This window comes from Brachionichthys hirsutus, chromosome 13 (assembly GCF_040956055.1).
Source record: "Brachionichthys hirsutus isolate HB-005 chromosome 13, CSIRO-AGI_Bhir_v1, whole genome shotgun sequence".
Classification (NCBI taxonomy): domain Eukaryota; kingdom Metazoa; phylum Chordata; class Actinopteri; order Lophiiformes; family Brachionichthyidae; genus Brachionichthys; species Brachionichthys hirsutus.
In genome coordinates, this window is record NC_090909.1 from 7,128,378 (window position 1) to 7,254,440 (window position 126,063).

Sequence of the window (126,063 nt, forward strand, 5' to 3'; positions counted from 1 at the left end):
TCATAAAATCAGACGCAGCCGAGTCAGACGTTGCTCATTTTTCCCGGCAGGGCTCATCTAAGCTGGAGAAAGCCGAGATATTGCAGATGACTGTGGACCACCTCAAACTTCTGCACGCCATGGGAGGAAAAGGTGAGACTTCTGAGCTGCTTTCTAGACCTTTACACAGTTCTCGAAAAGACGGAAAATGCAATTGATTTGTATTTCTTACCAGAAAGTGGGCAAATATAATAATTCATTTATTGACTTCCTTGTTTTTTTACTTACATTTAAGCGACTTTTTCCTGTTTCGTTCAGGTTACTTTGACGTGAGGGCCCTAGCAGTCGACTACAGGACCTTGGGCTTTAGGGAGTGTGTTGGGGAGGTGGTGCGATACCTCAGTTCCCTTGACGGGGACTCCCCAGACCCTTTGGGAGCGCGCCTGGTGTCACACCTTTCACACTGCGCAAGTGAGCTCGACCCTCTTCTCTTACAGTCACCTCCAGCCGCTGCCCTGCACTTTCCTCCTTGGCCATGGTCATCTTTCCCTCAGATATCTCCCACCTCACAGGCCTCCTCTTCACCTCCCTTCCCTAGTGGACGAAGGGATTTGGCCCTGCTGGGGAGCTATCCATCCCGCGCTTCCCTCAGCCTTGCCCCCCTAGCCGGATGCCAGCAGGGCGCACCGCCGCTCCTCTCGCCTACTGCCCTGGCCACTGTCCACAGGGTGCCCTCCCTTCCAGCATCTCCAGCCATTGGCCCTTCCAGACCAACGATGCCGTCCCCTCACAGTGCCACCAGGGCCTCGCCTCTCCCTCTCCTCACCTCCTCCTCTCATTCTGCCTCCTCATCCTCTTCCACTTTATCATCTTCTGTGCCACTGCAAATCTCTTTCCGGCCCTTTGCGCCTCTGGGGTCTCCTACAGCCCAGCACAGGGGCTTAAGTGGATCGACCAAGTCCGCCCAAGGGTGGGGAACTGAGATTGGCGCTTTTTAAGGGTCGACTCTGGTTTTGTTTTCCGAATGAGTTCTATGCAGTGGACATGGAGCCCCCCCCCCCTCCCCCCCATTGTAGCAAACATGATAACTTTGCTACAATGAACAGAAACATAACCTTTGATTCTCTCTACTTTTGTAAGACCCTACAAGCCATATGAGCGGGTGGAGGTTTCAGATAATCAAAAAACAATCATATATAATTGAATAATGAAGGAATGTGAATTTATAGGAGATATGAATGAAGTCATGATCTTGCTTGACAAATAAATACATTATCCATGTCCAACAGAGCCATATTTAAAAAATATGAGTACATTGAGTTTTACCAACTTCTTGCTGTGATTTATTTTGTTCTTAAACATTTATACATTTGACTATGTTTTACAATTTTTAAGAATGTTTGACAAACACCTCTATAAAGACAAAGTGCCTTTACCTTCTTCTTGTTCCTGCGCATTATTTCTGACTGAATAAGCAGAAGAAGTCATGTGGTTGCAACACCAAATTATCTTCTGGCAAAGGAGCCGCTCACAGTGACATGCTAGTCCCTTATCCTCATTACCCCCCTCCCCCCCAGTATCTAAGCTGTCTCCGGCGGTGGCTGATGGGGAACTGTGGTCTAGTGGTTGCCGAGGATAAACACGGCGGGAGCTGGTGATGTTTTGGGGACGCCGCGGCGATGCAAACAGTCCCATCACTTTGCCTTCTAATCGGCACTTCCCTATAATTAATGTCGCCCTCATATCAATCTATGCTTCTTCCTCTCCTCTGCTGTCTCTCTGCCATTCTTTCTCTACAATCTTGCGGTACACCAGCGGATATCTTCTCTCCCTGTTTGTCTGCACCACTGTCTCCTCAACAATGGACAGACAGTACAGAATAGAGCGAGAGGGAGGATAAAGAGGCAGCGAGAGGGGGGGGGACAAAGGAAAAGATCTGAAGGGCTGTGGCTGAATGACTGATTTGGCAAAGCCGTTCAATAACAGGGTGGGAGCAAGGCAGGAGATGAGAAGACGAGAAGAACTGCGAGGGTTAAACGGACACGACGAGAAGCAGTGTGAACCAACGAGAGTCAACCGGCACGTAGAGGGTGCACGAGAAAGCCCCCGCAGGACGATGAACGACAGTTGCAACGAGTTGTTTCTGAAGAACATGAGCCTGACTCCGCAGTGTTTCACCCAAATGGCGCTGTGGGGATGAGAGAGAAGAGAAGAGCCCTGTGTGTGTGTGTGTGTGTGTGTGTGTGTGTGTTTAGTGCGAGAATGCTTTGATTGACTTCAGGATGCAATGTCTGTGGTCTGTGGCCCAAAAGCGTGTGTGTGTGTGTGTGTGTGTGTTCCACGCCGAGTGCATATTGTTTATTCGAGTGAGTGTGCTAGTGTGTGTTTAAGTCTGTCTCACGTGCTTTCCACCCTGTGTGTGTTTGTGCCTCACTGAGTGTTTTTGTTTATGTGGTGTTGTGAGCACACACTTTGTGTGTGTGTGTGTGTGTGTGTGTGTGCAATGTGAGTCTTCTGGGCTGGCGTCAGGACTGAACCGCAGTGGCGGCGTGGCTCTCGTGCGAGGCCGGACGGCGGTTGGACGGACGGTATGGTAGTGGAATGTTTGTGGAGGGTGCACGCACACACACAGGCACTGAGACAACATACAAAAGCACTCAGACGCACACACACACACACAACTGGCTGGCACTATTGTAGCCTCTGAGTGGAGGAGCCAGAGTCACTGCTGCAGCTCCGAGGAAGGACGACCACAGTCACACTGCACTGGGTTTCCCACGAGGGAGGGGGGGCGAGGGAGAGGAGAGAGAAAGGAGAGAAAGGAACGATGGAGAAAGAAGGGAAGTTTGTACAAGTGTGTGTCTGAGTGTGTGTGTGGGTGAAGTGTGTATGGAACAGGCCACTGCCGTGGTTCAAGCTGAATGAGGAATAGAGGAGGGCTCATTAAATGAGGAGGAGGAGAAGGGATCTGAAATAAATAAAGATGTGAGAGAGTTTCTCCTCTGACATGGAAACAAACTCATCCATGTATTCGTGATGAATATTTTGCTGGATTATAGCGTCTCTGCTAGTGGTGGACAGTCACAAAGTGAATTCACTCAAGTTGTTGTTGTTCTCATAGAACTTGACTTTTTTTTACTGCCTTTTTCTCCTTTGTTACGATTCGACAGAAATCACACTTTTCATTCACAAATGCATCAATCCGAGTTTTAGCAACACATTTCACACATTTAGTTATTAAGAACATTGTTTACCCTAATCATGCAAACCGGTTATAAAGTAATACATTTTGTTATTATGGAGCCTATCCCAACAGTCAACGGCCGAGAGGCGAGGAACACTCTGGAGTAAGCCGCCAGAGTGCTTTGTAATTCCAAAACATTGCACAATTTAACAAATATATATTTACCATGTCTATTTCATGGCAGTTGCTCTCATCTTCCATTCTGAGGGCAAGGAGCTGCTGGACTTTGCATTGTCTCCCCATTTTTAAGACATTGTCGCTCGACTTTCTGCTTCTTTGTGTTAGTTGTATAGTGGCTTATCAAGTCTTCTGGCTTTGGACCGTATACGACACATGAAAACGTTACAACCGCCTCTTGTCTTTCTGCCCGCATTTGTACAAATGTGCATTTATATAGCTGCTACTGCAACTGCTGGTGTCTCAGCAGCAGGACAGTAGATATACCAATCTACGCAGAAGAGAGGGGCGCACGAGCCCAAGCAAATTAATACTTGCATCATGATATCTAACATTCTTCTTCACCACATAAACAACATTTTTTGATCGACAAATCAAAAAATACATGCGCAACCTTAATTTAGTGATTCAAGATTACAATGTTGGCAAACGCACCCAGCGCAGCCAAATAAAAACCTAAGAAAAGAACAAAGCAGTCAAGGAACGAAACGCTGTTGAAGTCGCATGATATGTGCTGTCAGTGAAGCTTTGGTTTGTGCTCAGCAATCTGAGAGAGTGGGGGCCAGTTCAGGGACTGATTGCTCTCTCTCTCTCTCTCTATTTGTAGTGTGCTGGACCTGAACGGAGTCTGGGAGTATAAAGAAATGGGACAAGCAGAAAAGCTTCAGTTTGGAATGAGGAGGCTGGAAAGTGTCTCCTTCTTGTCTGTCTGCGTACTGTAAAGGATTCTGGTGAAAATAAGATAAGCGCAAAACATCTACAGAACAGAATTTTAATAAATTCTAACCAATCCTGTCCATTTCTGTCCTGCTGAGATTGTAAGATGTTGCTGCCACCTTTTGGTGTTTCTGCAAAGTTCTGCCCCGCGACTGACTTTGTACCCACGCCCACTGTCTTTGGCCTTTGTAGGTCCTTTTTGTGGGGATGATTCTTTAATAAGGGTTAGAGTTTCTGCAAAGCTCACAGGAGGTTTATGATTAAGTGTCTCTTATATGCTCGGCTTAATCATATATTTTACAGCTGGACAAAGTAAAACAATCCCCCTACTTCGCTGTGATAAGTAATCGTGGTTGGGAGAAGAGAGGCGTTATCAGTAGTATCTACTTCCTGTGGTGGAATGTCTTGGTGTAGAAAAACAGATTGACTCTGATGCCATTGCTCTCTTCATACATAAATACAGCATGCACTCTCTAGAATATATTATTAAAAGTGTGCAAGTGTGAATTCTGAATTTGGAAAAGTGAGAGAAACAAATTATTTTATTACAGATGAATCAAATCTGCAGTTAAAACAACAAACAAGTATTAAATCATCAAACCACCAGGAGGAAAGCGGGACAAAGGGAAAGTAAATGGAATCTCAGGATTCTGTTGTGCAGTAATCACATGTAGAGCTCTCTACACACAGTTTCTCAGAGAGAAGCCAGAGATGACGTTGGCCAGTTTTTTGACTTTAGGAGGAGCAGGTATGATAATGGTGCTCTTCAGGTAACAGCGTCTCCTGCAACACACAAAAAGAACATCTTCGATTTGGTACCTTAATGGAAGCTTATGTTACAAATGTTACATAAGCTTACTCGTACAACTTCTATTACTACAAATGAATTCATAAAGTATGCTGTACCAGAAATCTTTGTTAGAGAAGCCTTCGTTGGCATAGGCGTAGAACTGGCAGGTGGCATCCTGAGTGCAGGTCTTCTGGCAGGCGTCTGCATCATCCAGCAGCACGTAGCTGATGTCTGAACCCCTGAAATCCACTCCTTCTTTAGCCTCTTCAACCCAGGCTGAAGCAGAGAGGATCAGAGTTCAACTAAACTTGCTGCTGGGACTAAACTACAGAAATACAAAGAAACCGGACGAAGAAATAGCGTCTTCATTTATTCTACTTTTTGTAATATTAGATGAAACGGCACAGTGGGTGGCGCTGTGGCCTCACAGCAACAACGTTCCGGGTTGGATTCCTGTCTGAGCGGAGTTTATTTGCTCTCCCCGTGTTTGTGTGGGGCTCCTCTCCGGGTTTCTCCCACCTCCATAAATATGCTATTTAGCTCTGTATGTGTGAGCGTGTGCGTGTGTGAGAGTGATGTTTTATGTGTGGCCCCACGATGCGCTGGCGACAGGTCCTGGGTGTACCCCCCCACCTCTCGCCTGTAGTCAGCTGGGATAGGATCCAGCAACACCCGTGACCCGCAAGGCAGATAAAGTGGCGAGACGATTGAGGTCATCTCTCCACTTTGCTATGCCTTCAACATAGCAATGAGCTGTAACCTGCTGCTGCCAGGATTGTGGTAATGGTGTCATTTTCTATAGCCATAGCTTGCATGACTAAACATTGGTCAATTGAGAGCTGAAATAGATCTGATAGTCACCATAGTAACCAAAAAAACGGGACATTTCAGATTGTTCAGGGTTGCTTAGTAATACATACCGGCATCCAATTGACAGTGGTGTGCTGCTAGCCCAGATGTGACTCCAACCGTAGCCTTCATCACCATTTCATTTGGATTATTCTTCAGTTTGCAACTGAAGCCATTACTGCAAACACACAAATAGGGAATCAAGCCATGAGTAAAAAAACAAAGGTGCTTGGATAACAAATTCAGCGGCAGTTTTACAAACCGCGTTGTGGGCAATCTTTTGCCAGACAAAAAAAAAGTGTATTTGTAGGGAGAACAGAATGCAGCTTGATTTGATTAAACCAAGTAAATAATGTACGTCACAGTTTTCAGGGTAAGATTAATTATCACACCAAAATAAACACATCAACATCTGCACATAAGCATTCCATTCAAAGACCCTTTCAAACACCACATGTCATCCTGCTGTCGGCTACAACTTACTGGGGATGCCCGTCTTAAAAATAATCCTAATTCCAATGCCATTATAGAAATGGTTCATTTCAATAAACGGTTTCATTAAAATGAAGCTACATGTTATTTTACTTAAAAGTGTCACCTTTTTTCATTTTCGATTTCAAAGTCGTGTTTCAGAAAGTTACCTGTTGAAAGAGAAGTAGGTGCATTTTGGATGATTGGAGCACAACGCCTGACAGTGTTGAGGAGAAGAAGTGGGCATCTCCGCGATGCTAATTCCCAGGACGTCAGTGCCTGGAAACAGCTTACCCTGACAGTCTGTACAAAACATGAATGAAAAAATATCAGAAGCTGGATCTGACCTTAATTTGGACTTGACTTTATTTGCTGACTATGACTGTTTGCGTACCTGTGCTAAAACTTTGAGTCATTTGCACTTTGTGAGAAAACCCAGATATAACACCAGCCTTTGCCTCCACAATAGGAGTCCTTGGTATCGTCCAGCTGAACTTAAGGTGACACTTGTATCTGAAACAGAACAAGAAATCAGGAAATTTGCTGCATCTACCATGCCGTCACCTTATTTAAAATGTCATTATTACAGGTAAAGTAATTTTGAACTGCAATGTAACATTGTGTGATTCAGTTTTACCTGATGTTCTCCGGTGCGAAGACATCATTTACAAAAGTAAAGAACTGACAATGTGGGTCCTGATTGCAGACGCTCTGACAATCCTCATAAGTTGCTGTGAACAAAGATCGATAGTCTTCCCCCGGGAAGTCCACATTCTGGTAAACCTGGGACAGGCAAGGTCCTGGTAGAAAGGCAGAGAGTAAAGGAGAGCATGACCATAAATCACGACTTAGATAATGATTTAATAGTGCTTAAAATGTTTGTAGAGCTACGTGGGTCTGGGCTGCAGGGCTTGAGAGAGTAGCCAGAGGTGACGCCCAGAAGAGGAGATCGATTATTGGGCTCGCCAGAATCGGTTTTCTTAAGGTAGCAGTAAAAGTGTCTGCAAAGAGAAGCTTTAAATTAGATTTATGTATTTATAGAGGAAAGCAGTTTATCACAGTTACAGTAAAGCACAAAGAAATAAAGGTATTGCTTGTCTTATACCTGTCGTCTTTGATCCAGTCAGCCCGAATAAAGGTAAAGAAAAGACACCTGTGGTGCTGAGTACAAAGCATCTGACAGTGCTGCGCATCAGGGGAGTAAAGTGTTGCTATGTCTGTCCCTGGGAAATCCACATTCTCTAAAAGCTCCGGGATACATCCTGCAGAAAAACACAAAGGAAACACATGTACAAATACAAATGTGGTCACAGTATACCCAGTAATTACAATTTGGCTGTCCATGTGTTACCTTGACCAAAGGAGAAGCTGGATATGGATAGCAGACCCATCAAAATCAAATATCCACCCATCTTCTTGCTGTTGAGGATATTATGCAGAGGCCAATAAAACCATAAGAGGTGCTTCTGCAAACTGAACAAAGTTGTGTATCTCAACTCCCCTTTATGTACATCTGATCTGTTTGCACAGCTTATTGTTGACAAACTAAATGATTGGCTCCCCGTACCCACTGAGCAAATACCTTAAAGTGCAGTGACCCTGTTTTAAAACTCAGTCAAACTATAAACTGCCAAATGTATTGGCTGTTTCAGAGTCCAGCATAAAGTCAATATGGGATGTCGAAAAACACATTGCACTAATAATTGGAACTGTTATTTTATTTTTGGTCCTGTTTCAGAAAGCACACATCAAACAAGGCAGACTAATTCTGGTTGGACTGTTCTATTTTCACTTGTTTCAGTTCCATAAAACAGGTTCAACATAGTTTAAGTACGGTTACTATGGAAATGTATACTGAGAACATAGCTTCCCTGGCAGTTCCATCCTCAGCATCCTTCTACCGACATAGTCCCCGTCTCTCCTCTGGACATGTCCAAACCACCAAAGTCTGGTCTCTCTGACCTTGTCTCCAAAACGTCTAACCCAGGGCTGGGCAAACTTTCTGTCACGCGGGCCACAATAGGTTTTAAAATTTGACAGATGGGCCGGACCAAGCACAGATGGATGGAGTATTTGTGTGAGCTAATATAAATGACACATGGAAGCTCCCGTCACTTCTACTGCACTGCTAAACTACTTCTCTGCCACTCCAGACGTCCTCATCATGCAGTACCACAGTTCCTCTCTAGGCACCCCGTCATAGGCTTTCTCTAGATCTACAGACACAATGCAGCTCCTTCCGACCCTCCCTGTACTTGTCCATTGCTCGCCACATTGCGTCTGTGTATACTCTTCCTCAGCATAAAGCCACACCGCTGCTAATGCTTAAGGTCAGTATCGTACTTTAATCTGCTTGTACTGAAATCCTTCATGAAAGAGACCCATGGAGTTCATGCCCTGTTTGTTCAGTGTTTTGAATTTAAACCATTGGCTGGTCGAAAAAAGGAACGCTAAGCAAACGGCGGGCTCAAAGAGCAGAAGGACAAAGTTCAGTAAAAGCATCTCTGCTAGCATAGTTTCATCTGCTCTCAAAAATGTTTTTCCATCTACTTAATTAATTCCATATTTGATGCCTACAGACAACTGGTGCCAAAGCCTGCAGGAAAGCGTATCCCATTAAATCCAGGTTTAAAGAACGCTCTGTGGATACTGAACTAAAATCAATGAAACATTCAACGCTGAAAGTGTTTTTATTGCTTTTGTTTAGATCACGAAACCACCAAACTAAATCAAATTAACAGCTCTTATAAATGTTGCAATCACAAGTACAGTGCAATGCAAAGGGGTGGTTAACGGGAAAGCTTCCAGCGAGCCAGGATCTCAGATGTCTTTCAATACGTCTCCTCCTTTAGGGTCTTTCAACCAGCTTGGAGGCCAGGTGGCCTCGATGCTGGGTCTGCTCTTCAGAGCATTATAGTACTTAGCCAGGTTTGGGTATTTCTTCTCACATAACCTAGAGAATGAAGAAATGTCAACCAGTGAACTTCTAGTTACAAATGCATCACTAGATATTCATTTTGTCAGGCATCTTAGTTATTTAGTCTACGTACCCCAGACGGAAGAGATAGCCGATGGTTGGATAAACAATCACATCAGCCAGTGAGAAGGTACATCCTGCCAGGAAATCACCTGGAGCCTTAAATACACAACAAAATAATAGGATACCATATTGTGCTGATGGGCTACCAAGCTGTCATCATCATGTTAGCTAATGAAAAGAGCTCCACGCATTTGCTACTTTCCCTATAACATCTACACTTTACGTTAATGTCGCTCTAAAGAAAATTATCTTGTGTATTTAAGAGTAGAATAGTACATCGATACCTCGACATACAAGCGCTTTGACATACGAGTGCTGACGCTAAATAGCGTTCAGTGATTTTTGCTCTATTTGTGAATCATCTTCAAAACAAGTGATGGGTCCAAGTGGCAAGGATGGCAGTGAGAATAATGCATGATGATGGTAGAAATGAAGCATTAAATATTTGATATACGAGCTCGGTCCAGGTAAGACTGTGTTCCATTCTCTTTACCTCCTTCAGGTATCTTTCCCAGAGCTTGACTTCAGCAGTCAGAGCTTCTTTGTTTCTCTTCAGAGCGCTGTCATGTCTCTCCCCCTCTGGAACTTTCCATTTGTAGTAGATCACATCCCCTGAAAATGTTAAATTAGAGTTTCAGTTGTGAGAGAAATCGTCTTAAATTGCACAGCATTGACTTTCGAAATGTGCTGAAAAATTTATTTCATTTCGCTGATGGTTGATGCCAGCCAGGAAACCTTTATGCAACAACTGTTAACATAAAACTGTAGAAAATATTGTGTACAAACAATACATCGTTATATTATTATTTTGTGTTTGCACCTTTCCTCAAACGCTGAAGCCTCTCATCTCGAGCTGAGCTTTGTTGTGAACTTGTGAACTCTCGTGGGATTAACATGGCATGGCCTGATTATGTGAATGCGCAGCTCGCTGTTAAGTGGAGCTTGTTTTGAACAACTGGGGTCTCTTGTGTACGATGTGCAGTTCCCTCTGAGGATCTCAGGTGTCAGGGGTGTGACAGTAGAAGTGGAGGGTTGCCAAGAGCATTTTATTCAACAGCCCAAAAGACAGAACTAAATGCAACCACAAAGTCATGATATGGTCGCTGGAAGTAAGAAAACATGTCCATTTAACCATAACACAAAATGTTGTTGCTGCTGCTGCTGCTGCTTCAATATATAATCCATTAAATTACTGAATATCTAGTCGCCATGTGGGTCAATGATCTTTCACTTTCAGGGCAAAAGAATAATCTCCTTAATTTATGCTGTCCTTGCGCTGATTGGTCGCCTTATTGTAAGCAAACTAGCGTGGAAGCAAGCGAAGCGTGATACAAACAGCGCTCGTCATCATGTCTAAGAGAATTTATCCGTCAGGTGCCAAAAAGCAGAAGAAGAAAAACAAAAGATGCAAGGTAAATATTTAATGTTGTTTCGTGGGACTCTGCTGTGACGAGGTTGATAGATGGTTATCTGTGCGCATGCTCGGTTGTGAGTTTGGCAACCGAGACCGAGTTGGTTTTCCTGTTAACCGGACAGCTCTAGTGTAACTTAACTGAGTAAATGTAAAGTAATGTAACTAACTGAATCATAAACTAAGAGCTGCATCAACCGACTGCATGGGCTGTGCAGTGCCACGTCCTCCAGTGCAATCCTAATTTGTGAGCGCCAACTCCATACCGGTGTAACCGGTAGCGTTTTCTTTGTTTGTGTTTGATTGGAGGTGGTGCGTGAGCGAGCACCTGCGGGGGGGGGGGGGGGGGGTTATACTTCCTCTCTCTCTCTCTCTCTCCGGCTGGAATGAGCGTCGGCTGGTGTGGCGTCCTTGTGGTGTGTCCCGGTTTTTATGCTGGAGTGTTGGGCCTGGGATGGCGTGTGGGAAACGCCCTTCCGGGTCGCCGCTGCTGACGGATAGCTTTGTGTACCGGCTACAGCTAACCTGCAGGTCGGCCTGCCAGCGTCAACCCATTGCCTTGCTTCTTAGGCTTAGTTCAATTTTTTTTTTAGCCTTTTTAGCCAAGCTTGCCTCTAAAGTTGATTTCTTTGCTAGTCTATTAGCTGACATCCCTAGCTTTTTTTTGTGTTTAACTTGGACAATACAAATGTATGCAATGTTTTAAAAGGTATTTTTATTGGAAAAATATTTTAATTATTAAAATAGAGTTTACGGTAGTTAAATTGTTTATTTCACACCTTGTATTCACTGTGAGCTGACCTGTGCATGGGTTGTGTCTGGGAAACCCTCTAGAGAAATACACTTGGAAATGAAGTAAATATATCTTTAGGTGAAAGTCCTAAGGTGTCGGTATTATATCTTTTTTCTAGATCTGCCACTCGCAGTTCGCCGGTACTCGCTACACAGGCTACCGGGATAGCTGTCGACGCAAAATGAGTGCCGTGAGACGAGCACCAGCAAATGAAATATGTAGAAATAACAAGAAAACATAACTCATGCTAAAACGAAACAAAAAAAAAAAGAGTCTGCCCATTGCACTTCAACCAGAGGGTCACCGGTTCAAGTCCTAGCCCAGACAAAAATGCAGAGTGTGGACTGGTGGCTGCAGAGGTGCCCTTGAGCAAGGGCCCCTTATTTTGCTTAGGGCCCCCAAATAACCTGGTCCTGCCCTGAATTGAATTGAACATGCAGAATGTATGTGCAGTGAAATCCTTCAGCTTTTTGTGTGCGAGGGCTGACGTACCACTCTTCTGGCTGAGATTGTTGCACTCCATTATGCGCTGTAACATCAGCGCATGCGCCTTAGGGTTATCTGTGCACAGTTTGGTTCCCTGGGACTTGAACTCGCTCTGTAGTTGGAGACAGTAGACAGTAATCAGCTGATAGGAAAGAATGAATGCAGCTCTTGTTCATCTTCCTCCACAACAAAGGGTGTCTGTTCAGCGGAGGTCAAAGATCTGTTAATTACTACCTCATCGGCAGAATAAAATGTCAACTAGGGTCAACTTTTTACCTCCAGGTAGAAGCAGGCAGCCATGGACTCGTTCAGGATTTTATCACCATGTTTGAAAGCGGGCAGCTTTAAGACACAGGACGAAAACTTTGATGAGCATAATGAATACACTTCACATTTATTTTTTTGCAGCCAAAATCACAAGTTTGATTGTTACGTGAATGTGCGAGAGCGATAACGCACCTGTCCTCTGCAATTCAGAGCCATGACTTCTCCCGACTTGTGCTCGAGCTTTTCAAAAGAGAGCTCCTTCTGGTGGTAGCCCTGCAGCTTTTTCTCCTCCAAGGCGATCATCACCCTCCAGCAGGGTGGGGAGCCAGAGCCCCACAGAAGAGTCATATCCTTCGCCATGATTTAACAGAGTACGGTTACACCCGACAGCGTCAAAAGGAAGCCACGAACCCACTGTGGACGAGAACCTTTATTTGATAACGAGCTCCGGCTTCGTGTAACTTGATTGGCTGAATTTAGCCCCGTGACATTTTCTTTGGCTTCGTGTAACCTGATTGGCTGAATTTAGCCCCGTGATATTTTCTTTGGCTTCGTGTAACCTGATTGGCTGAATTTAGCCGCGTGACATTTTGTTTGCAAGCATCCAAGATTTGTGACTCAAGGCAATTGAGATGGTTCCACACCAATGTGGGTGCGATAGTTTAACAAGGAAGTGGCCATTTGATAAATTTACACTTAATTACTATAGTCAAGACCAATCCTTGCCGAACTGACAAGCCTCTGAAATGCAAAATGAGTGGTCTGTTTTTAAATCACTCAAGTGTATTTGCTATTTCTGTATTGTTGCGCATTTGACTGTTGTGTACGCGGAAGACGGACGTATCTTGCTTTGAGTCAATATTCTTTGGTTGGTTCCAGATGAAATATGAGCTGAGGAAACTTTTATCCACAAGGGCTGATAATTCGTCATGTTACCTGAGCAACTGAAATCTCACCGTGACTCAGCGACATTACAAGTGACGAGTCATATCCTCCTGAGACCCAGCCAGAGGACATGCTAACTGGCTGGATCCCAGGAGGATATTCTAAACCGAAAATATTAGTGCAGCCGAGATGCTGAAAAGGCTTTTGACTAGGTGGGCTGAGAATATCTGCATAGGGTTCTTGCAAGATTTGGCTTTAAAGATCACTTTTTTGAATGTCTTAAAGATTTATATCTCTCTCCAACAGCCCCTGGCTCAGGCAATTAGGGAAGCATTTGAGATAAAAGGGATTATGATCAGAGGAGAAGAACATAATATCTGTATTTGCAGATGATGTCCTGCTTTTAAACCCTGATTTAAGCATCCCTAAATTGATATCTCTGCTAAAAACATTTAATTCATAATCTGGATTGAATTTAGATATTCAAAAAACTCAATCCCTGGCATTTAAATATATACAAATCCAAGTATAAAAAGGAAATACAATTTTATTTGGGATTCCCCCGCAATAAAATATTTAGGAATAAACCTAACGAAAGATATGTCAAAACGTTTTGAAAGTAATTATGACCTTATCAATAAAGAAATAAGATCTGTCATTTGATGTTGCCTTCACTAGATATGAGTAACAGAATAGAATTAATTAAAATGGTTGTATTGAAAGAGATTCGCTCTCTCTTCCAGTCCAGTTGTTCCATTATTTTCCACGTCATTTCATCTTTTCCTTAACCGTCTTTCTTTTCATTTTGTAAGGGTGTTATAATATAACAAGGGAGTGGCCATCTAACAAAAGTAAATTATTAAAGACCAACCGTTGCAGAACTGACAAAACCTGTCAAACGTGTACATCTACACATATATTTAAAATTAAGATCAAATTGGGTGGTGTACATTTAAATCACTCATGTGTATTTATTTCTACCCTTGAGTCAATATTCTTTTGCTGGTCCCAGATGAAATATGAGGTGAGGAAACTGTGATCCAAATGCATTATGCATGCACTGACATGAACAAGGGCTGACAAGTCTTCTTGTTACACGTGTTACCTGATCAACTGAAAGGTCACCGTGACTTAGCATTTTTTCATTCGTCCCTGCATGCAAAGGCTACCGTATCTAATAATCCAATCTCCATTGCCACAGTGAAGTCGCCTCCCGTGTTTTGTCTGCAGAGCTTGAAAAGGCAACTGCGTGACAGAAAGGAAGCTGCCGAAGTTGTTTGTTTCCTGTAGTAAAACAAACTGATGGCAGAAAACGGTGGTAAATAGAATTTTGGGGATTTTTTCTGGACAAGCCATTCGCATGTAGGGTTGATGCTCATTAATGTCTTTGCACACATGCCAGCCATGCAAAACAAGACTACGCCCAATGAGCCATCCCCTTTGCTCTTATTGAGCTATTTTCTGTGAAAATTAAAGTTCATTTTGAAATGGCACTGTTATCGCATAACAATCAAAGATAGCAGGAAAAGGTGTAAATGTTAAACAGTGCAGGGAATGTAGCCCTGCAGGTTTTTCCTCCTCCAAGGCGATCACCCTCCAGCAGGGTGGGGAGCCAGAGCCCCTACCTAACTGGCAGCATTAGAACAGGCGTGCTTTGTAACAGGCTCCAACCCTTTGCAAACATTGGTGGAATTTAGTCCCATCCCATTCAAAAAGAGGACAATGTCTGCTCATAAAATTTTAACTGCATGTTCGTGGAGTAACTGGAAACAGAATTTATTTTGTGCCCTAATTGTACAATGGCGTGCAACACATGGACGATATGCATCTGTTTAACTCTGTTATCTTGCCTCATTTCCCTGCATGGATTGACTGTTTTCGCTTACAATTTCCTGAACGTTGACATCTGAAGCCACCCACACGGTGACTCGGCCGTTCTCACTCACCCCTGCACACAGAAACCGGTTCTGCCATAAAAAAAAAAAAAGGAATATAAAAGACGCCACCCAACAATGCTAGAGTTACGTAACGTCTGTGAAATACAGTGTATTGTGTGCTATTCTGCAGACGTACAAAAGACCTTGTGAAATTTGCAATCGTCACATGAGAAACGTGGTGTTTGCTGAAAAGCTCCCGGATGAGACGCCAGACTGAAAGACAGACAACCATTCACGCACACACTCACACCTACGGGCAATTTGGGCTCAGACAATTCACCTAAACTGCATCATCTTGGAGGTGGAAGCAAGCCGGAGAACATACAAACACCGCACAGAAAGGAATCAAAGCCAGAACCTTCTCACTGTGAGGCAACAGCACCGCCCACGGCACCACCGTGCTGCCCGCCGCACGCCAGAGTGGTGATCCCTGTGATGGCCCTGACCTTTACCTCATTAGCTCTGCCGTCCTCTGAAGCCTCAGCATGGGCCATGCAGCGGACACTACACACATTGTGTACTTTTTTAAAGTTCTAGTTAGCCCAGAGTGCCTCGCAGGGCATAAGGGGCCTATTGTTTTTGCAACACAGTGGATGACGACGAGTTTACTTTTGTCCTGCAGCTCCTTCCCGGTGTGGCAGACCGGCATTAAATACATCTAACAGAAATATAGGAAATAGAAATGAGTTCATCTGTCTGTTCACTCCATTCTAAAACTCCAGATCCTTTTCAGGAAGGGAATTGAAATCTACCTGCCTCCCACCAGCAGAGGGCGACATAACCAACGCTCTGAGGACCAAGAAACTCACACTTACAGTCACATGTGATAAGTTTGCTCTCGTAACACACACACACACACACACACACACACACACACACACACACACACACACACACACACACACACACACACACACACACACACACACACACACACACACACACACACACACACACACACACACACACACACACACACACACACACACACACACACACACACACACACACACACACACACACACACACACACACACACACACACACACACACACACACACACACACACACACACACACACACACACACACACACACACACACACACACACACACACACACACACACACACACACACACACACACACACACACACACACACACACACACACACACACACACACACACACACACACACACACACACACACACACACACACACACACACACACACACGCACGCACGCACGCACGCACGCACACGCACACGCACGCACGCACACACGCACACGCGCACGCACGCACACACGCACACACGCACACACGCACACACGCAGCAGTGCACGCACACACGCACGGACGTCCCATCCTGAAAGAGCCGCTCTACCTGTGTAACATCACTGTGCTACAAGTAGCGCCGCATGCTACCAGTAGTGGCATGCAAAGCACAGAGAGAAGACTCAGGAGCCATGGGGGGGGGGGGTCATGTTCTTAAAGACGCTTTATTCAACGTGACTGAGACCGCGCGAGACTCAGATGTCTTTGAGTGCGTCCTGTCCCTTGGGGTTCTCCAGCCAATGAGGAGGCCAGGACGCTTTGATGCTGGGCCGCTCCTTCAGCAAAGCGTGATATGTTCCCAGGTTGGGGTAACGCTCGGCAGACAACCTACGGAAAAACGAGAAGGAAACATCAGAACTGCAAAAGGAACGACAAGCATCTACACATCAGTCTTTTCCACAGTGCAACTTTAAGATAAAATGACAAAGCCTCATCCTACTGACCCAAATCTGAAAAGAGTTGCGACCGTCGGAAAAACAATCACATCTGCCAATGAAAAGGCCGGTCCTGCCAGGTGAGCGTCCGCCCCAAGCTAAAAGACATGGGCGGGAAAATACTGAAGATTTGGGAAGATTTGACATGGTTTGCATCTGCGTGTATTTATCGCGAGTAAGCTACCGTCTCGAGGTAATTCTCCCAGAGCTTCAATTCAGCAGCCAGAGTCTCCCCGTTTCTCTTCAGAGCCGAGTCGTGCCTCTCCCCTTCAGGGACAGCCCAGTTATAGTAGATAAACGCATCTGGAATGAGAGAATAAACACGTGCAACTACACAACGCATATTTTGTAGTAGTTGGAAAGGGTGTAATGATGCATTTCCTTCGGATGCGTGTTGCATTTTTGAACATCAGTACTGCAAAATTCTAGAACTTTAATGATAAACCCGTGTTTATCATGTGAAGTGTAGCGTTTTACCCAAGTATGTAGAATCCAATAATCTAATTATCCGGAAATGAGTCCGTCTTGTCTTACTGAGTTTGTCGTACAAGTTCATCCCCTCGAACATGCGTTGGTACATTCTCGCTTTTTCTGCAGGCTCATCTGGAATCAGCTGTTTGCTTCCCTGGACCTTAAATTGACTCTTTTATTAGGAGAGAAAAGACACGTCATGCTTCATGTCAACCTGAACTGCGTTCACAGTGCGGTTAAAAGTGAGTTTTTGTTTTATAAAGTTAGCTGCGTCACCGACTGACCTCCAGGTACAAGCAGGCGGCGTAGGACTCATTCACTCTGACGTCTCCATGTTTGAAAGCCGGAAGCTTAAAGATTAATCACATCATAAATGATACGACAGTTCAAAGGTTAACATTTCCGTCTGAAATTCAAAATTCAAATAATTCAACCAATTTTGCTGAATTACAGACACATAACTCAAAATCCAGCTCGAATTAAGACGTCGAAGTGACACTTTAGAGTTCGCAATGGGTCATTAAATAAAACGTATTTATTTCTTTATATGCGGCTACCTGTCCTCTTGGATTGATAGCCAACACTTCTTCGGACTTGTGCTCCTTGTTGTCAAAGGAAAGCAGCTTTTTGTTGCAGCCCTGCAGGCCTTTCTCCTCCAGAGCGATCATCACCCTCCAGCAGGGACAAGAGCCGGAGCCCCAGAGCAGAGTCATGTCTTCGGCCATGATGTCGCAGGCAGTGCCGAAGGACCGTTGTTTATATAAGCGGTAAACGAAACGAGGCCCGCGGCGCCCACACACACACACACACACAGCCAGCTCGCCACAAGGCTCTCATGCTACAATCAGAGCGCCCCCTGCCGGTGAGGAGGCGGTACTACATCCAAGGGACTTCTCACTTTTTTACATTTCACTTTGGTGCAACTCTGAGAGATCCTGTCTTTCTACTTTTCTTTTTGCGTATCTTTAAGTGAGATTAGTGATCAACCCCATTAAACCCTGATTGAAAACCTGCGGCGTTGGTTTTGGTGACGGTGTGACCACAACGTGAACATCCTCCACAGATTGAGCGGCAACTACAAATCGCTGTGGTTTAGGAGCGGGTCTCCATTCCACAGGATGCCATCACCTGGAGGCACGTCCTGCAGGAAATCTGAAACATATTTACGTTGCCTTTACCATGCTATTAATCGTGTCAAAGTTAGTTTCACAGGAACATACATTTTATTTAATTTTTTTATAAACAGGGAAGACAAGGCATAGTAGGTATCGCTATTACCCACAGTAAGTCTATTCTGGGTTCAAATCCAAATTCTGTGTGGAGTTTCCATGTTAAATGCGCTGCTGAAACTGGGGAGGATGGTCACTCACACAGCAAATCACGACGAGCAAAAAAACAAAGAATCAACAGGACGTTCGAGTTTGATTGACGATGTTTCACCTCTCATCCATTTTTTTTTTATTGCAGAGTGTGTAAACACAGCATTTCAAGTGACCATGGCTTCATACATTACATGGAGTTTATGCAGTGGCATCTCCCAGTTCAAGCTGTACTGGGAGAGGAGCAGGAAGATCAACCGTACAATGTCACCTCAGAGTTCAAAGCAAATATCCAAATGCTATTCTCCTTGCTCAGACCTTTATAAACATATCAGATATGTTTGCTTCATTTCCTTTATCTTTTATTAAAATTCAGTGAAATGCCTCTTTGTGTCCTTTATCTCAGAGTATATTACACGTTTCTACAGAAATTACAAAATAATACAACACGTGAACCGCACCAAACCATGCATACTGTAGTATTACAGTATTTAGTACCTGGCAGCTGAAAAGGGCATTTACACATTTTATGCAGAGTTGTTTCTATTTCCTTTGAAATAGATTATTAAATAAAAATAAAATAGATGTCTTGATCATTTTTGTCTTTTTACATTTTACAAAATGTTTCTCTGAGATGAAAACGCTTTCCTGTTCCGTGCCATTCCTTCATTTCATCACGAGAAATATTAACGTTGAGTAAGGTGCAAGATGTAAGAGTTTTGCATGTAAATACTGAATGAACAATTCCACAAAAGTGAAGAAAGACAAAACAATCCACTGTAATCGACACACGTACTCGATGCAGCCACGCCTGAGGATGGGACTCTCGTGAATGTCTGAGAAGGTGAATAAAGAAGGGAGAGATGGTGCGATAGTAAAATGTCTCTTTGAAAAGAAAGGCACAAAGACTGAAAACCTTTCACAGTCCTACAATACTAAAACTGGTAATAAGAACTAGTCAAACACGTAGCTGCAGAAGCAAACATTCATTTTTAGGGAGCCTCTTTACATTGAGTCTATCCAAAAGATCAATCGTTACAACTGATTTTCACATCTTAAATAAATAAAATATATATATTTTTTCATTTGCAGAACCTCAAAAAGCAAATATAAACTATTTGGACAAATGCGACACATTAGTATTATTATAGTATTATTGCTTTCTTTGACAGGCGTCCTGGATTTGATACATTCTCTTTTTCAATTTCAGTTTTTTGTTGCGTCACATTAAAAGAAAAACAACAACCTATCATTGTGTCATCATTCAGAAACAGGCAACAGGTTTTTGACAGGTGGAATAGACCTCTGTAATGTGTGTTGAAGGCAAGGGACCAACAGATTCATGCATCTGGAGAATCGGTTAGTCCCAAAGCCAGAGCTTCTTCTGGGGTCAGACCGCTCTTCAGAGTCCGCCTCACTGCAAGAAGAGAAGGGAAGAAAGTACAGTTAACTTCTTATCCAGGACACAATTGGACATCACGCATCGCCTTTTCTTACGATGCTGGCATCTTCAAAATGCTATTGCCAATTCTATTTTCTCCAAACACTTTATAGTTATGTTCATGTTTCACCTTTTCAGTTTCAGGTGCTTTCAGTGCCTCTTTTCCTTTTAAGTGCTCTGAGCTTTTACTGTCCTTTAATTTTATGTACTGCACTTTTTTGGAGACTTGAGATTGACAGTAAAAAAAAAAAAAACATTAGCTGGCTCTATGAGTAAATCTCCAAACATTTCAGGTACTACATTTCCCATAATCCAACTGCTTGTATGTTTCATTGGGCTTCCCTGCCTACCTGTAATTAATTCCAGCCTCTTCTGCTGTTTACTTTAAAGATGCAAAGCCCAGTTCAGGATAGGCCTGATGACATCACAATCTTCTCCAGTTAATGGGAAGAATATTGCAAGTACTCAATTCACTGAGTCAGGATGTGTCAATTAAAAATAATTCCCAAAACCTTGAGACTGTGTGCAGGAGTACCTTTAACAAGATTACTGTCCGCAGCCTGTAAAACAATTATGGTTTCAAACTAAGACATGCATACTGACAATTTTGAAATTTTCCAGTGTGAACAAACAATGTAAACAAAGACATGGTAGGATTCTGCTTGATAAGGAAGGCGCAGCTGATTATTCAGGTCGTACACGACTTGCGGTTGGCCCTGGACCTCCTCCTTTCTCGGGGCTGGGCTCTCGTTCCTGGACCCTGAGTGGCCGACCTCACTATACGCTCCATGATCTCGTCTGCAGCGTCATCTCCACAGATTTGCGCGTCCTCCGCGGCTGGCGTCCATGCCTGCATGCTGCGACCTGAATAAATATGCATGAAAAAAAAAAATGTAAGTGTCGTTTATATTACTGCTGGCTTTTCTGAGTGACCCTTTAAGATACCTCCTGTGGGCCTCACCTCCCCGTCCGGGCCGGGACCGTGTTCGTGTCCGAAGCCCTGGAACTCCACTGGCCTCTCGGTCGCCACTGGTGAGGCTGGTCCTCAGAACAGCTTTCATATGCTCGTGCTCTACAGCATCCTGAGAGTGGCCCAGACCCTGAGGCGGCTCGCTTTCCTGGCTGCCACTCGGGGCGCTGCAGTTGCCACTGGATCCACGGCGACCAGACTGAAGGCAAGTGACAGAATGAAAGAGAATAAGAGGTGTGGTAGCTTGTATTTCAAAATGCACTGCTCTTTATTGAAGGACCCACTCAAATTTTAAAGTCAGTGAGAAATGAAATTGTTAGAATAAAGTGCTACAGTCTGGATGAACGCTCTCATGCACACAAACGCACATGCAGACATCCCTGCACACATTTCAATACCTCACTCTCCTCTTCATCATCAGACTACAGGGGACAAAGAGGGTGAAAGTTAAAGGCCATCAGAAAGAAAATGAAATTAAAAAAGCTAGATTGGGGAAGAGAAGAAGAAGAAAATGGTCAGTCATTCTGTTTGTCAGATGCTCACAGGAGCGTTGACGTCCACGATCATCTTTCCTCGGGTCTTGTTGCGTTCGCGGTGGTCTGCTCGTTTCTGTTTCTGCTGCAGCACGCGGTCTCGGGTGGTTCGGTACTCCAGCGCAAACTCGCTGATGATTTTGCTGAATCTGTGGACACTGAGCTCTCGTACACTGTAGGCGGGATGACCGAGGAACAAAAGGAACGAATGGAACCTGGGAAGCAAACAGGAATTGGTTTTCCTATCGGGTCTCTTTTTAGGAAAGTAATTTCTGCAAGTGTAAAAACGTAGCCATTTGACAGTTGAATCTTGACGTGGAGACTAAACACGCTGATGAGATAATCTGTCGCTAACTAACGCTCGGGGGGTGGAGCATGGTTTTTCAAGATCGACGGAATGTCGTGAGGTGAAGCTACCTGTTGATGATCCTGCGGTGGACAATCTTAAGGATTATAATCCTCTCAGCACAATCTTTGAGGAAGTCGGACATCTTCTGCTTCAGTTGGGGCTTCATCTCGTGCTTGGCGATCACTTTTAGGTGATCCCACGAGGCCTTGCAGCGGCGCTCCATCTGACACAGGTTCTCCTGCAGCTGGTCGAAATCCACCTGAAGGAAGTGAACGTGAAGCGACGGCTTTAATTAGCAAGCCTATATCCAAAACTAACTGCTCTGCGTCTCGGCTTTTAATTGTCGATTATTATTGCGATGACATCATTCAGGGAAAACAACAACTTTATACAATGATTTTTAATTCACGGCAATTCAACATTACAGTTATATAATAACATGATATAGATGACTGTAGAATATTTGCTGATTTTATTAAGATGAGGTTTTGACCAGATGATTACAAAAGGAAGTACTGCCCGCTGAAAAGTATTATAAACACACACACACCGTTAAAAACGATGTATTTGTATATATATATATATATATATATATGTAGAACAACAAAGGTTAGAATACACCTCAGTCCCTACTGCCAAAAGCCTTTGATTTGAAAAGGTCACAGGAAGGTCATACTTTTGCAGACCGCGTAACGGCACCAATCTCTGAGTAGAGGTCGGTGCTCTGGGGGAAGTTCTCCACCACCACAGAGCAGGTGTGATGCAGCAGGGACTGCTTATGAACCGTGTCCTTGACCTCTGGAACCTTCTCCAAATAGGTCATCTCAAAGCCTTTAGCCTGGAAACGTGCACAAACAGAAGACACAGGAAAATGCTTTCACGTGTGTGAAAGGTCTTTCCATAAAGTTGATCGTGCAGTTAGCAGAGCGAGTACGTCAGGAGGGGTTCTGCAGCAGCAGGAAATCCACATCGAAGATGTGTCACAATTACGCAAAACAAAAGACGCTATTGTGGAAACGTGACGCTTTGCTGGTCGTGACTTACATTGGCGCAGTTCAGGAAGTTCCCGATAGAGAGCAGCGTAGACAGGATGTAGCGAAGGGTTTTGTTCTTCTCCAACTGCTCCATACCTTCCTTGAGATCCTGCAATGGTTCTGCGACTTCCTGGAAGGAGGAAAAACACACAGAAACGCAGAATCATGAGCCGAGTCAATTAACAGCAGATAAACAAGTGGAGGTGAGTCGTGTGTGCTCTGCACGGATCACAAGACGTTCTAAGGAGCGATCGCTGCCTCGGTCGGCCTAAAGTGGACCTGGTTACGTGAAGCCATTTTGCTTTTGTGCTGCAGGTTTCTCTGATGCACATCTGTCTGTGTGCTTTCATGGCATGCTGCCCTCCATTAAGCCTCCCATCAACAAACCCGGCACGCAGAGTTGAGATGGAAACATGACTCTGGCGAACGTGTGGTCAGGCATTGTGCATTTTGTGGCGGGATTAAAGATGACAGCATCCTGCTGTAAAAGTTACAGGGCAAGGGAGGGGAGCGGTCGTGCCTCCCTTTCCACTGATTTTTGTCTTTGAACTTCTCCTCCCGGACGCATTCTTTGCTCAATAAAACATGGCGTGCCGGAAGGGGACCTGGTGCTGCTAATAAACGTGCATATTTGGCTATGATGTTGCCTTGCAGGTATGTTGATGTTTTTGGGAGTGTGTTTGTGTTTACTCAGGCCTTTCCGGTGCAGACTTCACTTGGGTTTGTGTCTGACAGTGTCTGTTCCCGCTTTAATAAAAACCACATCCACTCTTACAGCATGGATTTCAATTTGCATTTGATGATGAATCGATTTTTTTCCGTATTCCATGCAACTGTGATCTATTTACAGAAGAACAGCCTCGACCTTCTCCGTGGCCTCGTAGTCCATCTTGAAGGCCCAGAGGTGGAGTCTGGCGGAGAGCTCGCTGATGGAGGACAGAGTTAGGAGGAACTGCTCTGCCGAGCCCAGCGGGACGTCCGGGTTGGCCAGCTGGGCCTCCTGGATCTTCTGCTTCTCCTCCTCCGTCGGGATCATTGTCAGTATTTTCTGCAGGTGAGAGCAGGCCAGGGGTCGCATTCACGATGAGGGATTCAGGGATGGGTTTCCACCATATCATCTGCGCTTCTCACCTCTATGCCCTCTTTGTTGAGGGCATATTCATCAAAGTTGACAATGGCCGTCTTGATTGTGCGCGGCGGCGGCAGCACTGTCAGACCGATGTTGATGGCATTACTCCTCTTGGAATCTAAAACGATGATCTCCTGGCGCTTGCCGTCTGCTGCGGTTTTCTGGGAGACAAAGATACAAAGAGGGTCAATGCTGGGTCCCCTCTACGTCTCCCGCTCCGTCTCGTTCCTCTGAGTGGTCTGCTTTATGGGCTTCTAAGGCTTAGAGAGATCTTCGCTCAGGTTACATTGTCTGCAGCTGTGAGAACTATACCGCTGACGGGAGCAGGAAGTACTGTCACGTTAAGCCCGAACCGGTTGTGTGTTTATACGGATGCCCGCATGTAAATTGCATGCAAATTATTCAAGGACTCAAAACTCTTTTACCAGGCTCAGGCCAAAGATTACATCGATTACGCTTTAAAAAGGTTTCCAGCGAGGAAATGGTCAGAATTACCATCAAGCTGTGTCGTTAGCACAGGAAGCAAAGCCGTGAATGTGAATAAAATATGAACACAGCAAGTAGAACAGTCAAAACACACGGGACTGGCTGGCAATTCTGAAAAGGAGTACCGCTGTTTCAGACGTGTTACCTTTGTAACTGGCATTTCCTTTGACTTTGATTCAAACAGGTGTTCCAGTTTGCCTGTGTCCAACTTCACTGGCTCCAGTTTGGACCAGAATGACTCCCCGCTGAGCTTGTAGTCCCTGTACTGAGACTCTGTGGGACGCACCTGACCACAAACAGAGCACGAGTAAACTGCTTTAGATACAGACACACGTTCACAACAGATGATCCTACACAGTACAGAAAACAGCAGTGCAACTACTACTTGTATCCCAGTAGGATGGATCTTGGGCGTAGCTAATTGTTCCTTGGCTCACCTCGCTCCAGAAGAGCCTGATTGTCTTCTTCTTCTTGTTGAAGAGCGGCGGCTCAGGAGGATGAGGCACGGGAACTGGAGCACTAAAACAAGGGGGAGGAGGAGGTCTCATGATGCCAATCAAGGGAGGAGGAGGGGGGCAGCTGCCAAGTATGGGAGGGGGTGGAGGGAAACGTGGGATGAAGAACGGAGGAGGAGGTGGGGGCGGGAGGTCGCCACATCCTCCCATCAAAACAGCATCCAGAATGTCTTTGTCATCTTCCTCGGTCAGGTCCGTGAAGTTGATGTCCCCGATGCGCAACTCTCGAGGGTTGGCCAAAAGCTGGTCCCAGATTGTGTCCGATTCCTTTTTCGGAGGGGGAGGAGGGGGCTCATTGGCTGGGCAATCCTGGTGAGGGTGGGGTGAAACAAGGTCCTTGAGCAAGTCTCCGAACCGCTCAGCTAACGGTCGGATGGTCCCGCGGTGCTCTGGCTTGTCAGCCCTCCTGTCAATCGCCTGGTCACTGCCCAGTTGCCCTTCAGCGTCCTCCTGGCTCGCTTTGTCCTCTCCCTGTTCCTTTTCAGTCTCTCTCTCCTTCTCTGCATTGTCTTCCACCTCCTCCTTCTTCTCCTCCTCCTCCTCCTCCTCCTCCTCCTCCTCCTCCTCCGGCTTCTTATTCTGGGAGTACAGCATGTCTAACATGAAGAGTTTGCTGTTGAGGAGGTCGTTGCACTGCTCGCTCACCTCTTCCTCCTTAAAGGCTGACAAGCGTAAGCAGACATGCCATTAGACATCATCATCATCATCATGTGACCTTTGAATCAAACCCCATTACAGTAGCAACTGAATTAAATAAATATATTTATTCTAAATATATCTGAGCCGGAGAGTTTTTCAATGGTTTGTGGCTCGATGCAATTAAGCAACGCTGGATCTATAAGCTCTCTGTTCAGGCCATTAAACTCAAAAGGGTTTTTGGCTGATTTAGGTTCTGGGCGGATCCAGGTAGGGATGTGGATTCTGGATCACTTTCAGTTTTTTCAATATTTCGATGCAGTGCTCTAGGGTGACCCCTAGTGGCAGTGAATGTCATTTTCCCAGATGTGTTCAGTAAAAAAAAAAAAAAAAAACTGCACCAATGACAGCATTCATTCATTCATTCATTTTCCAACCAGCAGTCAATGGGTGAGAAACGGGGTACACCCTGGACAAGCCGCCAGTTCATCACAGGGCAACACAGAGACAGACAATCAGCCACACACACTCACACCTACGGGCAATTTAGTGTCACCAATCCACCTATGCTGCATGTTTATGATGGTGGGAGGAAGCCGGAGAACCCGGCGAGAACCCACGCAGACACGGGGAGAAAATTCAAACTCCTCGCAGAAAGGCCACAAGTCAGATTTGAACCCAGAGGCAACGGCGCTTACCACTGCGCCAGCAGGCCGCCCTATATAACAGCACCAGATCTGGTATTTAAATGTATTGAGCTCACAGAAATGTTTCTAGTGTGAGATAACAATGAGCGTATAGAGTGAACCCAGATCAAATTGGAGCTGAAACTGTGCTGATTCTGTTAGGAGTCACTTTATATTTTGTCCATCAGTGAAGTAATGATAAATTAAAACAGCAACGTGATTCCAGATTCTGGCACAATGGCATAACAGTGAACCTTGAACGTCACCTGGTCGAAAATAACATTTATTAACAGCGCAGCTCCAAAGAAACTCACCATTGTCACTTCTCCCCTTCTCCTCTCTCTCCAAAGTGCTGCTGGCAGAGGAGATGCTGGAGGCTGAGCAGTTGTCCTTCTCATTCACCTCCTCATTCTGCCGCTCCTTATCGCTCAATATTCCGCTGTCCTCCTCTGCTTCTTCTTTGTCCTTCTCTGGTTCCTGCTCACACTCCTCACCTTCTTCCTCTTTTTCTGCTGCCACTTCACTTTGTGCTTCCTCCTCTTCCTCCTCTTCAGCAGTGGCTTCCCTTTCCTCCGTTTCTAGACTGGCACTCGAGTCATCGGCTTCTCCTGTCATGAAAGAATATATATATATATATATATATATTTAAATGCTACCGATTACAATTGCTCCAATGGCTCACACAGAAGCATAGAAGGTTTGTGATGTGAGATGAAGCACCATTTGAAATGTGACACAGATGTCTTTGGGTTTTCAAAGACATCTCTGTTTAGGCTTCTGGAGGGACAGCCCCCCACAGGTCAATGCGCTAATGTGGCAGGTACAGAAAACGGGGTCGTCGCAGGACCAGGCCAGGAGCAGGAAATGAAAAAATTAAGTTGGTGTTTGCGTCAAAATATACTGATGTGCACGGTGCAAACATGCGACGCAGCAGAACAGTCCACGCAGTGAGGCAGGCAGAGTTGGAACAACACGCCGCTGTGAGGCCTCAGCTCCAAAACACGCGAGATGTTTGGGCATGACACTTTTAGAAAGGTCTTTGAAAAACCCTGCTTGACCCTTTCACCCACATCCTCCCTCTGTGTCCTTTTCCCGCATCCACACCCTGCCCCTCCGTGTTTTCCACAACCCGCCTCACTACATTTATTTCACATCTTTTTAGGCCTGGTGTGGTAATTTCGCAGCAATCTGACAACTTAAACAGTTTGAGTTTCTAAATGATTGCTTACAAGGTACACTGTTGATCAGTTGCTGAAATGATGAATTCAAATACCAAAGTAGAATTAGAACCCATCTCTTCAGAAAGGTGGACGGTGCCCGGCCCGCTGTCTATTACTAAATACAGCAAGGCAAGCCACAAGTTCTGACTAACTACTTTGTAAACAACAATAGCTTGTTTGTCAGTGCAGTAAACAAATGCACCGTTCCATCTTACCATGGTAACCATAGGCGATCTAAAATCAATTGGGTCTTACAGTAAGAAAGTACCTTAAAAGTAAGGTAATCTGTTATTGCCACTGTTCTTAATATAAGTGCACAGTGTGCTTCCTCTTTGCTACAGGATTAGTTCTTATTTTTAATAATAGGATTGGTACAGGAGACAGACAGACAGACAGACAGACAGACGTATAGATAGATAGATAGATAGATAGATAGATAGATAGATAGATAGATAGATAGATAGATAGATCGATAGATAGATGGATAGATGGATAGATAAACATAATTTACCATAGTCTTGTGTTCCAGTCTTACATGCACATCTACACATCTGAACTGTATACTTAGCTGCCCTACCAGTGTCAGAGGGTGTGCAGGGGGTGGTGGGGGGCGTGGCTTCGAGGTCACCCTCCGTCTCTTCCTGGGAGGCGAAGGATGATGGGGTGCTGCTGCGCGAGGACGAAGGCCAGGTCTCCGTGGGTTCTAAGGTCAGCTTGAGGTCAGGACGAGTCCTTGGCGCTCGGATGCGGTCCCTCTCGTACTCCTCTGCTGCCAGACGCTCCACGTTCTTATACCTGATGAAGAGGAGGCCCCGAGGAAGAGTCTGAGACAAAGCACCTCTGTCTTGGCTTTCTTTGCAGTCCTGCAAGTTACTCAAACTAAACTAAATTCCATTCTTTACCGGTTTACTTGAATTCATTGAAATGTTGACCCCCACATTTACCTTAAAAACACTAACACCATTATGGAAAATGTATTTTTCCTTCCCATCTACCATGCCCCCTCTTCACACTTCAAGCCCCCCCCCCCCCTGCACTCCTCTGCATCTTTATAATTTATAATCCATAAAATGCTCAGTGCAGTCCCAATACTGCTCTTCTCTATCCAAATGCTCACCTATTCCTCAGCAATCCAAGGATGAAGCCAGAGGAGGATTAGAAGTTAAACTTAGTCGGTCTGCCGAAAGGTCCAAACGTCAGGAGCGGATTGATGTACCTCCATCAGCTCTCCCCCCTCGTGCCCACTTTCTTCCACTACTAAACTTCGCCACTCAACCTACTGGCTAGGACAGAGCTTCGGGCACTGAATCAACCCCCTCTGCCTCTCTTTCTTCATCTCACCCCTCCTCCTCTTTCCCACCGTACCATGAATGAAGTGTAGCTTCTGTTCAGAGTTCATTAACATTAGGCCAGGGGTCTAAAGAAACTCAAAATATGAGTGTGTTTTTGTGTGTATATGCATGTGAATAAGACTGAAAGAGAGACAGGGAGCCGACTTGAAACAAACCCACGTTAAATATACACTTGGAAATTAATTGTATGCTGCAAAGCAATGCTAGTTTCCTTAAAACACTCTTTGATACGCTATACTCGTATTAATATAGCATCAACTTTTATCTCCTTTTTATTTCACTGTCCCTCTTATTGTCTCATTTCTAATCCTATCCAACCTGGTCACTCCCAAGGAGAACCTCAGCATCTTCATCTCCTCCACTTCTAGCTCCGCCTCCTGTCTTTTCCTCAGAGACACTGGCTCTAAGCCGTCCATCATGGCTGGCCTCACCTCTGTACATCTTTCCCTTCATCCTCGCTGACACTCTATCACAGAACACCTGATACTTTCCTCCACCCGTTCCAGCCTGCCTGCACATGATTCTTCACCTCTTTTCCACATTCTCTCCATCAATCTGGACTGTTGACCCGAGGTACCTCTCTTTTCTAGAGCAGACCTCCACTTCTCTAGATTCTCCTCTACCTGCTCCTTGCTCTCACTGCAGATCACAATGTCATCTGCAAACATCATATTCCAAGGAGCTTCCTGTCTCACATCATCTATCCATCACCATGGCAAACAAAAAGGGTCTCAGAGCTGATCCCTGGTGCAATCCCTCCTCCAGACTAAACTCCCATCACTTCTGCTGCACACTTCACTGCTGTAAGCGTGACAGGGGAAGATGCTTTAAATCGAGGGTGAAATAGTACAGAGACCATTATCAGAAGAAAAAGCAGAGAAAGGAGACTGAATTTTGCTTTTGTCAGCTGATTTACCAAATACTACACAATATGAGGCTATAGCAAGTATGATCAGCCCTAAATGTGTCCTCACATATTTAAGAGTAAACATCTTGCTTCCTGTCATCCCCAATTTGCACTTACACATACATTTATCTGTCATGGAAAATATTTTTTAAGTGTGGGTTTAAATGTGCATGCGCTGGAATATAAAGTGTCACTTCAAATTCTAGAATCCCCCCCCCCACCAGAATCATCTTCCCCTGTCACCAGCATGCATATAAAACAGCCCAGCGCTTGGCATGAGTTATGTTTCGGCTACTTAACGGAGGAGACAATAGGCTGATAGAGCAAAGCAAATCGCTTCAGCACCCCCCCCCCCCACCCCCCCAGTCTTTGGCAGCAAAGCCCAGCTTTTTAACCTGAAAACAATTACACCATTACCGAGCTTCCCTAACCACAGGCCGGGACTATTCCCTGCGGCCTCAGCTGGTCTGTGTGCTGTTTTGATTTAGCACACACACACACTTACCTTTCCTCCCGTGCAAGCCTGGCCACTTCCATTTTATCCACATAATCACGACTGTGAAGGACACACAAACAGTATATTCAAACCTGACTTCCACACACTTCAATAGATCAAGCAGACAGGCAGATATTGGTATAAAATGTCATACTGTTACTCATGTTTTCTACTGTATTGTCACCTTGCACTCTTTTTGCACACTGTTTTTGTATGTATTTTGCACACTCATTACTCTGCCCTTTACTTTAAGTCTTCATTTACACAGGTAAGTATATTCTTTAATCTTTTATCTTTAATACGCATGAATTGGCGTTTGAGTACTGTTTATTCACCAATATTGCAGTACTATTCTTTTTAGCTGTATTCTTGGCTGTATTATCATCAACATGTGTTTCCCACCTAAGGTCAGAAGCTAAGGGAAACAGCTTTCCTGCTCTTTACATTGGTAAATCAGCCAATCAGAACCTTTGAATGTTGAGACTCGTACTTTAGAATCTGTACCAGATCAAAACCTAATAATATTTGACTTAAATTCGTTTGTTTATTTTGCTCTAATCTCTTAAACAAGGCGTCTGTGAGCTTTTCGCTACTTGCCCTGAAGCTTTACAACCGTCTAGAAGCCTAAACTGTGCAGAGTTAACTTGATCTTTTGCAGGATAGACTTGACCCACACTGTTTTTAAAATGCGTCTTTTTTAGTTCTTCATCGTTATGGACGCACAATACCACATTGTTGGAGGTTTCTAGCATTTTTATATGATCTGTTCTCTAGTTTCAACCGACTTTAACAGTCTGATAAATGCTATAACCTGTGCTTGTTCCTCTCCTCTCTCTCGATCCTCTGCAGTCTTTCCTCTCTCTCCACACGACGGCGCTCTCGCTCGGCTGCCAGAGATTCCTGGTGTTGTCGGTATGAGGAGGACAGAAGGCCTCCTAAAGGTGGCCTGGACAAAAGAAGAAAAACACTTTGTGGACACCCTTACAAAGTCAGTGAGACGCTGTGAAATATGTCAAACATTCAACTCAGGTTTCCTTCCAATGCATTTTTCTATTTGACTATTTATTGATGATTTGCAGTTTTCCCGAATGAATACATCAGTGTTCACTTTGCCAGTTCATGTTGGCACAGACCCCTCTCACCTGGAACCGGTGGGCGTACTCGGGGTGCCAAGAGGGGAACAGGACATGATGCCTCCGTTCCTAGGCGAGAGAAGTGGTGAGAAAATGAGAGACAGCGATTGACCTGCACAGATACATGGCACCTATTTTCACTGTGAAACTGCTGGCAAGAAACAGGAATGCTGTTAGTACAACATTAGAGCGACTGCCATCAAATTTAGTCAATTATATTTGTGGAATAAACCCACGCAAAGTGCTCCTGCTTAATTTAAAGCCAGTGTAAAACTGTGTGAAGTTAATTTACCTGAATGGGTGTATTTTAAGCACATTCTTATGAATTATGAACACATGGTGCTTCCAGGTCTGTTCTGCTATGAACAGCTATTTATTTACGTGGTTTTAAATTGTAGCTTCCTGAATATCTAAATTAATTATACTCAGCAAGAGTAAATTAAAACCAAGAAAACTTAAAACAACCGCGTGAACAGTGAGGGATGACGAAGCGAAGAAACAAGAGGTGACGCTACAGCTGTACAGAGGAAGAGCCGTTAAAGGAAATCTGTGGCAGGAGGTGAGACAATCTACTGACCGAACTAAGAAGAAGAGATGTGAAGGAACAACAAGTGATGATGAGAACGACGAAAGGCTTAAGATTAGGCCTGAAGCCAAAGAGTCAAAGATGTGAACCAAGTGGAGAGAACGGGACTTTGGGGTGGGACGCAAGCAGAGCCTGAAGTGAAAACTGAAAAGTGAGACGTGCGTAGTCGGAAGGAAATAAGAGAAGTCTCCTGCGATTGCGTTCTGCTGCCCATCTGACCTGGGAGACATCAATTTTGGTGACTCGTCACTGGGTTTATCTGCAGCCGGGGGCGACGGTTCCTCATCAAAGTCGTAGGAGAAGAGATGGAAGGGCGAGTGGGGTAGGTAGGGAAGGCGGTCGGGAGAGGGATGAGAGGTGCCGCGCAATGGCGAGCTGACCTCCTTCGTAGCCGGCACAGTGACGACGGACTTCTTTCTGGCCAGCAAGGAGGCCAGAAGGGAAGGCTGGGATGGGGGGCTGAGGGGGGAGGATATGGGTAAAGAGGACGTGGGGGGAGAAGCAGAATGGAGAATGGGTGCTGGGGGTGGTTCTGTCCGATTCCTCTGCTCTTCCTCTTTTATAGTCTCCTTTCTGGAAGTGATGGCGATGGGCTGGACGGCTGTTTGGTGAACGATGGCTGGAGGAGGTCTGGCAGGGCTAAAACAAAAGGATTCATCCAGAGGAATAAATGGAAGAAAGCATGACATGTGCAAAAACGAAAGGTTTCGAACCAAACAGCGACAGATGGGACATTTACTAGCACTGTGGCTTTACATATATACAATATTACAAAGTACGCCCTGGAAATCCATGTCCTAAAATACCTGGGGGTGGTCTGTTCAGACACTGTATCATCCCCCTCCTGCTCATCCGACTCAGACTCCGTCAATGGAGTCTCCTCTTCCTCCTCCTCCTCCTCCTCTATCACATCCTCACATTCCTCCTCTCTGTTGTTGTAGTGGGGGGGGGGGGGGGGGGGGGTTAAGGGTTGAGCATTCAAGGGAGGGTTTGAGGAAGATATGAGGCAACACATACATTTACCATGCAAACAGAGAGATGGAGCAGAGGAAGGGGAAAGATGAAGAGTTAGATGAGAATGACATTGTGTTCACAGCTGCACAGCCACACAAACATTTATGACGCTGCATAAGAACAAAGAAGGATGTGACCTTTATCAGATAGTGATATAGTAATAGAAGAATGAAAAGGAGAAAGGGAAAACAGAAAGAAAGTACGAGATGGTAAGCATTTCTCATTAATACCTCCAGAGATGGCTTGACATGCACATGAAGACAAAATATGATGACAAGGACTCGGGAAAGGGAACCCCAACAGGGTCACCCGGTGCAGGGAGGAGGCAGGTAAAGGGAGGATAACAATGGATGAGGAGACACTAAGAGGAAATATTTACCTGAGGTGGTTCCAAATTCCTTTTCTTTTTCTTTTGTGCATACACAAACAGCACTGAAACAAAAGCTGGTGCTGGCTCAGCAATGAGTTTGTATTAGAAATGCAAGCAAACCCTGTGGGCTTGTGCGGGCGTGGAGAACCTTTGTATTTCTTTTAGTGGAGCACGAGTCAGCACGAGTGTTTCTTTGCCAAAAATAAAAAAACTCAGGAGTGCTTTATGTGACGAGAGGCACACGAGTAGCCGTTAAAGCATGTAGGTGAAGAGCAGAGCAAACACAACAGGAAGAAGGCCACAGAGGTCAGCGCGTGACCTTTCCTTGAGGGAGTTTTAAACTTACATGGATGGAAGGTAACCTGACAAAGCTCTAGAGCAGGAAGTGTTGGCACAAGAGAGTCAAGACCTCCCTCTTAACCTCTGTTAGGTTGTGACATTTATCAAATAGCCCCCCCCCCCCGACTCTTCCATCTTCCTCTCTCACCTCTGACTCACGTCCTCGGCTCTTTGTCCAGCTCTGTGAGCGCTGCCGGGGGAGGAGGCGTGTCCAGTTCGCCCGAGAGAGGCCCTACGGCTCCGCCTCCTCTCCAGACCCCGCTTTTTGTCCCCGCCTCCGAGGCTGGCTCGCCGTCGGTCTTGGCGCCCTGTTGGTGCAGCGCGGGTGTCGTCGTCACCGTCTTCATGCCGTAGGGTCGTCTGTGGCAGACGGTGATGGAGTGGGTTGATGATGTTAGCATTACGCACATGCACCCTAAATGCTGCATTGAAATGAACAGCTTCTATTGGCTGAAGTCTGACCTTTGATCAGAGGCACATATCAATTTGCAATATTGTCTTGGAGATTTCATGACTTTGCGTGTCTCAAACCTCGTAGATGTTGAGTTGCTCAACTAAGTCCAGATCCGTGCCTTTCCGCCCCAAGTGCCTTTGGGACACTGCCTCCATGCCCTGCTCCTCCAGACCATCCACCAAATCATAGAATGAATCCTGGTCAGGCAGCGCTGCAAGCATCTGTAAAAAGAGAGGGACGAAGTTGAGCCACTCTACATATCCTGTCATTTCATTTAGGTTGGATTGAAATGCATAATCAAAATGAAATGAATATGGAATTAGTAGAAAAAGTGGCATCCAGTCCTCAACAAATAATACCTTATTGATGAGTGTCATGGCGTAAACCAGCAGCTCGGTGTCCACTCCATCCTTCTCGTGCAAAATCTCCATAGTATTGGACCATGGCTTGCAGCCTAGAAATCAGATTATCACAGATTAAAAAAAACGTGGATTACGTTGAAGCTTCCCACGCAGCCACCTCTCCTAAAACGTCGACACTGAGCAAGAAACGACTGCAGAAAGAAGCGCAGGCCACCAATAGCATGGATGTTAAGTCATTCATGTACCTCTCTTAGAGTCCGCAGAGGCCACGGACTCGATCAGCAGTGGGGTGTTGGATTCGGAGTACTCCACAAACACCAGCAAGAGCTTCAGCGCGGTTTTGACCACCAGACGGAACTGAGGGGTGCGGAGGGTGTCAGAAACTCGTGAGAAACAAAATCAACTATCATTTTCATCCTATTACATCTTTAAACGATGTCCATTAGCGGCTTGTAGATAAGACTCCCCTTGTAGACTTACCGGTACTATCTATGTGTATGCAATGGATGATAATAAGGATTTTTTTTGTGTGTTTGTACGTTTGTGTCTGTGAATGCTATTTTATACTCTTAATTCCGAACTACAGATTCCAGTCAGCAGACCCTACACACCCATGATGTGTGTGTGTGTGTTTGTGTGTGTGTGTATCTTCTGACAGGATGTCTATCTGTATCACGGAGTACCTCTGTTTGTACGCCTGCATGCAATTCACAAATATCAAATAACAACTGACTTCAAGGTTTGCTTGTAAGTTAAGTGGAACAGACGTGATTAGAACGGACATTGCTCAGGATTGATGAAAACCGGTTTGGAGTTTTGCGTGTGTGTGTGTGTGTAGGTGTGTGTGTGTGCGTGTGTGTGTGCCTGGTTGCACCTTCGAGCCGACCAACGTGTACAGCCACTGAATTGCCTCAGAGTGTCTGATGACACCGTTCATCCCGTCCACGTACAGCATGATCTGCCCCAGAGCTGAGAGAATGTATAGAAAATCAATGTCAGCGACGGAGACATCACAGAGAAGCGTTTCACATTTCAACGTTTGACTTTAAACACACCAGGCCCAACACGAGACAGCTGTCTGTAGCGCACGGTGCATCTACAGCACCTATAAATAACTGGGAAAGCCTGAAGGATTAAGGGTTTCCTTCCTTATGCGCTGGGATTTTATGACAGACGGAACCACTAAAGACATGCATAGCAGAAAATAGAAATGGCTGCAGGCTTAGTGTTTTTGTTTTTGAAGCACTTCCCATCCTAGAAAGAGGTATGCAATTACTTTTATATGTACAGTAGTTGAAATGTTTGAAACACAAGGACACAGATTGCTTCAGAAACGTTGCACTTTAAATTATCATAGTGTGGTTTGTTGGATTCTCAGCAGCATCATGCAAAAACTACCCGATAAACCTCCATGTCAATTACTTGAAGGATGTTTTTTTAATCCGGCCTGCAGAACTTAACCCTAACCCTAACCCTAACCCCAAATTCAATTTTATTATAATTAATCCTCATTAATTTTACATTTTCCCTGTAATGCTGCCTGTAAAAGGAAAAATCCTTTCATGTAATGGCTTCAGACAACACCACCTTGCCAGATCCTGATCCTGACTCCTGTGTACCTGCCCTGCCTGTTTTTGATGTTGTCTGTCTGCCTGCCTGCCTGTCTCGGTTACCCAGTTTTTGACACTTGCCTGATTTCTGGAACTCTCCCTTTGACTGCCGCTCTTATGATTTGTCTGCTGGTTTGGACTGACTTACTCTGTACCTGGGGAGTGGCCTGTGTCCTACCACGGTACGAGCTTAAAAGGTGTCAAAGGCATCATCGGGAGTCACTACAGCGCAGGAGATAGAGCTATGTACGGAAGAGGAATCTACTCAACACCAGACATACGCGTGGCTGAGAGAGAGGAGTACGCCAAGACCCTCACGTCGAAGACGACAAAGAAGAGCTACAAAGTGATCCTGCAAAATCGGATCAATCCGGAAAAGAGGGAGATTTGCCAGCGATTTGACTACTGGCTCGTTCGTGTAAATGAAGGGACGTCTGCAGAGGAGGAGAGAAAGATCGTGGAGAGTTCTATCAGGCCGTATGGTATTTCGATCAAGGAACTGAAGGGTGACGGAAGTGAAGATGATGGTGTTGACAGCAGTGACAAAAGACTTTATGATGATACCAGTTCCAGTGATGATGATGATGATAACGACAGCAACTATGACGATGAGAGTGCTGATGACGACAGTCACAGTGGCGATGATGGCACTTATAGCGATGACAGTGAAAGCGATGCCGATGGTAAATATGACATTGTTGTCGTCAGTAGCGCCGACGATGATCAAAGTGGCGACGGCGGCGGCACAGATGGCCGTGATTCCGACAGCAGAGGCTGGGATGACATCAGCAGCAGCAGTGACGATAACTCCAGCGGTGAACACAACCATGAAAATATCGATGACAACTGCAGTACTATTACTATTACTTTTGTCATCAATATGACAAGAGTAATGAGAGACAATTCAAGTGATGGCAATAGTACTCCCACTGACACTCACGATGATGATGATGATGATGATGATGGCGGTGACAGTGATGAAGATGATCTCTATGGCGATGAGAGAAGCAGTGATGCTACTAGTGCTTGACGAGGATCTGAAGCTCGAGGGGCCTTTTTTATGAGTTTATGTTTAAGTACTCTTTAGATTACCCACTGCACAAACCAATATTGTGACGAAGCACCATGACATCACTTTGTTTAGTCAGAGTTTATGTCTTCTGCTGTTGCTTCTATGTTTTAGCCATGAATATTAAAATGTGTCGATAATATTACTTCTATTAGTATTTTGTGTTTCATCAGGGCATTAAAGAGTGCAAGGTTTCGTGGACTTAAATGTTCTGTTTTCTCAACCAGGTTCTAGCAACGGAATGACAGGACTGAAGAAGAGAAACCTTTTCTACCTAAGACTTCTTTTATATAAAGAGAGACCCAATCAGAGTGTGCAGACACAACCTCAAAGCCCTTCATTGCAAACATTTTATTTACCTTTTGCTAATGCTTATTGCATGCTATTTTGCATCCTCTACGTTAATCTGTCTTCTTCCTGCTAGTGCTATTATGTCATTATAGAGTGAGCGACTGTACCTCTTAATATATAGTTCTGGTAGTTCTGGTCGGCTTCTGCTCCCACCTTAATGAGACACGTCAGACCTTCAGCCATCACGAACTCGTGAACCAGATCTTTGTCATCCTGAAGCAACCCAGAGAGACAAAAATTATATGTTTTGACCTGCGTGGGCTGCAAACCACACAAAACCCCTGGAACAGCACCGATTTTATTCAAGTTGTACTCCCTTTGTTACCATATGGTGTCAGCAATGTGCAGGAATAGTTTGAACCCCCACCACCAACAAACACACACACACACACACAGGATTACACCATCTGATACACACACACCACATTTCAACAAACATGATTTCACAATTTGTTGCTTTTGAGACAACATCTCTTATTACAAAAACAAAACTGAGAAGAGGAAGATGGAAACACTTCATCGTGACAAACGCTGTGGAGTCCTTCACGAATGCTGCCTTCGGGTACACAGAAGGTTCTGACATCTTACACTTGTCTGAGTGCTTGCATGGCAACAGAATGCACATGATTGATCTGCACAAATCTTCTGCAGGACCAGCCGACATGATGAGGAGACGGCCGGACGGAATCATACAGCATGTGAGAGTTGTTTAAAGTTCACACAATACTGTTGTACTTCATGTGTTATCATCTGTATATTCTTGTGTGTGCGTGCGCTTATTATTTTAGTCAACTCCTCTCATCTTAAAATAAAGATTCACGCAAACACAAACCCACAAGAGACAGACACACACACACACACACACACACACACAGGGCAATAAATGCCACGTTCATGGCGATCCCTGTCATCGAAGAATAAACAGGGTGACCACAATGAGCAGCTGCGTTCTGTAAAAACAAACTGACAGGCATTGCATGTGACCGTGTGTGTGTGTGTGTATGTGTGTGTGTGTGTGTGTGTGTGTGTGTGTGTGTGTGTTACCTGAAATATCTGCTTCAGCGAGAACAGAGCCCTCCTCAAGTCGCGTCCGTTGGAATTATACAGTCTTTCTGGAGAGAGAAAGAAAGAGTGGTTATTTTTCATTTTTCTTTCTTTTTTTTTTATTCAGTGTCACCAATTCTTCCCGCCTGCCTTGAGATGAACTCTTGCATTGTTTATCCCCCCCGTGCACCTTTTACCTCTCCCAATCTTAATTTGTTCCATGACCGAATCGATCAAACACGAGTAAATCGGGCCTCGGCTGTGCCAGAATACTTTAACGTGCGAGAGGAACCCGATGGAACAAATCACACCGCTCGGCGCTGATCACAGGCGGCAGGCAGGCACTTTATCACAAACCTTTACTGTGTCCTCATGCAGCACGTGCATGATCTCTAGTTCTCTCTTTCTCACACACAAGTGAACACACACACACACACTACAGTGGTGATTAGAGCTGTATTGGAATGTTAATGAGCTGCTGGTTAGGCTTTGAAAGGTATTCAGGTCACGACACGGAAAGCGCTCGCAACCCAGCTCTTCTACTAGGAAGATGATATTCAGCATTTTTATTTCTGCCTGTCAATGCAAAGAGACCAATAATTTAATTATGTTATTCCCAAGGCCTTAAAGTTGTCATTGTGAACCTGTAAAATATTAGTTTTATTATTATTGGTCATTGCTATATTTTGGTATTGATATTTTAAATATTTCATTCACACACATTAAAGGTTGTTTTTATTCCATTACTCCTCTTTTTCTTTGTCCATTTCTGTATTATTATCATATCATATTAACATTTCATAGAGTACATATCTTTTTGCAGGTGCATGTAACCATAGCGTTAAGGGAAGCAGACATATTGTTCATGTTTAAGCTTATGGTGTGTTTTGCTGAGTCTCCTGCTGTTCATTTGCGAACAGTTGTGCATTCGTCTGTGACAGCAGGGGGGGAGTGGAAGCTGTGTGTGTGTAAATCCCAAGTTTGCGTGCTGATGACAAATCCTTCAGTCCATCAGAGGAGGGGGGTTGTCAAAAAGGGTTTGAAGGCAAGAGGACTGATGTCTGGAGGCCAGGGGAAACCATCGCTAAGCTAGACAAGGCTAAAGCAAGTTCAGAGTCAAAATCATCATCGTGCTGCATGCAAAGAATTTGAGCATCATGCAGGCAATATAATCAAATCAATCAATCACTCAGCGACATGACGTGTGTGGCAAAGTGTTTGATGTTCATATCTACTGTGTCTGCTCAGCTTCTTAAACATTTCTCTCTGCTTCTATTTAACTGAGATTATTTTCATATTAATATCGGTCTCATTTATGCTCTGGATCTTTTGTCTGATTTATTGTAAAGTTATTTTAACAATTGTGTGATGAAGGTATAACTAAATTATGATTTTTATTAAGAACGAAGGAAAGCATCATCATCATCATCATCATCATCACTGTCTTCACAAGGTTATTTATCTTAAATAGTGGTGAGGCGGGTGTTCTTCGGTGGACCTCCCTTTTTAAATCGGCTGTCCGACTTCCTGGTTCCCATTTCTCTAGGTTTCCCTGGAAATCAAGGGGCTACTTATTGATGCAGAGAACACTACATTTGGCCCTTGAAGCTTGGTGGTTCGTTCAGCCTGTCACGTGTAACCTTCATGGTCTTCATCAGGCTGTGAGTGGGACTGTCACGGGAAACCTTCACGAAAACATCTGCTGTCTGTCTGGCGCATGTCAGCGGCAGCGATAAGCCTTAAACATTCATTCAGCCAGGCCCAACGAGGTGGGCGTCATGGTTGTCCAGAGTCAACAGGAAGAAACAGTTTCTATAATTCATTCGGATGTTGATTTAAAATTCTAATTCTCATATTTTCCTTCATACGTATTAAAACAGGAGAAAACATGACTTGAGCCTCGTACGTCCCTAGAAAACGCAATCACAAACTTTAACAGAAACAGGAATGCAGGCACCCAGCATGTTGAGGCTCCAGTCACCATTATTACACCAGGACTCATAATCAGGAATACCTCGGCCGTTTTGATTGCAGACTCTCAATGTCCTAAAAGCATTCTGCACTGTTGTAACCCATTTCTCCAGGATCAGCGTCGACAGATTCACAAGGTGACAAACAAAGCTGACCAGCTATCAGAGGAGTGTGACAAGACAAAAGTAAGACGCTGATCCATGACACTAGACTAGTGTGTAGAGAAAGCCAGTCACAGAAAGTGTTCGGTGAAGTCAGTGGTCATCTGGTCATCGTCTTTCTCTAACTTATGGATGTCAAAACAGATGTTTTGGGGTTTTTTTGTGTGCCTTTGCTCTCATTAAAGGAACACTGCTCGTGTGTAGATGTCACGTGGCAAGGTAAAATAATCCAACGTTCCCTTTGGCGCACGCGCAGCCAGCTGTCACAACAGCGCGTGCCTACAGCGATGGTAGGGTATATATTCATGCTGGAAATGATCCAAACAAATCACTCTCACCCAAACAGCTACGCTACTTCAGCACCTGCATCTCTTGAGCGAGAGGGAGGCAGAAATACCAGCAAAGTGGGGTTGATAAGGCATAATTAATAAGATGAAGGGTTGTGATGGAGGATTTGCCACGTTCACACGTCTTTACTGGCGTTTCTTCATTTATCCTGCTCCTCAGTTTTATTGTCACATGAACAGCCATTGTGGCTCGTGTTGTGCCTGTGTTCAGGGTATGTGTGTGTGTGTGTGTGTGTGTGCCTGTAATTGTAGGCCCTTGCCTGTGTTTGTTGAGTGCAGACAGACGGATGAAGTAAAGACAGAGCGGCTCGTTTCATTTATAGTTTTGCGTGCAGTTGTTTTGCTCGACTTTCACCATGACCTCACGTGCAGCGTCAGTCGTAACGAGTCAGTCGACCCACATTCCGTCTTAAGGTTTTTACTTTTTCGTCAGCAAGAGAATACAATCGACCAGAGGAATGTTTTCTTATAACGTGATATCATTAAAACAACACAGTAATTGCACACCATCGCTTGAGGGTTTGACACCGGCATGCATGGATAGCTCTATAATTAGAGCTTATCAAAGGAGTGACATGGACACTTGAGTTGAGTTGCTGTTGCAAGTTATTTTACACTCCTATAGGATTTATCACATTATCAACACCAGCTTTGAAAACGCATCATCAACATCTCCATATGCATATGTCTGTTGAATTCATAGAAGAGTGTGAAGAATAAACTACTCGCTTCATGCAGCTTCAGTCTCAAAGTTAACACCTGCATGTGCATCAACACGCGTCCGTGTGTACCGAGTGTTCGCTGTGGTCAAACGGGGATCCGAGCAGCGCTGAGGCTCAGGAGCAGCAAGATCCCTGCTGCACCTCCTGCTATAATAAGATTAGTGCTGTGATCCGTCAACTCTGACTAATCCCTCAACATTCACAGCAATAGCTGAACATCACCAAACAGCAAACTGGGCAAAATCCACAGCAATTACACAGTAATTACTATTGAGCTGCTGCAATGGCTCAGATGCAAATTCTAATTTGTTCAGCTGTAGATCAAACTATTCAAGCCATGCATGATTTTCAATCAGCAGCCACCTCTAAATGTCTTTTCAAAGAAAGAAAAGTAAAAATAAGTTAGTGAATATATGGTGCTTTTAGCAGATAAACAGCCAGATACTCTTAAGGAGTGAGATACCATGGCTCCATATGAAAGGTAACTTCTCCAAATCACTTTTGATGGCCTTGCCCTAAAAAAAAAATGCATATGCAGTTTAAAGAAGAAACACAAGTTGATCAATTATAGGAAGGGCCAATGAAATTGACTTTTCTGAATCCTATGGTTGCGGCTGCCGAAGCAAACTACAAATCCAACCTAAAAATCCAACACAGTTTGGTTCTCGGCAGTAAAGGCCTTTTGTGGAGAACACTGTATTCCCCTTGAGAACATTTATGACTTGTGTATGCTGCTTGATTTACCAACCTCAGTTACTAGGCTCCACCTTCCAGACAAAATTCTGGCATGCCATTGGCCAATGGTAAACCCGGGGCTATTTCCACAAACCAATGTCCTACACTCTTTTTGGAAATTTAAGGACAAAAGATGCTTAATTATTGCCTTTTTCTCATCTTTTGTTTTGGCTTAAATACTGAGCATAATTGAAAATATATAAAAACACAGGTCTGAAAATGAACACGGCCTACCTATCGTCGATAAATGACGTTATTCTATTCCCTGCAGTGGTGCACGTAGTGTACACAGTATGCAAACCTGCTCTGTGTTCCAGACTGCATTGTTTGGTGTGACATATCTCTATTTCTCATGATCTTGCAGCGGGCTAAGGTTTAGGCGAAGCAGGGATGGGTCACAGCTGGTGGTCCTGCATTTAAACCCAGTTTGAAATGCTGACTCTTGTTTCTGGAGGCTTTTGTTGCACCCCTCTAAAAAAAAAAAAGCCCCCCCCCCCACACACGGCTGTCTGGGTCAATCAGTCAGTCGGCTCTCAAAACAGGCGTTGGGATCTAAAATAAAGACGCGAGAGGAGCATGAAGTTTAATGTCACGCTGGGGAGCCTGATTCAATCCCAGGAAGTCTTTCCCCTCTCTGTGTCACGCTAAATATAGGTGGGTTGGTGGTATCTGTACAAAAATACTGCAACAAGCCCAGATAGCCGGCTCGGCCTTTGTCCAGATCACACGGCGGAATATGTGCCACCGTGTTCAGTCAAGGGGAAATGAAGTCAGCTGGATGAGACAGCTCCAGTTATTCCCGATGCAGTTTCACATGTGGCAGGAATTCCTTTAGTTTCCAGTTGAGAGACTTTGAAACCACTACTGGATTTGTTTTCCTGTCTTTTAAAAGGGGGACATTATGCTATCTTTACTGTATGCTTATATTCTTTTGACCTTTTAATGTTTCTCAGCTAGCATTAGCGACCAAAGGTAAATTTCAAAACGCACAATGCGAGGCCACGGCAGGGTCGTCCATTAATCTGTAATTAATGGACGCTTGATTTCAGTCTCATATCAAGTGAAGTGAACGAGAAACGCTGGCAGGCGGCCGAGGCCTGACTCCAGAGGACAACTCAGTTATTTTGTGACGGTGTATTTTTCAGTCTGTTGGTCTTGGCCTGCACGACGAGCGCTGGAGGCTGCTGATGGCACAGATGACGATCGAAGCCTCGTTAGCTCAGTGCGTGTGCGTGCGCATTTATGTGAGTGTGCATGGTTGTTTTTGTGTGTGTGTGTGTGTGTGTGTGTGTGTGAGTGCGAGAGAGGAAAGGGGAGCAAGAAGGCGAGAGTGAGACCTCCAATGTTTTCACTGTGGGATTTATGAAATTGAAAGAATGGCTGTGGCAGTGACATAAGAGAGACATCACAGCCAGCCAGCGATGACGCGTGCCCACACGAGCACGGACACATCGGGTCAGGCGGGTACAACAGACGTCTAAATGCAAAGCGCACTGTCAATGCAAACACTTTTATATGAATGCAATAAAGCCACACCTGTGGAAACAAATGGCTGCTGTATTTCAGAGTTAATACACTGATTTACAGGACAACACACACACACACACACACACACGGTCACGCCTGCAGACTGTAGCCTTGAACTGGTAATGGAGTTGTGAAAGAAGCTCACAAGCAGATGTCCTCAGGACGGAAACTCACCTCCATGCAAACGCGTAAAAAAGACATAAGAAATAGACAGTATCAGTTCCACCTCTTCTTGTCCGTTAGAAATCAATAAAGAGTTCTTTTTACTGCTGGCAATAGCGGGTTTAATGTAGGCTGTAGAACTTTCTTTCTTTACATCCATTAATGCCACCATCAATACCACCATCAATACCACCATCGATACCACCGTCGAACTAAAAGCAACATAAAATACAATGAAGTACAAATAATTGCATACAAATAAATATGTAAACGTAAATAACATACCTCGCTGGCTGACCCTTACTTCGAGGCAGAAATGAGGACTTTTAACTTGACGTAACTTTTATTGATCTTACTTCGCCTTCTCCTTAACTAGCGTGCATCATTAATTAGTGCACGTGCGGAAACATTTTACTGAACATTAGTTCCGACCCTGAAACGATCAAATAACAATAAATATTTAAATATGCTTAATGCAAAAACTAAAATAGATAAACGAAAATTATGGCAGTAAAACTCCCACCAAAACACAAATCTATTGTGATTTCACTTTAACATACATATATACATAACATATTCAAATTTGTAACATTTACTCTGCTTCTAGCAATAACACAGCTTCATGTATTGGTCTGTCAAGATACACTGGTTTGACAGTCCTTTTTCCATCCTTATCCAAGGTTGAATCACTGAGCAACAGCTTTACGTTTCTGATTCTTCCATCCACGCCTGGATAAAGTTCTGTTCCTCTTGCTAGTTTCCACTCTTTCTTTTCTACCCTCTTTTACATAAAAAGGTCCAAAACAGTCCATACCACAGTAGGAGAATGGGGGTGTAGATTCCATTCTATCCTCTGGTAAGTCTGACGTCCGCTGATCTTGAGTATTTCTCCTGTGCTTTCTGCAGGTAGTGCACTTGTAGATGTGTGAAGTAACTGCACTGCTGCATCCTGTGATCCACATTCCATTGGAACGTAGCTCATCGACAGTTATTCCTCTTCCATGATATTTCACTTTCTCATGGCTTGACTTGGGAATAATGGCAGGGTGTTTGATGTGTGGATGAAGAGTAGACCTCGTTAAACGTCCTCCCACCCTAAGTACTCCCTGCTCATCAACAAATGGACTTAGGTTGTTCAACTTGTGCGTCTTATCCTTGAGTTGAATGTCCTTTCCTTTAGTTAAGGCTTCGATTTCCTTGCTGAATGTGTTTGCTTGTGCTTCAATTACATCTGGAAATGTCACTTCCTTTATTTGTGTCTGACAGATGTAATGAACTTTATTCTTTAGCTTTGTACTTTCCTCAGTCTTTGGTATTTCTTGTCTTGCAATGATGCGGTGACTTACTCCAATCGCATCACAGGCTGTATCACGAGAATCACAGTAACTTATTATGCTCCAGCCTAAATCTGTTTTCTGAGCATATGGCTGGTTTTCTTTACCACATACGACTTCTCTTGGCATTAAAGCTTGTGGGCAGTTGTACCCTAACAGGAGCCCTATTTCACAATCCAGTGGTGGAGCAATATGTTCAGTGAGATGCTCCAAATGTGACCAGGTCCTTGCCGTGTCTGGAGTTGGAATGTGATTGCGATTAGCAGGTATAAAATCACGAGTGTAAACAACCGGCACTGTGAGTTTCTTCTTGGAAAACAGTCCTCTTACTTGCAGAGCTTCAAGTTTAGTACATGGTACAGTTGTTTTCTTAGACGACATAGTTGATAGTTTGAGCTTCACTTGAGTTTTGGTTGTGTCCAAATTGTCTGATACTTCCTTGAGAATGAATGATGAATCACTCTGCGTGTCTAGAAGAGCGTAGACCAGTACTTCTTTGCTTGGTTCACTTTGTGTGGATACATAAACGGGCACTATTGCAGATGTCTGTGTATTACTGCTTTCGTGAGTTACTCTATTGGATGTACTCTCACTGACTATGTCTTGTAACTGTGCTACCTGTTGTGTGGGTTCTTTCTTTGCACTTACTTGTTCTTTCTTTGGCTCTTGTCTTTGTCTTTCTTCATGCAGGCATGTGGGATGAGGTTTTGAGCATGTGCTGCATATCATCCGTTTGCTGCAGTTCTTGGAGAGATGTCCACCATTTAAACAACCAAAACATAGTTTTTCACTGTGAATGAACTTGACTCTCTCAGTGACTGGTTTTTCTGTGAACTTATAACACTTGTGTAAGCCGTGTCCTGCCTTCTTACAAAACACGCAGGAACCCGTACTTCTTTCAGTAGAATTTGTTGTGAAGATTTTTGCTGAATCTTGTCTCCATTGAATCGGTGCGAGTTGAGGTTTTGTCTTGGGTTTTTCAGGGTCACTTTGTCTCATGGCTTGGTACGATGTAATGGGGTTACATGCAATACTTGCCTCCTTTGACAGGAACGTTACAAAATGACTGAAGCGTGGGAACTGCTTGTGCTCCAGCTGATACTCTGTGGCTTTCCGGTTCCATCTGTTACTTAACCAGTCTGGGAGTTTAGCAGTAAGTCTTTGGTTCTCAATTCCATCATTGAGGATGTTGAGATTCTCATTGTTGAGCATTGCAGATTGGCAGCTTAATAAGAAGTCTGCAAACTTTCTTAACTCTGCACTGTCTTTTCCTGTGATTTTTGGCCAGGAGTGTAACTTGTCTCTAAAGGCCTTAGCAATGACAAATGGCTCGCCATAACGTTCATTGAGCATATTCCATGCTGCCTCATATGAATCTTCAGAGCCGATCAGAAAGTAACCATCTAAGGCTTCTTTAACAGAGCCACCTACATACATCTGTAGGAAGAATATCTTTTCTGCTGTGGGAATGTTCTTTCTCTCTATTAAAGTCTGAAAAGATGCTTTCCAGTGCTTAAACTTAAGTGGATCCCCACTAAATACTGAGGGTTCTGGTATTGGTAGTCTATTGGCTGATATAGCTTCTGCCAAAACCTTTACAAGCTCACCTGTGCTCTCTTGAGTGAAGCTTGGTTCTCTTGGTAGCAGTGAAGGCTGAAAAACAGTATTCTTGACCTCTGTTACATCTGCAGGCTTTACACTGACATGCTCATGGTTTACTGAAAAGTAATCTCCATCATAAACTTGTAGTTTTGCCTTTGCTGCATTGAGCCTTTTCAGATTTTCCAGTCTTTTAATTTCTCTTTTTGAATCCTCAACTGACTTTTTCCTTGCAGCACTTTCCTCTTGTTCTCTCTTTATCATAGTTGCTTTCTCTTGTTCTCTTCGTAACTTGCGCTCAATTTCCTCCTTTTCCTCTAGTAGGCGTTGTGACATAGCTGCAGCTTCCTTTTCTGCAGTTATGTGTTTTTCTTCTTCTTCGAGCATCTGAACCCTCTCTCTGTGTCTCTCTTGTTCAGTCATTATCTGCAGCACAGCCATTGTAGCTTCATACTCTGCAGCAGCTTCTTGTCTTCTGGCAGAGGAAACATTTGAGACATTTGTACCGACTTTAGATGGCCTATAGACTGAGACACTAACAGAGCTTGAGGAGGTAAATATAGAACTAGCATCAGGCCAAATGATAACCTCTTGATCTGCTCCTTTAATGCGAGATTTAGCATTTTCCAAAACAGCATTAGTTATTGATGTGCACTTGTCCAACTTGGAACGCATGTCATGAGGCGGTCCATCAATTGCTCTGTATTCATCATACATATCGTTGAGCTCATCTACTTCTCTCTGAACAGAATATATATGTTCTTCAAGAATGTCAACTGATTCTGCCTTGATTACAGATTTTTTAACAACCTTAACTAATGCTTTCCATCTTTCATAGATGCCATCAAAACGACGTTGGAGCTTTTGTAACTTTTCTTTGTGAAATTCCTTTCCCTTTTCTGAGAGCGTGCGATGCCTTTCACTTCTGCGCTGCTCTCCTTGCACTGTTTCTTCTAAACAGGCTTCATCCACGTGCTCTACTTCTGCAGCTTGTTCTGCATTGTCTACGTCAATTTGTGCTTCATTTGGTTCTGACATTCTTCTTTTTTCTTGAAACGTATTACTTGATGCAAATCTCTTAATTTGACTTGTGAACTTGGTTGCATTAATTCCCTTCTTACCTTGTTGTGCTGTTGTTGTCAGGCTTCACACAGTTCCTTATAGTTTTTCCTCCTTGCTTTTCCTTTCCAAACATAAACTTTAATGTCTGGCTTCTGGACGTCTTTGTGAGGAAGCAACTGGTGAACGTGTGTGTCCATTAAACATTTGCAGCAGCTTGGTCCTTGGTGCAATGCGCGACGTCGCCACCAGGGGGCCGGGAATCATGCAGGTCCGAGTTCGACTATCAGTTCCACCTCTTCTTGTCCGTTAGAAATCAATAAAGAGTTCTTTTTACTGCTGGCAATAGCGGGTTTAATGTAGGCTGTAGAACTTTCTTTCTTTACATCCATTAATGCCACCATCAATACCACCATCGATACCACCGTCGAACTAAAAGCAACATAAAATACAATGAAGTACAAATAATTGCATACAAATAAATATGTAAACGTAAATAACATACCTCGCTGGCTGACCCTTACTTCGAGGCAGAAATGAGGACTTTTAACTTGACGTAACTTTTATTGATCTTACTTCGCCTTCTCCTTAACTAGCGTGCATCATTAATTAGTGCACGTGCGGAAACATTTTACTGAACATTAGTTCCGACCCTGAAACGATCAAATAACAATAAATATTTAAATATGCTTAATGCAAAAACTAAAATAGATAAACGAAAATTATGGCAGTAAAAGACAGGTTTAAAAATACAGTATCCAAACACATTCCAAGAGCAGGACGTTCTGCGTTCCCTTCGAATGCCCCCCATGGGAACCACTGAAGTATCCTTTGAAACCACACACGGAGGACTACACCGGGACAGTTACCTACGACACAGACACAAACGCACCGTGTGTTACCGCTGCGATGACAGGCATGAGCTCAACGGACAGACACACACCGTGAATTTATGGTTAAATCTCAAATGCATCCCGCTGGATTAATATATCACGGCGACGTGCTGTAAACTGCAAAGCAATCTGGGAGAAATAATAATGTCAGCAGGGCATCATGGGAAAGTGAAGGAAACACGTGGGAACTAGTCGGTGGTGTCTCGGTTTCATTGGGGCTGCGGATCAGGGGGGAGGATGGTCGTCCACCTGTTAAAGGGTCAGTGGTAATCCTGACCTCCTTATCTTCATCATGTGAAAGAGAGTTAAAGAAGATGTTTGATATCCCTCTGTGGGCACAGTGCATGTAAAGCAGGCAGCAACTGGCTCTCTTAGCTTAGCATGAAGACGGTACAGCCTCGCTTGAGTTAAATAAACGAGACCAAATGTCTTGATTTGCATACAGAAATTTAAGTGGTGTCGATGCTCTCATCTAATTTCTTCGTCAAATCAGTAATCTTAATTTTTTTAAAGTAGCTCTATATTTTTTTATCATATATTACCTGGTTCTTTTTGTGTTGCCTGATTTTCTGCAGCTTTCAGCAAGACGCTAAAGCGGACTGTGGGAAGTGTTCTTGTGTTTGATCTCACACACACGGAGGTTTGTGTGAAACAAGAGTCCAGTGTTTTCCCTCACTCACCCTTTATCACCTGACCTCACTCAGTTCTCCCCCGCTCTCTTCCTCCCTCTGACATCACACCCTTGGATCATGTCATTGTTAGTTTTATTTTTTTTTTTTGCTCTCAAACATTGAAGGTGAATTATCATTTGCAGGTTGTTTAATTGTCTAGACCGCCCTTTTATCGGCTCTGACGCTGTCATTTAACCAGTGTCTTTGACGAACAGCCTATCAGATACACTTCTTGGATATGTAGCGAGAGGGAGCTTGACAAATAGGGAAAGGAAAGGAAAGACTAAAGCAAGGGAAACACGGTGCCAAAAGCAAAACCAGCGCAAGACAAACAGCAGCCTTGGTGGGTAAACACAAAGGACACTGGAGGATATTGTGCTGCTTGCTGAGCGGTTTAAACTGAGGGACACTTTGCTTGGGCTCATACCACACCTGCCTGTTATTACACTCCTCCCTTGCTTCTACTGTACTAGGATGTATGTGTGTGTCTGACCCTAATACAGCAGGCATGACGACATATGACACGTGAGTACCGCATAAAAGAGGAACGCCACACAGTCTTCATGGGACTGGGAAATATGTGCGATCTGCCATCATCCAATATTGAATATATACCTCGAGATGTATTCTGAGCTGAGTTTTGGCTTACAGCATGCATAGTACAAATTACCATGTAAGTTTATTTGTGTGTCTGGGAGCACAAAACAACACACACACGCACACACACACACACACACACCCTGCAAATAAACTAAATGGAGTCAAGCTATGTTATAATAAGACACACCAGAAAGGGCTTGTTTAAGGAGCACAGTTTTTATTGGTTATGGTATGGAATGGGTTTCGAGTCTGTCCAGCCAAATTGCTCCCTAAATGATGCTGCCATGTTGGGAACGTCAAACTAAAACATCATTATAGTAAAGACGAAGCACAGTGCGTGCTAAACTTGACTAACTTTGTCACTTTGGTAACAACAATTCAGGTTTTTTTTTACCCGATCTGGCTGAGGATATCTGTCTGGCAGGTGCATTTCCTCCTTGCTTTGTTTCCCCCTTGTGTTTTCTTCCCTAAGTGATTTACCAATTCTGGGAAATCGTCCCTTTCCCCCCCCGTCTTCTTCCACAGATCCTAAACGCATCATCTCTGGCTGAATAAGATGCCAAGCCAAGCAGATGTGTTCTGGTAGTTTAGCTTGTGGCAATTGCAATGTTTTAATACATTATGCAATAGTTCCAAAATGATTATAACAGAGCAGTCAATGGTATTTGCAGACACGCTCGGATGCATACAGTATATGAACTAGCTCAGCTTTTGGCCCACCACATCCACGGAAAGCAAAAGCACTGAGACGGACGCAGAGGTCCCACCACGCCGCAACAACCAAACAACCCGATCTGCACTATGAAACCGGATTACAGTACACGACAACACAAATACATGCATAAGCGATCGGATTGTATTTGAAGCGATGAAACAAGAGGGTGAAAATAACTTTTTTTAATCCTGGACACTCTTCTCCAACACGACAAAGCACAACAGCTGCAGGACAGATGAGTGCTACAGGCTGTCCTGCAGCAGCGACTGCTGTTAAACTAGTTTACTGCTCCACACCTCCATCCCTAATGCCCCATCAGCCCTTCCTCTGTGTTTCCTACAGCAGCAACGAAGGCATGGCTCACATGGGGGCGATTTTCTCAGTAGCTCCTCATGGATCTCAGCTGCTGGTGGGGGCAGGGAGGAAACTATTTGAACGATTTCTCATTCCTTCTTTTGCGAAAGGATTTGCTGTGAGCAACCGATCTTTACCAGCAGCCGGGAGGTGTTTGAACGAAAGCAGTCAGGAGATGCAGTGAGAAGATGACTAATAAGGGATGAAGGGGAAATTATGCCAGACTGAAAAGTAGTCCAAGAATGTAGGCACAGGTTAGCGCGTATATTAGAGGGCAGCATGTCGGGGAAACCGTAAAACCTGTCTGGAGTTTTACTACTGCAGAGCCACAGATGTCTTGCACCGTTGCCCCCTCCCAGCTCAACCATTAGCAGGCATCATCTTCCTGTCACACCATGCGCCTTATCTCCAACAGCGGAGGGAAACCAGCACAGTAAATTACTGTTACATCCTGCTGTAGTCCTCTCCTACCATCCTGAGACCAGGCTGCCCCCCCCCCCCTCCATCAGTGAAGCAATGGACTGTGTTTCATCGTTCAACCAGCAATAAGAACATTTTATTACACATATATGCAGATACAGAGATATATTTTTCTTTTATGTATCTTGCTGATGTCATCAAAGCATCAAATCCCCTCACTACATTCTATAAACGCAGTCACTAAGCATATATTTTTGTATCGTGGCTAAATATTAGAGAAAGGCCTTATATTTTGGGGGCAATAGGGGAAAATAATGACGGCACAAAAAACTCTGTAACAGCCGAACCAGACAAAGTCAAAGCCTATCAACCGTCACTCCATCTCAGCCTCCCGGCTCGCCTTCACAATACAGCAAGGGGTGATTAGAGACAGATAATTGGAGTGCAGAAATCCAGAAGCCAGATTTGTGTTTTTTTTTTTTTTTAAGGGGCTAAATTCCAGACATGAGCGCCAAGAGATTGAAAAAGCTCCCAAACACATGTGAGGTCTTTTGTTCTGTACTCTGGTCCTTTTGTTTCCCCTCCTGCAAAACCCATTACAGGGAGCTCTACCTGTCAGATAAGAGACAATCTCCATGTTTGATCACTTAAACTGTACTCAATTACCGCATCCATTTTCTTCAGGGGGAGGGACGGGGGACATGAGGCCACATGGGAAAGAAAGATTTGGAATTCTGACAACATTCTGAGAAGTAATGTGCAGATTAACATGAAATACAGTTATAGTTTTTGTCCTTATATTACTGTCAGAAGAACAAATCAACAACAACAATAAACCACACACAACATATTTCCTAAACCGGCTGCAATCAGTAGCAATTACTTTGTATGACGACAATATTAATCACAAGACGAGACAATCATGCATCACAATCTCATCGTCAGCCGCTTATCCGAATCTGGGTCATGGGTTTGAGCTGGAGCCTATCCCAGCTGGCGCCGGGCGGAGGCAGGGCACAGCCTGGACGAGTCGCCAGTTTATCGCAGGGCCACATAGAAAGGCAAACACCCGTTTATGTTCAAAGTCAAACCTACAAGTCAAAGAAGCCGGAGAACCCGGAGAGAACCCACGCAGACACGGGGAGAACATACAAGCTCCACACAGGTGGGACTGAACTAAGGACCTTCTTGTTGTGGGGCAACAGCACATTGGAAATGTGGGACTGTCTCAACACATGAATCTTCTGGGACGTCACAAGGACTGGTACCTTCAGGGTAATAGTTGTCTTGTTTCCACCGATGAAACTCGAAACAAAACTAATTATCTGTATCATTTATCGCACAAACCTTTCAACATTATTGCTTAAATGTCTACCGTTTATTCGCCTTTCTTCCGTTCTGTATACGCTTAGAGAACAGAGTTCGCCGTGCAGCTTTCCTTGCATGCTTCTGTGCTGTCAACACATTCTAAAGATAACACCTCCACTTCACCACCCCCCCCCCCCCCACCCCACCCATCAGCTGCAGTCTACAGCAACTCTGCTGCAACAGAGAGGGCTAAAATTAACATCTAAACAAGGGGTTGTGACGAGAGGGCAGGCCACAGGATCAAGAGAGGAGAGACGGGGAGGAAGTACAGGAGAGAGGACACAGACGTATTGAGAGACAAAAAGACAAATGAAGATCTATATATATAAAGGTAAATTAGGAAATATTATGAGGTTTCGGCAAATCTAAACCAAATTTAGAGACACTCAAATTACTGTCCTCAAAACAAAACAAAACAAATCCTAAATCAACCTTTATTGCAAAGTGGGAATTGTGGACGTGTCACAAAAGCCTCTTGGGTGCAGACACATTAACTTCAGAGTAGATCTTACACCAACGGTAAGACTCGAGGCTTTGCCTCATCTCATGCACAACAGAAAAACTCATTAGCTCACGCACACACACACATCACAGAGCATCCTTAATCCCAAACTGGCGAGTCTGAATTTAACTTGATCTTGCCTTCGGAAGGGGTGCCAAGAAATGCCAGGCAGCGGCTCATCCCTTAAACTCACTTTTTACCACCAGCGATAGACGACAAGAAAAGAGGCAAGAGAACTATAGTGCTCGTTATATGATGGCCGGTTTATGTTAAAGTAATAAGAGCAGAGACACCAAAATAGCCTGGCAGATTGTGTTTTTTTTTATAGATCAGTAACATTAGGTACATGATAAATCAGTCGGCATCTTTAGCATATCAGCATGCTAATATTTATAAATTAGATTTGAAATAGCATTTAGATTAGATTTGAAATAGACCGTTTCTGAGTCTGACTCATGTATAACTCATTCTTAATCTCGCACTCACCAATGCAGGAGTGCACACGGACGGTTAGCTGGGTCCGTAGGATGACGCTGTGCTTCTTCCCTCTCGCCCTGAAACAAAAATAAAGAAGAAGAAGAAGCAAATAGAATGATTATTGATTCAACAAAGTCTTTATTAAAGCAAACGTTTCATTTTCACAAAGTGGTATCGCCTGAAGCAAGCATGATGAATAGTTCCATTATGCCCAGTGTCCTTCTCTTGGCATAAAGAGTGCTCTTGCTTTATGATCTATATGAACACTGATTTAAAAAAAAGAATATCCTGAAAGATGTGAGCCTGCACTGGAAAAGGAAGGATTAATATCTCACCCATCCTTCCAGTTCTTTTTGGAAAATAACTTTTCTACATGTGTCATTTAAAAAGAAAAAAGAGAAAAAAAAGAAAAAACATTTTAAATAGATTTTCAAACAAGGACTTGTTTTTAATCATCCAGAGGACACTGGCATGATGGTTGCATACAAACAGCAGCCGGCATCTGACCTCAGCCCATATACTGATACACATCTGAGCCTCGAGGACAGACAGCAGAAATGCTGGAGTAGACACAACACAAAAACACCTACACAATGTATTGTGCCACCATGGGTGTACGTTGTAGTAAATTATGGTGGTATTTTGAGACATCTCTTGATAAAATGTAGTTGTTATTCTCCAATTTGTATAGAAGCTCATCGTTCATTTGCATCACTAGCATGCTGGTAGCATCAATCCGTGTAGGCAAAGCACTGCTCTGATAACACACACCACTGCAACGCACCCGTGACACATAACATAGCCGTGAGGACAACACAAACACCCAAATAAAGAGGCCGGCTGGTCACTCAAAGTTCTCAGCTTTGCTCAGAAATAGACTAAAATGTTAGAGTGATCAGTTGAGATGCTCATAAAATAAATTGAAAATGTATTTATTTTACTCAGAGAGATTCAACCCATCCCAAAATGATGCATGTGCTGGATGTGGGAAGCAGGTTCTATATAATTTATAGCTACGAGGATAAAACTGGCATTTTACGTTCGATGGCGCTAAACTAGCTGCTGTTGCTATCGGATGACTTGTTTAAATAAAACCAGAGTTCCTGTGCAGCTATTAACACCAAAGATGCATTGAATAACTCACACCTGCTCACTCTGAAGATAACCTCTTCACTTTCAAGTTTTATACATTTAAAGGCTTTTAGCATCGTGGAATATACCAAGACTTGCAGATTTGATGTCGACACCCGGCCGAACTGAAGTGACTTCACTGTAAGAAATACCAAATACTTTACAATTGCCTATGAAGCCAAAATAAAGCGATCACAGTACAAAGTGTGTCAGGACCTTGATTTTCCACTTTTCTTGTTGACCCAAAAGGAGACTGAACAAACACAGCTGGGGGATTTGTTATACTGTCGGTACTTTTACTGTTACATCGTCATCATGCTATTTCCTCGAGAGCTGACATTGTTGCAAAATGACAAATTTTGTCTTCAAGATTAATAGAAAACACAATAAGAGCCGAGATGTAGTTCTAGAAGGGGGGGCACGTTCGTCCCACTTTCCAGAGAACTTCATACTTTCCATGAACTTTTGCTTCCAAGAAATTCATATCCAACAGCTCGTGATTCTTCCCATTTAAAAAGATGAGAAAAAACAAAACAAAACTGTGCGTGTTAGAAAGACATAAAAATGACGAAGGGGGCATGGGGGGGGGTATTACTCTGTCTCAAAGTGTCTGAGCTGTTTTGACAGTGATGGGTGAGACAGAATATGTATGTGACTCACCCTGTGTCGTCCTGCTGGAAGCCTTCCAGCTCATCCCGCTGCTCAGCCAGAGACGACTCCAGATCCAGATAGCTGCCATTGTGAGAGAACTGCAGCGCGCAGTCGTCAAGCTGTGGAGGAGAATTATAGAAAACCTTTAAAAGAAGTTCAAGTTTTAAAATAGATCTGAACTAAGAACTGAATTCAAAAAAGTTTTAGTAATAACCTACCGGTATAAGATAAAACTTTAAATTGACATTTGTAATGAACTAAGGATGGAATATGTGTGTAACGAGAACTCCTAGGCCGGACTGTGAGATATGCCTACACGAATGACCCACTGAGAGGACATTTGCCTCTGGGCTCACTATTTTTTTTATATTCCTTCCCTATGTCTCCGCGTGTATTTCATGTGCCTTTCTGAAACAATTTGAGCCCATACAGAAAAGACGCTTTAGTGGGAAAGGACTCGAACACCATAAAAAGTCAGGGAGTTGTAAGCGGTGTGGCTCTGCTGTCGGCATTACAAAGCTGTTAAAGGAATTAACTCGAAAAGCCACAGCAATAAAGGCGGCACAACATGAAACCAGAGCCAGAGGGAAACATAGAGATTCAAATATTGTTTTAATTCTGTATTCTTTGGTGAGGAGCAATGAAATTCCAGCATTGATGCACATAACATGTGTTCAAAAGGCCAATCTTATTTCATATGTTAGTCAGGAACTGAACTGTCGCTGCTGTGTGTCCTCGATGAACACTAACCCACTGTGGAAAGGGAAACCCTGCAGCTTTTAAGACCTGCCCCCCCCAACATGCATCATCTCATTATTATTACACTGTGAGCTGAGCTTTGCCACTTATTGTTGAAGCTGCTGTGGTGTGAATAGGTGAATGAGATCAGTCATGGGCTCATGTAGCTTTGCATGATGGCATCGCTAGGCCTAGCCTAGCTTGGCCTCTCGTGCGCTACATAATTAGCCGCATGACGATGCGGTGCTGGTGCTGCTCGCCGTCCGGCCCTCCCTCCCACGCGGAAACACAGAGACGGACTGTTGGATGGACTCACGGCGTAAATATATCCCTGCTATATTTAATCTGCCCTGAGGCAGCATGCACACAGGAGCTCAAGGGTGGGTGTGTCCAGTGGAAGGCTGCGAGTGAGGAAAGTGGGGGGGGGGGGCAGTCAAGGCCAAAGTGTTTCAAAGATGACGACTGTCTAATATTTTGAATGGCATTTTGCAGCGCTAGATTAATGAATTATAAATTCATAAAGCAAAAGCAAACTCTGACCGAGGAGTGGAGCACCGTGTCAAAACGAGGTGACTCTGGGTGTGGAGGAAAACATAAACCTGGGGCACGAGCTCCTAATGAAGATTTAGATTCAATTAAATCACAATTGAAATCCTGCCTTGACCATATATTCTCTGTGGTGAATGGTTTGACAGGAAACATTCAGGATGTTGTCAGCGTGGATGTTTGCTTCCTGTAGTTTTGATGCTGTTTTTTTTTTTTTACATTGTATCAAAAATTTGCACTCATAACCAAAGACGTCAACCTGGTGTCGATCGCAAAAGTCGCGGCAAGTCATCGCCTTGGAATCTTGAATGTCAGTGCTAAATCTTTCTGCCAGTTTGCCCAAGAGATGAGATATTTCCCTTTAGATTAAAGTGCTGAGCAGACAAGAGGCAAACCAGCATCGCCATCCCTTCCAAAAAAATAACAAACCTGTAGTTGTAATTCTAAACATTCTAATGCTGAAATTAAATGGGTCAATTCAGTGGTGGTCACACGGTTAAAGCCATGTGAGATCTGGTGAATCCTCACTGAGGTTAAACATAGGGGGATGGCGGGGGGGGGGGGGGGGGGGGGGGGGGGGGGGGGTAATCGTGTCATGTCCCACTGCCCTGAATTTTTAAGCAGGAATAATAAAAGCCTCTTGTGCCCAGTCTGTTGGCTTTGTTCTGCTTGTTCAGCTACATTCCATTGATACCGCTCATGTCGTCTTTGTGCGAGGTTTTCTGCGTCTTCATATGAACACGTTCCCAAAAATGATCGTGCCCCATCACCGCCTTCGCCTCTAGCTCTGCCTGCTTTCATTTGCTTCTTCACTTAGTCTGAAGTCATTACATAACCATCCAAATACCGCCAGAACAGTGAAATGTGAGCCGGCGGACATCTCCGAAACACCGCATGTTAACAGATCACCCCTCCCCCCCCCCTCCAAAACACTTATTTTGGATAATATTAGCAAAAAAACATAACGAATGACATCATGCTGACGGAGCCGGCAGAGAGGTGGCTCCAAAAAGAACCGCAAGCTCTTCACACTCAAGGCTGTGGGACGGGCCAAGGGAAACACTTGGTGGCTCGTACACTCATTTCATCCAATTCTCCCAGAAGAGAGAAGCTGAGGGGGGAAATTGGGGGTAGGGGAGTAATTACTTCCATGTTAAAACAACACCAAGCCTGCTGGCGATCACACTGGGTTGACAGTTAACAATGCCCTTACGTAAGTTAGTTGATGAGCTCTAAAGAACTTTTTGGTGTTAAAGTCAGAGCCTCGGAGGAGCGGGCTCTTTGAGGAGGGTGGAGGAGGGAGTTTTCTACAAGGCTATTAAATCTCCCAGCATCTGCTCTAATGGGAACTCTTTGGTAAGAAAATAAAAGCTGAGCTGTGAAGCCTTGTTTTGGGGGTAAAGGTGGTTTTTCCCCTTGCAAAAGTGTGGCTTTTTGACAGATGTCGAGGGCCCCCCGTATTGAGCTGCGCATATTTATGTTTGTTTTGTTGTGCGGTAATTTAATTGGACTCACTGATCTTTTGTCTTGCCATTAAAAAGCAGAACTTCATTTATTGTTTTTGGTGGAATTTCTTTATTTTTTTTACCTAAAAGAAGAGAGCAGCCTCTTTTCAAAGAGGTAATATATCATGTTTTTATTTACTTTGTTGTCTAAAACACACATTTGGAATGAATATACGTTGCACCTTTTGTGCTTGCAGAATGCCTGCATGCTAAATCACACACTGGAGTGGTGATAACACTGCAGGTTCTTTCAATCTCAAACAATGACGGAGAGTCTTTGATTTGGTTATTTTTACAAAATCTCTCTATAAAAAGGGCTAATGTGAATTAAAAGGAATCTTTATTATTTTTAAGCAGATTTGTTTTAAAAAAATGCATCTCTTCTGCTTAAATTAGTGACACATTGATGGATAAGTTATCTTAACAGTGTGTGTGTGTGTGTGTGTGTGTTTGTGCTTGAGCGCATGGTGAGTGAAGTGGAAGAGGAGCTTGAGGAAGAGGTCAGGAAAACCACATCATCCAAAGTGTCACAGGGATCCAGACCCGGGCCACAGGAATTCTGGGGCAAGTGGCCTATACTTTACATATAAGTCCAGCCAGCCATACACAGGAATCTGCCATCACAGTGTAATAACACAGTCGGCTTTTCTTTAAGAACACAGAAGAGTTAAGAAAAACATGCTCAAACAAATTCAGATAAATATTATCTCTTTAAGATTTTCCAAGAACATAATTGCATTTAAGCCTCCTAAAAACCAACATTTAACTCTGGACAGTCTGACGGACACATTTTCAGCAGCTCAGTTTCATCCCTATAATCTAATAACAGTTGCATTTGCGCACGGTCTTCTTCCTGATGTGAACGGAATTGCAAACACCAATGCAGGCTGTGCCATCTGTCCGGCGTGCAGGTTGTAATCATAAGCTTTACCGTGCCGCGGGCCATTTTTCATTTGTTTGGTGGCTTTTAAAGATGGGGCAGCAAAAGATTTATTTGGTCTGTAAAAACCGCACTGCTGCTGCACGCCAGCCTGCCATCAGGGTTCAGCGCCAGCAGTGGAACGCTCTCCCTCTCGCTGGGGCCCATTTTTATCTTCTGCTCTTCGCAGCAGCTACTCACTAATGAAGAATAAAAATGTCTTTAGCTACTGCGTGCATTTTTTTCTGGTTCACTTTACAAACGGGGCACTTTCTCTTGTTCACCACTGTAATCTGACTCTTGACATCTGATCTGTGATTCAGGCTCTTTTCCGGGCAGCAGAGGTTCATGACTTATAGATGCATGGGGGGGAACTCCCAGATATCTCTAGTTCCACTTATTGCCTGTACACACCGGTTGACGTAACTTGTGAAACAGACTACAAAAACGTATTCAGCACTAAGAAATGATTCTAGTTTTTAAGACGAAGGTGCCAGTTTATGATTCAGTCAACTTCGGTATCCCGCAGATTGTTCTCGGCGGCATTTCGAAATGTATGCCATCAGAGGATTAGAACAAATAATCTAATCTGGCATAAATGTAGCTTGTGTTGAATGCTGATGTGGGCTTTGAGGAACTTTGTGCCACTCAGTCAGTGCTGGAAAAGCCAATCACTTGTGTGAGTGAGCATGTGTGTCTCAAAATAGCCTGTGAATGGTGGGTATGCAGGTTTATTTACAGCAGACCTAAAGTGAAAACAAGCAGGTCACAAAACAGCCTCAGCAGCCACGACTTAAAAAAGATGGTTATTAACAATAATGCAGATTGTTTTATTAAAATATATGACTAACACAGTCCCAATCTGGGATTAAATGCTAGGATTTAAATCCCTGTATTCACCCCCTACCTTGTGGGGAGCCTTGAGCAGCCGGTGGATGCCTGCAAGCTGGTTGATGAGCGGGATGTCCTCCCTGAAGGTGTACAACGGCGGCCTCGTCGGCTCCGGGAAATTGGTGCTGTTAAAAGGATCGGTGTCATCTAAAAACTGAACCCTGCAGACCAGCGTGGCCATGGCGCATCCATGCAAGTGGAGCTCTCCCCAGCCGGTAACGACAACAAACCCGGGTCGCCAAGAGGCGTCCTGCGGCGCAGCGTGTCCTCTGGCAGGACAGGAGGAGACAGAGCAGGGGAGGGTTGTTGTTGTTGTTGTTGTTGTTTTGTTTTTGGGGGGGGGGGGGGGGGTGTAGCAAATAAGAGGCGAGTAACTCTCCTCCTAACTTCGGGTGTGCTCTGCCTGATGCCGCGGTGTTATTCTCGGGGAGGCAGGTGGTGAAGGGGAGGCGGCGGGAGGATCAGCGCAGCTTGGGACAGCCGCTCTGCTGTCAGTCCCAGTAAATCCAACCCCCGCCCCCACTCACCCCCCCCCCGTGTCTATGTTCCCCTCGCTCATCGCTGCCACCCTTCAGATCACTGACTGCCCCATTGGCTGCCTACATAATAATAATAATAATGATAATAATGATAATAATGATGATAATAATGATAACAATGATAATAATAATAATGATAATAATAATAATAATAATGATAATAATGATAATAATGATAATGATAATAATAATAATAATGATAATAATAATAATAATGATAATAATAATAATGATGATAATAATGTTAATAATAATAATAATGATAATAATAATAATAATAATGATAATAATAATGATGATGAAGATAACTTATTAAAACTTTCTGGCAAGTATAACTTTGGTATAAGAATAAACTGCAGGTACTCCAACCAGAAGATTGGCCATAAAGTGCGAGTTTAGGTGTAAACGCAACTAATGGCGACATCTAGTGGCCAAACGTTTTACAAGTATTTCTATCAGTTCCACCAGTCCCATATTAAACACTCAGGGGCTTTATAAAGTCACCGTGTTTTATTAGGAAACGGGTGCAGGTGATGTTTCTCATATGAAAACGACAGCATATATCTTCTGAACGTTTGTGTGGTAATCAGAATCAAACAGCAAACATACGTGCCACACATTTCTAAGGTAAAACAACTGGAGTCTAAAACGTGTCGTACAATCAATAATCAGCGTAACCCCTATCACAGCAGTAATAATCCTCCTCCTCATGGATGGCCACAACCTCCGTCGTCCTGTGGAGGACAATCATTTGTTACCGCTAGAGGGCAGAAAAGCATTTCTTATGGCAACATGTAGGCTGTAGGTTGTCAGTCATCCAGGGTCAGTCATTCAGAGTCAGTCATCCAGGGTCAGTCATCCAGGTCATGCTATACGACGAAGAGCAAAAATGAAGAATCAACGGAACTTGGTTGAAGACAGTGAAAACCCCGACACCTTATCGAAATGAGACTGATGAGACCGAATCCTGAATGTAGTGACTAATCAAAAAGACTAACACAGATCTCCAGTTTGACATTTTAATATTGTAACACGGATGTTATGGGGCATCAACAGAGCGGCGTATCAGATACTCTGTCGGTTCTCATGTATGTATTTACAGTAAAGTATAGCCTTGAATTAACCCTAAATAGGGCTGTCAATGCGCACGCTTGACTTGTCAGTGTTTGGTTAATAATTATATTTCAAAGGAACACTGATAAGACTGCTTCACAATTACACAGGATACAAAAAGAGAAGAAGCTCTCTCTCCAAGTTTGTGACCTTTTATTCTGAAGATTAGCATTAATAAAATAATCCGGAAACATTTGAATGTCAAGTTTGGGGAAACATGAATCAGTTTACAAACTGTTCTGATACGAGCACAAAACAATCATCTGTGTCTTTCAGTCTAATCAACGTTTGATCATTATAACATTTAAAACTAAAGACCTTGACCTTCAGCAGAATGTTGCCGTTTTAAAATAAGTCATATAACCTGTAAACAGCCAAAAACAACATTATTAATGCAAAGCAGGCTGCAATGATTCACTGATAACATACAGTTTAAGTGCCGTAGGTCACAGAAAATACCTCCTTGTCTCCTACGAGGAAGCAAAGGGGGAGTAAAGGACTCGGAGAGAGAGAGAGAAAGAGAGAGAGAGGATCCACAAAGGAGATTCTGTGACGAAGGACACCGTTCTTTCAATGTTACAGAAGACTTGCAAAACCAATATCTGGTGACCGAAAGGAGACTCGACGGCGACATTCTACAGTTTCTGTGCCCACTGAAGTTTACAAGAAGCTACCATGAAGTTAAAGTTGCCAAACCCAGGACTGGACAACCGAATCCCGTCTCACGCTGAGTTGGATAGGCTGGAGACGGAGGAGGCTGGGGACAGGCCCAAGTGGGACAACAAGGCCCAGTACCTGCTGACCTGTGTGGGCTTCTGTGTGGGGCTTGGTAACGTGTGGAGGTTCCCTTACCTGTGTCAGAGCCATGGAGGAGGTAAGCTAGGGAGCTGCTGCTGTTTTTGGTCTGTCACACAATGATTTACCAGAAAAAGACACACATGTCAATTATTAAAAGGACATTTACTCACTTTTTTGGACAGGTTTCCCAAAAATTCAAACTAAAATCTTGAGTAATAATAATACATTTAATTCATAAGGCACCTTTCAAGGCACTCGAGGTCGCCGTACAACAATTTAAAAAGGCGCCTACATAAAAGGCACAATTAAAATACAAAAGGAAAATCACAGGGTTTGCAGCAGAGGGGAGCGAAGTTAGGTTTATGCCTGCCTCATCATCGCAGAGTATTTTCCTGACTCATAAACCAACATATTTAAATGGACATAAAAACATATTTTCTTGAGTAGTTGTAAGTTTTTTAACACTCATCATTTAGCAGATGCTTAAATGTACTGCAAGAGACACACTGCACAGATATAGTATTTGTAACAGCATACTCAATACCTGTCTTTAAAGACTGTCCCGAGATAATTTAGCTATATATATATAATAAATGTATTTCACACATGTACATTTAAAGGTCTGCTTTTCCTGGACTTTTTTGCTTTATTCATTTCAAGAATCTCTTTAAAACATTGTACTACATTTTATAATGTTATCACATTTCATAGACTTTAAATCCTGTGTAAAAGTAAATGAGAGTCTCGCAACTGTGTCCGTAGGGCAAAATCTGGGTAATAAAACACTCAGTTAATTTCTTTATAGCTTATGGGTGTATTTATGGGAAGTATTTTTCGAATAAAGTACACTGCTGGAGATTACCTCTTCAATAAATTGCTGATTAAATCAAAACCCTCCCTACATGTGAACGCTGCACCTCTAGGAGCGTTTATGATCCCATTCCTAATCCTACTGGTGTTGGAGGGAATACCGTTGCTGCACCTGGAGTTTGCCATCGGCCAGCGCCTGAGGAAAGGCAGTGTGGGAGTGTGGAGATCCATCAATCCATACCTGACAGGAGTTGGTAGGTTACAAAAAAAAAAAAGCATGCACTACTCCTTTTCAAGCCATACTTGTTACTTTCAGTTTCAAACATAACCATAAGGTTGGCCTTAACATAAAACTCCCCAGAAGATGAATCCCACTACGAGTGGGATGTTTCAAAAACCAAATCAAAAATGTTCTACCTGTGTCCATTATTAGCATTCCCATCTATCTCGGCATGCATTTAGTCCTAACTGGCAAATATTAGATTGCTAAATTAAGATTAAATAGGTAACTATCATTTAGCCTCACAAACGTGCTAGCATGGCTGCAGACTCCGATTCTTCTTTTGGAAAATAAAGGCTTTTTTTTTTAGTGTGTGTGTGTTTTATTCTATTGCAGGTGTTGCGTCCTTGTTCGTCTCACTTTTGGTGGGCATGTACTACAACACCATCATGGCCTGGATCATTTGGTATCTCTTCAACTCCTTTCAGAACCCTCTGCCTTGGAGCCAGTGCCCGCTGAATGCCAACAGGACAGGTATGTATGCCGTCAGGTGCAGTCTGACATGTCTGATACCTCCAGAGTGCTCGTTCTCACGTCTTTCTCTGTTGCCTCTTTGCAGGTCTTGTGGAAGAGTGTGCTCGGAGCAGCACCGTCGACTACTTCTGGTACAGGGAGACTCTGAATACCTCAACTGCTATCGACGAGGCTGGAGGTCTGCAGTGGTGGATGGTGCTCGTCCTCATCGTTGCCTGGACCGTGCTCTACGTTTGCTGCATCAGGGGGATCGAGACCACTGGAAAGGTCTGGAGGCCCTTCAAGTTCAACATCTGATGCGTCTCGCGTGGGCGTCGGCTCATCTTGTCGTTCCGTTGTCAGGCCGTGTACATCACCTCCACTCTGCCGTATCTGGTCCTCACCATCTTCCTCATCAGAGGCTTGACGCTGAAAGGATCTGTGGCGGGAATCAAGTATCTCTTCATACCAGACGTAAGTCTCGACACGTCGGCCATCATGTATCAAGTCCGGTCAATGAGCAGCAGCACACGCCTCATCGCTAATGGAACCCAAACATGCAACACAACGACAAATACTTTAAAGAAAGATTTTGAGATGGTGTTTTTAAAGCTTTAAAAGTAGCAGTATCACAACAGGAAGTCCATCTGCGTTGGCATGGCAGCACAGCTTCTCTGCCATGTCCTGCTTTCACACTCTTTTAGGTGAGCGAGTTACTCAACCCCGAGACATGGTTGGACGCAGGCGCTCAAGTGTTCTACTCCTTCTCCTTGGCTTTTGGAGGTCTCATCTCCTTCTCCAGTTACAACTCCGTTCAGTGAGTAACTGCCTAAACTTTAACATTATGCAACGGGCCTCCAGTCGAAGTGTTCCCATCACGTCACCCGTAATTTTCCTCGCAGCAATAACTGCGAGCTGGACGCGGTTCTTATCTCCATGATAAACGGCTGCACCTCAGTCTACTCTGCAACGGTCATCTACTCCATCATCGGCTTCAGAGCCACGGAAAGATTTGATGACTGCATGGACAAGTAAGTTTCCTTTTGCATAACATCTGTAAAAGAAAAAAAAACAGCTGTACTCAATTATAAACTCACATTGTTGTTGTTGTTGTTGACTTTTCACAGCAACATCTTGAAGCTGATGAACACCTTCAACTACCCTGAAGACGTGATCACGCACAGCAACTATGACGACGCTCTGGCCTTCCTGAACCGGACGGATCCAGGAATCATTCAAGGACTGCAGCTAAAGGACTGCGACATGCAGTTTTTCCTCAGTCAGGTATATTTTCTGTATATTTCACTCGCGTTGCTAACTCAGCTCGTTCAGGATTAATATTATAGTCACGCATTTGTGCATTCAGGGTGTGGAGGGAACGGGTCTGGCCTTCATCGTGTTCACTGAAGCCATCATCAAGATGCCTATTTCTCCTCTTTGGGCTGTGCTGTTCTTCGTCATGCTCTTCTGCCTCGGCCTTTCCACTATGTTTGGCAACATCGAGGGAGTGGTGGTCCCGTTGCAGGATCTCAAACTTTTGCCTAGAACTTGGCCCAAAGAGATTTTCACTGGTAATTTCCAGAATTCCCTACAACGCACCTTTTTTTTTTTTTATTAAAAAATTAGATTTGGAGAGTTGTAACCAATGAGTTTTAATGAGTTGAAATAATCTTTTGACTTTCTTCAGGTCTGACTTGCCTTGTTTCTTGTGCATTTGGGCTCATATTTGCATTGCGTTCTGGAAACTACTGGCTCGCTCTTTTTGACAACTTTGCTGGATCCATCCCTCTTCTGATCATCGGATTCTGTGAGATGTTTTCCGTTGTCTACATCTATGGAATAGATCGGTGAGTAGATGTCATGTTTCATACTTTATTCTGGTTTTTTTTTTTTAGAAATGCTAACTTCTATCGCAATAATTCCACCTGTTACACCTCAGCGTTTTAAGATGCTGAAACTAGCATGTCGCTTAAGAACTGCTAACATACCACCAGACGGTGATTCATGTACAAGGCAGAGAGACAGCAGAGAATATCAGTGTTTGTATTATGAACCCGGAACAGAGATAATGCGCCAGGCGTCACAGTAGAGATAATGATGTTCCGTGAATCTTGCTGAGGGCATGTGAGAAATATTTCTTCTCAGTATCAAATGTACTGAGAATTCTGATAAATTGTGTAAAAGGAACCAGATATCCAAGGATTAAATGATCAGTAGCAAAGGGTTTTATGCACAGCACAAACATGCGGAACATACGCACACAGTACACCTCATTACTAATAAATGTACACGGTCATGTTTTACTAAATGCTTTTGCACACTTAGCTGACCTTGAACGTCTTATTGCTTCGGACAGGTTCAATAAGGACATCGAGTTTATGGTCGGCCACAAGCCCAATATTTTCTGGCAGGTGACGTGGAGGCTGGTCAGTCCGCTCATTATGGTCTTCATTCTGATTTTCTACTTTGTGACCCAAGTCACCAAGACTCTCACCTATCTGGTCTGGGACCAAGAGTCGGTAAGCGACTAAAATTGAATTAACCCCTGAAAGACCTAAACCCTAACGCTAACCCTATTTTATCACTAAAGTTTATTGATGTGTATATTTTTTTACATCGCTGCCAGTTAATATTCTCCTTTACTCTGGCCACAGGAGGGCTTTCCCACCCTTGACCCGCGTCCGTACCCTTCCTGGATCTATGTCATTATCTTCATCCTGGCTGGAGTTCCTAGTTTAGCCATCCCAGCAGTCGCCCTCTTCAAATTCATTCAGAAGAAATGCTGCAAGCGGAAGGACAACAGTGACAACCCAGTGGAAACTGTCTCTGCCAAAATACAAATGAATGACAAAATGAAGTTTTAGTTGATCTAACTTTACATATTTAATCATTAAAATGTGGAGAACATACTAGTTGTGGTGTAACTGTAACTGACTACAGTATCACTAAACTGAGTAAATCTATCTTTGTGCTAAATGTGAAATTACGGCATAATTTACCTTAATTTATCATGAAAACAGGAAATAAAATACTTTAACGACCGCCAAGCAAAATCCACCTAATAGCAACTCCAAAGCTCACTTTGTAACATCGCATTTATTTCATTCAGTAATGCCTTAAAATCCAAGTGTTCTTTCAATATTGTGCATTTACTATATTTACATGCCTAGTACACAAAAAAATATTTGGACATTTTGTGACTAATGTGTAGAGAACGTAATTAGTTTCAAAATGCTTCACATACTGTAAGAATAGTTCTTTTTTTCAGTATTCTATTTTATGCCCACGTTTTGTTGTTTTAATTGTTTTTAGTATTTTGTGGAGGGGTACTGTTTAAACTCAGTTAATAAATAATGTGAAATAACTGTCATGTTATTTGAACTTTCTGCAGCGAAGAGAACAGTTTTTAAATGTTCGCTTTCATTTCCTGTTCCTGTGAAAAGCCCTTCAAAATAAAATACCCTTCATAAAAAAAAAAACATGTTATGCTAATTCACTTCGACCGACGAAATGCGCAACAAGTACAAGAGTCTGCGTCGGCTAACCTGAGTAGTACAACACAAAGACAGAATACTTCAACCAAAACTCCTAATCATTGCTGAACGATACACTTTTGCTGCTGAACTGCAGACGCTTTTCTCCCGGTCTGTCGCGGTGTAAACGCCATGAGACTCGTCTTTCCGAACCCGGGACTTGAGGTCCGGATCCCGGACCACGCAGATCTGGAGAGGATGGAGAAAGAGCCGGATGAGGGCAGATCAAAGTGGGACAACAAAGCCCAGTACATCCTGACTTGTGTGGGCTTCTGCATCGGGCTCGGTAACGTGTGGAGATTCCCTTACCTGTGTCAAAGTCACGGAGGAGGTAAGCGCAAATGAGACTAGGTGTGTGTGTGTGTGTGTGTGTGTGTGTGTGTGTGTGTGTGTGTGTGTGTGTGTGTGTGTGTGTGTGTGTGTGGTGGGGGGGGGGGGGTCGTGGGACATGTTCTAAACGTAACCGAACAGAACCAGCTTAAACGAGTCAAGTCACTCCGCGTCGAGTGGAATCACCTGGTCCGGCTAATCATCCCGCAGGTAATGGCTAAGCGTCGTCTCGACTCGTTAGCCGCGGACGTGGATCCTGTCCTCCTGTGGGAGTTGGAAACGAATGCTGGAATGCTAGCACTCACGTGGGTGTCGTTTTTCCGCCTAGGTGGACGGTCTTATTATGGGATGCGTCTGATAAACGCTACGGATGAGGCAGATTTTAAAGGGCATCAGTGGTGTAATTTATTTTAGATTTATTATTAGTTTGCACCGGTGGTGTAAAATCATTTTATTTTTCTAATGATACTTTGCATCAATTGAGTTATCGAATATTGGTTTTATTTTTATTTGTATTGTTAATTGTCGATGATTTATGTACTAAGGACTTTCAACGGAAACAAGACCGCAAGGGCTTTTTTGAAATGCTCCTCTTAGACAGGATGTTTGACTGTACTTGTACTGTAATACATGCTACTGTGTGACTGTACTTGTACTCTAACATTCTATCTAATAAATATATTCATCATCATCATGCATATTAAAGTTATAATCTGCTTTTCAAAATGTACTTGCTCCAGTGTAAAATAGAGACGTGACTCGTGCACAAGAATTTGAATTTAATTCATCTTTATTTATATAGCACCAGATCATACCAGAAAGTTATCTCATGGTGTCGCAGGGAGAAAGACCTGCAGGAAAAGACAGAACCCAACTTGTCCGGGAGGCGAGGAAAAAAGCTTCCCTTTAACAGGCAGAAGCCTTGGACAGAACCGAAGGCTCATGGTGGACGGCCATCTGTCTAACCATGTCTATATATAATATAACATGAATTTCCTTTGATTTGACTATTAAACCAGAGTTTACAACAACAAACTCATTAAAAAAAAAATATTTGACAGACCGAAACGAATAGAATGTGTTGACTAGCGAGCAGAATCTTCAGGACTCTTTGTCTTCGGTAGGTACATGTACGTGTAGATGTAAACATTCATGGGAATTATGGCTGGAATACTCATGGAAGTTAAAAGCTGACAATGTGATGAAATAAATATTTAAATGCTTAAAGCTGCGATTGAAGTAGTCAGTGTTTTCCGATAACCAAGCACAGACTCATGCCTTCCTCCTACTCGACACGAGGTGAGAGTTTATGAAGGAAACAACTTGTCAAATGCTGCGCTGCATGAAGAGACCAGCAGTACCGCTATTTCAAATGGACCGGGACAAACCCAACAGTCAGGTTAGGCTTTACTTTATGTGTAAAGTCACTGAAACTGACTGGCGATCTGTAAAGTTAATATGTATCACATAATTAACACTGATATGTGTTCGATGTTAGAATTACCACCTCTCTAATGACGAGAGACGCCCGAGCACAGAAAGCTAACTGTCCTCGCACGTTTTCCAGGTGCCTTCCTGATTCCCTACCTGATCCTGCTGGTGCTGGAAGGACTGCCTCTCCTGCTGCTGGAGTTTGCCATTGGTCAGCGTCTCAGGAAAGGCAGTGTGGGGGTGTGGACGGCCATTAGCCCTTATCTGACTGGGGTCGGTATGTGAAATGAGCTCGAGCAAGTAGAATAAAAAAAAACAATTAAAGACCCCCGCTAATTTGCTATTTGTGCAATGTTACCTTTGGTGGCGCTGTCCCTCAGGTATCGCCTCCATGCTGGTTTCCTTAATTATTGGGCTGTACTACAACACCTTAATAGCCTGGATCCTGTGGTACCTCTTCAACTCGTTTCAAAGCCCTCTACCTTGGACCCAGTGTCCTCTCAATGACAATGGAACAGGTATCTGAACACACACACATTATCAACCCGTGCTTCCACATGAACATCAAACTGCTCTGTTTCAATCAGCGCCGTGTGTCTCCTTCAGGGTTTGTGCCGGAGTGTCAGCAGAGCTCCACTGTGGATTACTACTTTTACAGAGTGACTCTGAATAGTTCAGCCTCTATTGCCGACTCTGGAGGAATCCACTGGCCCATAGTGGCCTGTCTGTTTGGTGCCTGGGCCGTTGTTGCTATCTGCTGCGTGAGAGGCATTAACTCTTCAGGCAAGGTTTGTTTAGGCCATTAGGCAGTTCACATAGACTCACAAAATGGACACGTATCACAAAATAGTGCCGTAGTACCAATAAGAACTAGAAGAGCAATCTGAGAGCTCCATTGACGGCAATGTTGCCATATAATTTAAAGTGATCCAGAATCCAGGATCTGTTGTGGATCATCGGTTGCTGATAACATTCCAAACATTTTCTGAAAATTAAATCAAGATCCGTCCGGAGCCTTTTGAGTCATCTTGCTGATAAAAAACAACGGGTATGGACAATATAAGTATGTGCAATTGGATCCAGATGCTGATCATAATCTGGATTTGGGAAATTTAAATACACCGTATATTTGGAGGAAATCAACATGTTGTGGGTCACAGTTCGGTAACAGAGAAGAGTACCGGTACAGATACGGCACGGTAGCAGAGATGATACATGAAATCCAATGTGATGGCTTTGATTCTGTATCTCTAGAAGGAAAGAGAATATCTAGACAATAAATCCGGATCAGTCCTTTTACAATTTTTATTTCTCATTTTTTTTTATGAATGGTAACCAGAATTCCAAATGTATGGACTTGGTTTGCAGGGTCGATGAATTCTTTCTTTCAGATTGGAGATTCTTGTGTGAATGCTATGTTTTAGAGACATTTAACTGCTGCTACTCTAACAGGCTAGACTAGAGAGCTGAAACCTCATGAGTTGTTCGACTAACTTCTGAGGGTTTTTTTTTTTCATGACCGCAGGCCGTGTACGTCACAGCCATCCTGCCTTACATCGTGCTGGCCATCTTCCTGATCAGAGGACTGACTCTCAAAGGCTCATTAAGTGGAATTAAGTTCCTCTTCACACCTGATGTATGTTTAAGTCAGAAACCCAAAGCCTCTCGCTGCGTGTGTCGTCGCTACAACCAGCCTCTCATTGTACGTTTCACTCGTCCAGGTCAATGAGCTGATTAAACCGAGTACTTGGCTGGATGCAGGCGCTCAGGTCTTTTATGCCTTTGGCTTGGGATGGGGGGGCCTCATCTCCTTCTCAAGCTACAACCCTGTTCAGTAAGAGACAATAAAACAATGTTTTTCTTCTTTTCTTAACAAAAAGAAGCTCTATTCCAGTATCGGCGTGTGTCTTGACTTTTTTTTCTTTCTTTCCTTCCCAAGTAACAACTGCATGGACGATGCTGTGATCCTGACTGTCATAACTGGCCTCACCTCAATCTACGGCGCTGCAGTTACCTACACCATCATCGGCTTCAGGGCCACAGAGAAGTACGACAGCTGTACCAGCAAGTGAGTTAAAAAAGAGAACATGGGGCTCTGAAGATTTCAAGAATAATCAGTTGACACCAGAATGTAGATTTTTCCATCGCTAACATAAACTCCCGATCACCTGTTCATTCCTTTGAACTTTTCTATGCTGCATGATGTATATCAAACATACGATATATATCTGAAACGTTTACACACGCGAGAGGATTCTGATGCTGATGCAAGCAGTGACAATGTGGGGAGTTGTAAATATTTGGGTGTTCTCAACCACAAACTGTCTTTTGTGCCGAATATTAATTCTGCCTCCAAAAAGATTCAGCAAAGACTTATGATGTGGCTTTTGTGAAAACATCTTATTGAATCTATTTCAACCTTTCCATTGCTGCGTGGTTTGGCAATATGTTTTTATTATAACTGAAGAAGTCTGGTAAAAAATAATAATATATATATATATATGCCAGTCCCATTCCCAAGGGTTGTATGTTTGCCTTGTGTTGTTGTCCTTTTCTTCTCCTTACAAATCCATTTCCCATTGTGGGGACAATCAAGTAAAAATTGAAAGTGAAGTATAAAAATCTGAAATCTTTTCAAATTAACCCCAATAATCCTGAGTAATTAACCTAATTTCCTCCCCAGGAACATTCTGACACTATTAAATGCATTTGACCTTCCTGAAGACGGCATCACTTTGGACAACTACGATGCAGCCTTAAATAATCTCAGCATCTCCCATCCTGATGCTGTCGGTGGATTAGACATGAAAACCTGTGACATGCACACGCTTCTCAGTGAGGTAACCGTCAGGGTGAATGTGCCTGTACTCAGGTACTTGTATTTCTTGTTGTTTTGAGTCTCATCCACACTGTGGATCATGTTTTTGCAGGGTGTGGAGGGAACAGGTCTGGCCTTTGTTGTATTCACAGAGGCCATCACCAAAATGCCTGGTTCTCCATTCTGGTCTGTCCTCTTCTTCATCATGCTTCTCTGCTTGGGACTCTCCACCTTGTTTGGCAACATTGAGGGAGTGGTGGTTCCACTCAAAGACCTGAATGTATTCCCCAGAAAATGGCCCCATGAAGCACGAACTGGTAACTTTTTTATTTGTAATTTTTTTTTAATCGATTGTGCCCCTCATCTTTTTAAACTCCCCAAACGGAAGTCTTTGGGTTTTGTCTCTGTTCTACTATGAGCTCCCGTGTTCTCGTGTTTTAGGTGTGACGTGTCTTGTTGCTTTCGTCGTCTCCCTCCTGTTTGCTCAGCGTTCAGGAATCTATTGGGTCACTCTCTTTGACAACTTTGCTGGTTCTATTCCTCTTCTGATCATCGGATTAGTGGAGATGATAGCAGTGGTTCACATCTACGGGATAGACAGGTTAGTGATTCTCCTTTGCTGTGCGTAATTTATGACTCGGTTTTTAACCGTTCAAAATGAATCCTAGCGGTTCTGTTTGCAGGTTCAACGAAGACTTGGAGTTCATGATTGGACGTAGACCTTCCATCTTCTGGCAGGCGTCCTGGAGGTTCACCAGTCCTCTGATTGTTCTGGTTATTTTGATTTTCTACCTGGTGACACAAGCACAAGAAGAGCTCACCTACTTAGTCTGGGATCAAAACTCCGTAAGCACACAGACGCTCTCGACTTCCAGCCATCTCTGCTATATATTGCCCTTCCCCCTCATGTTCCAAGAAATGTTTAGATAAATGATTGTTGTCTGTACGATCCTAAGAAAAAAATTACTTATTATAGTATTGACTCTCATAGTACAGTCGAGTTCCGGAAACCGTGTCAATTAGTTATGACTGGAGTGTCTTATTAACATGATGCAGGTGTGACTTGAAGTGAACAAACACACACATCAAAATAGATTAATTATTATCTGCTCTGACATTTTCCAGTCGACTAAACCACCTCAATCGTCTCGTCTACAGCCGCTTTTTCCGCTTCGCGGGTCACGGGTGTCACTGGATCCTATCCCAGCTGGTTATTGGCAAGAGGCAGGGTGTACACCCCGGATGCATCGCCAGCTTTGTGTTAAATTATCACTGTGCTTTCATCAAAAGTAACATCTAGTATGTGCATTTAGAAGATCATTAATCCAGCCAAACACAAAAACGGGGTGAGACCAAAAAAATATGACAATGCTTCTATCCTCTTTCGATTTTCTGAAGAGAAATATATGCTTTCACACGAATTAGGTCATATCAAAGTACACATTCCTTCAAAATGGGTGAAAACCCGATCGGTTAACTGCCTGAACTTTGCTATTTTGTGTCTTACAGGTGAAGTTTCCATCTCTGACGTCGGTGCCTTACCCTTCATGGATCGGCGTGATCATCTTCATTATAGCTGGAGTCCCCAGTCTTACAGTGCCACTGTATGCGTTATGGAGACGCAAATGTGTCGGTCAATAATGAGAAGTGAGAAGTTGCCAGGGCAGTGGAGGAGAATCTGGAGAATTGGAGAAGGTTTCGCAAGACTGGAGGTGGTAGAGCCGAGGACTTCGACTGGGAACGACCAGAATGGTCAGAATTAGGAATAAGTATCTGAAATTGAGAGCACATGTTGGACAGTTTGGTGGGAAAGAGAGAGACGAGGTGAAAATGGTTCGGGCGTGTAAGTAGCGGAGATGATACCTGTGTTGGGGAAAGGAGCTGCCTCCATGTTATACAACATATTACACAACTCTTTGAGTAAACTGTCTTGATTTGTGTCTGTAACAATGATTAATCCACTCCTTTCCACACCCACCTGCCTTACCTCCCAAGTTTTCCTTTAATCAAACTCGTAACTTCATGTTTGATAGTTAACCCTCTAAATCTAACACTGCCTGGTCATGGTTATGTAACTGTAAACTCCAGGAACACAGGAAATTAAAAATGATTCAACGCAGAAAATAAATAAGCCTCTCAAATCGCTTCAGACAGGCTGGAATTGAACCATGGAATAATTTGCACTTTACTGACTACAACAATTTAATTTCCCAGACAAAACCCATGAGAAAATGCCACATGTCGCTGTTACATCCTACAGCGTGCAGCACATTTGGAATAGTATGCGCCTGAAAGGAAGACTGTTTAGAAATAACATAAATATCAAGCAAAGTAAAAAATCTTCTAATTGATCACATAGCTGCTGACAACCTTCACTCCTCTTAATCATACAGCCAGTTACTTCAATCGAACCTGGTTGGAAGGTCATTTCCAAATTAACCTCTGTAGTTGCTTGACCTCCTTTTTTCTGTGCGTTTGTGTTAACTATCCCTTTTTTGGGGGGGTGGGGGGGTGTAAGGGGGGAGAAACTTATGTTGAAAATAAAAGAATTATTGAATTTTTATCAGCATATAAATTATAGAAATAACATTCTGTTATTTAATTGTAAATGCATGTATGTACAGTTGTGTGTATACGCATATATGGATGTATATACTATATACATATATAGTGAAAGTGATTCCTTATAATGCAATGATCTAGGATGCCAAATCAGCATCTCAAACATGCCATGAAACCAATAATGTGGATTATCGAACGGCACATCAGATTCATACGTGAAAGTTGGAAGGCAAGTTTTGATTGATGTGAATTGTAATTGTTGAAATAAGAATTTATATTATTCTATGTATTGCTCACACGCTGGATGGTGGCATATCAGGTGTGTGGCACTCTGGGGGTATCAAAGACTGCTAAACTCAGGTTTACACCGCTTTCTCCACCATTATTTCAAACAGCCCTGCAGGTGGGTGGCTTTATGTAGCCTGCCACAGGAAACAACCTCAATCCCTCACCACAGAGCAGGGGAATCCAACCCAGAATAATCATCAGATTGATGTATATACACAAGAAATATATATTAAAGCAGAGCTACACTACATAAGGCTTAGTTTGATTTCCTGATTCTCATTAATATGACACATTTCAATAGATTCATGAAAAAAGTGTAACATATTTCAGTAATGCCAACTCCCCCACACTAATTACTGCATGGTATCTTCCAGAGGCTTTGAATTGGTGCTCTGTCACCTCAGGGTATCTTTCAGCCCAAAGTACCTGGAGAGTGGCCCAACGGAGGTGAGTGGCCTGAACACAAATATTATCATCTATTATCTTATTGAGTACATTGTTGTTACGTTTTGTTGAACCTTTATGTTTGTGCCTTATTTTGTATTTTTTTTAAACAGTACTGTAAAAAAATGTATGTGCTTAAATAATAAAAATGCAAAAGAAAAAGCCTGTCATTGTGTGTGATGAGGTCAGCTTGCTAAACATCCATATGAATAATCATATAGTGGATGTGCTGTGCTTGAACAGGAAGGGTAGACTTCACACAACACACTAAGAAAATATATAGACAATTAAGTGTTCGTCAACAATATTCAGGGCTTCAACAGCTACGTTTTAACTAACCACTATTCCTGTGGTGGGAGCCTCTCTGTGATAGTTCATTCAACCTGATGATACTAATTTGCCTCTCTACAGGAACAAATGGAAATGGAAGCACAGCCGTCCGTAGTGTGAATGCAATGTGCAAAAGTTATGATCGCAATCAAGTTACAAGTAACTGGTCTAATAGTTACAAAGTGTGACTAATGTCAAACTGAACTTTGATCATTAGTGGTGCATTTGATTACCTACCAGTTTAATTTATGATTGACAAAAAAAAAATGATTAAAGAAGAGTGTCTTGTGCAAACACATTTCCTGGAAATTGTATTATTAATTACTTCATAGTTTTAGACTATTTTAGACACAAGGGAGGGATAGAAGGAGTCATTAGCCTGTCTATACATAAGACAATTCTAATCTGACAAAAAAAAGAAATACAGTTGTGGACTATGTGAAATGAAACATGTAATCCTGTCCGGAAATCTGAGTTCAGGATCCTGGATCCTGTCCTGAAAGGATTCAGATATTTCATCACTGGGGAACAACATGTTTTTGTTTGTTTTTTACTCTGAGCTAAATTAGTTAATCAATTGTTTTTTTTTAACATAAACCCAAAGTACCTGTAAGCATTGACCTCTCTGATTGAAAACACAATGGTTTTGGTCTTGTCATCATTACGTTTTACATGATTGCTGCAGATATGAGATTAATCTTGACTCTGCTCCTCATCATCGTCTTTTCTGATGCAGCGAAGAATAAAGTAATTTTTGAAAGAGGCAGAATCCCACTGATCTCACCTAATAAATGTATACAACACTTGGAGCCATCAAGGCAAAATATACCTGTGTCCCAAAGGAAGCAGCAGAAATTCACCATACAATGAATGGATGACTCCGATCAGCCAGGATGGATCTGGCTCCCTTTAAAGCCCTGGCCTGGTACAGCTCCTGCAGGTCGACCAGGGGAACACCTGCAATCTTACTGCACAAGGTCGCTATTCAGTGGACACGCTTCATGTGCTTCACAGCCAGCGAACCGCGCCAGCAGATACAAGATTAGGTTAAAACAGCTTCAATAAAACAAGAATAAAACTACCGTAAAAGACCTCTTGACATTAAAAACTATGGATCTTCAGATGAAAGTACAATCTCTGGCGAGCCTTCTTACAGACAGCATTGTGAGGCTCAAAGCAAAGTGTGCTGTCTAAAATGGTACCAGATCCATCTCCTGGTTATGCATCGTGATGGGGGAGATGACCGAAGGGGTCCTCAATCGATGGCCATCTTAGTTTTAGCAACATTAATAGTTAAAAATTATGACTCTCACCAATACATAAAATTAATATATTTCATGCTATTTATATGTCAAATCACAATCTGTTTTATGGTCCTCTGTTTGTTTGTATTTATATATTTCCGAGACTGATGTTCTAATCTAAGTCTTTTTTTTACCCCTATTAGGCCTGCTGTAGTTAAATTTATATCTTCTCTCTCTTTCAGTTTGAGGGACTCCAGTAGTCATCAGAGGTACCGCAGTAATACACCATTAACAGAACTAAAGGTACGCAATCAGACTCGTCTCTTTCCCTTCCCCATTAACTCTTTGAGTGCCACTGACGTCTAAAGACGTTCTTTGAAACTCAAACATTCACCTGCCCTGACATTGAAATCTGCCTGTTTTAAACGGCCAATAACTCCAAAACACACCTTTTTTCTGATGAAAGAAGAGACTTTAATCTGTCATTTGGTAGGTTTGATGTGTGCATAGTCATGGTAAAGAATATTCTGTGGGCTTGGAAAATCGGAACAAATGCGCGAAAACTGGGGCATATAGCTGAGCTTAAAATGGCTGGCACTCAATGAGTTAATTATAAACAAGCAGCTTCTTCTTCTTCATTCTTCCAGCAACCCAACCTTCCCCAACCTGTTATAAACAAATAGCTTATAGTGTTTTCATGACATCTTCAGTGACATAGTCATATGCTAAGCCTGAACCAACACCAATGTTAATAACAAGTGAATAACATAAGCTAGTTGTAATAACGAAACTGTCAGGCCTGCGTAGATGAGCTGCAGATGACACTTTATACTGCCACTTAACACATAACGCATAATTAAACACATCAGGAATCTGTTATTGTGGATACATTACTAATAAAACTTTACACTGTTGCGGCTCCCCAACTCGGAAACAAACTCTTAACGCAGCATCACTAAAACGTGCCTTTTTAACATTAGCATTAAAAGCCAACGAGCCTTTGCACGCCTCACGCAGAACTGTCAGAACGCCCTCGTGAGATGAGAAGTTTAGCCTGCGCCCGTGTTTACAAGCCAAGCACGAGCCAGTATTTTGTATTTCTATTGGCTGATGTGTGGGTCAGTTCGTTTTGTCTGTCAGAGTGGCACTGCACATTTTTAATGCATGCAATATGTATTAGAGAATATCGCTGCTTGATGGCCCCCAAAAAAGGTCTAAACCCACCGATGATCTGTTTTTGATCAGATCATTCAGAGTGGATGCAAATAATAGGTCTGAACCGGGCCTCCATTAAAACTACACAGTACCTTTTATCATCCTCCTGAGAATTGATTTTATCCTCAATGGACTACACAACTACTACGTCATTATCAACCTCACTGTCATGTGGCAATATGATTATCTCAGGTTCTCAAAGTGCAAGGTGGACATTCAAACAATCTCAGCCGAGGCTCTCGGAAAGAAAGGAGAAGGGAAAACTGAATGGGATAACTTATATTGATGTTTCCATTTTGTGTGAGTGAACAGTGAAGCAATGCCTTTTAAATCCCCCGACGTGTGTCTTGTAAATGTATATCCTTGATGGGACTGTAACTGAAAAATAAAACAGATGACCTTGTTAATCTGGACTGTAGCAATAAAGTAAAGCATCATAAACCTGTTCCACAATCGCTGATTAGCAAACACTAAAACCTCATTGTGCGATCCAACAACGACAGCGTAACGCTTCAGCGGGGTCGCCATGAGATTGATACTTCCTAACCCAGGACTGGATGACAGAATCCTTTCGTACGAGGACCTGGAGAGGATGGAGGTAGAGAAGGCAGATAGCAGGCCGAAATGGGACAACAAATCCCAGTACATCCTGACCTGTGTGGGCTTCTGCATTGGCATTGGAGCTGTGTGGAGATTCCCTTACTTGTGTCAATCTCATGGAGGAGGTAAGCTCAGATGAAAATAACCTTTTACTTCATTCATTTTAATAAATTGCACATGAACTCTCAATTCTTGACTGCAATGAAAGCAGTGGAAAAGGCAAAGGCAAAGGCATGTGATGAGGACTTGGGACAGGTTAGCTAGGCAAAGGGGCATGGCTGGGAAGGATGTACATCAGGTAACGGTGACGAAGGGCTAGTGATGAGAGTGTGTTGAGAAGGTGGGAGGAGTACTACAAGGAGCTGATGAACAAGGAAAATAAGAGCGGAGGATGTTGAAATTATAGATTGCGTGATTAATTAGCAAGGATGGAGTGAGGACAGAGTTAAAGAAGAGGAAGAGTGGCACGGCTTTTGGTCCAGAGCCAGACGACATACCTGTGGAGTTATGGAAATGTTTGGATGACATGGCAGTAGGCTTTCTGACTCAATCGTTTCAGTCAATCCTGAAAAGTGAGAAGTTGCCAGAGGCGTGTAGGAAAATCTGGAGAATTGGAAAAGGTTTCACGAGACTGGGGGGCGGACCTGGAGGTGGTAGAGCCGAGGACCAGAATGGTCAGGATTAAGAATAAGTATCTTAAATTGAGAGCACATGTTGGACAGTTTGGTAGGAAAGTGAGAGACGAGGTGAAAATGGTTTGGACATGGTGTGTAGGAGAGATGATACCTGTGTTGGGGAAAGGATGCTGAAGAAAGAGCTGCCAGGGAAGAAGAGAAAAGGCAGACCAGTGTGGAGGTTTATGGATGCAGTGAGGGAGGACATACAGGTGACTGGTGTGAGGAAGGAGGACACAGGGAACAAAGGGCATTGGAAGAAGATGATCTGCTGTGGCAATCTCTAATAGGGCAATGTCAAAAGGAGAATATCTTGTTAAACTGCACCGCTACTGCCAGTTCTTGAATGAGTTCATGAATTTTTGTGTAGCTAACCTCCTCAATACCCGTTTGGTATTTTTTTCGTTTTTCTTTTTTAACATCTTTGGATTTTCTTAAAGGGACTAGATGAGTCATAGAGATGCAGAGTTAGTGGTCACTGCTAATATTGTGTATCTGAACTGTGAACTTTCTCAAACATTCACCAGTCTTTGTGTATATATCTGTAACAGTTCGCTCTGCTTCCAATGTGGGCTCTCGCTGATGCGCAGAAGGTAACGGTTGGTAAATGTTGGTAAAGTCAACAACAAAAAAACATACACTTTAAAGCATCCTTCAGTCCAAACACAAACATAGGTGCTTTACAGCATGGCATGGCTCTCCAGTCTGACAGACTTGTGCAAGTCTTTCCATTGGTCTAGTGCATTATTGCAATATGTGAAAGTCAATCACTACAACACAAAACGCCTGTTATAATCACGTCATTCCTAACCCTGCTTCCCTGAACTGATCGCACGCGCTCTGTCTGTTGCTATTGAACACTAACCAAACCACTGCATTGCTCCTTAGATTGGTATCCCTCTCTTATGGCACTAAGTAGTCGACCCCCTCATCCCTACTGAGATGAAATTACCCTCAGAACAAATCAGTTTACTATGTGTGTAAAGTTAAGTGTGTGTGTGCGTCCAGAAGGCCTGCTTCACCCTCTCAAATGCCAGCTTGGACCACTGAACCGGATCTGAGGCGCCTTTCTTCGGGTCAGTGGGTGGGCTGGTCAAGTAGGCGAAGCTGGACATGAACCACCAATAGCAGCCAAATAGAAGCCCACATAGAGTCCAAGAGTCCTCTAACCCGTTTTTCCGTCTTGGGCCAGGGATTGGCTGCAATAGCTGCCGTGTTATCTATTAGAAGATCCTCCTTGTATCCCAGATACTGCAACTCTCTCCATGAAACTGCACTTTTTTTCCAGTTAGCCGTGAGTCCAGCCTACCTACAAACCTTACGGAGTATGAAAGGATGCTTTTTCTTTAGACTTAGGAGATGGGGGAATCAGCCTGCAGTGTTCCAGTGTTGTAAAAAAACAACAACAACAACAACACATGGTTCCAATTGGTCCAAGATCCTTCTGACTTTTGGTCATCAAGCCCTCTGTTTCCTGGAAACGGAGGAGGAGGATGCAGGATGATTTCCCCTCCTGCATTGGAAATCTATCCTGGGACTCAGGGAGCATCTCAGGGAGCATCTATCTGCATCTTAATTTGCTGTCCTTGAAGGTGATCCAACCCAGGTTCACCAGCCTATTAGTAAATTGTGGCGATAGACGTGGGTTGCGCTCGTGTTGGTGAAACTCCTGCTGGGAAGGCAGGCTGGTTCTCCTTTCTCTAACCATCTGCAAATTTGGGATCAGTAAATTTGGTACCCAACATGCCAATGGTTCCTACTTGTCTGGGCTGATGCCTCGGTACAAGTTTACCTTTGATTATTCCTGTTACTGGATTAGCTCTGGTAAAATGTTTGATTAAAGTCAGAATTGTTTCCCTTCGTCTCCTAACCCTTTGGGATCATGTTCCGCAAATTGCATCACTCTGTCTTGCATGGTGGTAATTTTGTCTTTGAAATCCAAATGTTTCCCAAAAAAAAAAGACTTTTGCTAACTTTGTCAGAAATCACTCACAATTAGACAGCTCGAAAACTCTGTTGTTTCACCATCTACAAAAAAAAATCACTGCTCAGAATACGAAGAATATAAAGCTATTTAAAAACTCAGCTGTCTACAATCAACATAAACGGCCCAGGGTTTCAGCACAAGGAGACATGCAGCAACCATTTAGCAAAACGTGCTGAACCGCATGAAAAGCAGCAGATGGCTTGGCACAACTCAAACTATACCACAAAAAACATGATAGGAATCAGACCTCTGAGAATGAAAACATCTCTTGGATGTGTTACATAATATATATAATAAAAAAGCAGACTTTGAAAGATCAACTTAGTTATCTACAAAATCCTAGAAATAAGGTAATTTTATGTCACTATCACTAATTCTTTATTTATATGTACTGTATGTGCATTTGCATGCGTTTGTATGTGTGTGTGTTTGTATGAGCAAAGTCTTTCTTGGGTAAAACATTTTCATATGTAGGATGCTGAAATAATTGATTGTCATGAATGCAACAACGTGGGTGTATAATTGTGCTACTCGTCACACGTTTTCCAGGTGCCTTCCTGATTCCCTACCTGATCCTGCTGGTGCTGGAAGGACTGCCTCTCCTGCTGCTGGAGTTTGCCATTGGTCAGCGTCTCAGGAAAGGCAGTGTGGGTGCGTGGACAGCCATTAGCCCTTATCTGACTGGGGTCGGTATGTGAAATGAGCTCGAGCAAGTAGAATAAAAAAAACAATTAAAGACCCCTGCTAATTTGCTATTTGTGCAATTTTACCTTTGGTGGCGCTGTCCCTCAGGTATAGCCTCCATGCTGGTTTCCTTAATTATTGGGCTGTACTACAACACCTTAATAGCCTGGATCCTGTGGTACCTCTTCAACTCGTTTCAAAGCCCTCTACCTTGGACCCAGTGTCCTCTCAATGACAATGGAACAGGTATCTGAACACACACACATTATCAACCCGTGCTTCCACACGAACATCAAACTGCTCTGTTTCAATCAGCGCCGTGTGTCGCCTTCAGGGTTTGTGCCGGAGTGTCAGCAGAGCTCCACTGTGGATTACTACTTTTACAGAGTGACTCTGAATAGTTCAGCCTCTATTGCCGACTCTGGAGGGATCCACTGGCCTATAGTGGCCTGTCTGTTTGGTGCCTGGTTTTTAATCGGTCTCTGTTACATACGGGGAATCAGCACATCAGGAAAGGTTTGTTGAACTTTTTTTTTTACATTTTTGGATAACTCAGCTAAGTACAGTAATACCTTGACATACGAGTATGATTTGTTCCTGGACTGAGCTCGTAACTCAAATCGCTCGTATGTCAAATACATTTTTCCCATGTTGGACAGTACAAGACACTTTATACCGTAATTGTACCTTATACTTACATACACCTAGACATAATAGTTCTGCCTTTGGAAGGCTTTGTTTTCTTGGTATCATCCTTCTGTTTGAGGATTGTACATATCGTCAATGTTCTCCGCTCATACTGGCGTGCTACATCGCTTACGCGGACGCCACGGTCATGTTGATCGATTATTTAATGCTTCATCTCCATCGTCATCACGCGTCTTTTCTTGTCACTGCCATTCTTACCACTCGCTTTCTTTGGACCCGCCGCTTATAAGGAATACTCACAGATAAAGGCAATAATGAAAACACAACGGGGGAATACCTGGTGAATACCTGAACTCGACCATTCAGCGCAAGCATCTGGAAGTTTCTCTAGACTAGATACTCGCATCTCAAAGCAAAATGTTGCCTGCAGACTGGCTCGTAACTCAGAACTCTCATATGTCGAGGTATTCCTGTAACTTACATCAAGAATTGCCAGGGGACATTTTTTTTTTTATGAAAGACAGAAACAACATATTAATTTGAGAGACTTTTCTTATAAACAAAGATTAAAATCGTCTCTGCACAATTTTTTGTTTCATTCATCCTTCATTAAAGGCAGGATAAATTTTTTTAACACATTCCTGACTGTTCAAGTTGATTTTGCGCTTGTCTTGTCTCGACCTCAGGCCGTGTACGTCACGGCCATCCTGCCTTACATCGTGCTCGCCATCTTCCTGATCAGAGGGCTGACTCTCAAAGGCTCCCTGAATGGAATCAAGTATCTCTTCACACCACAGGTGTGCTTTTGTTGTCGCTAAATATAGGATGAAATTCATAACCCAGATGAAGCGTTGTCTCTTCTCTTGCAGGTCAAAGAGCTGATTAATCCAACGACTTGGCTGGATGCAGGTGCCCATGTCTTTTATGCCTTTAGCATAGCATGGGGAGGCCTCATTTCCTTCTCAAGCTACAACCCTATTCAGTAAGAAGCAGCATATTTATTGAAGTTCTATTGCAGCATTCTCTCACAAGACAATGGCAACGCTTCCCCTGACTTGTGTTCCTGAAACATCCGTTTCTTCTCAAAGCAACAACTGCATGCAGGACGCCGTGTTTCTGACTGTCGTGACTGGCCTCACCTCGATCTACACCGCGACGGTCACCTACTCCATCATTGGCTTCAGGGCCACAGAGAAATACGACAACTGCAACAGCATGTGAGTAGCAGCAAGTTCTACGTTTGAAAGATTAGCAGTCACTGCCAAAAGGCACCGATTCAATCACAAGATTATGTAAGAAAAATAAATTATGTTGTTAAGAGGGAAACTGTATTTTCAAATATTTACAATTCCAATCACTTGAAATAGATCACATTTACAATATTCCCCGCAGGAACATCCTGGCATTATCAAATGCATTTGAGCTCGCTGAAGGCAGCATCACGACGAGCAACTACGACGAAGCCCTTCAACATTTCAACAGCTCGCATCCAGATCTCGTTCTTGGGTTAGGCATCAAAGCGTGTGACGTGCAGACGTTTCTCAGCGAGGTGACTTTTGATTTCCCGGGTTTGGACTGTGTTTCGCGCTCGCTTGCAATGTGACGGATGCGGTTTTTTTGCAGGGTGTGGAGGGAACAGGTCTGGCTTTCATTGTGTTCACAGAAGCCATCACAAAGCTGCCGGGTTCTGTAGCCTGGTCTATCCTCTTCTTCATCATGCTTCTCTGCTTGGGAATCTCAACTTTGTTTGGTAACATTGAGGGAGTGGTGGTTCCACTGAAAGACCTGAAAATATTACCAAATCATTGGCCCCAAGAAGCCCTAACCGGTAGTGTGTTTTATACATGGAGCTATCCTGGATAGGATTCCACATTGACTGATTGCCTGATTTGTTTTTGTGCATGTGTGTGTGTGTCTCAGGTGTGACGTGTCTTGTTGCTTTCATCATCTCCATCCTGTTTGCTCAGCATTCAGGTCTTTATTGGGTCACTCTCTTTGACAACTTTGGTGGATCAGTTCCGCTTCTGACCATCGGATTGATGGAGATGATCGCTGTTGTCTACATCTATGGCATCGACAGGTTCGTGCATGAAGCTTAAAAGAATGACGTGCAATCTGCACTTCCTGAGCTAAAGCTATGCGTGCATGGTTTGGATTTCATTAACTAGGAAACACAATGCTGCTATTTATCCGATTTATTTGCTGCAGTAAGAATATTTTTATACATGGAAACTATAGCAGCATTTCCATCAACATTCTTCTTGTCTTTTCAAATGCTTTTCACCATTTAGTGCCATCCAGCTCATTGTTTTGTTTTTGATAACTTTGATAAAAATGGGTTTGATACTAATTTAGTCATTCATTGTCAGATGCGTCGTATAGCCATGGGCTACACCAAATATTGCAGTAGTATGGGTTCTGCACAGCAAGTTTAAATACATTTACACAATCTAATTAAATGCTTCTTGCGTGGCAGGTTCAACAAGGACATCGAGTTCATGATCGGACATAAGCCTTCCATCTTGTGGCAGATTTCATGGAGGTTCCTCAGTCCTCTTCTGGTTCTGATTATATTGGTTTTCTACCTGGTGACACAAACCCAAATAGAGCTCACCTATTTAGTCTGGGATCCCAGCTCTGTAAGTTCAGAAGCTTGTTTCATTTTTATTTTGTTTTATTCTAAACATACATCAAGGCAAATTATCTAAGTTAACAATGTGCTTTAAACATTTCTGAGTAACGCTGCAGGATGTCAAAGTGACAAATCAGTGTTTTTTGCGGTTTCCAGGAAGATTTCCCAGCGATGGCGTCAGTGCCGTACCCTGCCTGGGTCTACGTGGTCATCTTTCTCTTGGCGGGGGTTCCCACTCTGATAATACCCCTGTACGCCCTGTGCAGGCTGGTCTATGTTTCCTACAAGAAGAAGATGGTATCTCGACAAAAAGATACCCTTTTGTCCTAACTATTATAGTTATTAAATTCAGAATAAACCAGTATCAAGTTTTTATATATATTTAGATATATATAAAAAAGAAAATTCATTATTTAAATCATTACTGAAGAGAGTATTTATATCCATGTATATCCAGTTCTTAAGCCATATTAACTTGTATTAGTAGCTTTGTCATCATTAGAGACAAAGAGAGAATAACTTTCTTAGTATAGTATACTTGAAGCATGTCTTATAGTAACATGGCTCACTTGTGAGTGTGGCTATTAAAATATTTTTACAACATTGAAACATGACACTGCTTTGCCTTTATTGCATGTATTGTCTACTGCACAATACATTTAAATTGTTTTAAGAGGATTTCTGCAGTAAATGAAAAACACCTCCTCGTACAATCTCGTCATCTGTGATGTGTTTATGATCAACTATTATTATTATTAGCCATGTTAGGGATATGAAGCAATGCATCCTTTGGTGTTTGTCACAACTCGTTCTGACTCTGGGCTCCTCATAAAACAGAAAATTGTAAGACAAAACTAACAATCATAGGTTAACTATTGGATTTTCTAATGCTATACTTATGGCTGGGAAGAATTTACAGCGAAAATTATATAATTCAGTATATATATCTCAAGCATGTTCTATACAAGATTAAGCAGGAACAGAAAGGCTGGACAACGATGACCACCTGTGTTTGAAAACCTTTAATTTATCACTTGATGTTTTTCTACGTGCAATATGCAGGTATATATAACCATTGTACATAAATCTCCATACAAACACAATACACCAATACATAGCCATTAAAACATTTCTGCTCCTCTATCCTGTGGGACCTTTACCCTGAAAGAAGGTGTTTTCAATGAGCTTAAATATCTGTGTTTAGATATGCCTGATTTAGATGTGCGCACCTTTATCACTATAAAGGTTCATATCAGTGAGGCGTATATCGTGTTGTGTAAGATAACCACAATCATCAGCCTTAATAAAATCCTTCTTCCTGGAAGGTACAAAACTTCAATAAAAATGAAGACTTGTCATTTTCACACACACACACCTCACTTAAAAGGAATTTCAACATAAATAAAAAAAACAATTTAAAAATGTTGCTACTGGGAGATCAACGCCTGATTTGCAGAATCTTGTCAAACACGACGGACTGGCACATATTAAAATGATGACTCCACGTAATCTCAACGGCTCCATTGATAAAAAGGAAGCAGAGAAGAACTGTGAACTCAACTGAAGCATTATCTGGATAAAACTCGAGCATAAGGCACGCAGGATATTCTCTCAGCGGCAGAGACACTCAGGAGAACGACACGCTGCTCTCCAGACTCTGGAAATGCTAGACTGAAGTAGAAATGGATTCACAAATGTGATAATTAATTTTTCTATGCACATGACTTCTATTACCTTATTGTAGAAAATGATTAATCAAATACTTTGATTATGTGTTGTTTCAGAACTAGGATTAAAGAGTTTGGGAGGTTTTGATTTTATATTTCTACCAGTAGATGGCAGGAGCGGACAACACTTTTCACTGAATTTCAATTGCATGATGACGTCATTCTTCTGAAAAAAGTTGTCTTGAAATTATGTATACTGTACTATGTTGTAAGAATTTTATGCCTTTCTTTTTTCTTTCTCCAAATATTTATTTATTTTGTTTTATGGAGTTTTTGCTCTCTTTGAAAGTGTTTCCTTGTGAGATAAATGATCTTTTAAGGCACCTGGGATCACAGGCGTGCGTATCTTCTTCACTCAGCAATTCATTAATAGGCTTAATCTGATCGTTGAAATGCACCTGTGAGAGGGTTCGTTAGCGTTTCATGCTCGTCTGAGGCTATTATGATGGTGTAGAGGTCAGAGTGACGTCAGATTGGTGAATTCCCTCTTTGACAGTGTTTCCCAGTGAAGGAGTATAACAGGATACAGGATAACAGGTTGTTGGTTAAACGTCTCTTCCAGGACATTTCTGGTTGATTTGACTTTAATACAGGAGCTAGTGTTTTAATATGCCTGATTAAACCGTAGTGTAACAATGCATGGATTTGGTACGGTTGGCGTTCCTGTCAAACACATATTATGTATGGATGATTTTTGTAAAGCAGCCATATCATTAAAGCAAGAAATAACCTAAATCTGATGTGATGTGTACACTAATTAATTTGTTTATGATTTCTAATATGTCATACATGCAGCATAAATGTCAAAACAACTATCCCTAGTAATTAAGGCAAATGAGAAAAAATGTATTATCTGAATCATTGTGGGTCAATTTAGCCATGCCAACATGCAAAAAAACAAAAACAACTCAGAGTAGTTTAAGTGGTAATCGTGCAGACACATAACAATCAATCCAATGAACAAACACTTTAACAGAGGCAGTTACTGATAGTGGATGGCATAAAACCTCACTCGAAGAGCACGGCCTTAAGCACATGATTTGGTTACGGAGGAGAATGAAGTCATCCTGAGCTGAAAGAGTTATGCACGAGAAAGAAAGGCATGCATTTAACTTTTTTCTACTCAATGATCTTTTGAAGTTTAAGGATCATAGCCAAAAAGCCACATTCTGCCACAGCACCATTCTTCCTCCCCCTCAGATAAACATGTGCATGTGTCTGAAAACAAAGCAGACCTGACTAATGAAACATGGCGAGCCAAAGTCTGCCCAAAAAACTTAATTAAAAAAGAACGACATGTACTTAATAACTGATGCCAGAGAAAGCTTACCGATACTCTCGAGTATTTCTGTTAAGAGATGGTGCCAGAATGTGACTTGCTCTAATATCCAGACTTTCTGAAGATTTACTTTTACCAAAGGTGCCATGTTTATTTAGCGTTTAATACATTTTTCTAGTTTCCCAAATCTCTTTTTTTTCCCCCATGTTGTTGCTTCAAATGTTTTTTTTTTTCCTCTTCCTGTAAAACACCCTCACTTAGAGTTCAGTGTACAAATCTTGGTGTCCTAACAACATTTGAAAAACAGAATAAAAATGTGTCTCAATCGTTTGTCACCATCTTTTTATTTTTAGTGCCTTTTTCTGAGAGGTATGCTTCAGGTCATTGTAACACTAAAACGCCAGGTTACTCATTATTCAAGGCATCGCACACTCCCATTTGAAACCAGGAAGGAGGACCACTAAACCCTCATACTTTATTTTTTCACTCCTTTCCTGCTAGCCTGAATCCTCTCTAAAAAAAAGAAACCAATAGAAATCTATATCCCCTACGCCATGCTGCCGCTGATAGGCCATTATAAGACAGCCCACTGATCAGAGTCAGAATGCTGGGCATCACTTTAACCTGACGTACACTGAGGCCAAATCAGTTGGAGAACTCTGGATTTAATGAGACATACACGGATTCCACTTACAGTGTATATTAAAGCTGGGATACCTGGACTTGTGATAAGATTTTTTATTTTTGATCATGAACAAAAAAGAATCTTCCGAGGTGGAGGAGAGACCCAAATGGGATAACAAGGTCCAGTACCTGTTAACGTGTATCGGCTTCGCAGTGGGACTCGGAAACGTCTGGCGTTTTCCCTACCTTTGCCAAACCTATGGAGGAGGTGAGATCCTATATGATGCTTTTTAATGCATGGGCTGTGCTACATAATTGCCCAATAATTTGTCATAGTTCATTCATTAAGATTGTTGTTGGAGATTTAAGTATTTTTGGCTACATTTCATTGACTTTTCAAAATGTTTCAGACATTTTATACAATCATGGGATAGATTACTTTAGCAATGTTGGCCTCCGTGGAATTATTTGCCTGGTGTAATTAGTCATTCAGAACAGAGCAGTGAGTCATTGTCAGGGCGTTCTAGGAATGGAACGTGGATCAATTTTGGTGAGCATCAGAGAATAGAATAGAATCTACTTTCTCTATCGACTGTTAACCCTGACATTCCTGATTCCCATTAGCAGGGTCCCTCGCCTGAGCCTCTGTGTCACCTCAGGATCTATTCATCCGTTCTTTTCTTGAGCAGCTTTAGCCATAGAGCCGTTTTATTTGAAGCTGTGCTGTTTTATTGGAGTCGACTCCTGCTTTTTGGCCACTTTTCAATTCCATATATTTAATTTTAAGGAGGTCTTCTAACAATTATTTTAGCTTATTTTGACTTTGATTAAGAAAAAGTAAGTTTAATTTTAAAAAGCCACAATCTTACTTGAATAATCTTTGTGCAGTTCAGGTGAATATTCTCATCCTCATCCTCATCCTCATCCTCATCCATTTAATGTGATCAGTTGGTGGTCAGTGTGTGCTTCATGTCTTTAGGGGCCTTCCTCATCCCCTACCTGATAGCGCTGGTGTTTGAAGGCCTCCCTCTGCTCTACCTGGAGCTGGCTATAGGACAGAGGCTCCGCATGGGCAGCATCGGTGTCTGGAGCGCCATCTCTCCAGTGCTGGGTGGACTTGGTGCGTGACCTTGAATGATTAGTCAAATGTATCTGAAATCTATCAGTATGTTAGGAGCTGAAATCCATTTTGAGGGATGGAAAATGTTCAATTATTTTTGCCCTGAATGCAGGAATTGCTTCCATGTTTGTGTCATTCCTGGTGGGCCTTTTCTACAATACCATCCTGGCCTGGGTGCTCTGGTACTTATTTCATTCATTTCAAAACCCACTGCCTTGGAGCGAGTGTCCACTCAATGAAAACCGCACAGGTAACAGCCCCGCCCCATTCCATCCACTCATCTTATATGCAGCGCAATCACAGAATAATTTAGTTTAATAAGTAGCTCAACGCTATGTAGAAAATCCATATACCATTTAAGAATGTGTATGCATGCAATAAAGACTAAACAGGGGGGAGGGGTTAACTACCTATCTATAAATGAGCCATTTAGAAAACCACTTTATTGTTATACTGCACCACAGAAAGTAAAACAAACATGATTTTATTCCAAGGTTAGTTTCACAATTCCAAGTTGTTAAAATCTGTTTCAAGGCATTAAATGTTTTAATGTAGAAAAGTACACTCAAAGGCCTTTAAGCCTTTTTTTTTTGTCAGCATGCATGCGTATACGGTTCGGTCATGTTGGAGTGATTTCTTTTTACGCTAAACCTAAAAATTAAAATTTTACAGTCACAACATTTTCATCTCCCTAATCTCAAATGACCAGTCGCTTCTTAAACTAACCCACCCCAATAAGGATTCATAAAAATTTAGAAGAAAATGCCAAGCTGTACAAGAATGTCACGGCTGGGGCAGCATGACCGGTAACATGCCACTGGCCGGTTGGAGGCAGGATGCTCCGCCAGACAAGCCGAGAGGCTCACGTTTGGAATAATGTAGAAAGAGGAACAAAAGACGGCCCACGTAGTCCCACGTGTGGAGAAATGCCACAGCATGAGCAGCCCCAGAAGCAGTTCCAGGCAGGGGTGGGCCGCTGTGCCATGAGGCGCCACCATCCAGAGGTTGTGCCAGTGCATGAGGAGGAGGAGGATTACTTTTCATTCATTTCCTTCAGTCAATTGCTAATGTTATGCTGCTTATATTTATATGGTTGTTTGTGTTCTGTTTACTTGAACACACAAAATAAATGTGCAAGTAAACACCCTGTTTTAAATCCCTCAGGTGTACAAGAATCCTAATATACGCTATAAGAAATAAGGAATGAAGACATAGTCCTTACAGGTTTTTTTTTTTTTTATACCTCCATGTTGGCTTTAATATTTCCTTGATGATGCATCCATAAAGGTTACAATGCGGAGTGTGAGGAGAGCACTCCGGTGAATTACTTCTGGTACCGCACCACCCTGAACATCTCACCTGACATCGACACCAGCGGCTCCTTGCAGTGGTGGATGGTCACCTGCCTGGCCTGCGCCTGGTGTGTGGTCTACATCTGCTTCATCAAAGGCATCGCCTCCATTGGAAAGGTGTTTACCCGATGTTTGCTCATCCCGATTCACTGAATCCCTCCGACGTTAATGTTGTTCGCATGTCGTTGCAGGCTGTGTATTTTACAGCCACGTTCCCTTACCTGGTGCTCACCATTTTCCTGGTCCGTGGCATCACTCTGCCTGGAGCTATTGATGGATTGATGTACCTCTTCACTCCTGATGTAAGTTCGCTTGCTCGTTGCCGCCACAGTTTGATCATACCTTATTTCCCAGATACAATAACCTCATGTGTTTTTTTTTTTTACACCTGCCGCAGTGGACCCATCTGCAGAGCCCTCAGGTGTGGCTGGATGCTGCCACCCAGATCTTCTTCTCTCTCTCTGTGGCCTTTGGAGGTCTCATAGCTTTCTCCAGCTATAACTCAGAGAAGTAGGAACCAGAACTTTGATTTAAATTGAGACGGATTGCTTGATGGTTCACAAGGCTATCCTCTATGTCTTCTTAGGAATAACTGTGAGAGGGATGCCGTTTTAGTCGGAGTAATAAACAGTGCCACGTCTCTCTACGCCTCCATTCCCATCTTCTCCATCCTGGGATTCAAAGCTACCAACGCCTACAACGCCTGTCGAGAAAAGTATGTCTTCTCATACCACGTGTCATTTTAAATCTTCTTCACGCGAGTTCCGATGAGCATTTGTTTGTTTTTTTGGTCTCTCATCTGCAGAAACATTCTGGCTCTGATCAACCACTTTGAAATATCAGACCATAACATGACATTGGAAACCTATGACGAGTGGCTTCATGAGCTAAACAGTTCTCATCCAGATATTGTGGGTAAACTGACAACATTCTGTCACCTCCAAGAGTTCCTTGATCAGGTAGTATTGACACTCCTCCTTCTCTCCCCCCCCCCCCCCCCCTTCCTCTCTCAAAAATTCTCAGCTGGAATCTGATCTGACTTTGCTTTTCTTCGCTGCATGCAGTACATTCTGTTCGTACAGAGAGTTCACGCTTCCTCATGACTGTGTTGTCTCTCTTCCTCCTCCCTCAGAGTGCATCAGGTACCGGCCTGGCGTTTATAGCCTTCACTGAAGCAGTGATAGCAATGCCTGGGTCACAGATTTGGGCCATATTGTTCTTCATCATGCTCTTCACCCTGGGCCTCTCGTCCATGTTTGGCAACATCGAAGGAATAATCACACCCATCAATGACCTCAAAATACTACCCAAGTGGATTCCTCATGAGGTTCTGACAGGTACCTGCAAATACTTATTCTGCAGTATAAAATATATATATATATTGCTTTGGAACCCCACAATAAAAAACCCATTTGTTCACTCCCTTAGGGATCGTCTGCTTGGTATCCTTCTTGGTGGCTCTCATCTTCACTTTGAGATCGGGGAACTACTGGGTGGAAGTCTTTAACGGCTACGTGGGATCCGTGCCTCTGCTCATCATTGCTGTGTTTGAGATCATTGCAGTCATTTATGTCCACGGAATGACAAAGTAACTTTCCTCCTCTCCATCAGCACAGCACAACTCTGTTAAAAAACAAAAACTGACCCCAGTGTGATTCACCATCTTCTGTCTTCTATTAACAGTTTCAGTGACGACATCTATTTCATGACCGGATCGAGACCCAACATTTACTGGAAGTCATGTTGGATGGTGATCAGTCCATTGCTGCTCATGGTGGTGCTTGTTGCCTATGTGGTCATTCAGGCACAGAAACACCCCATGTATCCGACATGGAACCCAGCTTCTGTAAGCAAATCTCTCTCACACACACGCATCATTTATAGTTTGGACCTTAAGCCGCACAACGTCTCACTACTGTTTTATTCCAGTTATTCTCAGGGCTGTTGATTATAAGCTACCGTTTCATCAACATTTGGCAGATTGGTGAACACAGCAGCGCATTTAACAGCTAAAGAGACAGATATTTTCCTTTGGGGAAGGATTTATTGGATCTCGATGTGAACTGAAACGAGAACAAATATGGGACAAAAATATCACTGCTATCCCATTACAGATTTTACAAGGAATGTTAACATTTATGTTTAATTAACAGAGAATATACAATTGTGTGATTATTTTCTGTGTTTGCACCTCTAATCTTTGTCAATACACAAACAGTAAAAACTTCTCTTGCCAGGGAATAAACAAGGCGGCAAAAAAAAAAAAAGATTTAATTCCAACATGAAACCATGTGATAATGTTGTAATTCATATTTCACTTGTCTTTTCTTCAGGAGACTTTCCCTAAATATGAAGTACACCCCTACCCTGACTGGGTGTTCGCCATCATCATCCTCCTCTGCGTAGTGCCGGTGATTTCCATCCCTCTGGTGGGGATCTACAAATGCATCCGGAATAAAAAAGAGGCCACTATCCGCAATAATCCTAGTGTGTATTGCAATGACGGGTTTGAAATTGAAATATACGGAGAGTACAAGCACAAACCTTGAGACGTACTGCAAGTAGTACTTATTGTCACTGCACCTGAACAGAAATGTACCTTTTTCCATCGCTGCTCCCGCCCGGAAGTTACAGCTTACATTTTCTCCCTAGTAACTAAACTGGTGTCAATGGACGGTGAAATGATTAAGTATTGTACATGGTTATGTAGTACTGTACATGGTTAAAACTCACATATCGTGTGACAGTGATTGCACAAATTCTTACATTTGAACCTTTTTTGGTTTTCACACAATTCCTTCAAATTCCTGCTCGTCCCAGAATTCCTGAGGGTTTTCTCAAAGGCGTCATCAGGTCTTCAAGCATTGAAGGACATGTACAAAAACCACTTCACCTGTTCATGTTAGGGAATCATATGGATTTATTGGTCATGACTGTGAGAAGGATTAAACATAAAAGACTAAACTGATTTCAATGAATCCTCTTGAAGTGTTTAACAGAACCTTTTAGCTTCAACAAGTGTATTTTCCAAGTGTTCCAAGTCACATTTCTTCTTTGTTGTTAACCACAAATGTAAATCAAAGTCCAAAGAAACAACCAGCTGTGGGATGAGGTGATAATAGATGATTATACTGCTTTATAGACCTGATTTTCCTTCTGCAAAGCCTTTTTACAACTGAAGTTTATCACTTAAGTGTTTTATATCTGATGACTACAAGCTGTTTCCTGCTGTCTCTGCAGCCAAGCTTATCCAAAAGCACTCGGACTGCATTGAACATTGACAGAACAATCCAACTCTTGCATGTCATCTCACTCCACGAAGCCTGAGGAGGAAACAAGAAAAACACAAAAAGCCATTACAAATCTCAAATTTAAGATCAGATTAAAAAAAAAAAATGTGATTGCATTCTTTTCCATAGGATTTTGGACATTTTTACATGTGGAATTCCTCGTGATTGTGTTAAGATCTGCAACTGGGGCTCCCTGGTGCCCTACTTCAACTTGGCCAAGAAGTCAACTGCGGTCCTGGGGTTGGCGGCCTGTCGGACCATGGCCAGCCTCAGGTCCCCCAGACACTGCTCCAGCCTGCGCTTGCCTGTTAAGATGGACGACAGGAGCAGACAGAAATGTGTTTTTCTAACATGTTGTGCACGGGAAGGACATTTCTTTAGTTAGGCGTAGAGTCTTCAAAACCAGATGCAGAAGACGTTGAATTATTCATGTCCATTCGACCGCTTATTGTTGATATTAAACTGAACTTCCATCGTACCGCCTGCTCAGAACCTCTTATTGCAGCAGCGAGGTCTTGAAAGATTTCTGTTGCTTTCAGTTTGTCAAAATGTTTTCCCATCTGGCTTCAGATTAATTTCTGCAATAAACACCAAAACTCTGCAACTGGTAGGCGAGTCTTATGAATAATATAAACGCATACGCCAACGTGAGTAATCCAGCTATCGATCGTTCTGCAGACACCGTTTGATTTGTTTGGGGGTTAAACAGTGTTGCAGGTGGTCTGCAGCAGGACGAGTTGGACTTATGGAGGTTTACCTGTTAAATGCACAAAAGGCCCAGCAGCAGTATCCCCTTTGAGTACTGATAAAGTTTAACATCATGGAAAACCAGACCTTTTTTTAAACTCAGAATGCTCAAGACTGCAGTTGAGTCTTGTGAACTTGTGCATCCATAGGCCAGTTCACGCATATGCAAGTGTTTCCTGAGGACACGTACGTTTCTGCAGGCTTCGGAGTAGATCTCTATAAGGACGGCGGTGTTTGGACAACACCAGCCAGAAGGCCAGACAGAACAGCAGCTCCACCGCTTCGTACTGCACAACGCCCGTCAGAGCCTTATTTCCTAAAGAGCGTCCTGAGCAAAACGAAGAGATATATACGAAATCATTACAATGTTTTTATACTTAATTGCTTCTTTCCTTTCGAGATGTGGGGGGGGGGGGGAAATTTGCTGCCGTTTGTTGCCTTTGTTGCTGATCCTGAGGAGATGATTGGTGTACTCAGCCATGTGCCAAATGATTTGCAGGAAGTACGCAGGGTTCTTAGCAACAGTCTGTCCAAAGGGCAAACTCTGAGCACACACATGGAACCTAGAGAAAAATGCAAAAAAATAAACAGACAGAACAGAATTCACTAATGAGCCCTGCCTGTTCTGACATTTTCACACGAGATAAAAAGGCGTAATCCTCTTGTGTTTATTTTAGGTATAATTAGTATACAATTTATATTTATTAAAGTTACAACTACCTCACACGCATAGGAAAAGGAAGATGAACAATTTGAAGTTCCCGGTTTTGATTTCCTCCCGTTAAATCAATGCATCAGTTGCGTGAAGGAAAAGCCGGCTGCAGCGCTCGGTGGCATCAGTTTGGAACACAAAAGAAAAGCACGGCGATTTGAGTTTACCTGTGTGCATGAAGCAGCAGCAGCTCATAGATGTTCTTGTAGACTGCGTTAAGAGAATTGGTCTGAGAAGGAAATGGTATTGATTATTAGAAACATGACAAGGAATGTGCATTAAGAGACTTAATGTTAAAACTTGATTAAATTCAAGTCTGAAAACTGCCTTTAACATTTATACAGGACAAAAAAACAATATTGATCTGCTTCATCCTTCGTTGCTTGGTCTGTTTACTGGTTTTATTACCATCTGCTCTGCTCCACTGTTTGTTAATAACTTGCCATTGATTAAATAGTGGCGTTATCGTGGGACCGGACACTATTACAACAGCCATTTACTTATTTGTAGCCATTTGAGGGGAAATTCCTGCAGCTCAAATAGCTCATTAACGAATGGTTTGTTTGAGGAAGTGTTTGGGTTCACATTACACTTGTCGGCCGCGGCCTTTAGGGCTGGCACACAGCTAATGCAGGATTGTTTTGCAGGTAACCTGAACACGGTGGAGTCACATCTTCATTGGATCTTATCTTCTGAAGATACTGCATGTCTAAAGATAGCAAGGCTCCGAGGCTAATGTGTGAGCTAAAGGTAACCAACATGCGCACAATTTAATACACTGAAGTTTATTAGGTTGTTATCTTTAAATATGTTCATGACCATCTTAGCTAATATTTGCTATTAGCACTAAGCCGAGGCCAAAGTGGTGAACGGATCGACAGACGGCAACCTGATTAATCATTCTGTGGTTAAGAATCGTGACTCGCAGTATTTAAACTGTATTAAACCAACCAACGTTTCTACTGTTGCAACATGTAATCAGTCAGGAGAACTCAAAGTCGTAGATTTCATTGTAGATTGGGCTTTTTTTTTTAACCATAAAATTAAAATCGGGCAAATTCAGCTCCAGGTGTTTCTGAATTTCTCTCATTTGCTTGTAAAATAATAAACCTTGTAGCTACCCAATTATCTCCTGGAGTATTCACCATTTCTATTGCTTCTCATTACGAGGATCATTCCTTTTTATGACGACCACGTCACGGTTTTTGAAATCACCGTTTTCCCTGACCTTCATATCCAAGAATAAGGCATGGCATTTGAGTCTGAGGATAGCCATCAGTTTCCTCTTCATTTGTTGTCCAGCTGAGTGGGAAGAGCCCAAAGTCAGGCTGTAGCGCACAGACATGCCAGCATAGCTGTGAAAGATGGGAGGGAGAAGTAAAGCAAATGCTAAAAATCCAACAGTGCCGAGAGAATCTGCTGTGAAAAGGAGACATGTCTGAAAAATGGAAAAAATGCATTCTTTATGACATTTCTCTTCCGTCCTAGATGGGGGAGTTGTCTCTGAGAATGTTTATGAGTGGGTGTAGAGTCCAGGGAGGGGTTGGTGTTCAGTCAGTCCAAAAAGAACTCGTAAAATGCACAGACGCACCAACAACTTCAGTCAATGATTCTGCAGTACATAACCCTCACCTGGAATAGTCTTTGTAGACGTCGAGTGAGCAGCTGTCCAACAGCAGCCCACACCAAGGGAAGAGACAGCGAGGCGCTAGCACCCGAATGCTGGGACAAAACCTGGCGCGACTCATCAGCGGAAAGTTGACCGCCACCTTCTGCGGGTTGGCCACAAGACCGTACTCCGGGACCCCGTCCAGCAGTGTGCTAGATCACACATGGGAGAGCAAAACGGATTCAAACTCACACACATTTTACGCTGAGCCTGCCCCCTCTGACCTCCCCCATGTGCAGAGATCCAGCATATCAGGAAATGAACGTCCGTCAACTGCTCGTCAATGCATTTACATCCTGCTACGAGAAATCTAGAAGTTTAGATATTCAATATTTAAATCGAAATTACATTTATATTTAAGCTTTAAGCAGAATGTCATATGCGTACCGGTATTTGCTCCTTTTTGACACATTGATCAAATTACTTTTAGTGACAGGAATATGGATGAAAAATTACATTTGATGTTACAATTGAAGTGATTCATAACCAAGATTGGAACAGTACTCAAAAACTGAATATTAGTGTTATTCATTTACTGTAATTTAAACAAAATGTATACTGTTGACATTTGTTTTTTAAAGTAAACCTTATCACTAAGTAGATTTGTAGCGTCATCTGCTGGAACCACAAATTATATTGCTCCCTGTTGAAAGGGTCACAGTAATGGTGATTTTTTCTTTTTGGAAAAATTACATTTATGACAAACACAAACAATTGAGAGACTTTGTTTTGCACGTCAGCAGTGGCGCGTCTGTAAAATCTCATGCGTGTCTTACTCGAGGAACCATTCTGCTTCATACAAGTCTGGGGTGATCAAAAGGAAGTCGTCCACCAGTCTCATCAAACATCTACGGAGACAAAGAGTAGAAACTGGTGTGTTGAACAGAGCCATGAGTTCCAGCAGAGAAAGCCTGCCCCCACGCTGCTGGGAGTGAGTCGGTGCAACTCAATGTTCAGACCTACCCTCTCCTTCCCATCATGTCTTTGAACAGGACGTTCTCCATGTGGCCGTAGCAAAGACAGCAGAGCAGACTGGAAATGACCGAGCCCTGAGGAATCCCTCTGCACTGACGGTATGTTCTGAAACACAGAGAAATAGGATTGCTAGGCCTGCCACCAACACAATAATAATAACACAGAGGTCTTAAAGAACACAGCATTAATTAAAAAAAACAGAGGAATAAAAACCATAAAAAAACACTTCCTGTAGAAGTGATTTAAAACAGAACTGATTTCGAGTGGCTGAGACTCGACTGTTAACCGTTTAGTGTCCGCGATGCTTACTTCTTCCCAAACTGAACGACACTACTGGTTAACATTTGGATGAAGATCTGCTTTGCCTCTTTGCCACGAAGTTCTGAGCAGAAACGCTACAAGGAAGAAAATATAAACGCAATTATTGAGTCCAAAAACAAAATTAGGTATGAAACGTGGTTACGATGCGACTCTCACCTGCTCGGCCAGCACAGCGTGGTGACATTCTCCACTGTCCTGCAAAGACATCACGAACCCTTTCATGCCGCAGGGTTCCAGTAAATATGCCTGTATTAAGAGAAATTATGTTTTTACGTCCGTATAGACAAAGAAACAAAGTGCATGGTCGGCGCATTTATGACAATACCCGTCTGACAAAGGTTTTCTTCAGCCCTTCGTAGGAATCAGCCCAGATCTTGGAGTAACAGCGAATGGTAAAGTATTTATCTTGGATTAGTGATAGAGCCTGGTCAATCACTTCAATGAGTTTCTTATGAGGCAGACTTTCATAGGCGCCGCTCACATCCACCTACAATTCAGAAAAATAGACACGCGGAATTAATAGATTTAAAAAAAAAAAAAAGAAAAGAAAAAGGGAGGCCTTATTTTAAGAAGAATGAAATTTCTTTTTTCTGATTTAACTTTAAATAAGCTACATTTCAACACTTTTTGAACAGAACAAATGTCAACATTATATTATCAGCGAGGACAAATAAAACAGGAGAAACACCAACTTTAACAAAGTAGAGCGGTTGGGCCGTCTCTTTCTGGCTCGGCGCTATCGAGCGCAGTACGTTGTGGATCTCTGCCATCCCCCACACGGTAGAGCCCAGGAGGGACGGGTTGATGTTCACGCAGGCCCGCAGCACACAAAACAAGTCCCGGACGCGGCTTTGGTTCAGGTGCGAGCGAAAAGACGAATCCTAAAAAAATGTGCACACGCGTTCAAAAACGATGCCAAGCAAGCGCAACCGCTCACGGACTCTGGTCCGCTGGATTGATGTCAAGAATGTTCATCAAAGCGTACCTTCGTTTTGGCGCCGGCGACTCGCGTGATGGGCCTCATGCCATCAATCTTGGGAATGAAGCGGAGGCGGGAGATGATGGTGGATTTAGGGAGGGAAGCCACCTGGGCCGGAGTCAACTCTTCCAGCTGACCCTTGGAGAGGTGCCCTCTGTAATCAGATTGCAAAGCTTTGTGAGCTCATGTCCATGACAACGGTGTGTGTGTGTGTGTGTGTGGGGGGGGGGGGGGGGGGGGGGTGTGCACACGTCTACCTGAAGGCAAGGTCCTCCAGCTTTTCCCAAACGTCATGCTTGTAGAACCTGAGGGCGTTCTTCTGGCCCAGACTCTCTGTGACATAGAAGAGGGCTCGAACCAGGCCCCCCACATAGCCATCGAGAAGCCAAGCCAGGAACTGACCCAGGATCCGCGTCCGGTAGGCGAGCTCACTCGGCGGGACCCGGCCTTGCAAGACGAAAGCGGTTTCCAGTCAAAAATACACGTTGCAGAGAAGAAGAACGCTCACCGCCTACGACAAACTTACCCGTCTGACTGATCTTCAACCAATCGCAGTCGTTGACCTTCATCTTCCACAGCAGCTCGGCCACGGAGAGCCTCTCGAACTTCCCGCTGTGCAAGAAGATCCGGATCCTGACCAGGAAGCGAAGGCGATTCTGATGGGAGCCCCACAGCGCCTCGGGAATGACAGCGCAGAGGCATTCTCTGATGAAAAGGTAGACCCGGTGAGGTGCAGAGCGCTGAGACAACAGGGAGCCGAAACCCCCCCGACCTGGACTTTGGGCCCTCGGCAGCGGGCACATCCGCTGGAGTATTTTGCGGTAAGGACATCGCCTGTGTTGGCGCAACAGCCGACCGAACAAGGCGGCCATGCCGAAGAAGCGCCGGGGGAGTTTTTTGGGCTTCTTTTTCAGACCGTTTAGATACGAAAGTCCTTCAAAGAAGACTATCCGTATCAAATCCTGCCCTTGCAGCTGCCGGCGGCCGTCGGCACACTTCACCTTCCTGTTTAAGAGGAAGCCGTTCATGCCCTTTCTTCCATACAGGATTCCAAGGGTGCGGATAAAAGATTGCGTGGGAGGCGGAGGGGGGTACATCCCCGATCTCCAGCCGGCTGCTCCGTCCCGCGCTTGAGACTCAGCACGGTGTTTGGACACCGGAGCGCCACCTTTTAAAGGCTTCACAGGTGGCGTTGGCTCCTCAGACGCGGGCCGTCCCCCCTCCTCCGCTTCAGAGCAAACCGGTTGGATTTCTTGCACGACTTCTTGCGGTCCGACCCGTCTCCTCTTATTCGAGCGAGTTAAAGCCCCCTCCTCATCCTCCTGATCCGTTCCTCCCTTTCTTTTCCTCTTCTTCGCTCTCACGTCTGTTCTGCTCCTCTTCTTTCTGGCAGCAGGTCTTTTCACCGTTCCTGCGCGTCGATATCTTGCAAAAGAGGCGCCGTTAAGAGTCCCGGATCGAGCCTGGAGATGAAAACACGGGGAGGCGGTTGCCATGGAAACCCTGTCATGGACAGGAGCGCCACACACCTGGAAAACGCACGACGGAGGGACGGCCACAAACAGAGTGCAGCTCTCCAGCAGGTAGCGCGTGACGTCTGTGCCGAGCCGCGCCGTGGCTCTCCTCCACAGGTCGCTGCCCTGGATGTAGCACGCACTTTGGGTCACGACCCCTTGGTACTGGAATTGGTCTGCGTTCCGCATCTCCCGAGGCAGGGCCTGGATGTTGTAGCCATTTACCAAGATGTTTCTTTTTTTCTTTCTCTTCATACTGTTTAGAATGAAGGCCATCAGTTCAGGCAACGTGCAGATCTGTGAGAGGAAAAAAATAAAATCAAATAATATATATATTTTTTTTTTTTAAGTGGTGACTTTTCTTTTTTTTTTTTTTTTACTGCGAGTCACAGTTCCAACCAATCTTTCCCGTCTCGTTACGTTACACGTTTCTCGTTCCTCGGCGGGATTACCTGGCTGCAGCTCGGGACTTGCGTGAGTTCCTGATCTCGACACACGTAAATGCCCTGAACGAAGGTCTTGAAGCGGTCCGTGTCGGACTCTTCAATGGCCGCCGCTCTCTGGCCTTCTTTGAACACGACACCGTCCGCGAACTCGTCCAGCGTCTGCACGTGTTGATACACCGACCGGAGAACACCGGCCGCACGGGACATGCCGTCTGAAGACATCGTAAACAACGCTAAGTCGCTATGATGACGGATACCGCCATCTTGTTTACGCGCAAAGGATTCTGGGCCTGTGTGTTTTTTGCGTTCCCTGAAGAAAAAGTTATTTAAATAGTGGAAAAATGATCGTCGGGGTCAAGATATGTATGTACTACAGTATCTATGGGAAATATGTTGTGTCTGTAAACTTGTAAAATGTAAATATTCCCCGAGATATTCTTTTCCAGTCACGGGAATATCACAAATGATGACAAAATTGGAATATCGATAGTATATTATGATGATGTTTTTGTATTTGTTTATGTTCCTTCTCATTCTTTCCTTCCTTTTGCAAGTATATTTGTATCACTGTTATGTTAATAAAGTAAAAAAGAAAAAGAAAACTCTTCCAGTCACGTTTGTCTTCTGATAGGCTGATACTTTCCCAACACTTGAACAATAGAACAACAGTTGTAAAATGCTCACAAATCTTGATACTTGTGGCTATAATGTGTAACGTAATAAACGTGTACACTCTATATTGAGTTATTAAAAAAATACCAAATTTATTTTTGGCAGGTTGTTTGTGCAGGACCATGTCAAAGAAATGAAATGGCACTATTGTCCTCCAAAGCACAGGTCGCTGTGGCAGCGACTGCTCAGGCGAAAGGACTTTACGATAACAGACAACACACGGATTTGCAGGAATCACTTTGTGTTGGGCAGACCGTATGGTCAAAATCCACACCCATGCATGTTCATGCAGGGCTATGAGGGAGAGGAAAGCCATATTGAACTGCAAAGTGTCATTCCTCGTTGGTCTGAGCCCGGCAACGCAGATGAATGCATGAAAACTGCTGACATCAAACGTAAACCGATTCAACTGAATGTTTTCCCTGCACAAACAAAGAATGTGACGAAGATTACGGAAGACCACTGCTATTGTACAGCATCATCTCAGGACACCGGAGAAGAACGCGTACACCCTTCCAGCGTGCCATAGTGCAGCGAACCTTACCAGTCTTCTTTGTACTCGTGTGATGACTTGAATGAAGAGCATTTGTATTCATGTAAATCTGTTTGAGAGTGAGTGTAAGTGTGTAAAGTGTGATGTATGCGAGCAAAGAGTGGAGACAGCTGATAGATGAGAGGGATGCCCTGAAACATGAAGGACTTCAGGAATACCCCTTGAGCAACAACAAACATACAAAATAAATACAATAACACTGAAGTTACAAATGGGGTTTTAAATGTTTGAATGTGTATTAGAGTGCTTGTCATTTGGTTATGTGAGAAAATGTCACAATACCATAAAATGTACAGATTATTTTTCACATTTCATGTCATAAATGTGACGAGACTGGAACAGGCGCATATCCTTGAGTTCTGTTTGTAGTTCAATGGCCGTGACATGCTCAGCCAATGGAATATCTGCTTTGTGAGAATGCCCAATCAGACAGCCTCATACTGTAAGCGTCTGTAGACGACCAATTAGCAATAAGAACGGGATGTTGTCCTTTGCCGTGAATAGATGAGCAGTTTTACGTCAGTATTTCAGAAAATATTCTTGATTATCATTTTTGTCTGATAGGGAAATAATTATGAAACATCTATTTTATTAATAAACATAAACAAATATCCATGAATCATTGCAGTAATCCGTGAAAAACAAAAAAAATAGATTTGATTAAAAAAATAATCTAAGCAAGCTACAGTTAAAATAAAATAAACTTGTATTTCGCCAACCTCGTTGGCGATCCCTTTTTTAACTTATACTTCAGGACCTCAAGCCGACCCCCCCCCCCCCCCCCCCCGCTCGTCAGCATGACCAGCTGTGATTGGTGGAAGGATGCCCCCCTCCTTTGTTCCGAGCGCGCGAATGCGGCTACTCCGTTAGCTGTTAGCTTAGCGTGGTTCGCTGGTCGCTGTCTGTAATAGAGCGTACAAGAGGGCCGCAGACAAGGACCTTTGTCTACGAATCCCCATTAATCAGAACGCTCTGTGGTCTGCACCTGCAATGGCGGACAAGGAAGGTAAAGTGAGCGGATTTGTTATTGTCAACTACAAATACTGCGGTTGACAGGCACGTCTTTTGCTAGTTTAGCTAGCGGCTAACTTAGCTGCCGTGGCTCCGTACATGGCGTCTTGAAACAAAAGCCCGGAGAACTTCCGTTGTCATTGTTTGGGTTTCCAGTTCTTATTTACTCGGGATTCACGTTGGCTACTATAAAACATAGTTAAAAGCGACGCCGCAGCGCGCCCGTCTATTAAATAGTAATTAGTATTTCTGAAACGCTGCCTATCAAACGTGAGTAAGGCCCGTGAGTTCATTTACGAGCTAATTCAGCCCTCAGGCAAGATCCATATAATTAATTGTTTAACTCGTAGATGTTTACCCTCGTCACATCTTTCACGTGTTTGAAATGAAATGTGGACCGGCTTTCATTATTAATCCGTGCTCTCTTAGCAGGCGCCTTTGATGACGCGGTTGAGGAGAGGGTAATCAATGAGGAATACAAGATCTGGAAGAAAAACACTCCGTTCCTTTACGACCTGGTTATGACCCATGCTCTGGAGTGGCCCAGCCTGACTGCCCAGTGGCTGCCTGATGTCTCCAGGTACGCCTTTGCATCCTGCACTAGTGGCATTCCTCGTTCAATAGGTGTGATTGGCACTAATGGCTTGTTTTTTTTCCCCCTTTTACCAGGCCCGAGGGAAAGGATTACAGTGTGCATCGGCTGGTGTTGGGCACGCACACCTCTGATGAGCAGAATCACCTGGTCATCGCCAGTGTCCAGTTGCCCAATGACGACGCCCAGTTTGACGCCTCGCATTATGACAGCGAAAAAGGAGGTCGGACATTTGTAGAACCAAATTATAAATAACTGGGTAGTAGCCAAAGCAGATCTGTATTGCGTACTGTAATAATGATTTCATCTCGTCGTCTGAAAGCAAAGGATTGTTAAATAAATGATTGGTTTTTTTTTTACCGAATAGAAGCCAGGCTGCTGTATATTGTAGCTGGAAGAAGTTCAATTGTTTCCCTGTATGTCTCTGCAGAGTTCGGAGGCTTTGGCTCAGTCAGTGGCAAGATTGAGATTGAAATTAAGATCAGCCATGAAGGGGAAGTGAACCGAGCCCGCTACATGCCTCAAAACCCTTGCATCATCGCGACCAAGACCCCAACTTCGGATGTGCTAGTGTTCGACTACACGAAGCACCCTTCCAAACCAGGTACATGGAGGACAAAACATTATGCTCTGACCTGCTTTTTTATTTCTTCTCATGATTATGATGATATCCAGTTTACCTCATCTGTTATTGAATGTATGCTGTGGAATCAATAGAAATAATTCTGCGTTGATATCTTTGTTCACAGATGTCTCAGGGGAGTGCCGCCCTGATCTGCGTCTCAGAGGCCATCAGAAAGAAGGCTACGGTCTCTCCTGGAACCCAAATCTGTCGGGTTCTCTGCTCAGTGCATCAGATGACCATGTAAGAGAAGTGCCGTGATTGTTTTACAATCAAAGCGTCTTTCCAAATGTATGGAGCTTCGGTGGGGCGCCGCTTTAGACATGCTCGTCACAATGAAATCATGCTGCATTGTTCATTCAAATCCTTCCTTATCTAATGTAGACCGTCTGTCTGTGGGACATAAGCGCTGTACCGAAGGAAGGGAAGATTGTAGATGCGAAGACCATCTTCACCGGTCACACTGCTGTGGTGGAAGATGTCTCTTGGCACTTGCTTCACGAGTCACTCTTCGGATCTGTTGCGGATGACCAGAAGCTCATGATGTAAGAAGGGTGATAATAAATAACTGTCCAGCAGCTGAAACTGTTCACCCGAAGTGCATCCGTTGAACGCTGTATAATTCTCCACCTCAGTTGGGACACTCGATCCAACAACACTTCCAAACCCAGCCATGCAGTCGACGCCCACACGGCAGAGGTCAACTGTTTGTCGTTTAACCCCTACAGCGAGTTCATCCTTGCCTCTGGCTCTGCAGACAAGGTAATGCAGCATTCTATCTATCTTTATTGTTGCTGCTTAATTGTATTTACTGTATGCAAAGTAAACACTCAGGATCATACCAGAGAACTTTACTGCAGATATGTGATTTTAGCATTGTTTAAAATTCTCATTCTTTTTTGTCATCATTCATAATTGTTCCACAGCTATCAGTTATTTTTGTAATCGAGTATTCTGTCGGGGAGATCATCTTTGTGGTCAATAGGAGAAAAGAAGGTCATGCAACAGCAGATATAAGAAGGAACAAACACCAACTGCTTTGTGATTTCTGTCAACTTCTGTTTGTTAGTCGAGAGGAAATGAGCTGAACTACGTTTGTGAACAGACCCTAAATGAATAACCGCAGTTATGTGTGATATGTTTCCTGCTCGCAGACGGTTGCTCTCTGGGACTTGAGAAACCTGAAACTGAAGCTACATTCATTTGAGTCACACAAGGATGAGATTTTCCAGGTAAGAGATTTATTCTGAGAGACTGTTCTTCTGTGTCGCCGGTTAAATGACATTTAGAGAAATTGGATAATGCGGATGCAAATATTCACTGAAATTTCTAGTTCTCAGACAAAATAGTTTCCCCGCTGCTTTGAACAATTTCAAAGCCAAAATCATCAACACATGCCAAGCTCACTCTTGAGATGATTTGATTTCTGTGGCTGACCGTTTCAGGTTCAGTGGTCACCTCATAATGAGACCATACTGGCCTCCAGCGGAACAGACCGTCGCCTCAATGTCTGGGACCTCAGGTAAACAGAACAGCACCTTGTGTTTTATTATACACTGAATGCAGCTGCCTCATATTCCAGATCCATTAAACAAAGTTCTGTAACTTTGATCCCTTCTGGGAGCCCCGATGTTTCACCAGCTGGTTTAACATGCATTGTTATTACCTACTCTGTAATACTGTCATCTGCATCTCAGAATTACAGTTGTTCTGTTTCTACATTACCTTATCATAATGTTAAAAGTATTTACTGATCACAGTGTTGAAATATCTAAAAAATAAAAACCCCTGGGGTGCTACCTATAATTGAGAAAGAACAAACTACCCAAAGACTCAACTTCTGAAATCCCCTCCAGCGTCCATGTTGGCGTAATCATACTGTAGCATTGTGAAGTACAATATTCAACTCCTGTGTTGGCTTTGCAGTAAAATCGGAGAAGAACAGTCACCAGAAGACGCAGAGGACGGGCCGCCTGAGCTACTGGTAAGTCCCATTGAAGCCTCAACTGAAATAGAGATTCTCCACTAATGGTCGTAATCACAATGCAAATGTCTTTTCTTTCATCTAGTTTATTCACGGGGGCCACACAGCAAAGATCTCTGACTTCTCCTGGAACCCCAACGAGCCGTGGGTCATCTGCTCGGTGTCCGAAGATAACATCATGCAAGTCTGGCAAATGGTACGGCATAATAATGCAGTTACACCGTGGCGTGATGGATTTCTGAAATCAGACCTTTAATCACGCCTACATCTGAGCCCTTTTAAGCTTCCTGTACTTGTATGGCCGTGCTGGAATTGAATCATGTCCTTGGCTCGACAGTATGTGGCCGAATGACTGACACGCCCATTCTACTTTTAGGCTGAGAACATCTACAACGACGAGGATCCAGAGGGCACGACGGACCCCGAAGCCACGGCTTAGCACCGAGTAGCAGCTGTGTGTTTAACCTGCAACCTGGTCCACAAACCGCCACACCATTAATTCCATGCAGCTACTTGTTCTCATCCTTCCTGGCTGGTGGCACATCCCATAAATCACTGTAAATACTACAAGGCTGTAATTGTGTAGCTCTAGAGCCCTTTTGGAATACTCAAAGCGGTGAACTCTCCTCTTACTGAGTAATTTATTGCCTGAAGAATTTCAGTTGTTATTCGCGGCGCATATAAAGATGTATTTTTGTAGCCAGACTGGCTCTCGCATCTACGCTGAAATATTGTAGTCAAAGCCCTTTTCAGTGATTAAAACCATTTCTAGAGCATCAGGCGTTGAGCATTCTGTGACCTTAAAGGTATATTACAATAACCATCTGTTGGATAGCTTTGACGGCTTCTTCTGCACAAGGAGGAGATGCTACAGGAAATGACCTTTTCAGACCGACGTGCAGTTCTGTTTCGACATAATGCACAGTAGCTGCTTTGACTTTTGATAGAGATTGCTTGCAGATTAGCTTTTCTTGTCTTAATATCTCATATTTTAACAGCTGCAGTTTGATCGTTATCTTTTTTTTAATTGGGGGGGGGGGGGGGCTGGGGCTGGAAGATGGAATTTTACACCAGCTACTTCAGAATCAAATTACAGCTTCGGAGTGATTTTGCGATTCTCAATGTCCATTTGTGCTTCCCATCACCTTCATTTACCCGGTAAACATTTTTTTTGTGATATAGATTAGTGGTTGAACCTTTTCTATATGTTCAATATTTGTACAGTGAGTGCATTCTTAATAAAAAAAATGTGTTTCATTAGCATTTGAGTTTCTTGATGTATGAATGTGTTACTTAAAAAGCTTAATAGATCACCGCCTCACTAAGTTTAGAAGTATTTCTAAACGACTCTTAAATCCTTCTAGCGGTTATACCAGACGACACTTTCATGTGTCTGATGTGACATTGAAGTGCTCTCCTGACTGCTGATTGTTCTCTCACTCTATTACTATGAGTTCCGCTGTTTATTGCTTCAGTCATGTTGCCCTTATAAGTACATGAACCCCCCTCCGGTCTTCATGCAGAGATATTAATGTTGCACTCAGGTTACGACAAACACAAACCATTTATTCATAACAAAATAAATGAGCTGCAATCTATCTTTACAGACTGATTAAAAAAAAAAAAAAAGTTGTGTTTTTTTATTGCGGCGTGTCAATGTGGGTAAAGTGCGTTGAAAATTGGAGTTCAGCGTATTGCAGATTAAAAAAGTGGGGGGAGAAAAAAAACAAGGATATCAAGAACATGCAATCATGTTTTTTCCATATCGTCACACGTGTGATGCTCGATGGCAGCCCTGCAAGAGAAGAGTTTTTATTATAGCATTTGCTTGAAGTCTTTTTGAATTCTGATTCAGAAGTCTTACTTGTAGAACTGCAGCTGCTGAGATAAGCTGTCTCTCAGATCCTCTATCGCGTTGGTTTTTCTCTTCTGAATCTTCAACTCAGTCTTCAGCTCTCTGCTGCTCTCCTCAAGGAAGAATATCGCTTCCTGCAAGAACGACAGTGTTATTGTTGACATTATTCTCTGCCCCTTTACCTCGTTCATTTATGGTGACATTCTGATATTGCTACAGCCCTTGCGGTCGACCGATCAATCCCATTGATAACCCCCCCCCCCTGCTGTTTTTGCCTACCTTGTACTGTCCCGCGTCCTCTCTCCTCTGTAAATGAATTATTTTCAGCTTTTGATCCAGACAGGACCTCTGGAGGTTCAGCTTTTGGATTTCTTCCTTTAGGGGTCTCAGCTGAGCCCTCAGCTCTTGGGCGTGTTCTCTAGCCTTTACTTGGGCCGCAGCTGCCGCCTCCCTCCTCTTCAGCAATGCTAGCAAAATGGGCTCATACCTGGACATGGCAAAGAAATGTTATCCAGGACCGCCACTGGGAAAATGTGCTGCCGAGATTTTCCATCTAACCAAACATAGGCTAGACAGTGACCTGTCCTCCAGCGCTTTCAGGCCACCCTGCAGATACTGCTGGATGTCCCCACAGGAGTGTCTCTTGCACTGGGTCAGCTCATCCTGGGTGACGGAGGTCTGAGTGACGCTCTGGGCTTGACGTCGCGCTTGTAGGTCTAAGATCTGCTGATTATGGGCCGTCCTGAGGTTGGAGCGCTCTTCTGTCAGCTGGCGTAGCAGCGATTGCAACTTCTCCTGGAGGACAGGAAGATTGAGGTTATTATGGTTCTTTCTTCCTTCTCAGTGTAATGAACGGATGGTTTTTCTTACCTCCTCCTCGCTTAGCGCCGCCACCTCGTGATGCTGGGTGTTCAGGGTGAACTGGTTTTGAGCACAGTCCCTAGCCATGGCGAACAAACTCCTCTTCACATTTCTGAGCTCATCCTGCAGCCCCTGTCTCTCAAGCTGCACTCTCCACACCCTCCTCTCCTCCTCTGCTCTCTCCTCCCCGAGGCTCTGAATCTCCCTTTTGCTCTCCTCTCTTCTGCCCTCTTCTTCTTTCCTCAATGAACTCATCAGCTCTATCACTTGGCGATCTATTGACTTCTCTTTATTGCTGTCCTCTGCCTCCTCTTTCTGGCTGTTCCCTCTCAATCCAAGCCCTTCTGCCAGCAGTTCGTTCCTCCTCTTCTCCAGCCGTTGCACCTCCTCTATGCACTCCTCTATCTGACGCCCTAATGCGCTCAGCTCTTTCCTGCCAGATCCCAAATCGAGATTGTCCAACCTGGGCTCTCTGTCTTCTTCAGATGTCTGTCCCGTTTCATCGACTTCAATCTCAGTTACATCGTCCTTCGTGTTCTGGCCTTCAGCAGTGGAAACGCCTTCTGTCTTTAGCCCTTCATGGTGTAGTGAGTATTTTTCTGTTCTATATAGTGGCATTTGTAAACTGAAGTTATTCTCCGTTTTCAAAGCCCACTGGCTCTCCAGTTGTTTCTTTGAGAATGCGCCCATGTTATCACCATGAAGCATGGGACTCTGCTGACTTCCATTTGAAGCTGAAACTCCAGTCACCTCATTTCTGCTTTCCTTCAAGGCTTCATCTTCCCCCGCTTCTTGCTGAGACCAGGATTCTATATGCATCGGCTGGTTCTCTAGGTGGATCAGGTTTCCTTGCTGAAGGGGGGCCAGTGTTGTTTTTGAACTCTGGCTGATGTGCACGTATTCCTGGCTTGCATCCGTACCCCAGTCTTGGGGTTCAAAGTCCATCTCAGCCTCCCCCATACAGTTGTCCAGCATGGCCAGCATCCCCATCAACTTGCCCTCGTATTCCAGCATGGTGCCGCTGAGTTTGTGACCCGCTGAAGTAAGAGGCATTTCCCTCTGGCAGCAAACGTCTGCGATCACTCCACGCCTTTCGCTGTTGGGATCCAAGCATCGCGACTGACCTTGTGCTTGTTCGTCTTCAGTTTCAACACCATCCATGTGTGTGTCAATATAACTTGTGACGAGATATGCACTGGGAGAAATACATCTTTCACCATGGCTGGCAGTGGATTCTTCCCCTCTGCTGTGGCTGTGAGAGGATTTAGTCAGGGTTGTTTCGTTGTAACTTGCAGTGAAGTGAGAGCTAAAAGGGATACCAGTGAGCCCCTCGCAGCTTTTCAGCAAGCCGCCCATTTCCTGTAAGTATGGCTGAATCAAGGCCGATTGAGCCAGCTGGGTTCCCGTAAAGGTGAGTCCAGTTTGGGCCGTGTTGCACTCGCTTCGTTCCATCCTGCTACTGTCCGGATCCGCATCCTCTTCTTTAGCGAAGAGAGACTTGAACCCAGTAGAGGACATGCTGTCGTCCAGGTCCTCCATTGGTGTGTCCTTATTCATGTAGCCACTCGCAAATGAAGTCTCTGCTGCAACTGATCTGCCATCCCTTGACTAAAGCAGATTCGTAGGTTAGACAGCTGTGAGCGTGTTAAGCGTGATGACTGCAGTTGTTGGGCAGTCTTGTTGCTTATGACAAATGCTGGGCCTGACCCATGCCTGTGCGCTTAGCTGGGCCAGGGGCGGGCGATTCAGCAGAGGGTATGCTACCGGCAGCTGTCCCACTAATCTGGGTGCCTTGGGTAAAAAAGTAACTGCTTGGCAACAAGTAGACAAACACCCCAAACAAGCCTACTCTTGCATTCACCCGACGACCCCTGCAACAGTAAACACACTAACGCAAACACATTCCATCTGATTTCATTTGATGCTCCAGTTTGTGACGTTACAAGGATTACATTACAGGATAGATCATCATAACTTGTCATTGTGCCGACGGATGGGTATTTGGACTCACTCTCCCCTGGCGAGTAAAGTAGCTGTAATTTCACCCGCTGAGGTGTTTGCCAAGACTGTCTCGGAATCCCACAGAGTGAATTGATCAAATTGTCCCAATAGTGTCACCAGCAGAAATTAGCCGGATAGAATGGGCTTGAACTGAACTCGATAGCTCACCAGAGTTTGTGCCAAACTGGGTCAGAGACAAAAAGATCTATACCTTAAACAGGTCCCATCTGTGTGTCCCCAGTGCCCGGGGCCGGAATAATGTCGAGCTATGCATGCTTGACCCAAGACCAGCTGTCTTCTTGCAGACATATGGGTGTAAGGGACAGTCCATACCACCCCGCCCCTCACAGACAGCACTAGACTATATTTGCTAAACATTGTCAACATTTTCCTTCCTTATTTTGAGCATATAAAAGAAAGTATTTGTTTCTTTCCTTCAGTAGTTGATTACTTAACAAAGTTGGAGATCATTTTAATTTTGAAACACTCTTGAGCTGAATGAATACTCGGTCTTCTCTTCAGGGGTTTGAAACTCGTAGATTAACATAATTGTACTTACCGGCACTTCTTTGTATACGTTCTTCCCTTACATGCTGTCCTCAGGTTTAAATCCATCAGAAATGAGCTGTGATTCAAAGGAACAAAGCATTGCGAGGGGACTCTAATGGGGCGGAGCAGTGTGTGCACATGAGCACTGAGAGGAGGCGGGGCTAAAGGCAGCTGATCCAGTGAGAGCAGGGCTGCCATAAATAAGTTTAGGTTTATTAATAAACGCTAAGTCCAAGGGGGCCTCAATAGGCTTTTGCACCCCATGAGAAATACTAGTTTTTCCAAAAGCTCAAAGGCTTCTGCAGAACATCTGGTGGTCTGCAATAGTAGATTTAATTTTTTTACTGTCAGAACATTTTTAATTTCACAAATCTTGAATCAAATGATCTAGATGTGCAAAGAGTATCTGCGTTGTTTCAAAGTACAGTGGTAATCGTGCAATAAGTTGCTGGCTGAGGGTTTCATCTGTGGAAATAAATACATATTTTACCCTTAGATTGTTCAGGTGATTATTGTCGGCATCAATAATGGATGCTTTTCAGTTTTCCTTAAGTCGTAGGTACCTGGATCGCCAATATCATCTCCTCACTTCTACTTCGTCTCCACATTGAAAACTGAACACATTTTCTAACGACTGTTGGTAGGTTGTTGCCTGTTGCATGTTTTAAGATGAAGAAAAACACGACTCCTCGTTATCGAGAAGCCTTTAAATATCCTCCTGTACTATTCTGGCTGCTTCTCATGGGAGGATTGGTTTCCCCCTAAACTTCTGACCCTGACAATGAATGAAGCAATCCTCTCTAGTCCTAAGAGAAGGCAGAGAAAATGAAATGAAAAGAGCCAAACAATCCGTTTTCATTACTTTACTATGTTGTAGACTTTAAGTAATAAAGCGATAATAACTGATAATTTATTTGACAATATGCATACCTATTGTCTCACGTTTCATATTCCATAGTTTTTATTACAGGGCCTTTTTTGAAAAATGGAAGCGTTTCAACAGTTGGACACTAGATGTCCTCGTTGTCTGATTGGAACTCTTTAAATTAAGCCAATCTCTTTCAGCCTGTTTCTGAATACAGCAATTATGTCAATAGTCATGGTTCAATTATGTGCTCGACCGAAGATGTCATGTTTATATAATGCTCTCTGTTGATCACTGTTAGTCTGCGGTTTGGCAAGTACTGTACATACTTTAGTCAGACTGTAATTTATGTGAATTATCCAGGGATGATCTGGTTTTACACAGACACAAATTGTACTGATGCAAACCCAAGCATCCAATGGGATCAGGAGAGAGACGGTTTAGACCCTCCCTAATTTGCCTGCCTACAAATTTGTATTTTTCCATTTCCTGTTTTGTGTCTTTTCTATAATTTCCTTCATATAGACTGCAGAGATCATCGGTGTGTGTGGAGGCGTAGAGTAGGACAGCGAAATATTGTAAGAGGTGCTGTATATTTGAGGACTAAATGTCCCGCTGAGTTGAGCCATATGCTGAACATTAACTCACTGCCCAAAATCATCAGAGCATCCGGTCAGTGCGTTCTCCTCTTCCTCCTTCCCTTCTCTTTCCAAACTTTGGTCTGTTAAACAAATACGTTGGAAAGTCTGGGTTTATTAAAATTTGGTCTAACCGTCGTTGGTCTTCAGGGATGAAGATCATTGAAACAGTGAATAATTTGCTGCTGCTTAGTAGTACTAATGACAAAACATAATAATAGCAATAATATTAATAATATTACTGAATGACATTGCAGAAAACTGGTTCTTCAGGCCTTTTATTCAAATATATTTTACTTTAGAAGACAGTTATAATAAAATTTGAGTATTTTTGTGGACAAATGATTGTTGCTTGTTTGTCTAAATCCCATTGTCAATTTAACACTGCTGCTTTCCAGTACAACCAGTCCTCGTCTCCTGGTACAAGAGATTAAAATGCCTTGCTCAAGGGAAACTTGGCAGCTCTTTATTTTTGTTGATGGGAACAATTCTCTTTTTTTCTTTTCTTGAGTGAGTGTTTCCTTTGTTCTCTGCCATCTGTCATGTTGTGGATCATAAAACAGTGCTGCACTATGGCTGTGTGCTTTAATGAAAGTGATGTCCTCAGATGTTTATGTTAAAGAGGCTGTGCCTCAGTTTGAAACTTGTCAGCCACCATCTTCTTACCATCACCAACCACCCAGTGTTTGCACCAGACTGCTTCCCAAAGTCCAGAGGGATCAATTCATCTTAACGTAGGGGCCTTGTGTGTGTGTGTGTGTGTGTGTGTGTCTGAATGTGCTCGTGTAGATGATAGTTTGAGGCACTACGGTAAATATCAAGATGGTTTTTTTCAATAAAATAAATTTTATGACTAAGAAAAAAAGTGTTTTTCCCCTCTTCTAATGGCTTGGACTAAAACTAAACAAACATTTTCTGAATAGCTGTTGTTTTCAGAAAATGGAGATCGCCACTGTCATGATTGCACGTTCCAATCCTGTTATTTTATGCATAAAGGTCACCTCAGGTTTCCTGGCTGTGAGGTCAGAGCCTCATTTAGCCAACACCGCCCGCCCCCCCTCCCTGTGAGAGAATGAAAACAGGCAGTTAGTTGCTCTGCGAATGGAGAGAGCGAGACACAAAGGACGAAAAAGAGAGACAGTTGGATTCATAGATGGAAAGTTGTGGCCTGTTTTTGTCCAGTCCCAAACAGGCCACACCGCACCCTCGCAGGAATTCCTGCTCCAGAAGCATTTCATGTGATTGCTTTAAAGGAGCAGTTCACTCTTCTATGTGACACGAAAGGATGCATTTGGATTCCGGTACAATTTATCGCACACACAAATGTTATTTTTGCACTAGTCAGCCTGGATTTTGTGGACTAGTGTTATTTGTTAAGTGATATAAATGCACATTTAAATGTAATAAAACATTTGATAATGAAATGGAGCTAAACACGTGATGAATGTTCGTGTATATGCAGTAACCAACCCGAATAAACTCCGGCAGGGAACGAGACACGGACCTTCTCTAGAGCCACAGTAAGTTGAGCGAGCTAATCGTGCTAACAATCAAATATCAAAGGGATCGAACAGCTAAGAACAAGATAATACCACAAATCAGGCATTTTGCATCTAAACCTAAATATTTAGATGATTAGGTTTAGATGAGATATTATTGTGATGCTTCCTTTGAGTGCACTGTGTGTGTGTGTGTATGTGTGTATGTGTGTGTGTAAGTGTGTGTCAGTGAACACACTGGACTCGTACGCAGCCAGTGTGTTCTGACTTCTTCTGGCTTTGGCTCCTGGATTCTGGGAAATTCTCAACTGTCCACTCTGCAGACAGATTTAGTCTAAACATTGGACACTGGGGGGGGTTTCTATCACTCCGTTGTTTTTAATTTAATCTTTCAGTAAAGGCACCAGATCCCAGGTGGCTGTCAGAGGCCCTTTATAAAATATATCATTCCCTTGATTTAATTTATATCTGTGCATATTTCTAGAAAGGACCGAACCCTCATCAGGCCAGCTTCCACTTGTCCAGGATGAAACAAATACTGACTGGGGTGATAAAACTTGATTGATGGCTTAATGATCACTGTAAGTGTCCGTCTATGACGCATGACGTGTCACGTGACTGGGGCGACGCTGCAAGCCCCGGAACATGTATGGAACCGCGTATAAAGCCGGAAGAGTTCCGCCGGCGGGGGCGTGACGAACAGCTGGTCTCTGCAAACGCCGAGACAGGGACATGGTGCGCTAATAACCTGACGCCAAAGACGAGCGCCGAACGATATTTTACGAGTTTGCGCCCTTGGTATGCAGAGCGAGGTATGTCCAATACAATATGCTGTACCCTGCAATCTGACCGTTATGTTGAAACGAAGTATGCACTGACGAGTGGTTATGTTTTTTGTTTGATTATTTAGTTTCACGGTGTTTGAAGGTGTTTGAAGGTGCTTGAAGGTGCTTGAATAAAGTACGCAAAGCAACTACACCCGTTGGTGACTCTCTGCACTTATTTCGACGCCGGGGGCTGCAACAGTGAAACTCGTTGCAACAGCTGAGCCATCCACGACGCGGGTCCTGCGCCGTTCATCAAACACCTGGAAACCTGAGGCGCGCTACACGCTGTTCGGACGCCACGCCTGACTCAAAGGACTGTTGTCGCCTGGAGGCTAAAACGTGATGCAAGCCGCATATCTACAATGAAGAATGGGGTGGTAAGAGGAATAAACGTGATTCTCTGCTAATCCACCTCATATTGGACAATCGGTTTATATTTTCAATAAGGGTTTTGAATATTACTGATTGATTGTGTGAAGATATGGATTTATAGAGGCTGATGTGTGTTGTTAGAGCCTATTGTTTGTTAGAATACCTCCAGTTCAAAACCGTATGACGTTTGAAAGAGATGACTGTCTGAAACATAAGAATATATTATTCCCAGCGTTTTGTCCAAATATTATTATCGTATGTGCTCGCTCAGTGTTGTGTTCTGAAGGTGTAAATGTCTGAGGTTAGTGGTAACCGTATTGTTTAGAAGTAATAGTCACTACAGCTACTACCCGCTAAAACTCGACGCCAGATAGGACGAGATAGCAGAAATAGTTGTGAAAGAACCAAGATGCTATCATTAGCGGAAGAAACAGACAAACCCCTAGAGCCACAACAGGAGAGGTCCAGCTCTCGTGAGCGCCAGCTAACAGAAAAGGGCCTAGAATTGCATAAACAGAAGGCGCAGAAGTTTGAAAAGGCTTTCTACAAGGCCTATGAGTTCTGGAAGAAAACTGCCAAGGAAATTAGAAGAGGATTGAAGTCCTTCTGTTCAGCTGAAGACCTGGAAGAAAGCGAGAGGAGCATAAAATCCAGGCATGATACAGTATCCCAGCATTATGAGGCAATCCGCCGCAACCATACCTCCAACCCAGATGTTGTCAAGCGAATGGATGCATGTGGCACCCTGACCGCAGAGATTTGCGACCTCACCAGTAGGCGACTAGGGAGCGGAGCTGGAGAATTTAATGACCGACTGGAGAAGGAAAGGGTGCGGATGGTATTAAGTAAAGAGGAATACGGGTCTGTATTTGGGACAACAGACACAGAAACCGTGCTTTCACGAGAGAATGGCAGCTCCAGACGTTCCAGCAGAGATGCAGATGCTAAAGCAGACCTTGTCGACAAACAAAAGCATGCAGAGGCAGTGAAAAGAGTGCATGCACAACAAGCGAAGGTTCATGAACTGGAGTGTGAATGGAAGCTCAAGGAAGCACAAATGAAGGCAGAAATCAAACAGGAAGAGGATGAGATTAAAGCGAGGCTGGCACAAGAAAAAACAATTTTACATCAGCTTGGAGTACACGAAGAGGGGTCCGATGGCGTTTTGAGTTATCCTGACCGCCATAAACCACAAGCAACGCCATTCCAGCCTCGCCCTGCACCTCCTGAAACGCCAATTGTGCAGGATGCCAGCCTGGCACAAGCAATCGCAAGCGCATTAATATTGAGCCGCTTGCCTGTCCCAGAACCAGCAATATTTTCTGGTGACCCTTTAAAATTCATAGATTGGAAGGTATCCTTCAACGCCCTTATTGACCAGAAACCCCTCCCACTTGGTGAGAAAATGTTTTATTTAAAGAATTATCTTGCAGGCGAGGCACGGAAATCTGTGGAGGGATTTTTCTACCGCAACTCCAGTGCTGCATATCAGGGCGCCTGGGCAGTTCTAGAAGACAGGTATGGAAGTCCTTTTGTTGTCCAAAGGGCCTTCAGAGAGAAGCTCACGAAGTGGCCGAAGATACCGGCTAGTGAACCGAGAGCAATCAGAGAGTTTGCTGATTTTCTTCAAGGGTGTGCTGAAGCCATTCCCCATGTTAAAGGACTGTCCATCCTGAACGACTGTGAGGAGAACCATAAACTCCTTAAGAAACTGCCTGAGTGGATGGTGCGCAGATGGAGCCGTAGCGTTGTAGACGAGCTAGATAGATTCGGTGAATACCCCAGCTTTATACAGTTCACAGAGTTCATGCAGAAGGAAGCTCGAATAGCCTGTAATCCCATTTCCTCCCCCCTCTTACTGAACATCAAACTAACAGATGAAAGGTTTCAGAGGAGAGCTAAAGCATTCAACACAGGGACTCAATTGAATAATCCTCCCCCAGAATCATTAGAATATTCACATCCTCGACCACCCTGTATAGTCTGTAGAGATAGAACGCATGGGGTTGCTAGGTGTCCAACCTTCGCAGCAAAGAACGCAGACGAGAAGAAAACCTTCATCTTTGAAAACCGTCTTTGCTTTGGCTGTTTGAGGAAGGGACACAGCAGTAAAGACTGCAAAAGGCGGCATACTTGCAGCATATGTGGTCGACGTCATCCAACCGTCTTGCATATAGAGAAGCCATCGAGTAGAGATTCTGTAGCCACAAGTGATTCAGCCAGGAAAGCAATTCATAAGGTTATAGCCCATACAATGACACATAACGCATCTGTCACCTCTAGCATTGTTCCGGTCTTTGTATCATCGGTAACAGAGCCCCAAAGAGAAATTCTCACATACGCTCTTCTTGACACGCAGAGCGACTCCACCTTTATTCTGGGGAATTTAGTATCAGAACTTGACGTAGCCTTTCAACCAGTACAACTCAGACTCAGTACCATGACAGCTGTCAACACAGTAATATCAAGCAACAGCACCAGTGGTCTACAGGTTCGGGGTCTTGGCTCTGAAACCTACGTTAAAGTACACCAGGCCTATACGAGGGACTGTATACCGGTTGACAGGTCTCATATTCCCACTAGAGGTACTGCGTCTAGGTGGCGTCATCTGCAACACCTCGCAGGAAAGCTACCACCGCTCCAAGACTGCGAGGTGGGGCTGTTGATTGGTTGTAATTGCCCATCAGCACTGGCTCCCTTAGAGGTGATCATGGGTGAGGGAAACGAACCGTTTGCTCAAAGAACGGTGCTCGGCTGGAGCATTGTAGGATCAACCAATCCCCATTTAGATAGGCAGGGTAATCAGAGTTTTGTGCATCGAGTCTCTGTAAAGGAAATACCAGTACCACATACCAACGAGGTGCTCAAAATTCTAGAGTCAGATTTCCAGGAAAGAAACTATGAAGAAAAGTTTGTGTCCCAGGATGATGTCTATTTCATTCACTTGCTTAGTAATTCCATCAAGCAGAGGAAAGACGGGCATTACGAGATGCCCCTTCCCTTCAAAGGCAGTGGTCCACCTTTCCTCCCAAACAACAGGAAGCTGGCTACTATTCGTTTACAACACCTAAAAAGGAAGTTAAAGACCAACAAACAGTATTTCGACCGTTACAGAGCCTTCGTGCGAGACATGGTTGACAAAGGTGATGCAGAGCAAGTTCCTCCACCTTCTGAAGAAGAAATTGTGTGGTACATCCCACATCATGGAGTGTACCATCCCAGGAAGCCAGACAAGTTAAGAGTTGTATTTGACTGCTCAGCAAAATTTCGTGGCATTTCTTTGAATGACACTTTATTGACAGGCCCTGATTTGATTAACTCCCTAGTGGGGGTTCTCTGTCGGTTTAGGAAGGAAACAGTAGCTGTCATTTGTGACATCGAAAGGATGTTCCATCAGTTCTATGTTTCACCAGAAGTCCGCAACTACCTGAGATTCCTTTGGTGGGTGGATGGGCAGTTGGAAACAGAACCTAAGGAGTATAGGATGAGAGTACATCTCTTCGGTGCTGCCTCATCTCCTGGTTGTGCCAACTTTGGCCTCAAGTATTTAGCACAGCAGCATAAGGCCAGTCACCCTTTAGCTTCAGCCTTTGTGGAGAAGAATTTCTACGTGGATGATGGGTTAATTAGTGTTCCAACGGTGAAAGAGGCGCAGCAACTAATCATTGAGGCACAACAGCTTTGCAGGGTTGCGGGCCTGCGTCTACATAGATTCGACTCAAATAGGAAGGAAGTGCTCTCTTGTGTGGCGCCTTCCGAAAGAGCAGTGACAAGAGGTCCCCTTCACCTTAAGCCAACTCCTGATAGTCGCACACTTGGCATCCAGTGGTCTCTAGAGAAAGACACCTTCACTTTCAACATTGAGGCGAAAGACCACCCCCCTACACGCCGTGGCCTTCTGTCAGTTGTAGCTTCTCTGTATGATCCACTGGGGTTTGTAGCTCCCTTTACCCTGAGTGGTAAACGCATTCTGCAGGGATTGTGTCGAAGAGGTATTGGATGGGATGATCCAATTCCTGACGACTTGCGCTTACGGTGGGAGAAGTGGAAGGAGGGTCTCAAACAGTTAAAAGGTATCACAATACCCAGATGTTACCATCCTCAACATTTTGGTAACATAGTCAGGGTGGAACTGCACCACTTCGCAGATGCCAGCACTGCAGGATATGGCACATGCTCCTACCTAAGATATATGAATGATAAGAACAAAGCCCACTGCACTCTGGTGATGGCAAAAGCGAGGGTTGCACCCTCAAAGATCACAAGCGTCCCAAGATTGGAACTAGCAGCTGCAGTTACCTTAGCCAGAATGAGTGCCATGCTAAAGGTAGAACTCGAGATGAAGATTGACCAAGAATTCTTCTGGATTGACTCACGAGTAGTGCTAGCCTACATCAACAATGAGGCACGCAGGTTTCATGTTTTCGTTTCACACCGTGTTCAACTGATAAGGGAATGTACAGACCTGAATCAGTGGCACTATGTTGATACAAAGCAAAACCCAGCTGACCATGCTTCCAGAGGTCTTCATGCAGAAGACATCTCCTCAACAACCTGGCTGTCTGGACCCAAGTTCATATGGGAACAAGAGGTGCTCACACCACCTCAGTCCTCGACCGAGCTGCTCGTTGGGGATCCCGAGGTTAAAACCATCCAAGTACTAGCAACCCAGGTTGATGAGACGAACGATATGCTGAACCGTTTGAGCCGGTTCTCAACCTGGAAAACGCTTGTTAGAGTAGTTGCCAGAATCAAGAGACTAGGATCTAAGATGGACCCTCAGGGTGACGTTGTAACTGTTGATGAGCGTAGGAGTGCTACGGCGGTGTTGCTTAAGCTCGCCCAAAAACGAGCCTTTTCCCAAGAACTGCGGAAACTTCAAGACAGTCGTAAAGACGTAGCTCTTACAAGATCTAGTCCCCTCTTCCGTCTTGATCCAATTCTGGTTGGTGGACTTCTTTGTGTTGGTGGAAGACTGAAAGATTCAACCCTCAGTCAGGAAGTAAAGCATCCCATTATTCTTCCTAAGGCCAGCCATATCACCAAATTGATTATGTCTCACTACCATGCTCAGACCTGCCATCAGGGCCGGGGCCAGACGCTGATGGAACTTCGGGCAAATGGTTATTGGGCCATTGGAGGAAGCAAGACAGTTGCCAGATTAATACACACATGTGTTAAGTGTAGGAAGCTCAGACGACCAGCTGAGGAACAAAAAATGTCCGAGCTACCCAGAGAACGTTGTGACGCCTCAGCTCCCTTCACGTTCTGCGGCATGGACTGTTTTGGCCCGTTTCTCGTCAAGCGGGGCCGTAAGGAATGCAAAAGATACGGACTAATTTTCACATGCTTGTACTCTCGAGCGGTCCATATCGAAATGTTAGAGGATCTGTCCACAGATGCATTCATCAATGCGTTGAGGTGTTTTATTAGCCTTAGAGGAGCTGTTTACCAACTACGTTGCGACCAAGGCACGAACTTTGTAGGAGCCAAGAATGAGTTCAGGGAAGCCCTCAAGCAATGTGACACACAAGCGCTGGAAGCCTTTCTAGCAGATAATCAGTGCGAATTCGTCCTTAACGCTCCATCGGCAAGTCATGCTGGCGGTGTCTGGGAGCGACAGATCCGGACAATTCGGAATGTGTTGAATGTGTCCATCGCCCAATGCCCTGGTAGGCTGGATGATGCCTCGCTTAGAACACTGTTTTATGAAGCTATGGCCATTGTAAACAGTCGTCCACTGAACGTCGATGGAATCAACGATCCTAGATCACTGGAACCCTTGACCCCAAACCACCTAATTTTAATGAAATCTAAAGCTGCACTACCACCCCCGGGAAAGTTTGGGAAGGAGGAACTGTACGCTGCAAAAAGGTGGCGCAGGGTCCAGTATCTGGTTGAACAGTTCTGGAGCCGATGGAAAAGGGAGTACCTCCTAAACATCTCCTTAAGGCAGAAGTGGCATCTACCCCGGCGCAACCTGAAAGTTGATGACATAGTCATCATCAAGGAAGATGCACTACCTAGGAACGAGTGGCACCTTGGACGTGTAGTGGAAACCACAAAGGGAACCGATGGCTTAGTCCGTCGGGTCAAGGTACGAGTAGGGGAACGGAAATTAACAGGGAAAAGAGACCGTCCCTCTAAATGTTCGATCATTGAACGGCCTGTCCAAAAACTGGTACTTCTCCTCGAAAATTAATTTATTTTGCTGTCGTTTTGACGAAACGCTGACCTCAGACATGTTGTTTATTTGTATGCATTGGTGTGATTTTTCTTTATCGTTTTGCAAATCATGCATGATTCCTTCTTGTTTAACTGACGTTTACCTGAGTTCATTCATCATAGCATGATTTGGTGGGAGTGTAAGTGTCCGTCTATGACGCATGACGTGTCACGTGACTGGGGCGACGCTGCAAGCCCCGGAACATGTATGGAACCGCGTATAAAGCCGGAAGAGTTCCGCCGGCGGGGGCGTGACGAACAGCTGGTCTCTGCAAACGCCGAGACAGGGACATGGTGCGCTAATAACCTGACGCCAAAGACGAGCGCCGAACGATATTTTACGAGTTTGCGCCCTTGGTATGCAGAGCGAGGTATGTCCAATACAATATGCTGTACCCTGCAATCTGACCGTTATGTTGAAACGAAGTATGCACTGACGAGTGGTTATGTTTTTTGTTTGATTATTTAGTTTCACGGTGTTTGAAGGTGTTTGAAGGTGCTTGAAGGTGCTTGAATAAAGTACGCAAAGCAACTACACCCGTTGGTGACTCTCTGCACTTATTTCGACGCCGGGGGCTGCAACAATCACAAAGCTGTTATATGGCAGACATGGATTTCCCACTCATCTCATCTCCTCTAGAAGGTATCAGACAACTAGAAACAATGATCTGAGGTCAGTTTCTCCGGTTCCTCCATTACATCACAGCGATTGAGTTCAAGGATCTACAAATTATAAAAACGTTTGTTTAAAAGCAGTGTTAAAGCTAAAAGCAACAGCTGGTCAAGAAGTTACGGGTGACTGAAGTGAACATGACAGCGTCGTCATATCGTCTGCTGTTGGTGGATTATGTGAGAATTGAATAAAACCCTCTCACAAAATGCTTTGTTTTAAGAATATGCCTTTGTTAAAGCTCAGACACAAACAGCTGGTAAGACCACCGACCCTCCTCCAGGTTTCACCCCATATTTTCATCTTCCCGTGTATTTAATCTCTTATCGGAGACATCCTGCTTTAAGGGCAGGCCAGAGGAATTTTCATTCTTTTAGCGCCGTGGTTTGTTCATCCTTCATCCTTCCTCCTGTACTCGTTTTTCTGTAGTATTTGCTCGAGCCAGGCTGCTGAAACAAAGCTGTCTCTGTTGCACAGAGGAATCCCCTCTGTGGTTAACAGAGTATCAACCTGGAACATCTCCCTCTCCTTCTGAAACTGCAGGCCACTCGCCTCTCTGTGTTCCCCTTTCTCTTTCTCTCCCCCGCCCCTCATTCAACAACTCACAACCTCACAGTTTGTTGATTCAAGAAGCACTGGGACGTGGAGCGGGATGTGGACTGGCATTTTATAGACTTTTAATCAGTAATTGGGTCTTAGAAAATGTATTTCTTGTCACTAAACATGAATACAACGCACGGTACAGAAGTGGGGAAAATGTGTATCTGAGTTTTGGAGTTTTGTAACGTAGTTTGAGAGTTTTGTGCTTCTGTCTGCGCAGACAGAATGCGTCCGTCGGCAGACAAAAGCAGGCCTGGAATCATAATGCTGGCCAGAGAGAGCTGGGCTTATCCAGCCGGCAGCATGGATTTCCTGCTTGCAGCCTCCTTTCAGTCACATCTGACACACATGCATACACACAGGATGCAAAGTTTGTGATACTGTGGTAGGCCGTCTGCGTATGGTGTGAGGAAAACAGAAGTCCTGCATCCCAAAATACTTTTACTTATCATGGAAAACAGAGTGAATGTATTTGAAATCATGATCAGAAGTCCTCTTGGTACTTTTGTCTTAAGTCTAAAGTTGTTTGCGTGTCAATTTTGTCATCCAAATAAAGATTTTGTTAAATGCATGCATTCAGAAAGTACGTGCACGAGAGAAGATGGAGAGAAAGAGGGAGGTTTGGTGATCCGGTTCCCTCATGTTGTTCTGGTGGTGAAAGATTCTGTACCCCTTACTGTACAGACACACGCAGAGCAGCTCCATCCCAGACTTACAGAGCATGGCTGTTTTCTATTGTATCGCCATGGAAACGTTTAAACATTTCAATCTGTTACTCATGAGTGAGCTAAACTACGACTCACATAACC

At 43.7% G+C, this 126,063-nt stretch overlaps 12 protein-coding genes across 16 annotated transcripts in view; 6 read left to right on the forward strand and 6 right to left on the reverse strand.

Annotated features, from left to right (window-relative positions):
* Positions 1–977, forward strand: part of heyl (hes related family bHLH transcription factor with YRPW motif like) — a 3,434-nt gene extending 2,457 nt beyond the window's left edge. Inside the window, exons 4-5 of the mRNA XM_068747448.1 lie at positions 51–132; positions 298–977. Coding sequence (XP_068603549.1) covers positions 51–132; positions 298–977 — 762 coding nt within the window. The remainder of the gene's footprint in view (positions 1–50; positions 133–297) is intronic.
* A 3,514-nt stretch (positions 978–4,491) lies between these two features.
* Positions 4,492–7,639, reverse strand: LOC137903286 (coagulation factor XI-like). The gene is made up of 9 exons (XM_068747430.1): positions 7,579–7,639; positions 7,333–7,489; positions 7,131–7,228; positions 6,865–7,027; positions 6,622–6,740; positions 6,398–6,530; positions 5,828–5,934; positions 5,024–5,183; positions 4,492–4,900 (listed from the first exon to the last, which is right to left on the reverse strand). The coding sequence occupies exons 1-9, from the start codon at positions 7,637–7,639 to the stop codon at positions 4,798–4,800; spliced, it is 1,101 nt and encodes a 366-aa protein (XP_068603531.1). The 3' UTR covers positions 4,492–4,797.
* Positions 7,640–8,898: 1,259 nt separating this feature from the next.
* LOC137903270 (glutathione S-transferase A-like) lies at positions 8,899–12,647 on the reverse strand. Its single transcript, XM_068747415.1, has 6 exons — positions 12,417–12,647; positions 12,234–12,299; positions 11,964–12,069; positions 9,761–9,879; positions 9,278–9,363; positions 8,899–9,180 (listed from the first exon to the last, which is right to left on the reverse strand). The coding sequence occupies exons 1-6, from the start codon at positions 12,582–12,584 to the stop codon at positions 9,048–9,050; spliced, it is 678 nt and encodes a 225-aa protein (XP_068603516.1). The 5' UTR covers positions 12,585–12,647; the 3' UTR covers positions 8,899–9,047.
* Positions 12,648–16,527: 3,880 nt separating this feature from the next.
* Positions 16,528–18,100, reverse strand: LOC137903495 (glutathione S-transferase A-like). The gene is made up of 6 exons (XM_068747644.1): positions 17,845–18,100; positions 17,572–17,637; positions 17,351–17,459; positions 17,001–17,119; positions 16,826–16,914; positions 16,528–16,709 (listed from the first exon to the last, which is right to left on the reverse strand). The coding sequence occupies exons 1-6, from the start codon at positions 18,010–18,012 to the stop codon at positions 16,577–16,579; spliced, it is 684 nt and encodes a 227-aa protein (XP_068603745.1). The 5' UTR covers positions 18,013–18,100; the 3' UTR covers positions 16,528–16,576.
* Positions 18,101–18,707: 607 nt separating this feature from the next.
* Positions 18,708–60,958, reverse strand: fhod3a (formin homology 2 domain containing 3a). 2 transcript variants are annotated; one of them, XR_011105759.1, is made up of 27 exons: positions 60,707–60,958; positions 56,101–56,210; positions 54,319–54,386; positions 38,693–38,760; positions 37,756–37,861; positions 35,493–35,587; positions 34,864–34,975; positions 34,616–34,710; positions 34,334–34,477; positions 33,951–34,162; positions 31,503–31,562; positions 31,172–31,306; positions 30,370–30,420; positions 28,183–28,400; positions 26,700–26,993; positions 24,986–25,725; positions 24,694–24,834; positions 24,065–24,223; positions 23,799–23,981; positions 22,944–23,063; positions 22,576–22,737; positions 21,968–22,158; positions 21,561–21,765; positions 21,416–21,439; positions 20,993–21,216; positions 20,747–20,911; positions 18,708–20,023 (listed from the first exon to the last, which is right to left on the reverse strand). XR_011105759.1 is itself a non-coding variant. In XM_068747502.1 (27 exons), the coding sequence occupies exons 1-27, from the start codon at positions 60,869–60,871 to the stop codon at positions 19,947–19,949; spliced, it is 4,308 nt and encodes a 1,435-aa protein (XP_068603603.1). In that variant the 5' UTR covers positions 60,872–60,958; the 3' UTR covers positions 18,708–19,946. The 2 variants fall into 2 exon arrangements, 1 of the variants encoding a protein (XP_068603603.1); XM_068747502.1 differs by having other exon boundaries at positions 21,009–21,216.
* A 2,059-nt stretch (positions 60,959–63,017) lies between these two features.
* On the forward strand, positions 63,018–67,547 carry LOC137903538 (sodium-dependent neutral amino acid transporter B(0)AT1-like). The gene is made up of 12 exons (XM_068747688.1): positions 63,018–63,216; positions 64,064–64,204; positions 64,567–64,704; positions 64,790–64,971; positions 65,047–65,157; positions 65,388–65,500; positions 65,586–65,714; positions 65,811–65,967; positions 66,050–66,254; positions 66,371–66,530; positions 67,040–67,202; positions 67,338–67,547. Exons 1-12 carry the CDS (start codon positions 63,018–63,020, stop codon positions 67,545–67,547), a joined length of 1,908 nt encoding a protein of 635 aa, XP_068603789.1.
* Positions 67,548–68,348: 801 nt separating this feature from the next.
* On the forward strand, positions 68,349–74,436 carry LOC137903432 (sodium-dependent neutral amino acid transporter B(0)AT1-like). The gene is made up of 12 exons (XM_068747583.1): positions 68,349–68,547; positions 70,114–70,254; positions 70,358–70,495; positions 70,584–70,765; positions 71,503–71,613; positions 71,699–71,811; positions 71,917–72,045; positions 72,661–72,817; positions 72,908–73,112; positions 73,237–73,396; positions 73,479–73,641; positions 74,305–74,436. Exons 1-12 carry the CDS (start codon positions 68,349–68,351, stop codon positions 74,434–74,436), a joined length of 1,830 nt encoding a protein of 609 aa, XP_068603684.1.
* Positions 74,437–79,404: 4,968 nt separating this feature from the next.
* LOC137902813 (sodium-dependent neutral amino acid transporter B(0)AT1-like) lies at positions 79,405–86,433 on the forward strand. Its single transcript, XM_068746896.1, has 12 exons — positions 79,405–79,603; positions 82,689–82,829; positions 82,932–83,069; positions 83,158–83,339; positions 84,158–84,268; positions 84,341–84,453; positions 84,560–84,688; positions 84,864–85,020; positions 85,095–85,299; positions 85,392–85,551; positions 85,948–86,110; positions 86,260–86,433. The coding sequence occupies exons 1-12, from the start codon at positions 79,405–79,407 to the stop codon at positions 86,431–86,433; spliced, it is 1,872 nt and encodes a 623-aa protein (XP_068602997.1).
* A 3,426-nt stretch (positions 86,434–89,859) lies between these two features.
* On the forward strand, positions 89,860–94,754 carry LOC137903434 (sodium-dependent neutral amino acid transporter B(0)AT1-like). Its single transcript, XM_068747584.1, has 12 exons — positions 89,860–90,001; positions 90,713–90,853; positions 90,966–91,103; positions 92,141–92,322; positions 92,397–92,507; positions 92,603–92,715; positions 92,792–92,920; positions 93,011–93,164; positions 93,338–93,542; positions 93,634–93,793; positions 93,889–94,051; positions 94,539–94,754. The coding sequence occupies exons 1-12, from the start codon at positions 89,860–89,862 to the stop codon at positions 94,752–94,754; spliced, it is 1,854 nt and encodes a 617-aa protein (XP_068603685.1).
* tert (telomerase reverse transcriptase) lies at positions 94,742–103,080 on the reverse strand. The gene is made up of 16 exons (XM_068747218.1): positions 102,865–103,080; positions 101,425–102,709; positions 101,156–101,345; positions 100,905–101,052; positions 100,612–100,800; positions 100,245–100,406; positions 100,076–100,165; positions 99,908–99,993; positions 99,587–99,703; positions 99,400–99,471; positions 98,587–98,775; positions 98,183–98,309; positions 97,122–97,183; positions 96,681–96,805; positions 96,433–96,570; positions 94,742–95,800 (listed from the first exon to the last, which is right to left on the reverse strand). Exons 1-16 carry the CDS (start codon positions 103,078–103,080, stop codon positions 95,697–95,699), a joined length of 3,300 nt encoding a protein of 1,099 aa, XP_068603319.1. The 3' UTR covers positions 94,742–95,696.
* A 1,903-nt stretch (positions 103,081–104,983) lies between these two features.
* Positions 104,984–109,298, forward strand: LOC137902778 (histone-binding protein RBBP4). Of its 2 annotated transcripts, none has more exons than XM_068746853.1 (12): positions 104,984–105,089; positions 105,527–105,674; positions 105,764–105,909; positions 106,117–106,290; positions 106,436–106,551; positions 106,693–106,853; positions 106,944–107,070; positions 107,463–107,540; positions 107,754–107,830; positions 108,235–108,292; positions 108,378–108,488; positions 108,669–109,298. In XM_068746853.1, the coding sequence occupies exons 1-12, from the start codon at positions 105,074–105,076 to the stop codon at positions 108,729–108,731; spliced, it is 1,275 nt and encodes a 424-aa protein (XP_068602954.1). In that variant the 5' UTR covers positions 104,984–105,073; the 3' UTR covers positions 108,732–109,298. The 2 variants fall into 2 exon arrangements, with proteins under 2 accessions (XP_068602954.1, XP_068602953.1); XM_068746852.1 differs by having other exon boundaries at positions 104,999–105,089; positions 105,524–105,674.
* Positions 109,299–109,837: 539 nt separating this feature from the next.
* Positions 109,838–113,623, reverse strand: sync (syncoilin, intermediate filament protein). 3 transcript variants are annotated; one of them, XM_068747056.1, is made up of 6 exons: positions 113,569–113,623; positions 111,018–112,616; positions 110,728–110,939; positions 110,427–110,634; positions 110,157–110,281; positions 109,838–110,087 (listed from the first exon to the last, which is right to left on the reverse strand). In XM_068747056.1, the coding sequence occupies exons 2-6, from the start codon at positions 112,563–112,565 to the stop codon at positions 110,042–110,044; spliced, it is 2,139 nt and encodes a 712-aa protein (XP_068603157.1). In that variant the 5' UTR covers positions 112,566–112,616; positions 113,569–113,623; the 3' UTR covers positions 109,838–110,041. The 3 variants fall into 3 exon arrangements, with proteins under 3 accessions (XP_068603157.1, XP_068603155.1, XP_068603156.1); XM_068747054.1 differs by having other exon boundaries at positions 110,728–110,942; positions 113,569–113,622; XM_068747055.1 differs by lacking the exon at positions 113,569–113,623 and having other exon boundaries at positions 110,728–110,942; positions 111,018–112,912.
* Between the last annotated feature and the right edge of the window lie 12,440 nt (positions 113,624–126,063).

Coding starts and splice junctions, on each gene's coding strand:
- LOC137903286 (XM_068747430.1), bottom strand. CDS start 7,639: ATGGGTGGATATTTGATTTTGATGGGTCTGCTATCCATATCCAGCTTC. Junction 5,184..5,827: donor CCACTGTCAATTGGATGCCG/GTATGTATTACT, acceptor TCTCTGCTTCAG/CCTGGGTTGAAGAGGCTAAA. Junction 4,901..5,023: donor TTCTCTAACAAAGATTTCTG/GTACAGCATACT, acceptor TGTGTGTTGCAG/GAGACGCTGTTACCTGAAGA.
- LOC137903270 (XM_068747415.1), bottom strand. CDS start 12,584: ATGGCGAAGGATATGACTCTTCTGTGGGGCTCTGGCTCCCCACCCTGC. Junction 12,300..12,416: donor CTCTGAATTGCAGAGGACAG/GTGCGTTATCGC, acceptor TGTGTCTTAAAG/CTGCCCGCTTTCAAACATGG. Junction 9,364..9,760: donor GGGAAAGATACCTGAAGGAG/GTAAAGAGAATG, acceptor TGTGTATTTAAG/GCTCCAGGTGATTTCCTGGC.
- LOC137903495 (XM_068747644.1), bottom strand. CDS start 18,012: ATGGCCGAAGACATGACTCTGCTCTGGGGCTCCGGCTCTTGTCCCTGC. Junction 17,120..17,350: donor GAACTTGTACGACAAACTCA/GTAAGACAAGAC, acceptor CTCTCATTCCAG/ATGCGTTTATCTACTATAAC. Junction 16,710..16,825: donor GCAACTCTTTTCAGATTTGG/GTCAGTAGGATG, acceptor GTTTTTCCGTAG/GTTGTCTGCCGAGCGTTACC.
- fhod3a (XM_068747502.1), bottom strand. CDS start 60,871: ATGGCCACGCTGGTCTGCAGGGTTCAGTTTTTAGATGACACCGATCCT. Junction 56,211..60,706: donor TGCTCAAGGCTCCCCACAAG/GTAGGGGGTGAA, acceptor TCTCCTCCACAG/CTTGACGACTGCGCGCTGCA. Junction 26,994..28,182: donor CTGCACACCCTCTGACACTG/GTAGGGCAGCTA, acceptor CTTTCATGACAG/GAGAAGCCGATGACTCGAGT.
- LOC137903538 (XM_068747688.1), top strand. CDS start 63,018: ATGAAGTTAAAGTTGCCAAACCCAGGACTGGACAACCGAATCCCGTCT. Junction 63,217..64,063: donor GTGTCAGAGCCATGGAGGAG/GTAAGCTAGGGA, acceptor CTGCACCTCTAG/GAGCGTTTATGATCCCATTC. Junction 65,715..65,810: donor TTTGATGACTGCATGGACAA/GTAAGTTTCCTT, acceptor GACTTTTCACAG/CAACATCTTGAAGCTGATGA.
- LOC137903432 (XM_068747583.1), top strand. CDS start 68,349: ATGAGACTCGTCTTTCCGAACCCGGGACTTGAGGTCCGGATCCCGGAC. Junction 70,766..71,502: donor GCATTAACTCTTCAGGCAAG/GTTTGTTTAGGC, acceptor TCATGACCGCAG/GCCGTGTACGTCACAGCCAT. Junction 73,642..74,304: donor TAGTCTGGGATCAAAACTCC/GTAAGCACACAG, acceptor TGTGTCTTACAG/GTGAAGTTTCCATCTCTGAC.
- LOC137902813 (XM_068746896.1), top strand. CDS start 79,405: ATGAGATTGATACTTCCTAACCCAGGACTGGATGACAGAATCCTTTCG. Junction 79,604..82,688: donor GTGTCAATCTCATGGAGGAG/GTAAGCTCAGAT, acceptor CACGTTTTCCAG/GTGCCTTCCTGATTCCCTAC. Junction 86,111..86,259: donor TAGTCTGGGATCCCAGCTCT/GTAAGTTCAGAA, acceptor TGCGGTTTCCAG/GAAGATTTCCCAGCGATGGC.
- LOC137903434 (XM_068747584.1), top strand. CDS start 89,860: ATGAACAAAAAAGAATCTTCCGAGGTGGAGGAGAGACCCAAATGGGAT. Junction 93,165..93,337: donor TCCAAGAGTTCCTTGATCAG/GTAGTATTGACA, acceptor CTCCTCCCTCAG/AGTGCATCAGGTACCGGCCT. Junction 93,794..93,888: donor TATGTCCACGGAATGACAAA/GTAACTTTCCTC, acceptor TTCTATTAACAG/TTTCAGTGACGACATCTATT.
- tert (XM_068747218.1), bottom strand. CDS start 103,080: ATGTCTTCAGACGGCATGTCCCGTGCGGCCGGTGTTCTCCGGTCGGTG. Junction 101,053..101,155: donor CTGGAGGACCTTGCCTTCAG/GTAGACGTGTGC, acceptor ATCTGATTACAG/AGGGCACCTCTCCAAGGGTC. Junction 96,571..96,680: donor CCTCAGGATCAGCAACAAAG/GCAACAAACGGC, acceptor CGTTTTGCTCAG/GACGCTCTTTAGGAAATAAG.
- LOC137902778 (XM_068746852.1), top strand. Junction 106,854..106,943: donor GATGACCAGAAGCTCATGAT/GTAAGAAGGGTG, acceptor TCTCCACCTCAG/TTGGGACACTCGATCCAACA. Junction 108,293..108,377: donor ACGGGCCGCCTGAGCTACTG/GTAAGTCCCATT, acceptor TCTTTCATCTAG/TTTATTCACGGGGGCCACAC.
- sync (XM_068747054.1), bottom strand. CDS start 112,565: ATGAATAAGGACACACCAATGGAGGACCTGGACGACAGCATGTCCTCT. Junction 110,635..110,727: donor CTGAAAGCGCTGGAGGACAG/GTCACTGTCTAG, acceptor TGCCATGTCCAG/GTATGAGCCCATTTTGCTAG. Junction 110,088..110,156: donor CAGCAGCTGCAGTTCTACAA/GTAAGACTTCTG, acceptor CTTCTCTTGCAG/GGCTGCCATCGAGCATCACA.